Source organism: Anoplopoma fimbria, chromosome 24 (genome assembly GCF_027596085.1).
Source record: "Anoplopoma fimbria isolate UVic2021 breed Golden Eagle Sablefish chromosome 24, Afim_UVic_2022, whole genome shotgun sequence".
In the NCBI taxonomy this organism is placed as follows: domain Eukaryota; kingdom Metazoa; phylum Chordata; class Actinopteri; order Perciformes; family Anoplopomatidae; genus Anoplopoma; species Anoplopoma fimbria.
Genome location: NC_072472.1, coordinates 10,646,920 through 10,777,265, shown reverse-complemented (window position 1 = coordinate 10,777,265; position 130,346 = coordinate 10,646,920). Strand labels below are relative to the sequence as shown.

The 130,346-nt window shown below is 40.5% G+C and overlaps 2 protein-coding genes across 2 annotated transcripts; both read left to right on the top strand.

Annotated features, from left to right (window-relative positions):
* The first annotated feature begins 38,016 nt into the window (after window positions 1–38,016).
* LOC129113872 (disks large homolog 4-like) lies at window positions 38,017–78,467 on the top strand. The gene is made up of 21 exons (XM_054626356.1): window positions 38,017–38,118; window positions 47,947–48,105; window positions 62,921–62,974; window positions 63,831–63,881; window positions 64,034–64,158; window positions 69,200–69,369; window positions 69,516–69,652; window positions 70,835–70,979; window positions 71,408–71,543; window positions 71,709–71,865; window positions 71,985–72,087; window positions 72,246–72,360; window positions 75,245–75,421; window positions 75,567–75,609; window positions 75,705–75,735; window positions 76,306–76,353; window positions 76,471–76,572; window positions 76,732–76,904; window positions 77,133–77,242; window positions 77,331–77,422; window positions 78,361–78,467. The coding sequence occupies exons 1-21, from the start codon at window positions 38,017–38,019 to the stop codon at window positions 78,465–78,467; spliced, it is 2,337 nt and encodes a 778-aa protein (XP_054482331.1).
* An 11,346-nt stretch (window positions 78,468–89,813) lies between these two features.
* On the top strand, window positions 89,814–125,647 carry ephb4a (eph receptor B4a). The gene is made up of 17 exons (XM_054625199.1): window positions 89,814–90,229; window positions 107,140–107,210; window positions 109,120–109,401; window positions 111,605–111,995; window positions 114,454–114,606; window positions 116,322–116,657; window positions 116,753–116,877; window positions 117,826–117,991; window positions 118,309–118,408; window positions 119,734–119,798; window positions 119,959–120,072; window positions 120,437–120,684; window positions 120,763–120,978; window positions 121,418–121,567; window positions 121,855–122,048; window positions 122,520–122,678; window positions 122,973–125,647. Exons 1-17 carry the CDS (start codon window positions 90,151–90,153, stop codon window positions 123,079–123,081), a joined length of 2,958 nt encoding a protein of 985 aa, XP_054481174.1. The 5' UTR covers window positions 89,814–90,150; the 3' UTR covers window positions 123,082–125,647.
* The last annotated feature ends 4,699 nt before the right edge of the window (window positions 125,648–130,346 follow it).

Genomic DNA, 130,346 nt, shown 5'->3' with positions numbered 1-130,346 from the left:
CGGTGTGGAGGCTCCACGGATACTGCTGCTGTGTGAGCTCCGTGGTGAGCACCCAGGGCACTCGGTTGACTGTGCGCGCCATCTGCAGGACTGCGATGTGGATTAAATACGGCGGGTTCAACGGAGGACACCCTTCCGTCACTGCTTTGACCTACATTAACCAGGAACACCGTAGGAACACCGTAGGAACACCGCCACCGGCCTTAATGCGCTGCTTTGCAAGCCCTCAGTGAGGCACGCTTCAGAAAAATGTTTTTAATACTCATTAAAAGTCAGAATTATGTTTGTTTTTTTTGTTTTTTTTAAAAGGATCATGGACTGAACATCCCGTATCCGTCTGGTGCACGCCTTCCCGGAACCGTGTTTTTTTAGATATCCCGCTTGATTAACACGGATCAACCGGCGGCACGTGCAGGGAGGATTCAACGCAGAGAACATTTTGTTTTAGTGGCACTTAGAGATTTGCATGGTTGACTGGACTTGGCCTTTGTTACACCGTGTCGTTGCCACCATGAGAAAAAAAAAAAAGCTCTAATTTAAAATATGGGTATATAATATGTATGTTTATTTTTTTATTTTTTTTTTTAGAAAACATAGAATATTTGCTGAAAAGAAAAAGCTTGTCAGTGCATGTTTTTATTTTACAAATGCAGTGCAATAAAAATAAAAATTACATTTCAACTGCGCAATTATTTCCCCTTATTGTACCATATATAGAAATAATATGGAAATATGCAGCAACACAAACATAGTTTAGACAATGCAATATACTTGAAATAATTTCTATCAATTAATCAAACATGTTATGCTTGTCATGTAGATACCACATCTTAGAGCTTCTATTAAAACATTTCTTTTAAAGAAAATAAATAAATAATATTAATTAATAAGAATTTGGGGTTAAAGTCACCTGGTTGGCTAGGCCTTCCCTGAGGATTATAAACAGCCTTTTACTGTGACCTAATTTCTAATTTTCAAGATAATTAAACGGTTCAAATAATAAGAAAGTATTTTTAATATTTTATTATATATATATATGTGTGTGTGTGTGTGTATGTATTTGTGAATACAATACATGAAGACATTAGAAATGTAAAACAAGAAGGTCGTAGCAGCACAACAGTCAAGGACGAACTTAAGTGAAAGTATGAATGAGACACCTTAACACTGCCTTCAAACAGCAGTAAAAATACCACCAATAATCCAATTCTGACCTGTAAACCCGGACAGTCGTCCTTTTACAAAATGCTACTTTTTTTGTATTCAAAGTCCCTAAATGTTTTCCTCATCAACAGTTCAGTCAAGGAAAGCAAAGTATAATACATTTAAAATGTTCCCAGATCTGTAAAATGATTATCTAAAAAAAAAAGAAAATCCAATTGCAGCTTTCACTTTGTGTCTTTTGGTTTGAATAAAATTTCCAAACTGTCACAGATGAGGTGAATCCACATATTGAGCTACTACTGCTCTTTATTCAATACTGACATATTTCTCATTCATTTTCACATACAAAAGTAAAAATAGATTTGATGAAAAGCAGCATAGTGTAGAGAAAAAAATAATCACCTTTTTTGTGGGAATTTGATTTGATTAAAACTCAACTTTACCTTTAGCAACCCAAAGAGAGATTTTTTTTTGAATCATGAGAACTGAATTCTTGCCAAAGCGTAAATGTTTTATGTGGCATAGCAGGAACTTCACACGGGCAGGTCAAGTCATGTCTCACTCAGCTTTAAATGTAACCAACAGAGGGCAGCAATATGACTTCTCTTTATGGGCATTTATTTAATTATTTGTGTATCCTTTCATTCATTCATTCTATGCTGTCCTCAGCCTATTCAAATACACTGGGTGCCTTAGATTTTCCCTCATTGGGGAATGATCTCTGATGGTTTGGAGGTGTCTAGTCTTTCACAGTAGTATGTTGTTAGTTGATGATGCCCGTGTTAACATTAATTTCTTTGCCAAAATCTATAAACACACACACACAAGGTTTTAATCAAAAGGAGGTTTGCAAGCTTCTATTTAGTGCTAAAAAAAACCTGACAATTTATCATTCTCAACTTAGAAATAAATCTTCTGTACGAGCTAAAACATTTTTGTACAAGTCAACTCACGGGTCTTGTCCTTGTATATCTTGTTCTGTTTTAATATATTCCACTAAATGAATGGCCCACGGCCTATTCATTTTACTAGACAACTCATTACTGGTTGGATGGCAACTGACAACATGCAAAACTAGATTAGGGCGGGTGGAATTAGTTTTCATTCAATATACAGTGCAATTAAAATGTTATTTCCGTCCAAAATTGTAGCTTTCGAAGCCTGCTTTGTTTGAAAACCCACCTAGTAGAAACCTGTTAATGTGTGCGAGGGAACATGCCTTTTCTTAGGTTTGCTCTATTTATTCCTTCTCATTGTTTCTTATTTAAATGCACTCCAGACAACAGTGTGGGTCAAGGTTTAGCTTCTGTTAGCTATAGATATAAGCGAGCATTAAGTGCTGTGGAATAAAATCAAAAAATTGAAATGACAACGACCCTAATGTGTACGCAGTCCATGAATTAGCGGAGGTGGCTCTATAGTCAGTCACATGCAAAGCTCTAATAGACAGGGGTGGCAGTTTGCTATGGCCATGCCGATCCAACTCAGTGTCACGCATACTTGACCCAAACAGGCCTCCATGCTTGTTAAACCGGTCACCCTGATCGTGCCAAACTCCACCACCATCTCTTCCACATTGTCACCACAGAGAGCCACAACCCATCTGTGAATTCTGTGAATTCCAATGTGCACCATCTACATATGAATCAACCGAGACACACCTTGATACTCTTTCGCCATATGCCAAGTCATCAGTGTGATGACTAATGAGAATGATTCACGCGGGTAAACGTACAGTATGTGTGCCTGCACGTCATTACATTGTATATTGTTCCTTGTTTACTGTTGTTACCTGATAAAGGGTGTCTTCATTCACAACCAGTATTTGAATACATACATATATGTATGATTGGGAGCATACATTACATTTGCATGCATGCTGAGGTTTTCTGGGAGCCAGCCAGTAGCTACAACAGTGGCATGTTTCCACTTCCTCATACTTCACCTTTTACATATTTTTCCAGTTACAAAGAGACGACAGGAAACATAACACTGTTGTTTTGTCCCTTGTTATGTTTTATGTTTGTGAGAGATTAAATTAATGGCCATTAGAATTAAAATTGCTAACATTTTGCAGCATTTTGTAATGCACACTAAGTTTGCGATGCAGAGAGCTGCTCGCCTCTCATCTTCAAAACTGGCTGCAGGCGGAGAGTTGACAAGTACAGACAATAACATTGCTTTGTAAGCTATTCGTCTTGCTCTCCTTTTTTTTGTGATTTGGTCTTTGGTCTTAATTTGTCAATTATTGGGCCTAAAATAACTTTATTTTGTGGATGTTCAGTATGTCAGCGACAACATTAGTATTACATGTTTCATTGAAACTCGCAAGGAATGATCACAGACGAGCCAGACGTGACAGAAAATAGGCCTCTTCACATGCTGACAAATGTGTTTTTCTTCCCTTTGTGTTGGGACTCCTCTCTGTTTCCACCAAGGTGTTGCTAGACTCGGCAGAAAAAGCTGTAAAACTGTACTTATATTATCCAGGTTGTGTTACATGTGTGAGGTGAGACAAATAGTGTAGCTCTTGCGCTTTACAGAAATCGCACCAAATGTTCTGTGAGTCATGCGCCATCTGAGGTTAGGGATTTTTAAGAGGAAGAATAAACAAAGAACAAGAAGAATCTGTAAAATCATTCGCTTTGTTTGTCGGGTTTTAACTCAGTGCTAGCTTGATTTACCTTCACACTGGAGTGCTGCTTGTACTTCAACCTTCTGACAGAACAAGTAAAGTGAGGAATCATTATGTGTACTTACAACAAACACACAGCCAGGCTGCTGTGCTACACAACGCTGTACGACAACATTTACACGTTTGGATAGAAATCAGGTGATAACTGATGAAGCACAGGGCCTCAGTGAGCAAAAATACATAGTTTCCATAGACTCCATGTAAGGTAATGTGTAGTGTTAGAAATGCTTGTGCGGAATCCATACAAGGTGATGTGTAACCGTTAGGAATGTATGTGTAGGATAACTCCTTGTTAGGTGATGTGTAACCATTAGGAATGTATGTGTAGGATAACTCCTTGTAAGGTGATGATTTTATAACCAAAGATGATTTTATAACCAAAGTCTTGGTTCCTGAACGCCATTGCATATGCATATAGGGTCGACTGTTTACATCACAGAGAGGCCGAGCTGAACTCTCTATATAAACAGTGTGTACAACTGCCTCTTCAGTGTGCTTTTTGCAGATTCTGTGTGACTCTGTAAACCTGCACCTCTTCTTGCAAGAATAAAATATAAGAAAAGACTCAATCTCATTTGATCTGTATTTCAACGCTCATTGAGACTCATCTCGGGACATTAGGAGATAGATTCTTTCCACCACACCATGGTTACACTACACGTCAATATTATAAACATATTTCATGTATGTGTTATTTTTTACAAATATCTGGTTCATATAAAGTAAATGCTGTGGGTGGACTGCAGGGACATCTTGAGACTGACCCTGCGATTCTCTCAAACAGGTGCTCAAAAACCTCTGTCTTGCACTTGTCTCTTTTAGAAAGACAGTCGATGTAACATGAATGAGTTATCGCAATGCTGGGTTTTTTTGGGAACACGGTCCAAGTGGTATAAATGATTAATGGAGCTTCTTTGCTTGTCTTTCAGCTCACAAGGGCCCAGGCCTGTGTCAGCCTTGTAGCTGGGATAAAAGAATAACGTGGCACAAAATTCTCCCTTAACTCTTTTCTAAATTCATACTTCATCTCACCTTCTGTTTGCCACAAGCACCAAAATACTGCACGAGAATAGTGATTAAATGGTGAATACTTTAACCCTTCGATTGTGCTGAAAATGACTTCCCTCCCCTGATTAGAATTAAACTTTTATCCAGGTCTATGTAAAATACATTTAGTTGTCTTACATTGGAGGCACCGCACCTTTGCTCATATCTGCCCGAGACAAAATCACCTCATGTATTTAAATACGTACTTGACACTTTAATAACATACTTGCTTTAAAGTTCTCTTTATTTGATTGTATGTTTAACATATGTTATTGGGGATTTTTTTTAAATTTTGTCTTTTACTATTGCAATATGTTCAGAATCAGAATCAGAACAAGAAGCTGTTTATTGCCAAGTATGAAACACATTCAAGGAATTTGGCTAGCTGGTTGATTGGTGCGTAACAGTAAACACAGTGCATTATAATGCAAGACATAATCTAAAAATAGAAATAGAAAAAAGGTACAAAATGTTTATCGCCACGCACCAATCCCCAAGCCAAATTCCTTGCATGTGTAACATACTTGGCAATAAACCGTTTCTGATTCTGATGTTTGGTGCTTCAAAAGAGGCTAAGCAGTGTGTTTAATTTCAATTAATTCATAAATGTCAATGTTTTTGTCGTATCTTTCATGCGACAGTGCTGTTGAAGTGATGAGGAAGGATGCTCCGCGGACACTGTTCTTGCTGGTATAATAAAGTTTATTATAAACAAGCAACACATGTCATGACGGACGTCTAGAGCGCCCGGAGGTCTCGAGTCGAATCTGTGAGTTCCCTGACAATCCGGGCTCTTATACCTCATTATATAGGGTACATGTTAATCACATTTGGGGGGGAAAGACAAGATAATGTATGTGGCTCCGTCATTCTACACACTTAATCACATTTGGCCCCTGGTATCCTGTCCATCTGCTTCCTGTATCCTATGTAAGACAAAAACACTTGTGTCCTTCGCTGTATTGTGAAAGACCAGAAAATATACCACATATTGCCATGTGCTTTGAAATGTTTCTGAGCAGTTTTGCTTCTCCGTAGTAGGCACGGACATTCATCCGTCAATGACTGCTCCGTCATTAGCTTAGCCTAGACCTTGAGTGACCGTACAGGTGAGCAGTTGGCAGGTGGCAGCGCATTGACTTTGACATCCTCCCATTTGTCCTGCTGTCGACGGCTGGGGGCTTTGAGAGGAACACTGCTTTCTATTTCTGCACATGGCTGATGCTACTACAAAACTTGACCGCAAGTATTTTTATGGAAGTAGAAGGTTAAACTCCCCGTTAGCGTCTTGAAATGACTCAATGGCCTCATTCATTGAGTACAATGGAGAAGCCTCCTGGATGATGCAGTGTAAACTTAAACAGCGCTAGAGCTCGCAACACACCAGCACATCTTTCACCAGTGTGGTTGCTTTTTAACTTAGTTTTCATACATTAACTGGCCCCGGTTTCATGCTCTTGTGTTGAAGATATTTAGCTGAAGATGAAGGTTTTCCTTTAAGGAAGTAAGTGTTTCGTTAGACTCACATACCTCCACCTCGGTTGTTACAGTTCACGCCCTGATCCTTGTCGGTTATTTTAAGAGATGAACACCTTTTAGTGACACCAATAGCCTGTAGCTGAGTAATGCTGGCAACTTTGGCAAACAAGCTAAGAGCTCAAAGTCGCTCTGCGGTAGTGCATGTTCAGCTTCATTGTTCTTTATCACTGAATATCTTTTATTTGCTTTTTGACATATTATGAGCTGCAGACACTGAAGCCATGTATTTTTGTAAGCCAACCCAGAAGTTAGCATTGTTCTGGTTCCCAAGACAAAAAGCCAATGGGATTTTTCTATTGGATTATTGCAGAAAATAAACTCTGCGGCAAACACAAGTTTATAATACTTGCACGTTTTTTTCAGCAAGATAATATTCACAAACGAACCCCACTTTTATGATTTCTTAATCATAAATGTAATTGCCAGCAGTAAAAAACAAATGTTAGGCTATAAACCCTCTAAACCATGGTGGCATAACTTCAACTTTACCATCTGCTTTTAACTTGTAGTTCCATTTTTTACACTTACCTCTTCTACAAAAGCCTTTTTCTATTAGCTTGACATCTAGCATAAATCTACATGTTGGAACGTTTGAATTAAAATAGTTTGCAAGAGCGCAAGTATAAACACAACCAGGCTTAAAACCTTTTTTTAAGACATGTAAAAGCTTCAAATTCACAAGTGGGGTATTTACTGATGTATTTAACGTTGTAGAACAGAGCGTTAATATATCTAAAGTTTGTGTTAACCGTAGATCTTATTTCAGTCATCAAACCAAAAACCCATTGACATGAGACCAGGGAACCAAAAGTGCAAAAATGCTGACTCGTTTCCGTGTTTTAGGACTCATCCATGCAGCACATCCTTCATTACTGCCGGCAGCACCAATCTGACATGCATCAGCAGGAAATGTTGTACACACCCTAAAACATCCCACATCCCTGAAAAGACAACCTCCATTAAGGGTTTATATACACACAGGGTGACAGACTGACGATGTAACTACGATGCAAAAAAGCATTTTTCATAGTAGAAATTTAAAATAGTAACAAAACACACAGGTGTGAACATTAACAATGAGTCTGTTCAGTTTAAGTTTCCCAGTAAGCCATGACAGTATGAATGTCACTGAATGCACAATACCAGGACCCTAAAACTGAAGAAGCCAAAATGGAATTCAGCCATCACCCGTTTAATTATTTATACTTGTGTTTTTCCTGCTGAGGCACGTCAAAATGTCCTCTGTGAGAGCTATTCATCTTTGATATTCAATTCACCATGATGTAATGCCACAATCACATACAAATCTATGTTGCCGATAAATGTAGTGTTGTCTCGTCAACATTAGCAACAGATGAAGTTTGAAATCAAAAATAATCTGACAATTTTCCTTTAGTTTTGCCATATGTAAAATTCAGAGTGAATTCTTGTAGTACAGTCTTTTACCAGGAGATGGCGATCAACTCCAGATTATAAAACACCAGGCTTTCTCTTTTAAATCAACCACAGCACAAAGATAAGGAACATTTCTAAGAGTCTTTTTCACTTTGATGGTCACGGTTTAAAAGTTTAATCGCGTTCAAAGTCCATTGAAGAATAACTGCAAACATATTATTTAGTGTATAGGAAACTGAATCACATGATTTACTTGAATCAATAGAAAGCAGTTGAGACAAAGGAAGGATGTAAACACAAAAGTAATATTTTGATTTGATAAAGCAACATATAACTGAACAGTATGTATATAACTAAATCCGATTTTAACACATGAGCATTTGAAGACATGCTTCATTAGATGATGAGAAAAAACCCTAATTATGGTTATTTTGAGCTTTGATTCAAATGTTGTTTTAAAGAAATAGAACAAAGTAATTTGTATGATAAATAATGCAATGAAGTGAAACAAAATGATTACTGTACATTTTTTATTTAAATATTAAAAACACACTAGCCTGAAGCAAATGTTAGGATTTACAGCTCTTAAATCAAGTGTGGAGGGCAACATTTCCTCTTTGGCTGAGCAGATGATAAAGGCACACTGCCACGTGGCGTGCGGTTGGCTAGGTGAAGATTGTTAGCCCACTGCTGGCAGCCTTGAAGGAGAAAGTGGCTGCCTTCCAGTCAACACTCAGGGAGTAAAAGGCACTGTCTTCCTGGCACATGTCCTCAGGAAACATAATCTGAATTGCCAACAGTATGTTTAATAGTTATAATCCAATTTCTGACCAACTTTACATTGTACCTGACCCTTTTCAAAATCCATCCATCTTTTGGATGGAAACTTTCCATGGGAGTTATGGGAATTTTGTGGGAATTAACATAAATGAAATGGAAATATTGGGGTTATTTGCTCAGGCTGTATTTACCATACCGTGTCAAATGCAGAAAGAAACAATCTTAACCATATCACAAGTAGACATAATCCATTAATTTGCCAAATGAATCCATTACTTTTTCAAATACGCTACAAAAAATGTGAACTGTGCCATGTGGTGAGGTAGTTAGCTTGCAATTTAACTAATGGGGAAAGGGACTTTCAAAATGTGAGGTGACAATGCGTGCAAACGTTAGGGATTAAAGTGAACAACTTCTTTATAATATAAAAGTTTTTACAATAAAGGATAAATAGAAATAGATAATTAGCTAATAGCTAATTTAAGCTAAATCCCACATGGTAACAGCTAGCTAAAAACTAGCCAGAGAGGTTAAAAAGTTAATAACTCTTTACTTTGCTTTAGGCTACTATCTTTTGTTTAACTGAAATATACATTAGTAAATATAAATATATATATATATATAGCCTATTTACTTCAATGATATAACCAAAATTGACATGTTATTTGGCTCAGATAGGCCAGTGATGGCTGCACAGGTAATAGGAGAGAACGCTGTGCGTGCAGAGGGTTGGGATTTCTTCGGCCCGCAAAGGTCTATTTTGTTTCGCCACGGTTTCATGGACCAAAAATATTTTCCACTTCTGAATCGGGGGCTGGCTTGCCCTCTCGATGCCCCTTTTATCAGCAGCGCTGCGCAGCGACTGGCTCTATTTCGGGCTCAGAGAGTGAAAGTGGCTCCGGCCGTATCAGCTATAAAGTAATATATTTACAGAAGGCCTGATATATTATCGATGCATTATTGAGTTCATCACTTTAATGTTGCAGCTGGTAAGGGTGGAGATAAATTAAACTACTTTATACATTCAAGAATTAGGCTATATACTACTTAATAAAATATCATTATTAGCTGATTTATAATTTGTATTAAGAACCTGAATCTGCAAAGTAGTCTAAATAGTATATACATTTGCCAAATAAGTGCTGTGAAGTTTAAAGTACAATATTTTCATCTGAGACATAGTGGACTAGAAGTATAAAGTAACATAACATTTTGAGAATAAAGTACAGTAAAAGTACCTAAAAATTTTACTTAATTTCAGTGCTTTAATAGCCTCAATTTACTACCACAAAGTTTTTCATAGATCTTAATTTAGCTCTCAAAGTGCACCAGATTTATGAATTTCATTTTAAACTGTACAAGATTTTTTGGGGGAAATATACCCTCAGACCCCCCTAGAAAGTCTGACGTCCACCCGTTATATTGTCACAAAATCCAGAGGGAAACACTGTAAATTCAACGTTCTCATACGTATACATGTTCACATATAACGGGCCCTGGTGGGTTTCTTTTCCTGGGGCCTCCAGAGTCTAGGATTGTCATTTCATCAGGTGGCTAATTAAAATGTGTGGAGTAGTGAGCAACAAGATAAGAAGCTAGAAGTCTATCTGGTTGCAAATGGTGAACAAATAATTGTTTTTGTCTTTTACTCTGTTTGTATTTGATGGACGTAATCTTCAGGGAACTTGAAACCTAAATGATCCCTTGAGTGATTTTTCTGCATTTATTAGTCATGGTGCTGGCATTTTGTATAACACCCACGACACTTTCTTAATGTTCTCAGTAGTAGCCTGGTCTGATGACGTATCAAAGACTACAGGGAGGGTTTGAGTTTCATTATTCTCTCCGCCTGGTGGTATCACAGTGCAGTCTGACTCCGGAGCAGCATTTTCAATGGTCAGACAACTTCTCAGTTCATCCGAGGTTTGGGTTAAGGGGTATTTTCCATTCTATAACATGTTGCCGGAGTCAAAGCCGCTCATCCACAGCTGAGAAAGGCTCAGGCTGCCACGCATCCCCACCTGGCTGCAGAAGTCTAGGCTATAGGCTGATGATGAAGACATATATTCTTCAGTCAGAGTCTAACCTATTCTTCAAGATGACGATGAAGCGGCTTTTCACAATCCCCGCTCAACAAGTGATTGGATGATCGGGTTCACACATACGTGTGATGTGTCCTGTCCACAGCTCTCTTTTTCTTTTATCAGTGCCAAAAAGCCTTTCAAAAGAGTTTAATTATTCACAACTGACTCATCTCTAATGTGCTAAGCATGCTGGTACATGTAGGAACTGTGATATAGGCTCTCTGAGCTTAAAGAGCAATCATTTCTTTGTCAGCATGAGTAGCAAAGAGAAAGTTATACTCTAGACACTCTAGACTGCAAAGACCCATGGGAAAGTGTTTTCCTTTAATTGTCTACATTAAAGGCCCTGAAAACTCATTTTCTGCCAAAGTTAGGTTTGATTATTTCACATAAGATATTTCTTTATTGATGTTTTTGTCTATGCTCTTTTCACTGGTTTGAGGTGGTCGGGGCTCAGTTGGAAAATGGTCATGTGATGCATCTCTATGCGCCAATCAGGATTTAGCAATATTTGAATCAAAATGTAATGACGGTTGAGGGTTGGTCTGTTGATGTTGCGAGGCTACCACATATTAAATCCTTTTCCCCGCAAAACGTTAACTTATTGCACATGTAATAATGAATGTCTTCCATATGTTATAGAGAAATACTTGAGGTTTGGAATATTTTCAGGTTGTTACAAGCACCAGGCAAATTAAAAGGGGTGCGTAATGTTTTTTAAAGACCTTCGAGTACAGAGTAGGTAATATAATCACCACCACTTCCTGTAAGTCGCTTTGGATAAAAGTGTCTGCTAAATGACTGTAATGTAATGTAATGTAATAATCAGGTAAAAATGCACAGCTGTATGGTTCCCATGATTCCATGCTGATATACGTATGGTCCTAAGTGGCCTCCTGTTAGCAGGTGTACAGCTCAAACGCTATAAGCATCTAACAAACCCAAAAGCCTGAACTTACACAGCATGCAAAAGCAATCTGGCGAGAAATTTCCTTTGTGTAGCTCAGAAACAAATGTAACATACGTTAGCCAAATCAGTAAACATCTGCCTGGGGACACACAGAAATCCCAGAATGCAAACTGCAGCCTGTTTCCTGAAGAGCTCACACGTTGCAGTTATCACCTGCACTAAGTATAGTTTACTTCAGGGAAGTTGCAGCGACAATCACGCTAAAAAAATCCTGAGAGCAGGCAGGCCCGCCAAAATCTTCCTCACAATGATTCCCTGAAACAACACCTGAAAAGTGACACTTCCTTGAGCGAGGGTGCAGACACCTGTGGGTGTCTCTCGGCTTTGACGGCTCTGAAACGGTCTCTCGGTTTTTATGCCCACTGATATTTTTGGACCAGGGAAATGGAGATTCTGATAGTAAGAGCCAACAAAACCAGTTATAGTTTTTATATATGAACAATACAAAAAAGCTATTAATTACATCTGACTGCCTTACTTAATGTTTTTACATATTCTTGATTAAATTGTTTGATATTTTTTGTCAACACTTCTTTAAGTACGTATTATTTCACGACTAATTATAAAGTTATCATGGCAAATGTCATAAATAATATATGTTCATTTCAATAAGGCAGTTCTTGTGAAAGTTGGTCCTTTGCCAAAGATATATCTAGCCACTTTTCAGGCAGCAGCCCCGTGATCTGGATTCTCTGCTTGGGGTTTAGCCTGTTTAGATGACCAGCATTTGTCCTTGGCCTACTTCTTGGTCAGAGGCATATCGCTGAGCCAAAAGACTATAGTGTTTAAGCAAAGCGGCACAGGAGGATGGACGCAGCATATTTATGGGTGAGTGCTCTTCAAATCTTGGCAAGAATTATCATAATGGAGGTTTGTGGATGTACATCAATGGAAATGCTCTCAGTGTTAGGGCTTGTCCACAGGGAAAGGTTTTTCCTCTTTGCTGCTTCTACCATGATATATTTTTAACAGCATGTGTAAGTGTGTGCCTGTGTGTGTATGTGTGTGTGTGCGTGTGTGTGTGTGGGGGTGTTGTAGGGGCGATGGAAGGTTTGTGTTTTTCAGATACTTTCATTATCAATATTATGCCGGTTTTCTGTAACAAATATTTCAGACAGTTAAAGCTCATAGTGTGTGCACAAAAAGAATCGTAACTTTGAGAACGTGAGGAGAATAATCAAGCTTTGGCAAAGGAAATGCGAGCGCAGAGCTCCTTGCTCACTTGAGAGCAGAATTATATAATCTTGTATACAGGTCAGCCATATTAGGCTCCTCTTCTGAAAGAAATGTGCTATGTACAGTTTACTATGCACAAAAAGTCATATTTACCACTTATAATCACATCATAACTATAATGGTGAGCAGATTACCTCCAGCACATGCTAGCACAACCACACTTACATTAATTACTAATGCACTCACATAAACATGATTTGCTCCCAGTTTCCCACTAAAATATTTACAGAGGCATAACATGTTGTTGAATTCATACACAGAAAAGGTTTTCACCTTAATTTATGGACACTTTTGCTCATCGGATTTTATTTTGCTTAGTTTTTTGTATGTGAGAGATATTTCAGTCTGATAGTGGAAATCTAGTAGTGGAAGAGGAAGCTGGCAACACCATCAAAATAAGTCTGCTATGAAAGCTGAGGTCACATCAAGTGTTGCTGTACAATAGAACAACTAATTGAAAAAAAAAACAGCCTCACGTCATCAGATGTGATAAGTGGATACACTTAATTATTTTTGACATTTATGGGTGATTTTGTAAACTAATTTCTGTTGGCTCCTAGTCGTCACTAGTGTAGCACAACAGAGAACAGGAGCCGCCTACACTTTAATGTCATACTGCAGAGGGAAGGACCAATTAAAGCAAAGTTCATTGTTTTAATAAATATTCTGATTTGATCAGTCGATTGATTGATAAGTAACTATTTTAAAGGATAGGCTCATCATTTTTCAAGTCCGTCTTAGGCCCCCGATCACACAGAGTTGGGTCACAGAAACAAGTCGCTAGAATGGCATCGCCCACAAAACCATTGTTTTCCTATGTTACGGGACACCTGGCTTGTGCTCTTCTCATGCAACGCAAGTCACGTTGTTTTAGCGTTTACTAAGACGCGCATAAAAGTTAAAATATTCTCAACTCACTGTGAAACCGATACTGTTAAAGTCACACTTGACCCGGGCAGACAATCAAATCAAGCAAGAAGATGGCTTGACTACTGTAACACTGTCTTCCTTGTTTTGATGCTGGTAAATGTTGTGAGGCTAGCTAGCTAGTTAGCTGTTGGGCTGTGAGAGAAAGCTGCGGAGTATGTGAGAAAAAAGGGGGAATTCATGTCTCATGATAGTTTCATGTAGGCCGCAGTGAGCAAGGGTTTATCTGAAGGTCATCTGAAGCTTTAGTCTTAAGTAGAGAAAACAAGTGTCTTCCTCTTCTTTTCAGTACTAAATTACATCTTTGCGTTACGAATCTTCCACTGCAGCACAGAAACGAAACACTGTCTGGGGAAACCCCAAAAATTACATCTGTACTAAAAAAAGACTCAAATCAAAGGGATATCTTCCAAACGCAGACTGCTGAAGCCTAACATAAACATGAGATAATCTTTGGAATACAAGTTTTTTTTTACTAATCAAGAACTGTAGATTTTGTTACCTACATTGAAAGCATGGCCAGGAACGGCCAGTATGTGACAGTCTAGAGCAAGCGAGACCATGTACAATATGCAAGTATTGTTCTAAAACAAAATTGAGGTTCAAAATGTAAACCTATCCTGTAATAATAGATGAATCATTTTATGTCATTTATCAAATAAAATTGGCAAATATTTGTAGATTGCAGCTTCTCCGATGCGAGGCGATATTTTTTCTTTCTCATACAATAATAAAATGTATTACACGTTTGTTCAGACAAACACAAACACCTTTGTCTCTGAGAAATGATGATTAAAGCCCAACTGATACTGGGGTTTTTGAGGCTGATACCACTATCGATATTTGGGAGTTTAAAAATCCGAATACAATTTACCGGCCAAAAGAGGCGTTTTTTTAACATTAGTGTAATTTTGATACAGATCCCTGGGATTATTTTTATTTTTAAATTGGATATTTTACTCTTGAAAAATCAACATGTCAGTGCTCTCTGGTGGATAAACTATGTGATGAATTCAGTATTCATAAAATACCTTAAACCTAGTTTGCCATTTACAATTTTTTGTAACTTATCTGCTAACATAAACCAACACCAATACGGCAACTTTATCCGTCTAGATCTTGTTGGAATGGGTATTTATCCTTATCGGAATGAAACTAATCATAAGTTGCAACCCAAAACTTTTTTCAAACACATACTTATGCAAAAACACACTCAAAAGAACGTATTAGGTGGTCCTTTAAATGGTGCACGGCAACACTGCCACTTCACGGAACATTAACTACTAGTTCAACGCTCATGATTGCCACTGTAATCATATTCTCTATATTTGCAAACAAACAAAGCGATACCAATTAAATCTTATTTCATGTTTTTGAAATATGTTTCGAGATACTCAGTACACTCCACACAAAAGTGCAATTCTTAAACAGTTTGTTGAGCTTCTTATGCATGACTTTCTTGTTAAATGTCATCTTTTTCACTGCAACTATATGTTATATGTTGGTAAAAAAAATGTTGTACATGTTTAACATGACATTCAGTTGTTTATTATATTGTTTATCTCCTTGAAAGAAAAATATTCACAGTTTAAACACTAACTAGAGATATCCTGTTGACCTATTCATTGCTCACATTATCTTCTCTCTCTATACATAATTAAGAAGAGACAAAAGTACGCACTTAAGAGATAAATCTTCTAAAAAAACTCAGTTGAAGTCCTTACGTCTTTGAATGTATAATACATAGAGTTGTCAGAAGGTATTAAGGGATAGTTGGAGATATTAAATGTTACATGGCGACAGTGAAATATTGCTGGAATTTCGCTGGATATCTCATTAAGATGCTGTCTAGTTTTTTCCAAGTTAAGTTAGTAGTTAACCAGTTCAATGGTAGTTAAGAGATGAGGCCAGGGAAGCAGAAAAAAAAACTAATCGAGTGTAGACTAACAGGTATGTAATTGAGGGGAAGTGGAGTAATTAAGGTAGCCCTCCCTTGCATTTAATTACAGAGCTTGACACAAGTGAAAGCACGACTGTGGGTGTATTTATAACTGTGGCCATCTGTAGGATGTGGCCATCTGTGGATGTAACTGCCTGTTTGCCGTATTGCATTGAACGATCAGATCAAAGCCTGTACTCTTCACCCCGGGGAATAAATGTGTGTTCATCATTTAGAATTGCTTTAATGCTGCACCATTGCTCTGGCATTGTTGGGGAGCTGGAAAGCGGGGATGAGGTGGGGTTGAGGGGTGGATTTGTACAATTATAGAACAGATGATGCAAAGACACTGAAGCACACATCCCCCCTTTCACAACCCTGAGTGGTACGGTCCGCAGTCTTAAAGGTAGAGTGCACAACCGAGATGAGTGCATACATTTTACACCATTTTATTTAAGCTAAACACAATATTTAACACGGTGATAAAGCTACTGGAAATCACATAATAATTCATCGTAAATCATCTGTGGGAGTTTCATGTCTCAGCATGCGTTGAATCACGTGGCAATATGTAGAAATAGCTAAAGTTCAAATAATTACTAGGTCATTTCTGGTGATTGCTTATTTAAATATGTCCTTCATGGTGTTCTGCCCTAAGTTAGTCATTATGTTAAATCAATGGACACACACTTAAAAACACACATATACACACCTACACATAAACACCTACACACACACACCCATTTTAATGCACAAGTGTGTAAATCCACTGCAGACCTCCTCACTCAGTCCTCGGCACTACAACGGTGACCATATGACAACAAGCCTCCCTATCGCCATGGCAACAACTGCACCATTGCTAAGGCAACAGCTGCAGAGTGCTACAACAAGCAGAAAAAAAAAAAAAAAAAAAGAACTCTGTGCATTTCCAATCTCATCCTATCTTCCGGTTAATGCCTTTCTTTGAGGGATTCTTTTTTTTCTTTAAGTCGCTCTCGCGGTGCTTCGTGTTTTCTTTTTCCGAGATGCATATGTAATTCACACTCTCCTCCTCAACACATTTTCTTTCGGTCTAATTCCTTCTGTCTTCACACACACACGCACACACACACACACACACACACACACACACACACACACACACACACACACACACACACACACACACACACTCACTCACTCACCCACTCTCCCTCTCCTTTTCTCTCTCCTTCACTGTCCCCTCCCTCAGTTCTTCCTCTTCATCCTCTGCTGTTTCGCTGTCTTATTCTCTGTTTCTTTTTCCCTTTTCTTTCCACAGTGTGAACCTCCCTCCCCCTTTTTTTTAATCCCCGCCACCTCTGCTCTCCATCTCCATCCTCCCCCTTCCTCCATCTCTTTTCATATTCACCCCCATCTTTATTCTTTCTTTTCTGCCGCTTCTCTATCGCCTCAAAAAAAAGAGCGGATATACTCTCACCTTCCCTTTTCTCCTCTCTTTCTCTCTCTCTCTCTCTCTCTCTCTCTCTCTCTCTCTCTCTCTCTCTCATACTAAATTCCGAGACCACCCTCTCTCCTCTCCTCTCTTTCTTCGCTCACTCTCTCTATTTCCCTGTGGCCCTCCCCCTCCCTCTTCATGTTTCCCCCTCCCTCCATCCTCTCTTTCCCTCGCTGGTTCAGTTAGTCAAAGAAGAGATTCACGGAAGGAGAGAAAAAGGGGGGAAAGGCAGGACGAGAGTGAGAGTGCAGGAGCGGGGCAGGCTGGGGAGAGGGGTGTGGGGTCTCAGCCCTCTGTCGTGGGGGGTTGGGGGGGTTGAGATACACCCCAAGATTTTGTTCTAAGTACCATGGACTGCCTCTGCATTGTGACTACAAAGGTAAGCCTATCTGCTGTTCTTCACTTGAGCTCTATGTGTGTGTGTGTGTGACAAAGAGTGAGAGGTGCCACAACTGTATGTGAACACAGAAGAAGAAGGATGCACTCATCGTCCCGTCATCTCTCAATTATCAAAGTATTCTTCTTCTGTAAGGGATAAAAAATGTTTCTGTCTTTGTGATCTTTTCGGGAGCTTTGCATATGTCACGGAAATGTCAGGGTGAGCTGGGCTACCTGAGTGTTGTATGGACAGAATACTCTTTGATGTTTTTCCCCTCTCTGGATGACTCTCTCCCACTCTCTCTGCATCTCCTACTCTGTGTCATGCTTTGTGGAGTGGATAAACAGGGGCTGGCTGACCTGCGTGGATGTAGTAAAAGCGGTAGAGAGATAGAAACCGGCGCTTGAGTTGCTTGCGCTGGGCTTTGTGTCCTGCTGGAGCTGCAGAATATGTCAGGGAGAGACCATGGGAGGGCATCCTGCATGCTAATCTGCTCATAAATTCAGCTGCTGTATGTGAACCTCGACCGTGGGCACACGTTAGAGCCACCCGCTGTGCATCTGCACATATCTGCCTCTTACACACAGGATATGAGCGATGTGTTATATCACACACATGTGTTCAGCGTCACCACGGCGCTCCATGGAGGCAGCCCTGGTCATGAAGTTGGCTGATATAAAAAAAAAAAAGAAAGAGCTGTGATGTATTCTGACACTGGGGTCCGAGCCTGTTTGTTCAGACGGCTACAATCTGCCGTCAAAAACCCTGGTGGATGTACAGATTCAAAAACAGGTGAACCATGTACTGTAGCAGCTGCACCAGTTTCTGGCAGGAAGTGATGACAAAAAGTGGGAAACAGAAATACACGCACACACACACACACAGCTGTGCGAAGGTGGGGATCATTTCAAATTTTAACTTTGGACTGAGAGTAGAAGTTAGTACAGCTGGCCCATTTTTCCGATGTATTACATAAATGTGTGCTTAACTGTGGAACATTACATTCATTTGCTTATCAACCTCTCAGTTTCCTTGGCAACAGAGATTATTGGTCAGTTAAACATAGAAAGGTAGGCGCAGTCAGATGAGCAGGGAGACAGCATTTTACACTGTGTAAATGTACATTAAAGAACATCAAATATATATATATATATATATATATATATATATATATATATATATATATATATATATAATTGTTCATTGTTCACATCTTCCTCTAATGAGCTAACTTCCAAGCTGACGAGCTACTGTTGCTGCTACAGGCCTATTTTGTTACCTAACACGATGCAGTGTGACAAATGCTGTGTGAGAAAATAAAAAAACTAATGAAAATATCGAGGTATCTCTTCGTAAGCCTTGAACATCAGTCCCTCATGCATCTTATTCGCCTTGAGTGTGACTCACTGAGTTAGCTAGGGGAGAATAAAAAAAACACTGTAAGTGAAGGACCACAGTTGGTAACAGTGGATATTTTCAAACTGCTTCCAGAATCCTGCATCGCTATCAAAGTGAGAAAAGACTTTACTGTAAAGCTGGCAAAGAAAACCTGAGTATTGCCAAGCGATCGTGAGACAGATGGTCAGTTTATAAAAGAGAAAGTTAGAGCAGAAAAGGAAAAGGAAAGTAGGTCTTTGATCAACCGATGTGATGTTTGGTTGCATTTCCATTACATTTGACTTTAAACACAAGCCAAAAGAAAATCTGCTACATTACAACTAGCATAGATAGGTGAATGAAAAACTGGATATTCCCATGAGAATTGGAGATTCACTCGTCTTACCGGTGTGCAAATTGAACTTGATCATGCATCAGATTTGCCAAAAAAACTTGGTGTATTCCTTTAAATGTGTTATTAAACTTTAATGGAGGCTGCATTGCAGGTGAGGAGTATGGCTCGCCATCACAGGAGATGATGATGGGTGAACCGCTCCCTGGGTGAGCTGTTCCCTGACACCCACATACTAAAACAGGTTATGTGAACAATGATGCCTCCCCGTGAAACAAAGTTTTGCTGTGTGGGTGAAGCCAGAGTCAGCCAGTGAGTGACATATATTATGATAACACTGTATACAGCACCACAAATAATAGCACCACTGGGCTAAATGCTTTAGGTTTGAAGGCTATCAGCTCGGGAAATACAATACAAGCTTCTCCTTAGACCAAAATGGCCACTGTGTTGTCTTTTTTTGTTTTTTTTGTTAAGGAAGTCAGCTGAACCTTGAATTTCCAACGAGATATTAATTAATGGAGCTCTTTTGATAGCAATAGAAGCAGAATAACTGCATCTATGTGAGGAAAAACAAAGAGCACTTAAAATAAGGCCCTTTGTACAAAGAGGGAGTTAGTATTATTAGAATATGATTGTTTTGTCCTTGAGGCAATTAAGGTAAAATTGGAAAAGTGTTTATTTTCCTTTTATAATGCTGGTATTGTCTTTACACATGTGTCTACCACTGACAAGCTCCAACCTTTGCCTTGGATAAAATATGAAATAATTTGCCTTCGATTATAGCCTCAGAGACATGCTATGTGTGACATAATAATTTGTCTGTATGTTGTAATGACAATGACGAACAATGCTTTAAAAAAAACCTATAAGCACCTATAAGATGTTCAGCATTGGAGTAGCTTCTCCTCCACATCAGCCTTGAACATCTTATAATTTAATTTTATTTATAAAAGAGACACAAACACTCAAGTTTAATTTCTTACCTGATAATATACATTTATATTTTATGTCTTCTGAGTGTTGAATTTGACATAATTGTCTGCACTTCCTTCACAAAAATATCAACAAAAAAGAAAATTGAGCTGCAATGATTAATCGATTTGTTGTCAGCTATACAATTTATCGTCAACTGTTTTATAATAAATTAATCGGTTTGGGGATTTTTTGAGAAATTGCCAAAATGATCTGATCCCAACTTCTTAAATGTGAATATTAGTGAGATTAAACTAAATATCTTGGACTTGTGGACAAAACAAGACATTTGAGGACGTCATCTTGAGGCTTTGGGAAACACAGATCAACATTTTTACCATTTTCTGATTTATTATAGACCAAACAGTTTATTAATTATATGAGGAAATAATCTACCGATTAATTGACATGAAAATAACTGGGGGGGTTTTGTATGATAGCAGCCCTAAAAACGAAATACTAAATAGCTCCTTATGATGGCTATGCTTCAAACAGAAGTATTATTACATAATATTAAGGACGGGAGTATTAAGGCATATCAGCTCGTGGAGACGTCACAGGATTTATATTTGGTTGTGAGCCTGACAATACCTTTGACTCTCCCTCCCTGTACGGCACTGAGTCAGAGAAGGACGAGTTGATGTTTGAGAGGCGAGAACAAAGATGGTGTACACAGTAAAAGAGATTTAAGCTCTGAAAGCCTCTTCTCTTAAAGCCATCACGGCGTCTGATGGAAAATGATTGCAAATAGAGAACGTGTCTCCTGTGTGGAAAGGAGGACACTCAGCGTGTTCCTGCTAACTCCTAACTGCCTTCCTCCTGCTTCCCTAGTCTTACACTGCTTTGATTATCACTCCTCTCCCCTGTTGTCAACCCCCGTTCCACTTCTCTGCTCTCACATTTCCAATTCCACATTTTTTTTTTGTCCTCTCTTCCTCCTTCACCTCTGTAATCCCTCACTCGGTCCTCTCTTCCAGCTTCCTCTTTCCTTTATCTCGTTTTACCTCCTTCCCCTCTTCTGCTTACTCTCCTCTTTTCCTGCTCTCTAGTTTACCTCCTGCCCCCCCCCTTTTTATCCAGCACTCTCAAGGCTCTCCCTGGTTAGTGCTCCTTCAAATAAATTATACATTTGACAAGATGTAGTCAAAGTCAGCAGCTTCGTGTGCACATCATTGGCATCATGTATGGCTTCATGCTCCAACATGGACATCTTCTTCACCGGGAATGGGTTTTTAGTACTCACATTTTGTAATTATTTTGTGCTGCCAGCTGTTCTTACGGTTCAATATATATGAATATTTATATCTTGTCAATGCGTGCGTGCATTCAAGGATATGAAGCTTATGGCTGCTGCATCTTGCTCTAGTCCTGAGAGTCTCCAAAATGGAGTTAAGCTAAAACCATCCTCTCGGTCGTCACTCAGCTCGTCCACAATTCTGCTCATCTAAACATCTAAGAGTCTGATCACGGTGTCTGTACGAGTGTGTGACATGCAGTGCAGTGTGCTGTGGGTTAAGATTAGTGATCCAGTGGAGAGCTCATATGATCTCCGCTCAAGGGCACGAGCTTCCACGAGGCCTTTGTATGCAGCCACAGAGACACTGATCCTGCCAAGTTGCTCCCAGGGCACAGTGGGTGAAGCAGGGCTTGCCCCCGGTCCGACGCCACGACCGCACAGCGCCGAGGTCCTCTACTGTCCGATAAACACACAGCAACATCGAGGCAGATAGCAGAGACCTGTTTATAAATAGACTGATTTTTTTTCTTCCTCTTGATTCCTCCGTCATCATCCCTGCTCAAATGACAGCTTGATTTTTGTGCTCACAAAGAAAATATTGAATATCTCTGTGGTCAGCTAAGGTTTTTCCATTTTTTTGTCTTTTTAGTTCATATTTTGCACAACTCACCCACACATTCAATCCACTTTCCCCGAAAGAAAGCCACACACACACACACACACACACACACACACACACACACACACACACACACACACAAACACACCTACACGATCAGACAGAGCTCACACAAACCGCAGAGCATCCAGCACGAGTGGCTTCTGCACTGTGGAGCTGCAGCCTTGCTCGAGCTAAGAAAAATTGGTGCAAGTGCATGTCTTCGAAAACTTGTCAGGTCTAATTAAAGAGGAGGTAGAGGCTCGCTGTATGATGCTAATTCCTACTGCAGCTGCTGAATTCAAGCAGCTGCAACTGTGAGTGGCGCTGTTGCAGGAATTAAACATTGGATATCTTGCAACTTTTATCAAAGTGGTCTCGACTCAGAACATTGAATCCCTGCATTTCTTCAACATATATGATCATAACTCAACTTGTTTCATCTTCATTCAGACTTCATATTTGGGCTCGTCCAAGCTCATCCGTCTCTTTCTATGATAACATGTAACCAATGCAATGCCAACCTCTCATCTTCCCAACTTCTTTATGATGCCCGCCACCCCCACACTAGAAAAGAGGCCGTTAAGAGCTTCTCTTTGTCAAAGGCACACAACACAATCTGTGCTGTCTTTTGCTTCCCTCGCCTCTCCAGTCTCATCCAGTGAGAGGATGAGCAATGCTTAATCATTTCTTTTGAATCTCACCTTGAATGCTGAGATGCTATTAATGGGTATTTCAGTATGCCACAATGTGGCGAGGACACCGGCTCAGGCTGTATCTTTTATTACTTTTTAGTGATTCTCATGAAATATTTCATCTTTCCATCTATGAAATGAAAAAGGCACATTTCTTTCATAGTGCAAGGCTTAAACACCTTTCTCTTTAGCCACACTGGTCTATCATTACTTTGTTGATTTAACATTAAAGGGAATTGATCGTGATATCTGTACATTATAAACTTTAATGAACACTTTTCTAGTAAAAAAACGAAAGAAAAAAAACCTTAATTCTTTCCTTTTTATCTTAATTATATTGAAAAAACAGCCCACTCGCTGCTGTCCACCAGCAGAGCCTGCTTACAGGCTCTGCTGCTTAATTTCAGTGTTTTGGCTGTCAGCATCGCTGTCTGTCCTGAAATTGACCATATGACAGGTGACAGATTAGATCCATCAAGGCCTGTTTGGGCTGGAGACTTTGTCATCTCACATTGACTGAGGAGGGCTAATGGCGAAACATGAGGAGGACAAGGATGAAGACTGTGGCTGAAGATTACGCTCCTCTGCTCTAACACTGATGAACACAAGAACAAATTGTTTGCAGTCATTCTGTAAATAAGAATAACTGAATGAATAGCGATGATGATGTCCATTTAAAGATGTGGGTAGCTTCAATAGAAGAGGTCTTTTGGGTTTCATTAAGTAGCCAAGGTCAAGCAGGGTCAACTGCTCAGGGCCTCTGTAATAAAACTGTATGTCCACACTATTGGCATTTTTAGCTAAAAGAGTCGACCAACTAGCATATGTTATGTAATCAGAGTGTGTTTGTCAATGTGCAGTGCTGGGGTGGGACTGGGACGTAGGGGAGTGCAGAGAAGAGGAAGGTGGGAGAAAAACTGACGGAAGCAAGAACGACAAGGATGGTAGTGATGATATCATCGATATGAATAGCTCTTGCATTAGCCTTGCAAATGGGTTCAGGTTTTTCTTACAATGGTGCCATCATATTTTTCAATACAGCACACGATGACACCTTGTGGCACGTTGTTAAACTACAGCACAGGAGTCCACGACAATCTGGCTCAGGGAAACTGTCAAACGTGAGCTCCTTGTGCCAAAGCGAAAGCAGCTGGATGTGTGGACGCTACATTATGCAACATCAGCCCGAGCCTTAGAGTGCATACATGGTCTGCATTCACTGAGGTCAAGGCCTTGAGTTTTTTTTTCCTCATAATTAATAGGAAATTACTGGATCCTGTATCAGTTATTCATGAACAGTCCCATATCACAGACCCTTTGCAATGTTCTCATCTGAGATTAAGGTCATGGATACAGAGGTTTTCAAGCAACCCCCTGTTTGGAAAAGAGAAGAAGACTGACAGTCATATTTTAAATATATGCTTTGCACGCCTGCCGCCTACATGTGTGGCTTTAGCACTGCCAAAAGAAAAACTTGAATGAAAAGAACATGACATGAGCAAAATGACACCGAGAGGGTTCAAACACACACACAACGCGCTCACTGTCGACACAGTAATGTACGAGCGCACATTATTTTGTGCGATTTGTTTGTCTCTGGCTTTTTTGTATCTTCATGTTCCTCTTATAGGTGATGTCAGTTGCCTAGCAACCAAGCAATCAGGGCCCGATTGTTGCCATGACAACATGGCAGGGGTATCATCATGGAGAGAATAGAGATGAAAGGAGGAAGGGAGGGAGAGAGGAGAGGAAAAGAGAGATAGGGAGAGAGAGAGAGAGAGAGAGAGAGAGAGAGAGAGAGAGAGAGAGAGAGAGAGCTTTACCATTGAAGGGTGCTGATAATGTGAAGCCCACAGTGTGCAGGTAGGAGGATGACCTCTGTGTAGGCGGCAGCAGAGAACGCGTAGAATGGGAAAATGAATGTTTGGTTTTTTATGCGGCTGGATCCGCGGGTTGCACGGCGTTTGACACTGTTCTAACAGCTCGGGCTTCATTCCAGATGGAAATGTCACGATGTGCTCCAGTTGTCTTTAGTCACAGACAGTGAGGCTGATGCAGAAGCCACAGCTCAGTGTGTCGCTGAGGTCCAGAGGGCTTTGGGCCTAACCTCCGCAGGTGTCATAACCCATCCATCACCCGACAGAAGTCCACTGTAAAACAGCCCAGCGGGGTCATGGTGCATTTACTCTGTTTATTCCCCTCGCTCAACTCTGCTTCACCCTTAATGCAGCCGAGTAGCAGAGAAAATCAGGGCCTGAGAGGGCAAGAGCACACACTACTCACAATCACACCCATTATGATGCCAATTAAGCCACTATGTGAATCAGAGTGGACGCAGAATTATATTTATTGTCAAAATACTGACTATATTGATTAAAATGAATGGTGTCGACAAATTAAATGTAATTATTGTAAAGATTGATCAAGTGCCTCTGAGCTAACTAGCCCACTAGCTGAATAGTGAACTACGACAAAAAAACACATACTTTAAGAGAAGCTTTCATTTCTCAACAATTATAGAAAACCATTTTTTATGTGGTGTCTAAGCTTTTAAAAAAAAAATTGTTAGACTAAATATGAAATTCCATGAATATATAGATGTATGTACATATTAACACAATGTGTAGACATGGAGATTAAAATTGTGTATCCTAAAATGATGTTTAAAATGAAAACCCATTGTAACACCTGCTGCCTAAATCTTTTCATACATACGACTGTGTTAGGCTGGTGTGCACTGGTAATGTGAGGAAGTACAGTCGACAAAATGACATGAAACATGAAGTATGACTAATCTATGATAACCTTTAGAGAATGTTTGATCTTGATTTGACATACAGTACAAGTACTTGATACCTCTCCCCAAGCCTAAAGAAAAAAAAAACAATCCGACAGCATTCGATCATGTTGCAGGAGAAAACCATGAAGAACTACCTTTACGTTATTGAGTGGCAGTTGGAAAAATAAATTGTACCAAGGAATATTTGTTCACGTACAAAAACTATGCAGTGGAAAGGAACTGCTGTATTCAAAACGTGAGGGTCTACAATTACAGATGGAGGCGCAAATGGCTTTATAAATAGTGAAGAGCTCGTCATGGCTTCTTTAGGACTGTAATTTCAAAGTTCAGGATTTAGGACTTGAGTGCAAAGACTTGAGATTTACTTGTGACTTGCACAACAACGACTTGGTCCCCATTTACACACACTATCAATGATATATGACATTTATAACAACAAGAAATTGGGCTCCTCTTTTCTAATGGGCAACATGTTTGTACATTCCACAAAACTAGATATTTTATTCTGTTTAATCTTGACGGATTAAATGATTATGATTACATTTTAACAAATGTTTAAGTAATAGAATATCACTAAATAGTGATAAAATGATCTGCAAAGCTTCCCAAAAACTGAGAAAAGAAGCAAATTCTTGCATTTGTGAAATTCAACCAGCAGATGTTTGCTTGATAGATGACAAGCAATTTGATGATATCAAAATTGTCACTGATTATTCGCTCAGTTAATAGTTTCAGTGTTTGACGTGTACAGTAGTTTTCTGAGTGTCCACATCGTAGGGGCCATTATGAAGCATCCCCCATAAACATGGCTGATCATTTCTTCTTTCGTGTGAGCAGTAGATGACGGCAATGACGTGAATTTACACCTCACTAATGAACATACAGGCTTACAGTTAAAACACTAGCTGCAAACAGATAAATATGTAATTATATAACGGTTGCATAACAGAGATATCTGTGTCAAAATTGTCCTCGTTTTAAAACATCACCACGACACTCAGCCTTTACTTGATGTGTGTGTTTCGTAATGCGTCTGTCAAAGCGGGAGCAAAGAGCAGCGCTGATGGAAGCCCACTGTCGTGTTTACTTCGTATGAAAAGAGAAGAAAAAAGAATATAGAAGCTCGGCTCTCCGTCTCCACGTCTCCTTCCCTCCCCTCCCTCACTCACCGGCAGTGACAAACATATTTTATGAGTCACGGCTGGAGCAGGCTGCCAGTCCTCTCTATTCAGACCCCTTGCCTTTAAACATCAAGATATATCCAACACCAACAACTCTGGCTTCCAGGAAAACTCCCTCTCCTCTTCTGCTACGACACCCACCCCCTTCCCTCCCCCTTCCCTCTCTCTCCCCCTCCCTCTTTTTTATTTCCCCTTACCCTTCCCCAGCCTCCCGTCTCCCGTCTCTCTCTCTCTCTCTCTCTCTCTCTCTCACTTTCTCCCCATCCCTCTCCTCCTCTACTGCGGGTGTCTGGGAGGCTGTTTATCCTCTGTCTCTCGCTCATGAAGGGCCGCACTAAGCTCCCTTCCCTCTGCCCGTGTGTGGTAGGTAAATTCACCTCTCCGTTCGCCTCGTTCTTCTCCCTCCATCTCTCTGTTGCTGCCTCGGTTTTTGCATGTTAGCTTTAAAGTCTGCTAGTCGTTCTAGCAGGCTTTGGGGAGGTCTGCCTCTGCATCTGTGCGTATTGCATCGAAACATGTTCGCCATCTCCTCCACTGTTTTAGATTCATCGGAAATATGGGTATTTTTTCGCTCTCCTTGTGCGTGTGCTCTCGGTGGGTTTATTCAGGCACTTTGGGGTGTTACGTATGAACGTGGCCTGGCACATGTGGGTGTGTATGTGTGAGCATGTTTAGACACGCAGTAGGAATAAACTCTGGCGGACTTGTTGATTAAAGCTGCACTATTGCAAAAGATTCATCTATGCAATCTTTTTAGTCTCTGTCTGAAGAAGTTTTGTCCACGTATATTTAAATATAATTCATATTTGTGCGCACCTCTATCCTTGTGAAGACACAAGGACACAAGCACGGTGCTCTAAGACGAGGACAATCCTCCAGTTGACGAAAATATTGACGTCACTTATAAAGAGGTGTCATTTTGAGGGTTAAACGGCTTTAGGATCGACATCAGGGTTAGGGACAGCGATTAGGGTTAGAGGTGAGAGAATGGGTTTTCGTCACACGTCCAGAGCGTACAAGTACCATCATGTTGATGTCATGTATAAACCCTGTATGTTGTGTGTGTTGAATGTAAACACTGAGAAGCCAAGAGTAGTCCAAAGCTCCTCCAGCCTTAATTAGCGTTTCTGTCTGTGTGTGTGTGTGTGTGTGTGTGTGTGTGTGGTCTTAAAATGCTTTGCACTTGTTATTATCTATGTTAGAGTTGTTATTGCAAATGCAAACACAAATATAAGCCTTCAGTTCGAATCACAGTTCATTGTGCAACAGATCTATACTGTAAATTGACTTTTTGATCGGAGTACACAATGCAGTCAATAACTTATAGGACATTGACACATTTTTGTTGTTTTGCCACCGTGCAAAAATGAAACGACGACTAAAGTTTAAGACCTGACTCTTCTTTAATCTAGGGGTATTTGCATTCACGTCAGATAAAGCACGTAGTAAATGTCCTCATGTTTCAGGAGACACAATGTGAAAAGATCTGGAGGCGATCCTAGTTGTGACATTTGCTATTAAGAATCTGTTGTTGTCTCTAAACGTGAAGACCAAAGATGTGTCATCATTGCCAGTGAAGTAGGCCAACATGATGCTGAGCCAAAACATTTGGATGTCAAAATCAACAGTTAAAAGGTGCCCTGTGGAGTTTTTCTTGTAAACAAAAACATGTAATGATTACATTCAGTTTTATTCACCAAAACTGTGTGTATCCTTGAGGTCTAACAAACTTGTCGAGTGCATTATAGTATTTTAAATCCTGCATTGTTTACATCCTGTCTATTGTTGCTGCGTTACCGTCACCTGTAAATTAGTGGAAAAGTGTGACACCATTGGCAGGAATGTGTATAAACTCCATGTCAGGGACCCTCTCATATAGATAACAGCTCTACAGCGCTACTGGAGGTCTAAAACTTAACAAGGAAACCTTTTAAAAGCAATAATGAGATTTTAACATCAGCAATTGTGAACAACCTGCTGGAGAAGGGAAGACCAGTATAGTGGATGACCGAGAAACAACTGGAAGTTTGACTAAAAAAACAAGACCAGATAAAGAAGACTCTCCAGGATGTGTCATGTATCAGAGACATCCATCATCATAAGACAAGACCTGTAAGACCTGCGCAGGTTCGCCACAAGATTCAAACCTCAGAAAGACCAGGTTACAGTTACAGCACGGAGCTCTCCAGAAAAACCTGTAGAGTTATGGACAGATGAGACAAAGTGCCAGAGTGATGGAAAGATCAAAGTGGGGAAAAAATAGGAACAGCTCATAATCCAAACGCATGCCACTTCATTTTGTCAAACATAGTAGAGGTGATGTCATAGTCCAGTGGAGTCATCTCACTTGAGTTCATTGATAATTTCCCTTCTGACGGCAGCAGCAGGGTGAATACTGAAGTACACAGAAAACAGTGCTCAGACCCAAATGAACGCATCAGAACTCATTGTAAAATGCTTTATCCGCGGGGAACAGGTTCTTAACATACAGCGTACATTTTGACTGGGCATGTGTGTATTTTTCCGAAGAAGATACTGACGACAAAACAAAATAAATAATACAAGCAAGAAGTGAGGAGGACTGTCAGAGCATCACCAGGGGAGATACCAAGAGTCTCTTGAGGTCTGTGGGTTGCAAACTGTAAAGGAATTTTAACCACATATGATGAGTTTAGCAACATTTGTCTGATAACATGGAGGACAGTAAAGGGCTGCATTTCCTACTCAGTTCATCTAATGTGGATGTAAACCCACTGATTCAATAGTTGAGAGTCTGCAGTTAAACCTCAGAGGGATTTCAAGGCAACATGATCCTCCAATAGTCCTGCTGGACTAGTCAAAATCCTTGTGTCACAACACTGTATTCTAGAAAATACGTTGGATTTGTGCTGTACTTATGCACCCGCTGTCTTCCGTTTGTCCTTTCTCTTAAGTTATGTTTTTAACATCTTGCTATTCTACTGCTATGAAAAGCTTCATTATGAGTTTGATGGGCCATGTGATTGGCTGAGAGTCCTATCAAGTCCATCTCTTACTGCTGTAACTGATTAGACAATAGTAGTTGTCTGTTTTGTCATGGATCACGCTTCATGCCAAGTCACAATGTTGACATATCACGGTATTCATCAGATCTGATTGAGCTGTAAGGACCTGGATCATAATGTGGTTTTCAAGTTCTGTTTAATTATTGAACACAAAATTCAAAAGCAGATCATTCCATTTAGTTACCAGTTTAAAAAGTAGCAATGCCTTTTATTGTGTGGTTCTCATCCTCTCATCTATAATTGTGGTAAGAGCCTATATTCAACCAAACATTGCCTTGGCATGCTGGGTAATTATGGTAAGCTGTTAATAACTAGGTGCTCTTAAGTTACTGCTAGTTGGGTCAACTGTGTAAATGCAGTTCTTTTCTTCCTTTTGTGAGTGGTGCTTCCTCCAGTTTCAAAACCTATAATCACACACATTAGATTTTAAAATGTAGAATTTGAGGTAAACAGTGTATTGTGTGAACTACAGGTGACATGACTCCCTTTCAGATGGGAGTGCCGGGTAACTGGAGCATAGATACTGCCAGTCGGCTCTACCTGTTGGCACCTGGCGGCTCTGCTTTTTATCGTCTTGGCTAGAAGCGATGCCGTGGCTGACTAGACTGGCACCCCGCTGTGCTCGCTACACGACGAGCCAAATCAGTGGTGGTCTGAGCCTCTTTGTTTCATTCCATCAGAGGTGGTTCCAAAGAAAAAGCGCTTTTACTCTCTTAGAAGGGCGAGGCAATTACTAAATTTGAGGAGGCCACTCACAGCGAGGAGCAGATCCGTATGAGCTTCAATGGGAGTCCATTGTAATTAAAACCTGTCACACAACTCCTCTCCAGCACAGGGCTTTATTCACCAAATGTTTTTGGCTAACTTGCCTTCTTTAATGAAGCGATCCATAAAGACAACTTCAGAGTTTTACTCTAAAGTTGTTCAGTCAACACCAGAGCCTAGGAGAAAACAAATCTAATACAATACTTGATTAATTCCCATCGTACTGACCTTTGATCTAGAGGGTTAAATGTTGTCAATAGAACTATCACTTTTTGTTTCGTGGTTCATCAGGATGGAAGAAGCATTGTGATAGTATATTAAAGCCTAAGGCAAATATAACGTAATGCTTAGCAACCTACTGCCCACTTAGTGATCTGAGCTGTGGTCATGATAAATAACTTACACAATCCCAAAATGCAAATTCCATGTCTAATTATAGACTGAGCTGTAGTGATGCCCAAAGAAACTTTAACTAATAGTCTGAACAACATTTACTGCTGTCAGAATAGTTCAGTTGGTTGCTACACAAAAACATGGCCAGGCTTTTGAACACTATGTGTGTTTCCATACTGTGTTCATATGTTACTTTCACATTTGGAAGAAAAAAGTGTGTATCTTAGTAGTGTGTGTGTGTGCGTGTGTGTGTGTCTTGACCGTCTAAGGTACGTGGTACAAGTTATTAGATTTATCAAAGTAAAGAAGCACATGGTTTCTCACAACCAGACACAAGACATCAGCGAGTATCTACTGAATAGTGATTAGAATGTTTGAATGTGAATCAAAATGAATAAAAGTAAAACATATTATACTATTTCAACTTCTATTATCTACCGAAAATCTGAATTTTATTCGTTTGAAAATCCATCCCTCCAATAATCATTCTGCTCTATTTGAAATGATGTTTTTCATTGCTGTTCAACAGACGTGTTTAACCATATAAAACACATAAATAGGCTGAATGCAATACAAATTAAATAAGACTAATTTTGAAAACAAGTCTTGTGTTACGCAGTGAATAAACATTATATTATGGTATACACAGCAGAGCCAGCCGATCTGGTAGCATGTTCCAATGTTAGGAACCATGGAGAGGCAAACGGGGGCTGCTTTAGCTGAGAGAAAGCTCTTCAGCTTGTAGGTGGTTCTGGTTTACAATAGACAGATTTCAGCTGGCAGTCAGCGGTGAACGCTCTTCCACATTTTTTTCACAACATACATGTATGAGTCTCAGATGGAGGACAGCTGGCAGAGGATCGTCTCAGTGCTGTTGTCTTTAGTGTGGGAGGAGGCAGAAGCAGAACCAGACCATGGTAGAGGAAGTGAGGTGATGGCTGAATAGAATTCGACCAGTAGTTGCTGTGAGACATTCTTCACTTGTCGAAAGGAAGAAGATCAGCAGTTTGGCTTTCATGATTATGGTGTAGATGTTCTCATCGCAGTCAGAGGGTGATGCAGATAATTATCCCCAAGAGCTCGATTTAACCATTTAATAACTGTCTCTAAGGATGTCTGCAGCTACCAAAACGGAGAAAAACAAGTAAATTCCCGGGCTAATCGATTATTTTTGGGGGGAAGAAGAGGGGGATTTCTTTTGAAGTGTTTTTAAAGGTGTAACACGATGCTTCATGCATAAAGCATTGCTCCAGGTCATAACTGTTGGTGATGACTCCATTCTGGCATGTTTAATTTACACAGCTGGGTGGTTTTGCAAGAGACAGAAGCAGGAATATCAGATGTGAAACACTACAGTGTGCCTGTAGAGCGACCTCTGAGTGCTGCTGTTGCACCTGCAGCTCAGGTGATGCAAGGCTCCGCCACAGGGTGTGCAGGTTTTGGGCGTAACGTTGTTTTGTTTGTTTCACTAGGAAGAATGAATCACTGTGCTACTTATGAGGAAGGTGGGAAGTGTTTTAAGGGTGACCATGAAGTCTTTCTTTCCCTGACATTGTGCAGAGTGAATTCATTTGTTGCGATGCATTTTAGCTAAGTGACACTCCTTTCTGTTTTACGTCTTGCTAATTCTTGAGTCGATCATTTCCTTTTTCAAATGACAGTGTTTTGTCGAGTGAGAACAGGTGAAACCAAATATTCAAGCCGAGAGAAATCAGATACAGCCAATTCTGTGTAGGTGTGAATACTACAATTCTCACCTTGGGTGTTTTCCTAGTCGGTAGAGCTGAGGCAGTCTCAGAGCCTCAGGAGATTCCCAGTTGTGTTTGCACTTTAGTTAGACTATTTCAGTGTCAAAGATGCTGAAAGCTGGAGGTTATACTAGGCTGAAGACTGGATATGTGTTCTGTAAGTGTCATCTACATCTTTTTCCACCAGATTTAGGTAGGTTAGATACCCTGCTTTCTTTACATAAGAGTAGTTACAGATGCCAGTGAATACAATGTGTAAAACGTAATACTCCGTAGGTTCGCCTATACAGTGTGGGCTGTCCTGAATGTAGCTAAAGGACAAGCAAACGTGAAATAAGGAAGACCATTTTGATTGAATGTTGAATGTGCTGCACTCCAAACTATTGGGTGGAAGCACATCGTTTCTACATCACAGAGAGTTCAGGCAGCGGGGAAAAAAACTGTCCTCAAATGACGTTGCCTTTTTTTTATTTGTTCCTTTATCATTAGTGTCAGAATTGAGATCAAGCTATGGTTCATTCTTAAGAGACATTGGAGGATGTGGAGAAAAAAATGGGCTTTGTGATCATTAATGTTAAAAAAATGCAAGGTTGATGCTAGTCTTATAAAACCCTGTTGTAATTCACATTTTTCATGTTCACAATGGAACAATATAAATGTGCATATATTTAAAAAAAAAAAGTAATTGCAGCTTTGTTGTAATTGTGCAGATTTTAATATATTTGTGGAAGGGTCTGATAGGAAAAATGAACACTAAATAATATGTAATTGTTAATTTAAATCCGAGCTAATCTAAAATCCTTGACATACAGAGGCATATAATGGCATCAATGCATTTCTCTGACTCTGGATCATATACTTCAGATTTCATGCAGTCAGGCTTTGATAAAGCTGGGATCTCTTATGTAAAGGTAAATCATTGATGGTATGTGTTTTTTATTCAACCACTCATAATTACAAGATTCAAAAATGGCTACCAAGGCTTGGCAGAAAAGATGAGAAAATGTTAAGTATGGCACATCTGGCTCAGCCTACAGTGTATTAGGCTTAGCACCATTTCCTGGCACTCACAGGCTCAGTGAGCTGCTATAACAGCCAGTTGTGAATTAATGCCAGCTCTAGCAGCTTGCTCCTCGAGTCACAGCGCTTCTTTATATTCTCCGTGAATTACGAGAAAACACTGGCATGTGTCACGGCATGTGACGCATGTAGTAGTAGCATGAGGCTACTGCCTTTGTGTGCACAGTCACCCGTCACAGAAGCAGTCATTTTACGGACACGGTGACCACAATGCTGCTGCGGAAATTGGACTATTTGTTAGGGATCTGCCACCCCCTGCAGATGTTGTCATGGAAACACTCTGGCTCTTTTGGGGTTCTCTCTCTCTCTCTCTCTCTCTCTCTCTCTCTAACACACCAACACACAATGCAGCATTAGGATGTTAATGCTATACTCAACACTGGAACATCAGTTCAGGTTTCCATGCGACTCCCACGCTTACATAATGCTGTAGTGGAAGAGGGAAGCCATTTACAGTACATGATCACCATGGCGATATCGCTGTATCTGTGATTATAATTAGTGTTGCATACATCCTAATGTAGTGCTTGCTTGAATCAAAAGATATCTACTTAACGACACATATGTTACCACAGTACAATCTAATATGTTGATCGAACATTCAGGAGGGTTATACAAAAAGAAATCCTTTCAGTGTCATGTCTGTGAAAACTGTGTGTTTCACTGAAACCACTGAGAGGAGCTAACATGACTTGATTTCCCCTCCTGCTGTTCTTATACATGTCAGAGCTCGGTGGACTGAGAAACGAAAAGGTTTCTGTGCATTTTATTTTATTTCCTGTCAACTATTATTTCATGTCAAAGCAGAACGGATTAGAAATCATATATATATATATATATATATAGTTATTACTGTAGAAAAAGAGATGTACAATTACAGCTTTTATATTATTTCATATGTTATCTCCAAACTTAAATGGCGACAGATTATGACCTCGATTCAAAATATTCACAGATTTTCACACACCTTACTTTTCTTGACATCCTACAGTTTAGACCCTCTAATTCAAAAGGGCTTTTCTGGTTTGTGTAAGCTTCTTACAATATGGCAGATTATTGATTAGATGAAAGGATATTGGTTGAATTTTAGATCATGCCTGAGGTTGGTTACTTTCAGAGTGGAGTTTGGTATAAAGAGCACAAACAAAAAAACTGTGTGGGTAAAAAGTGTGGAACCACCCATGTATGATTTTGAAGAGGCGGCCTCTTAGAAATAGTTAGATAATATAAGATAGAATCTATTAATAATAATAATAGAATCTAGTTCTTTGGGTTGCCTACTGCAAATCTGTTACTCATTGATCTTTTTACACGGTAAAGTCAATGCCAGAGTCCCTTATTCAGAGCTGCAATCAAGGACAGAGTTTTCTTTTTTATAAAGCAATATCCATGGAAACTGTTGTGGGCTTGAAAAGTCTTCTTATGTGATCACAGACTGGAGTCAAAGTATAAAGTTAGACTGTGAGGAATATCAACGTCATGCATGGAGAGTATAAAAGAAGAGTGTGAACAAGGCTATGCCCACACACTGAAACACACAATATCTATTTCTATTATGTGATCAACACTGAGGGTTATCTAGCTGTATACATGACGTTCATATCATTGTTCTGGAAATCACAGAATTGTTCAGGTTGCTTTCTTCGACGGTTTTGTATAGATTGTTGATTTATTGACTTTTTTCTCTTGTCTTTGCGTTAACTATAAGAATATTTTTCCTGACAAAGTGACACCTTACATTGCATTGTATTAGTGACCTCTCTATCCCTGAGATAATCCTGCTGATTGAGCTTTGTAGATTTCCCAGGATATCCCCAAGGGTTTCTTCCTATTCTTTTTTTCTAACTATCAGCAGCACACCGGTGTATTCGGAATGGTCTGTGTGTTCGATTTGAACGCTGACGTCACCCGGGAGCGTTGAGCCCTGCGCCGCAGTCGGTCCTGAGATGAATGCACAATATTTAAATCTAGCCTACCTGGTTCTCTCACTCCACCCTGTGGGCTCAACATGTCAGCACAGCCACACACAGGAGTGGAGAGGAGCAGAAATACAAATGAAAACTAAACGAGACGTTCATCTTCTGAAGGACGGAAAAACTGTTAAGATATAATGATTGTTTGTGTGAGGGAAAAAAGAAAAAGTTACCTGTTATTGATGTTGCTGGTTCTCTTAAGAACGTTACTTTCAAAAAATTGTTTTATAGCTTTATTATCTTCCTTTCAAAAATAGTAATTAACAACTTTATTTCTTTTAAAAAATATTTAAGTTTTAACTTTGGTAGTGAGATAATTTACATTAATATATATATTTCTTTCAGAGATCAATGAGACCAAACATATGACAGGAACATTAAAGTCCCTTTTGACACTCATCAGTTATCTTAACACTTTTAATCGTTTTGACAGAAAACAAGGAGCCATATCAGCTCTATGAGTGAAAAAAGCAACTTTCTGCTCAACACTTGTCCGTTCCAAATAACTGTTACAGCTCAAATTAATTAAAAATTGATCTTTAAAAGGTTTAACACTGGAATTTTAACTGTGTTCTTTCTGAGAAACACATCAAATTGTTATTCTATCTTAATTTAAACTATTTTAACAGCTCCTATATGATAATTTGCCCTGCTTTTACCTGAACTATCTGTATTGAACTGTCAGGGTCAAATCAACGCAGTGATTTGGGAGATTAGTCGAGTGAACAAATAAAAAAATAGTGGCATATGCATAAAGACCGGTAACAAAAAGGTGTATACCTTCAGTGTGTTGTTAATTCACTTTAGTTAACTTCATTGTTTACAAGTGTGTGAGTTCATTTACAAGCAGAAAGCACAGCATGCCTATTTGTTTGGTGTGCATGAATTCATCGTATAAATGAGAAATTAAGGCAAAGGTCCAACTTGTGATAATTGGGCTCATTTTGCAAGACGACAGAGACAAACACTGATCACAGCTCTGTGCCAGTGTGTTGAGGAATGACACGCAGTTTGAGCTCAATCAGCCAGCCAGTACGTTTTGAAGCCATCGAGTGATGTGCACGGATTTGAAACATTTCAGCACCTCGGACAGCTCCTCGAGCACTTTTCTAAAGATCCAACAGGGGGGGCGGTAATCACACAGGAACATGTGGCGGTGGAGCTGGCTGTTTGATGTGCCCATTTCATATTTTCCCAGCTTACACTGGCTTGAGATGAGTGTGTGTTTGTGTGTTACTTTGCTATTACTACACATATTATTTGCATGCTGCCGCTGGGAGAAATAGAGACTAGGTTGTGATCTCCATCCAGTCCCTTTATTGCTTCCCCTTATGATTCCACCTGCGCATTGAGTACAAACTTTACGGTCAATAGCCATATATATATATATATATATATATATATATATATATATATATATATATATATATATATATAGAGAGAGAGAGAGAGAGAGAGAGAGAGAGAGCAGATCATGAATGATGCTGCCAGTGTTCAACCATATATATATATATATATATATATATATATATATATATATATATATATATATAGAGAGAGAGAGAGAGAGAGAGAGAGAGAGAGAGAGAGAGAGGTACAGATCATGAATGATGCTGCCAGTGTTCAACCATATATATATATATATATATATATATATATATATATATATATATAGAGAGAGAGAGAGAGAGAGAGAGAGAGAGAGAGAGAGAGAGATCATGAATGATGCTGCCAGTGTTCAACCTACAGCGGCTGTATAGCGACGCTTTAAGCCTATCAAACATGTGTGAGCATGAAGTCGGATACAAACACTGGACCCGAGCACCGCTGCGGTCAACCGGGATGCCCGTCTGTTAACCGGGCATCAACCCCACACACCCACCGACCCCCTCCTCCACGCTCAGCTTCCGCGGCTCTCTCTCTCCTCTCTCTCTCCCTCTCTCTCTCTCTCTCTCTCTCTCTCTCTCTCTCTCTCTCTCTCTCTCTCTCTCCTCTGACTGTATCGCGGCTGTGATCGCGTGCGGCGGCGGCCCGACGAGCTGTGGTCCGTGCTGTGCTGTGCTGTGCTGTGCTGTGTGTCTGTGTCGGTGTGAGGCTTTTGGACTGATGTCTCTGCCTGTCAGGAATTTAAAGTGCATCTCGCCGGTCATGTGCCAGTGTAAGCTCATCTGCAGCAACCGGACCCTGTCTCTCATGTTCGGGTGCAAGGTAAGCCTCCGGGTGCAAGAAGCGGTGTTGGTTGGTTGGTTGCAGCAGCGTCTGTTATGGAGTCGTGCGATGGGGACTGCTAGTTTGTGTGTATATATATATGTGTGTGTAACAAAACAAAACAAAACAAAACAAAACAAACAAACAAACAAAAAAAAGGCATTTGAAAGAAATAACGCGTTTGGGTTTGTGCCAGTTGTGGCTCATTCTCATCACACAGCCACTGGAGTCATTAGTACAGAGATCACACTCACCTGCTGCCTCCCTCTCATCCATATGCTGTTAAAGCTACCAGCTTATTCACACTATACCTTTACATCAGCGCGTGGTTGCTTTTTGTTTTTTTTATTGCTCATAGATGGCCGTTTTCCCAATTACACAGAACAGATGACAGCATCCTGTGCATGCATGGTTGCGTTTGGTGTAACCTATTTTTTTTTTTTATGTTTAACCATACATGTTTACTGATATTTAATGAATGAAACATTATTCTCTATCAGATGTCTACTTCTTATTGTGCAGGATAGGTCACGTTAGGGATAACCATATGGCTCACCGTGCTGATTGCTTCACATGTAGCTTTTGCATCCCAGGAGAGCAAACTGCATTGTATGCTATTGCCCTTGGGAAACACACTTTGTTGCTCAGGGCCACTTAAATATCATTCACCATCAGAGAAACTGTACACTGCAAGAGAGGCTTGAAATCAGGCAACCTGAACAGTGCCCCTGCTGTTTTCTTTAACCCCCTGATGAATCCAAGCCAGGCTGCTTATTCTCAGCATAAAGACACGCTAATGCTTAGCTGTGTGTTTACAGTATGATGTGTTTCTTAATTGTAAATGTATTTTTATGTCCAAGGAGAGAGGATCATTCACTGATTGTCCGTTACACATCAGATGCACCTCCCTCACAGCTTCAGGTGTTTCCAATATGGCAGCCAGCTCAGAGTTTCCCCCCACATGGCACTCTCGTCTGTTGGCATTTTGAAGCCAAATCTGACTACACTGGTTTGCTCTGTCCAGGCTTTGTCCCTACGCTTGCCAAAAGAGATGTGTACATGTGTACAGAGCTTTAGATCATTTGTTTTTGGATTCAGCTCAGACGTTTTGGTTTGTGTTCCGTCTTGTTGCTAGAATCGGATTATATCATTATATTTTTGATATGTCATTAATCGTGATGATTTTTACATTAAGTCAAGAACAGTTTCTATATTTGTAAGACGCCGCTGGGTAAATTTGTGTTGGTGTTTGCTGGAGGTCCTGCTGTGCTCAGTGTTGTGTTATTACTAGCACAGATAGTCCCATGTGTCCCCTCCGCCTCACTCCCTCCTGGCTCATATCTTCCTCTGTATCTCCATCGGAGACTCCGCGAATTCCTTGTGGAAAGATTTATTAAAAAATCGTCCTCCCACAAGTTGCCTCCGCAGTCATCATGACCATTCAGTGAAATGTAACTCCACAGCAAACATCTAGCCTGTAATAAAAGCGGATTTCAAAAATGTGATTATCTACTCAATTATAAGGGATTGTGCTTGGTTTGCAGTATGTTATGCTGGTTATAGCATAACAGATCTGGCTCACTATAATGGGGTTCAGCTCATCTAAACCACATGCTACAAGCATTTAATCTTGTTTGAATGTAAACCGTTATTCTTTTAACTATTGGCATATTTGCGTCCTTCTAAACTATACATGCTAATCATCCCAATATTCAAGATTAGCCTCTACTTTGTTATTTTATCAGCATGTCACCATGGACATTTTTCAAGTGCCATAGTATCCACTTCAACGTGTCTAAATACCTGCTCTGTGCATTTTTACAGCAGGCTCAGTAGCCCCCGAACAGCTTGGATCCGGTCTGTGGCGGTCTTCTGGCTGGTTTTTATCGGTGGGATTGAATTGGCCAGATCTTTTGGGATGTACAGAAGGAAGATGCTTCTACTGCTCCATCCTTCCACTATTTTTTCTTCACATTTCCAGCTTCACCTTTTTGTTTGTAACAATAGCTGTCACATGACTGGTCATTTCCCCAAGGTGATGTTCCAAGGTTATTTGTTTGCATAGCCATTGTTCTTAAACAAAGCGCAGCAAAGAGCCTCTCAGTCATCTATAATTCAGGATCTTAATTAAAAGGCTCTTTATGTGGTTGGAAGCGTTCAGCAGTGCTCTAATGTCCTCTTTTATGCTTAATGCTCATTGATGGCCTCACAACATTTAATCAAGACATACAATGCTGCCTCAATGAAGTTTCTCTTTACGCTACAATTCAGCGCGGTGCTTACATACCGAAGGCCACACAATGTAAACTAGCCAAAGGACAGGGTTTAAATGGAAACTGAGTTTTAATGTAATGAATGATTCACGACACAGGGGATCAGTGTGCCTTCATCTCAATATCACGATCGATGATCACCTCACCCTGAGAATTGATTTTTAGACGTCTTTACTGGAGAATGGACAGGAAAACGACCTGCTCTCACTTATTACCAGCGGATCAATCAAACGATCAAGAGCAATGATGTGGAAAAATATCAGCAGGTGATATCAAAGCAGAGGTGGTTCACTTTGCTGCACCGAAATGTGTGCATCGTGTTTCTGTATGTGAGGCGCTGGTTTTACTTTTCACATCCGTACTGGAACTGTTGTTTTAGCTATGATAAACACACATTTCCTCCTATGGATTTGATCTTTTTCGTCCTTCCGTTTGTGTCGTCTTCCTTTACAAAGAGCAGTGAGCCTCAGCTCTGACAGTAAGCTCGGGGAGATGCGGCAGCAACAATGTGCGGCACCAGATATTTGCTAATGCTCTGTTCAGGTCTTGGATTGGAGCATTCAGGGTCGCCTCTACTCTGCTAACTTGCTCTTCCCAGCTTATCTGCTATCTAATACTGCAGCTGGTGTTGTGTGAGCACTGGATGTGCAGGTTGAAGGAGGAAGTATCTATAAGAGCATTGCAATTTATATTTATTTAAATAAACAGTATCTCACTGATTTATTCTTTCGTTTTAGTATACGCACTCCCAAGCCCATTATTATATAAACACAGAGCTGGATTAATACATAGAGAACAAACGTGATATGATTGAGGTTTCCTGCAAGAGACTTGGTTATTTGAAAAAGAAACCGAAAATATTAAAACTTCCCAATATGATCTCTCACAAAAATGTCAAATCATGGGATCTGAATATTATTGCAAGATGGGTTGCCTAGTTACATGATTCCTCACTAAAAACCTTGAGGTGAGCACATCAACGCTGGAGAAATGTGGTGGACAACTGGATTCACCAGTAGAGGCCTTTTTTTACAGCCAATGTTCATCACATATACTTTTAATTTACCCTGATTGTCAGACAGTTAACAGACTAAAACATAATAAATTTAAATCCCACCTCACTAAGCACCTGGCACAGATATGCATCGTCATCCTTTGAAGCCAGATCCAGCCTCAGTGTAGCACAGAGACAGAATCAACCTACTGTCCCTCCATGACATTAACCTTCATTATTCAAAGGAAAACACTAACGGCGTCCATTATGGCAAGTTTATTTCTATTGGAACCATCACCCAGTCTGTTCTGTATGTTAACATGGCGTCCGCTTGCATGTTTGTGTGTGTGTGTGTGTGTGTGTGTGTGTGTGTGTGTGTGTGTGTGTGTGTGTGTGTGTGTGTGTGTGTGTGTGTGTGTGGACAAAATAGAGGCCTGGAGGAGGGTTAACGCCACAGTTCCCCACTACAAGTGCAACATACATAAAAATGTATGTACTCAGCATAAAAACGGTGTGTGCGTGCTTCTTTGGGCAGAGGGGGAGGGGATGAAATGATCAAGATTACTGAGCTTTGTGTGAGCGTGAGACCTGTGAGGAGAATTTGGGGGAATAGGTTTCACCTGACCTGTATACTGCAAAATGACACGGCAATTAAATCAATACTTTTTAGCTTATTAAGTGTGTTTGTGTTCTGTTTACGGCTCTGCTGTTTCTGCTGTTTCGTAATGGCAGTGTATCCTCGAAAACGTGAAGCCCTATTCTTTCTCAACATACAAACAAAATACATTTTTTGCAAACATTTGTTGTTCTAGGTCAGTTTCACAGGGTTTGCGTCAAGGCACATTATATGTTACAATATTAGGGAAAGCAATTTGCAATGATTTCATTTAGTGTGATGTAAAACCAAAGCCTGGCTAAGTTCTAATGTTCTGCAATCTATTCATAACATATATCGTTCCTTTCTAGTCTCACAAATAAGCATAACGTTCCTGTGAAAACAGGCTCCAGACAGACAAGATGGAAACCTCCCCCCTCACCACCCTCAGCAGAAGCACTACAGCCAAGCACGCACCATTTACTGTATCTATGACTCTAATTTGATTATTAAATTTGAGGATGATACATCTGTGTGGGTTTTATCAAAGATGAATCATCCGGCAGAAATGAGACTTGCAATCTCATTAATTTGGGTTAGATGAGCATAAATTAAGAAGCAAATATTTAATACTGAAATGTAAGGAAGACTAAATGTTGAGTTTCTGAGACAATGCTGAGCATAAAAAACAGTTTTCTTTATGTTTTTATATGACTTTTCCTGTTTCACTGTAATAACATAAGCCTTCTGAGGGTGAAGAAGGCCCAACAGCACTTTGGGGATTTCATTTTTTTATTTTAAGAGAAAGTCTTGTTTGGGACATTAATGCTTCACAACACTGGAAGTACTTTATCATGTTTGAACAAAGTTTTAGTTGGAGGATTTGAGTAGTGCTACCGGGCAGGATGTGCTCCGCGGTTATCTCCCTGTGGGACCGAGCACTGATGCCGTCCAGGTGATACCAAATATGAAACACCTTCACTTTGCAGCCCTCCACATTCAATAACTGCCTGCACAAAGCTATTGTACTAAAATAATAAATGAATAATACATTATAAATCATAAATAAGTAAACACATCCACTCTTCCTTTCATTAGGCATGTACTCAACAAACTACACTCTTAGAAAGCCATATTTCTGTGGTTGATATGTTTAGATAGAAGCTTTTTTTAATTTTCAGCAGTACAAAGAGATTGGAGGGACTACGCCCAAAAGCAGACTTAGGTTTTGGCGAGGTGGGTGAATCTAGAGCGCCTCCATTGGGGGATAAGAAGCTCCTCTTTGTTGCAGCCCCACTTTATGATTTAGGCTGCACGGGATTCTTACACTAAAATCCCTCCTTGTGCAGCTTGAAGCGTTCTGCCCCATGGTAAATGTAAAGAGTGTTGTTGTTGTTGTTGCAGCATACATAGCTACAGGATACTAACACTTGTCAACGTGTTGTGCTGATACACCTTGGAGAATAGTCTGAAGTTAGCATTGGCAGAAGATGAGTGAATTTACTGTTGTCTGAGGCGTACATGCCCATGAAAAAAAACCCAAAAAAAAAAAACGGTTGTACTGGTAGGTGTTGTCTGGCAACAGCAAATGTGATAATGCAAATGAGATGAAAGCTGTGTTTTGGGTTTCTCACTGGAAAAGACACTTGAGAGTGAAAAGCAACTGAGTAGGCGACGATGACATGATTTTGATGGGTGGTAGTGGGAAAATGAAAGTACAGGTGATCATCAGGGAGAAACATTGTTCTCTTAACGGCGCTCTGTCAAAGTGACAAAGATGTTTAGGATCTTATGTGTCTGATGTTAAACACGCTGAAAAGTCTACAAGTATTCAACTTAAGTGTGGAGCTTTTCAGGGGCTGTGTGAGAGGGTTTGCTCTACTCACATCCAGCAGGTGTCTGGCCTACATAAAATATGTAAAGGGAGGTAAATTAATATCTATGTCTAGTGATGAATGAACTTAAGATAGAGCCTGGGTCACTGTTAAACAGGTGATATACATTTTAAATATTACTTTTTTTACCCAAAATATGTACTAAATAAGTTTTGTACGTAGTCATGTCTACTGATGGAGCATAGAAATGACTGATGAGCATGTTGTTAGGAAGTAAGTATTAAGTACAAACCTTGTGAGGTAAAATCTAAATGTAAAAAAAATTGAGGTGAGACACAGGTCAGTCATTATATTAAACTATAAAAGAAGAGTCGGATACTTTTTAGTAATTGTAGAAAAATTGCATTAAAAATAGGCTGTTAGGTTTTAAAAAATGTATCATTTTCTGAATAGGAGAAATAAGGCTAGTCTATGTGTTAAAATTAAACAAAGAATTTAAACATCTTTTTGAATACCTGATTCAAATTCGGTGTATTTAAAGCACTTTGACCTGTTCATATTTACTTAATTGAGATGTATTGTACAGCATAAAACTAAAATCAAGCATAATTAAGACTGACGGCACCGTGAAGCGTCACAGAGACTTAACACCCAGCAGAAAATCCTTCTGAGTTCATCACAGCAGCAAATGTTAAAGTTAATCCAAATATATATAAAAAAAATGGATTAATCATCCTTTAAGAAAATGCAAATAGATGAACCCAGAAAAGCTCAAATTCCATGAAGATGAAGTGGGGAGTTGCTGCCTTTAATTTGCACCTGAATAGCTTCTCATGGTTCCTTTAACACCTTACACGTCAAATGCATTTGCAGTTTCTTGGCAATGATATGCCTGAGAGGTGAGGTTAGCTTTCATTCCATTACCGTAATTTAAAAGCTCAAGCTCGGTCCTTGAATTACCAAACGAGATGATGGTAGATAGAATATGACATTTGCTCTATATTAAGTTAACTCATATAACCGTTACAGGAACGGCTCATTCAGCCACTTAGTGTGCAGTTCTTATTATAGTTCAAGAGGGCCAACGCATGCAATGGCAAACTGTGGAGACTTTCCTTATGTTGACCTTTACAACAGAGTAATTCCTGAAAGATGCACTGGATTCTTTCCATGATGATATAGTGATACAATAAAGCCGAGGAAACCCAGAGGTATTCCGCTGCAGTGGTAATTTAGAGGGCTGTGTGTACGGTTAGAAGCAGTTTTTAATTAGCTGCGAGCTGCTAAGAACCTTAGAAAAACAAATTACATTGACACAATGTCCAATTATGTTAGTAAAACAGATATTGTGTAGTATCATATCACGTTTGTTCTCTATGTATTAATCCAGCTCTGTGTTTATATAATAATGGGCTTGGAAGTGCGTATACTAAAACGAAAGAATAAAACAATTTCTCCTATATTTGTTTCCTTTTTATTTATAAATACTGTCAACTTATCTTCATAGACCAGCTAGGCACAGATTGCAATTAAAGTATTGTGTTAGTGTCTCTGCCTGTTCATATTTTAATAAAAGATAACAGCTCACTCTCATTACACACTCAAGGAAATGATCTTTCAATTGTAAGACATTAAAAATATAATACCTTTGATTGCGATAATATAATACTTAGCGGTTTCCATAGAGTTAAAAGCATTTAAACTGTAAATGCAAGTAAATTGCAGACAGAGGTACATTTAATTGTCTTGAACTAAATAATAGAACAATAATAAACAGTAGCAAAAAAGTCACTTATTAACAAAATGTTTACGTGGACCAAGATAATGAACAATATCATGACCAGAATCAAGTGCATGGATATAACGGAAAGAATCCTAGATGTTTTCAATTCTAATGTTTTTATTTATAAGAGTTCTGATATCACCAGCTCACTTTATACCTGTGATGCAATATTACCTTTTAACCTTTTTTACCTCACACTAGTGCTTGTGTGCTTGATTTAAGTGTCTCAAATTGAAGAAATGCTGCACTTTCAAATGCCTTTAGCTATAACAATCATACAATATTTCAATAAATTTGTGTAAAATTGTGTAGCTTAATTCAAATGCTGCAAGTATGGATCCGTATAAGAATGTGAAGACCGAGAAATACAAATACTGAAAGGTCAATTTCAAGGTGTCGTCATCTCGAAAAGCTCACCGTCTTTGTTCTCAGGTATCGGAGCTACCAGTTCATTTTTACCATCTAATCAGGGACTGATTAATATCTGGAACACCAGGTTGACAAATACAATTAACTAGCAGGAAATATGTAATGAACCCATTTGGCTCCCAGTGATACATGTTTTAAAAAAAATGCTCCTTTAACTTCACCTGAATGCATAGTATTTGCATTTGTCATAATTCAGCTCCCCACAGCAAAAGCAGCATTCTCATCAAGACTGCATTCATCAGGCAGGATTCATTTACCTCCAAATAAAGGACAAATTGTATTTTAGAAATTATGTTTTTGTGCTACACTGGGCAACAATCATCACAATTTCCATTGTCAGAGGAAATGCACCTAAAGGCCTCTCCAGAAGGACACTGTGTAACATATAAGCATCGACTGTCACATCCCCCCACCAGTGGGACAGAAGGCAACATGGCAGCGTGAATGTTGGTCATGCAGGAGAGGGGGAGGCAGCGGAGACCAAAGTGCTCAAGGGCTACTTTGAACTGTGATTCATGTAATATAGGAATCTTTCAGAGTTCTAACTTCATGTTTTATATTTAATTAAAACCTTACTTAGTAGGGTTAACTTATATGGAGATTAGTAATGAACCAGCAGTTGTTCAGCTCTGTATTACACTGCAAATAGGTAGTTGGTGGTCTACAGTGACATAATATTTAATCTTTTTACATTAATGTAGCCATGCCAGGCCTCTGCAGTGCTTAATAAAGAAAAAGCAATAAAAGCCTGCCTATCAACCTGTAATATGGAACGGGGAAATTAACAACTAATCATTTTCTGCTGCTGTTTTCCGCTTCCATTTATGGACGGTCTCACTTTTTTTTTTCATTTTTACCCATCCCCCCTCACTTTCTCCTTTATCTTCATCTCTGTTTCACTCCCTCTCTTTCTTGCTGTCTCAGTGTAATGTGATCCAGGACCGATGCTGGCAGCCCCAACTGTGGCACCGCAATCTCTGCTCCGCTCTGGTTGCTAAGCAGCCTTTTTCTGAGACGGGGCTCGGTGATGCACCTCCCTCTCCGTCTGCCTCCCAAAAAAAAAATATATAAGACAGGAGAGAGTGGCAGAGCTGGATGTCAGGATATCAGCCAATATTCATATGATCCTTCCAAATGTCTCTGTTTTCAGAATGGGCTGCTACACATCTGCAGTGCAGCAGAGCATAGTGTGAGCCTGGGGGGCTTTAGGACGGTACGGCTCTTTTAAAGATAAAAAAAACCAAAACACACAAGGGCTAACTCACAGGACGGTGTGGCCGATCTCCGCTGTGATGCTCCCCACCTTCTGATGCGCTTGTAATGGAAAAATGCTGTGTGCAGATTTTGTGTGATCGCGCCTAGTATGAAACCTACCATGTGTGGCTAGAACAGTGGGCTGCTGGCAGGCTGCCCAGGTGTGGGCTATCGGTAGGGGGAGAAGGGCTACTAGGAAGAAGCTGCATGCTCTGCTGCTGTAGAGCCACTATGAGTCATGGATCTGGTCGCTCCATGTGTTTGTGGAGGACGAACACACTTTGCTCGACGCACAATGGCAGTATTTTGAGACCTCAGTCATTGATATCACTTTGCACTTGTAGGCGTCACACATGTTATGTGATATGCACGATTTGCATACAGGTTTGCCCACATTTGGCTTAAAATGCCAACATGATGGAAATACAGCTCTGTGAATGGAGTGTGACATTTACACCATTGTGTTTTAAAGAGGACATCTGATGTTTTATAATACCTATGTTGAATACACTTCCTGTAAGTCGCTTTGGATAAAAGCGTCTGCTAAATGACTGTAATGTAATGTAAATGTAATATAATAAAAATACACTGAGGCAACAGCTGCTATTCAAACTTAAGACCTGTTAGGACTAACGGCCTCATCTGTGTCTGTGTGTCTGCAGAAGTACAGGTACCAGGATGAGGAGACGCCCCCCTTGGAGCACAGTCCAGCACATCTGGCTCCAGGGAAAAGTGCCGAGATGCTTCATATGAGTGACAAGAATCTCGCTGCCATGGAGGCCATACATGGCTACACGCCACACACACATATCTCTCCTGTCAAGGTAGGACACACACACACACACACACACACACACACACACACACACACACACACACACACACACACACACACCACACAATCAAACACACCCACACAATCGTAAAAATGATTTCAAAGATGAACATATTGTCACATCAACAACAAAGCGCATCACACGTTAAAAGACGCAATTAAATCTTCACCACAGCACTGTATCTTCAGTGTGACATTATATTCAAATTAATTAAATGGGCTAAAAATGAAATTTGACTATTATAGATATATATTAAAAAAACACATAGGACTACTGGCTACTAGAGACACAGTACAGGGCAGCACGCTGTTTTTAATGTTTATTAATGTTTCAAATTAAAGCAAAATGAGACAAAAAATGATATACCAACTTCGCTTTTACAAAGGCTAGTTTGCACTTAAAATAATGAGTTGTCTGTTTTGAAATACTAATTCTGCAACATACTGTAAATACTTTGATGAGGATATAATGTATTTATGAGTAAACCCGGCCTCTTGGCATCTTCAAGTGTTAGATCAACTACAGCGTGCATATTGGGCAATTTGATATCAGAGCTTAACAACGTAAAAAAATCTAAGACAAGTGGACACAAGCTGCATTTAGTAATCGGATGACCTGAACCACCTCAGAATGTGGTCAAAGATCAATATGAAAACAGATTGAATAGAATGTATAACAGAAGAATCATTATTATGATTACAATAAATAACCTGACTGCCACCATGGTTGAAGGTTCAGAAACAAATAACAGCTGATTGGTGCATCCAGTATGCATTTGTTTATTAAAAAAATGCCTGTGGTTACAATGAGATTGATAATCTTCCATTTACTGAAAGAAGACTTTGGCTCAGGAAAGATACACTCACATTTTGAAGTGGAGAGAGTAACTTAGAAGTTTATATATGTAAGTTACAAACAAAGACGCTCCCAGTGAAGACACTGACCTACTTTTTTTTTACAGAATATATTTAAGACGCGTCTTTCAAAATGCAAAAATTGAATGCAGAGAAACGAACCTCTATGAGAGCTCCATGACAAAGAAGGAGACGCCGACAGAGACAACATAAGATCTACTGGTCTACGCAGTCAAAAGATAGCGCTGACATCAGTGGGAATATGAGCGGAGTCATGTTACCCGGAGTGCATTAACGAATACATACTGTAGCTACAAATGCAAGCAGGTGTAGGCTGTAATGTACACTTAACAACGATCCGTCTCCTACGCCCACGTATGTTATTTAACAGCCTCACTGGCTATTAAGACTTAAGAGCTCCAATATATTTATTTGCTCTGAGGGGGGAAAGTGTTTTTTCAATTACCAACATGGGAGTACACTGAAGTCCCCGGGGAGCCAATATGTCCATTAAAATGCTCTCCTTTAATGAGCGGAGAGGAGAGGCTGAGTTATTGTGCTTCACGACTGCTATTCAAAACGTACAGATGCTGTTCAGAAGGAGCTGTGGAGGCAATGGAGATCAAATCAGCATATCTCACAAGTAACGCAGGTTAATGAAATCCTGGATAACAGTAGAACATGTGAGGAAACACATCAGCAACAGCTGTTAAATGAAAAACAATCTGATTCTGTGTCCCCTTTGTTCACTGCTCTTGGCTCATTTGCTTCTTAGAATGACCTGAACAAACTGTAACTTGAACGGAGCACAATGACCTGCTGACTGCTAGGTTTTCATTTTATGGAGATTGTTCAATGAAAAAAAAGCACTGTAATTATTCACAGTGGATGGGTGCACCAATCTATTACGGTGATGGGGAGGGAGACTTTCTCCGTTCCCTAAAATCCACCTTTTATGAAGTAATTCAGAGAAAATGTGATGTGTGCCCTGCAGTGTTTCAGATCCATTACATGACTCACTCGTTCATTCCCCGGAGGCTTGTGGTATCAGAAAGTCAGTACATCTGTAAGGTAACATACAGGAAAAATGATTTAATGCCAAGCTGTAATTACATTGTAAGTAAGAAGGTTATCTGTAATACGTCTCCAGATAAAGTTTATTAAAACATAAGCCTGGTGATATTCTATATTTGTTATATTGACAAATATCAAGAAAAGACCAACACCAATAATAAATGTATTGTATAACCCGAACCACAAATATCGCCTAAGCAACTGAAGTCTTCCTCTGTGCCATAGACCTCCATTCTAACATTAGTCAGCTACAACATTGCACTGAATTGTCCCTTTATTATCATGGACATGGGCACTGTAGTTTATTTTGAGTCACTGGCACATAATCTGCCCCGTTGCCATAAAACACTCACTTGAGCAACTTCCGCATCAACATAAGCTTTCTCTATTAGAACTGAAGCCTACTTGTTGTGTGGGCTGAGAATGTGCATCATGCAACATGCACTGTCCTCTACTCGATGTAGGTTTACGGACAGAATGCTCTTGTAAAAGAAATCATCCTTTGTTCAACTGTTTTGGCAATTACTCAAACTAAATACAGTCTGTTTCAACAATATCCACATTGTATTTGAATTAACTCGAAATGGTGTTATCTGTCTGTTTGTGAATGCACTTTGGAGGCTGTAACACTTTGAATATCTTATAATCTTCTATATTTTCTCTTCTTTTCACAAAAGACCCTGTTTCAATTCCAGCTGGGGATCTTTGTTGCATGTCAAATTATCTGATCTGCAATCATACTATATAACTAGCCGGAGTGCTTGAGTCTAAAGCACCACATTCATTCACAAACCACTTCATGCGACACAGAGAAACACCAAATGCAAACTAAGCTGGAACATCTCTGACAGTGACAGATTTAAGATCTCTAAGAAGATGTGTTCCTCGTTACCTTGTTTGTCCTTATTACATAAAAAAAGAAATTATCTCTGGAGGAATTTGTGATTTCAAACTAGCCCCCAAAAAAGTTTTCTTCTTTTTGTCCCTCCAGATATAACCACTAGTGTAATACTTACACTGGTTTGACAAGCTGACAATCTTAAAGCTCCATTCCAACAGACACTTTGGAGATTTGTTAATTTATTCTGGTTCTCAATATGTTTTCAGATAATACTGAATCAAAACTTTAGAGCGAGATACAAAACTGTCTTACAAAAAAAACACAAATTATGTGAAGTGGTGGGAAAAAGTAACAGAAATTAAAATTGTAGCACTTCTTGTTATTAAGACACTACACTGAAGCACAATTCCATCTTAAGGATTTTTGTCCCATCACATGAGAGGCAGAATGTTGATGTTGTTCACAATGTTTTGGGAACCAGGATTTGCCCTCTTTCTATTTCTGGAATGCTGCCATTATTTATGAAGTCTTGTGTTTCTCTACAGGGAGAAGTGAATGCACTGTGAAGTATAAAAGGCCTGGGCTCACTTAGTTCAAAGGGAATTGTTTGCATCATTGTATGTCAGTGGTCTGCATCATTGAATAGGTATAACAAAAATATAGTTGTATAAAAGTAACTCAATCCCAGGATGAATGATGGCTGTGGACAAACACTGCTGGAGCCATTTTGTTTTTACCCACTGAGCCTCACAAGGTACATGAAAGTATTAGCATTTATCAGGGTTCCCACTCTTTTCTAGAGGTCATTTTCCAGGACTTTGCCAGCATATTTACAGTCATTAACTAACTAGCCGGTGTGACAGACAGGGGCTCCGCAATACACTAATATGTTCCTATCTGATTCAAAAGTCTGATTTAAAGAAGCAGTAAATGGCTATATCTAATCTATGAAATCATCTCTTACATGACAAAGTGATCATAGCATAAATCACACCTGCAGATGTAGGCTAAACAAGTTAGCAAGGACGTTAACTTCAGCAAAACTGTACTAAACATAATCAATTTAACATTAAACATAATCATGTGCTATGTTCCACAACATAGCCGTCCATAAACTACAATTTGAATGTTAATAGAATCCTGAACATAATTTAGCCCTTTTTTTTATTTCAATGTAATCCGTTTAGGGGAGCGCTGATAGAAACACTAGTAGGTCATTCCCAGCTAAAGAAAAATAGAAGAATGTTAAAATAATTTTCCACGGCATTTTACCTTTTCTCTCATTTTCCACGCGTTTTCAAATGACTGGAACATTGGTCCACTGTCTTCTAGGTTTTCAAGATGATTTATGTCTGATAAATTATAATTGCATAAGTGTTGTAAATTATTCAATCGGATATAATATGATGAAGATAATGAGGGCTGTTTTTTTTGCTATTTGTTGTTTATAATGATATAATAATAAGGCTGATGATGATAAGATGATGATGATGATGATGTGATAATGATAATGGCTGGTTTATCTGCACTTCCTGACACTGAGTCATGATGACCTCATGCTGGCTCAGTATTGATGTTTTGGTTTTGTGACCCTTGTCATTACTGTGTGATATGATTTTCAGTGGATACCCTGGCCTGGATCAATCTCATTTCCCATGCTTTACTTTCACATCCCAAATTAGTCGTATGATTCTTCTTCCCGTCTACACAAAACCATGAAAGTCATTACGGGAGTAATGTGATTAAAATAAATGAGTGCTAGTTAAATAATGTAATGTAAGTAATGTTAAATACTCTTTGCTACTATAAAACTACTGCTGATGTGCCATTGAGCGAAGCACTAATTTCCAAAATGTCTCCGGTGGAGCTATTAATAAAAGGACATTAGGAAAAGCATTGTGCACATATAGCGTCTGTAAATATCAAGATCAGCATGAAGCCACCTCCCAGGTAGTGCTACTTGGACACAGCTGTCCCAACATTCATACTTTAATGACGTGCTTTGCTGCAATATGAAACTTCTCCAGTGGGAGGAAAAGTGTCTCCTGACGTGCGAAAATGCTGCACTGACGCTCTTTGTAAAATTCATATGTACGGGGCGCATTGTTTAGAGTAGCAGCTTAAGCTTCGTAAGGTAAAATCCATTCTGCTTTAACAGGCGTAACGATCCCGATGCTCTTTAATGGCTAAACGATTCAGAATAAGCATTTTTTTATTAGTCCATCAATAAGTTACCAATGGCTGATGGGGGGGGGGATGCTATTTTCTCAAGCATATGTTATGTTTTTTTCTGTCTTATTATTGCTCATCATTTAACTTGTGGTTTACTATGTAATAATCAGATTAATAAATAGGCAAGTGCCTCGTTTGTTTAATTGTTGTGGAACAGTTTTGCTGGTCTGTAAAAATGTGCGTAAACACAGCCAGTGTTTGTGTTTTCCCTTAGTGTCCCCTTTTATACAGATTTTATGCATCACTGTACTATATGCTTTATTTATGACACACTGTATGTGGCATGTATTTCATATTTAAAGCATCTAGTATGAGCTTATTATAGATTTTATTAATAATATACTTCTGGTAACCTGGTTCTGTTTGACCTCTGCTGATGTCAATGTGTGTGAGGGTATCATATGAACTTCCCCGCTACTCCCGCTGTGCTTTCCCTGTTCCCATCCCCATGCTCTGCACAATTACCCATCTGCCTTCTGTTGTTTTTTCGCAGCCTGTGTTGATGTCTACGGGACACACTCCAATGTACACCTCCGCTGTTTCCACACTGGTAAGAGCACCGTGAACCCGAGCCTCTCCGTCACCCTGAAAGCTAACCACATCATCATCATCATCAGTCATCATCATCATCAGTCCGATTTGTCTGATCCTCATTTCCTGTCTTTGGTGTCACACAAAGTCTGACTGTCTGACTGCAGACAGGCAGCTGCCTTGTTCAATGCCACTGTATCTGTGCTGCCAGAGTATGAGGTCATCTGTTTTTCGGATGATATCAGTGGGATCACAGTCATTGTTATTCGATTTGTTCCACTTGTACTCAATGACTATTTTTGGGGCCTGAAATCACAGACTGCAACTGAAAAGTGTTTTAAGTGTTGCTTCCATCACATCATATTATTCATTTCCTGTGTTAAACTCACATTTCTGCTCCTATGTGAACACATAAAACAACCGCCCATGCATTGTGGATCCTGTTTCCATATACAAAAAGACTTAATGATTTTGTCAACGCATTTCTCTAGCATCTCAGGCTTGATTTTGCACAAACACAAAACCTATCCTTTAATATGTTAATCAACGGAAAAGTACCCATGATGCAGTGAGACATGAGTAAAAACGAAGCCGATCCTTAGTGTGCATTACTGTTAAAGCTTCAGTGGTGTGTCAAAGCTGTCATATAGTGTGAGGGTCAGATAGAAGGATAGATGAAATCTGTTTGCAGGACAGATTGGAGCCTGTAGGTGTCAGTGTTAGACCGCGCAGAGTGACTTCCATAACCTTGAAAAATATGGCTATGCTGCTTTCGCAATAAAACAGTTTTATGATCAGACAGGTTGCATTAGCCTCATGGGCCATGAAGTGCTCCAAAGACTATGTCCACCTTGCAAGGCAAAAATATGTAATACAATGGCAGAGGAATTCATACTAAAGTGACATTAGAAACAACAAGGAAATTATCATTTATAAAATCATTTACACTTATTGATGAACATGAGTTTAAAGGAAAACTTGAATGCTAAAGTTAGATAGATGTGCACTTGAATAGAACATTTTTAAAGGTCAAAAGAAGGGATTTTTTTGGGGGGAGGAGTGAATTATAAAAATCTGGCATTCATTCCCTCTGTCTCTGTTGAACAAGTAGTTCCTCTTCTAAGTATTCATCATGTCTTGTCTTTGTCTACATGCCCTGACCTTGAACACATCCCCGTCTAAAAGTGCCTGCTTATGGTTGAACTGTTTAACATATTCCGCACACCCTTAAAAATTAAGTCATCAGTAAGTAAAACATGTCTGCCTTCATTCCTCACACACACACACACACAGTCGTACGCATCCTGCACATGCATGCATTCAAATATATACACTGGTTAGGTAAAGTATGTTGCCTGTGTGTGTGCATGTCTTTGCAGCGTCTCTGTGCTTGTCATTGATGTGTGAGTAGTGTCGTCAGTCTGTCTCTTTATGGCTTTAATGGTGTGGGGTCTGCCAGAACCACTCCAGGCCCCATTGATTTATGGGTAGGATTGTCTCTGGAAGCACTGCAATGGTTTGGCAAAGTAAGGGGAGGTCTTTGGGTTATGTACATGATTTAGCGAAGAGGTGCTTTAGCTTCAAATGACATTCTTTTTTTTTTTTTTTTTTACTTGGGGTATAATGTAATTAGAAATGATTTCTTTTTCACATTGCACAGAACTTTTGGGTATCGATCTGAGCTCATATTAATGGATCTCCCTACCCCTTATATGACTGCTGTACCATGTCCCACTTTTATTATGGGGCTCCATAAATTGTAGTGATGGGTGTTTTTCTTGCTGCTGTGATTACATTGAACGTTCATGTTCTATCTCTCAGCAAACAATGGATCCAAATAAATGCTTTTGTACACCACATTGGAGACGATATTTAGTATAAACAGACTTCTATACAAAGAGGCAAATCCATTATTTGCTCTCTTATCTTTAATTCTATTTTAATATCTCAGTTTTTTATTTGAACTTTCAGTGTTGCAGGAAGGGTATTTCCCAGCCTTTGCAGTGAATCCCACTGGTATCTGGTTATTGAACTAAGCTTGGCTGAATTCAGCATTCAAAAAACCTTTATACTGCACATATAGACATAAAAGTAGGCATCCCTGAGTGCGTGCCAATCTAAAAGAGGCAGGAAAAATATCACAATTACCCGAAAACCAATCTAAGTCTGAAGAACTCCATTCATTCTCTATATGTTGGATGAGGTTCACTCACACATTAAGTACCCTGAAGGCAGCGCTGTAGCTGCTCTCCATCTCTTTTCAAAACATTTTACCTTTGTCTTTATTCACTGACAGAGATCTGTCTTAAAAGTAGTCTAAAAGGGCCAGTGTGCAAAGGATTTTGGAGGATATATTGGCAGAAATGTAATATAATTTAACTTTTGAAAGAAAAGTAAAGAAGATATATAAAGAAAGAAATAAAATAAAATAAACATCAAGCATACACAACTCAATTCCTGAAGACCTTAGAGGTCTGATGGGGGTAAAGTCAGTGAGCAGGTCAGAAATATACATTACATTACAGTCATTTAGCAGACACTTTTATCCAAAGCGACTTACAGGAAGTGTATTCAACACAGGTATTCAAGAGAACTACTAGTCACCAGAAGTCATAAGTGCATCTCCTTTCTTAAACAATCATCTTAAAGCATAAACCAGAGCAAAAGTACAGTGCAGAGGCAAAATACTACGAAAACAATAATTGCAACAGACTAATACGAATACAATAAGTGCAACAAACTACTACGAATAGGATAAGTGCAGTAAACGAATACGAATACAATAAGTGCAGCGAACTGATACGAATACAATACGTGCAACAACTAATACGAATGCAATAAGTGCTACGAGGAAGGCTCAGGGTAGTACTTCCTGAAGAGGTGAGTTTTCCGCCTGCGCCGAAAGATATATACTGAGGAGCTGAACCATGTAGCGCCTTTAGAATCACTTGGAGAATGTTGAAATTAATTCTCTGTTGAATGAGAAGCCAATGAGGTGATTTAAGTAAAGTAGTAATGTGATGGCGCTTCATTGTACCAGTAAGAACTCTGGCAGCTGATTTCTGTATGAGTTGAAATCTACCTCTTTGGCTTTTTGATAATACATTTAAAAAGGTCATTGCAGTGAACCAGTTTCTCAGAATCAGTTTGAGATATCATTCTTTTGATATGTTTCTAGTGGTGGTAGAAAGACGCTCTTGTAATATTTGATATGTCACTTTCTAATTCAAGGTTGGCGTTCAGGATGACACGCAGGTTTCTGACCTGTTCACTGGCTTTTAAGTTACGGGATGAAAGATATGATGTTATTTCCTACCACTGCTTCTTGGGACCAACCGAAAGAATTTCTGTTATTGTTTACGCTTAGCTGTGAGAAATGTCTTGCCCTTCGATGATCAGTATCTTAAATGCAATTTATTAGGTTTTCAATCGGTCTTAGGTCATTAGGAGAATACGAGATATAGAGCTGTGTGTCATCTTCTGTGATTCAAAGGATATGTTTTTTGATTCTTCATGATATTACTTTGTGGAATCACATATAGATAATAAAGTTGTGAGCCAAGGATTGACCCAAACACTGGCTCTAGCAAGAACCTTTTGCATTTTTACGCTAAAGGCCACGGTGCCACTATGTCCGACACGCTTGCAGTCTTGCAAAGGAAGGTGTGGTATTCAGGGGGTATTCAGTTGGTTGCAATCTGCAACTACACCACTAGATGGCAGCAAATCCTACAAATGAAGGATAAATGGCAATTGTTTCCTTAGAGGGACTAAGGAAACAATTGCCATTTATCCTTCATCTGACAAGCCGGGGAGGGAGAACCAGCAGGAATAAAGTGCTTACTGAAGACACCCACAGACCAGTTTATGTTACACTCCTCTAATGAAAAGGATGCATATCACTTTCTCTCCTCTAAATCCACAGAATGTTCCCATAGACAATACGTTTACACAAATCCTCTTCAGACTAAATAGTCTACCCCGCTAGTGTTTGTCCCCCTTTCTTTTTTGCAAAAAAAGACAATTGTTTGCAATGTAAGGATTCGATTACAGTTTTCTGTAGTGTTTGCCCAAGAGCTCCCCCATCATACCCTCCCCCTCCTGCTCTGCACTTGTCTGGTTGGTATCTGGTTTCTATCTTCATTTTCTCCGTCCTCCTTGCTTTTCTTTAATAAATGTTTAAATATGTCCCTGCAGCTTCGGTGTAATTACAGTGCAGCAGCAGCTCAGGTCCTTTGGGAAGGAGAGGGGAGGGAGAGAGAGGGGAGAGAAGAAATATGCATGCAAAAGGAGGAGGAGAGAGCTGTTCAAGCTGAATGGCAGAGTAAGACAGATAGAGAGGTCCTTGCAATTGGAAGGGTGAGAAAATTAGATAGGTGAACGGAGGAATTTTATTTAACAAAATGAGAACGTCAGCTGACAGCTTGTCCTTCAGCATGTCCTTACATAAGTCTGTTCAGTGTGCACGCCTCTGTGTGTGCACGCGTGTGTGTATATTACATGCCTGTCGATCCATCTGTCTATCAAAAAGAGAGAGCTCAAGCAAGCTGTGAAAAAAAGATGTGGATTTAAATGGGAATTTTACTCTTCTTTTTGTAAGTAGTTGTGTGCCTTTGTAAGGTTGCATCCACCATTTAGTAATCGATTTGAGGAATGAAAAATACGGCAAGCATACGAGTAATTTCCCTTTCAACAAATTGTCCTTTTCTTTACCATCCTTGAAGTGTTTTGCTGTCCATGGTGCTGAATTCATTGATTACATTTTTTTCTTCCTGATACGGATACAGATATCTGGGCTTTGGGCATCGGCCGAGTAACAATCCAAAACCAGTGTTTTATTAACAAGCTATACATCAGGCTTGAACTAAACATAGCTTTCTTTTAAAAGATCAAATGAAACAATAAATACACATTTATACATATGCTAAATTGCTATTAATTGTTAAAATACCCAATTGTACACCACCAACTTGATAAAAAAAAGTCCTCAAAATTAACAGGAATTACAAATCAACTATAAACCTTTTTCATGCAGAAACAAATTGGTCAAAACTTAAACAGAAATCTAAATTCCAGTACATAAAGTATACAGTATATAAACATAAAATTGAATTTTTTGGTCCCATTTTCACTGATATCCGAAAATAATCTGATGTCAAGCTACATATTTCACCCCCCGCTGCCATCACTGCGTTTCTATTTCACGTTTCTGACTGACTGACTGTTGAACCGGGGCTCACCGGCCTCCAGCCCCCCTCTCAGTTTTAAAGTGCTCCCTAGGACGAGCCGGGCCAGTTTGAGCTGCTTGTCCTTCCCAGTTCAGCCAACGTATATATATATCCTCCCCCTCTCACATCACCAGCGTGGACATTATACAGAGAGACAGCTAAGTAATTGCCATCAAACTTTCCTGCTCGCTCCTCTTTCCCTGAGCAGTGGGGATGGGAGGGGTACATTACAGTAGCAGCAGAAAATATGAACAGTATTCTCGCTGAGCTCAGACCAGCAGCAGGGAGGCACCGCTATCGCAGTCCACTGCCACGGATGACGTACACTAGAAAGATCTGTTTTTGAAATGCTCTTTTTTACTCTGGATGGGTGATTATTGAAGACAGGACGATTGTGTCTCAGATAATAACGAGGCATATCCGTGATGAGTAATTTTTTATAACTCGAGCCTTGGATTGGAGGATGTTATTGGGCTTCCTCAAACGAAGTCCCCAGCACCCGACTCGGCACGATGAGGACGCTAATAGGGCTGTGCTTTCTCTGTGATTTTGGATTTCAAATTGTATAAAAGATGATCTTAAGCGTGCCATCTTTGGTATAATGTTTAATTTAAATTGAACGGAAAGCAAAGCTGAAACGGCACATGTTAATATAAAATAGATATATTTTAATTAAGGCAATCTGGACGCACTATGGTTAATGATTAACTGTTATGGCAGGGCCTAGACCTAATGGCTCGCTTTGCAAATATGCTTTTTTGGTATTGTTGAAGGCAGACACTTCTAGAGCGCACTCAAACTACTCTAGCCACACACTTGGTGGGTGTGTATGTCATTTTCGGAGGTGAGCAGGGTTCGCTCCCAGTTTATCAACCGCGATTTACATTTCGGCACTGAAGCAGAATGTTCATGTCTGTGTGGTACGCCAAAAAGATGGGCTCCCGGTTCCTCAACAATGTACGAAAAGCCAAGAGACATCGACATCATAAGATGGTAGGCATGTTTTAAACATGTTCACTCGTTTTTGGTTTTTTTTTGTTTTTTTTTACTATGACTGTACCTCATAACTGGGAAAGCTTATTGAAAATGCCAATTTTGCTTCGTAGCTCAGAGTAGTTGGTTCTGAAAGAGTATGTTTGATTATGTTATTATTCTGATTATGGTACCAAGGCTTTGTTTTGTTTATCCACACAGATAGAAAAGACAAGGCTATGGCTGTACTTAAGGCCCATGATGGATATTTTAATCACTTTGAGCCTCAGTAATCAGATCTGGTAATACTAATCAAATTCTGCTCTTGCTCAGGCTGTGTGTGTGTTTGCGAGATCTCCTCTGATGGTGTAAAGGTGCAGTTTCTTTCATTCAATATTCCAACAAACAGGGAGCTGTAGTTCTCTACCAACTCCACAACCCCATAACCCACACATACAAATACAACCTTTTCCCGCACTACATAGATATACTTTGGATTTAATAAGAATCCAATAAGTGAGCAATGTGCATGTGATGTCCAAATGAATATTTCACTGATAATCTGCTCTAGAGTTCACACACAAGAACAGAGGCACCATCCATCCAACCTGACACACACGTTACAAAAAACTCCTCCTATTTCCATTTCTTCAACAGCCTTGACCAGCCCTAAGGGGGGCGGGGCTCAATCTGGAGCGTTCTGTACTGTTATCTGTCTGTATGTATATATGTTTCTCTTAAACAGATGAGCAGCGCTTTGGATACACATTAAAACAATACCCGTAATTCTTGCCTGCTTAATTGTTACTCTTAAAAAAAAATTGTCTTTATCAAACACACGGCAACACATAGTTCGACATTGCGTATATCTCAATAGAGGTCATAATCTTGCTTATTGATCGGATGGCTTTTATGTGTTAAAGGCTTTCTAGCTTCTGCAAGGTGTGCAGGACATGCACCGTTAAAGCTTCTCTAATGCAACCTTTGGTTTGAATTCAGTGCCAGCTCACACGTGACATCATCCCCTCTGATCGTATTTGAAGTATTATTCGCACGCTTAATCTCAACAGGAGAGGCAAAGACAGCAGTTGATGTTCTAAATATCCCCAGGCTTAACTAAACCGGTGAAAGTTATTATCGGCGTTATTTTACCTCATTTGACTAAAAATGCCAGTCAGACTTAAAGCGACTAGAGGTGTGAGCGCGCACAAAATGGGTCATGAGCCTCAGACAAATGTGCACGTATGCAGGCACACATGCACAGAGCAGTAGAGATGGATCACCTGAAAATCTCGTGATTCAACTCTAAATAGCTAAATTAATTAAACCCTGCCCTGTGTCTTGCCCCTGCTAAAATATTGATATATATTATTTTATTAAAGAACTGATTAAATCACAGGTTGTACAAAACACTAAAAAAATCTTGAGATCAGCGTAAGAAGAAAAATCCAAATAAATCAGTTTTATTTGTCTTTGCATATGCATATTCTGGCACTTAGCGTGCTGCGTATAAATCCATCAAGAGTAAAAAGGTCTGAGTGTGGATGGATGGTGGTGCTGCCTGTACAGACATGGCAGCGGATGGGTTAGCTGAATAGGTGGTGTTAAAATATAGGTGGGAAAGAGCAGCCAAACACTGTAAATCCTAACAACCGCCACGTCGAATGACTTGACAGAGCACAGCGAGGGAGAGAGGGCTCTGTCAAAATCCCTGCAGGGAAACTGCCTGCACTGGGCTTAGATTTCTGCTGGCTATACTCATTATTTTTGTTTCTAGATAAGGACGAATTTGATGTAATGTTCAGCAGCACGGCCCGTTGGACACAGCCACACGGTGAAGTTCTGCACAGGCACTGTTATAATCGAACAGTGTGGAGTTAAAGCAGAGCTCTGGCGTTTTGCAGAGGGCTGGGGGAAATTATTTTCTTTTTACAATGGCAAATATATTAAGTATCATTCATCTTGATTAATTACAAGAAACAGGGTTTTGGGGGATAGGATTGAATAAGATCATTATAACCTTCATGAAGGTAGGATTAATGCCGGACTGTTGCACTAGTTTCATCTGTGTGTACCTAATGAACTAGAAATAATGGAATAATCTATATAAAAACACAGTAAGCGTTTCCTCTTCGAGTTCCCATGACAACTTAAATCTTTTAAAAAAGAGCAACAGACTAAGTAAAAAAAATAACCCTTTAACCACACTGTGTGAGAATGCGAAATTGTTTTTCTTTAAAGCTGAGATACTGCGTTCAAGTTTTGTTGTGTAGCTGTTTGTGTGTGCCAGAGCTGTCGGGTCCGTGAAGGTCAGCGGGCCGATTTTATGCTGCCGTTTGCTGCTCTGTAAGCACATCAGAGCGCCTCTCCCATGCTAATCAGCGTGGTACAGAACAAACGACAGAAATAAACACAGGAGTTTAGACGGGCAGCCTGTGTTCTCCAGGGTACTGTACAGATAATAGTGTATTTACATGTGACAACATCAAATACCTTGATGATGAGAGCGAATCCCATGAAAGGATTGAGAATAAATTATAAAGAGATTAAAAAGGAGAGGAATAAGAATAGTGTGTAGAGGTTAACTGTCACTCCGTAGATGAGCTGAAGCAGGTAAACCCAAAACCACATCCATGCCAAAAGTCCTGTTGTCTTGAAACGTTTGTTTTGAAGCCATTGGTGGGCGTGAGGCAGACGACCATGTCCACAGTTAACACTAGATAGCCATACAATATCAGTAACCCAAGCTATACTGTCATTTAACTCAGATAAACCAAAGATTTTGGAAGAACCACGAGGGGTTGAGCATGAATTGTTTCTGTGTCCATCATCGGTTGATAATAACACATTTCTCCCAAACAGTGCTCTCTCTCTCTCTCTCTCTCTCTTTACAGTGACGACCATAGTGGAATGAGAACAGTGTTATCACAGCTAAGAGCTAAAATGGCCATCAGTCTTGGCTGTGACTGCAGGTTTCACGGATACACAGAGGGCTCATCCAGGAGCTGCATCGTCTTCCAGTTTCTGCCATTATTTCTTAATAATAATGCGTCTTCTCTCTCCGCCTCCAGGGAAATACTCCTCCAGTGGTGGTGAACACTGACACACTTGATGGCTCCCCATATGTAAGGATTATGTTTAATCTCCCCTTTATTGTATTGTTATGTCGTATTCAGTCGGTGTTATCAGTATTTCCACTCCTTTCCCAGCATCCAGGTAGCTCTGTGTGCATTGTTTTCATCTGAATAATAAAAGTAATTAATTGTACCTCTTTTTAATTAAAATTAAGTTTCTCTGCTTGACATACATTAGACTGAACGGAAGCATTACTTAATTAGATTCAACGTTCTTTAACGATGCCTTTTCTGAAATGAAAGCAGTGAGATACCTTATATTCAACATATTGTCATGAATTGTGAGGGATAAGAGAGCGAGGCTTCTCACAGAAAAGCCTCTATGCTCCCACTACAGACCAGTATTTTCTGTAGCAATAAGAAAAGTTGTTTTCTAGGTCAGACACCAAAACAGTCTGAAGTTTTCTAAATTCCCTCTTCCTCTGGGACTTGCTTAATTCTAGAGGTAAAGCTGATGTGAAGCGGAGTTGTTCAGCCAGAAGGCAAATTAAGACTAAAAGAATAGCGTTGCTATTTTCAACCAGGTACCGCATTGGTCCACACAGCATGTGGAAGAGGAGCACAACGAGTCTGGATCAAATTTAGTGGATAGAACTTCTATTTAAGAGATGCTACAATTAGATTTGGGTGCTGATGATGCTGCGTTCAGGAGCAGAGGGGAAATCCCCCAAGCAGGACTTACGAGTCAGATGCTGAATCAACATTAGCTAACTTAAGACTTTAAATTGTGATATATACTTATACAGCATTTGTTCAAACAGTTAAGCTTGTATTATTGTTAACACAACTGTAAAATTCGTTATATTTTCTTTAAATTACACTTTTAACTTACATCCTTTTCTGACAGGTGAATGGGACAGAAGGGGAAATTGAATACGAGGAGATCACACTGGAGAGAGTGAGTCTGAGAAAATATCTTTTAGACATATTTACATGTATAGACATGGAAAAATGTTAGTTTCAACTCGCTGTCTCCAAACTCTAAAGCCACGGTCAAATGCCCCTGATGTGAATAACAATATCTTTGTTTTTTTGCATTTGCTACTGCAGGGTAACTCCGGCCTTGGCTTCAGCATAGCAGGTGGAACAGACAACCCTCATGTGGGCGACGACCCCAGCATCTTCATCACCAAAATCATACCTGGAGGAGCCGCGGCTCAGGATGGACGGCTGAGGTAAAAAAAAAAAAAAAAAAAAAAAAAAAAGAAATCCCACACAAAGCTAGTCTTTGTGTTTTCATGTTCCCACAACCCACAAACATTAAAATCCAACAATAAGAAAAAAAGCCCATGGGCCAACTAGGCCGACTCGGGTTTCAGATGAAAGAAATGCTGCTCTACTGGCCCCATTTACCCGGCTTCTTCTTTTGAATTCACTGGTTCAGACAGCCAGTCACTTTTCTACCAGAAAACACACTTAGAGAAAAAGCCAAAGTGGAACGTCACCTCTTCGTTTTAAGTCTAAAAGTATTGTACCACAGAACTACAGCCTATTGACTGTCCAGCCTGTTCAGCATCAGAGTTACATCAGAGAGGACCTGCCTGTTTAATTCAAGGTCCAAACACCTCCACCCAACTAACACACTCTACTACTTTTATAGGTCTATCAAGAATTTATCTTACTTTTACTGTTGGTTTTTGGGCAAAGAATTGCAAAATACTTCTTTGAACGTTTTTTGGGAGGTTTAACGGAGTCTTGCACATTTATACACAACGTTGATGTTAAAGGAGATCATGTTTTAAAAGGACATGGGACGGTAAGGAAATAGCAATAAACGACAACTGCAATAAATAAGCAATGTACGGAGGCATCCTTGTCCTCCTTCTCTTAACAGTTGACCTATAAACCTCCAGCTGGAAGGACTTCAGATTGTTGAGCAGGCCTCCAGAGAACGCTTATATTTGCCTAAACGCAATGCTTTTGTAATTGGCATTTACTGTCTGCTATTAACAACAGATGCCAAATATCTTAAGGAAAATACTTAAATTCTAACTACTAGTATCCAAAAAATGGAATTGCTTGACAACCTTACAAAACCTGCAATTTGTGGGTGTATAAGTCATGTTGCTTTCAGATGGTTTAAAGGCTCTATTTTATGATTCAAACACAAAAGCATTATGTCCGTCTTCCACATTAAGTGACTCAGTGGCTGCTATGATTTATTTGAATAACCTTTTAAAGAACTCTGTAAGGTTAATGGAAGTGTGGTTTTATAGCTGGTTTGGATCATTTTATGCAGTGTGTACATAAATTGTTCTTTATAGCTTAATAAAGGTTGCATGTTTTGAGCATTTGCCTTTGAGCATAGAGAAACAGAGACGGTGGAGTTGCACTAGAATTGGCAGCTTTAAAAGATGTTTTAGTGTATGATAAAACTGTGCTCTTCTTTACATGCAAATATATTTAATATTGCCTCACAAACAATATACAGCTCAGGCTTTGTCAGTGTAAAATCCTTTGTATGAAGATGTGAGCAGCCATTGGTTCCCTTTGGTGTTGGCTTTAGTGAAGTATCTCACTTCAATCAGGACGGACTTAATTCAAAGTGAGGCTTAAAAGTAGTTAAATGAATGTATTTGATATAGTGTGCTCACTAGTTGAGGAAATATGTGAAGAATCATCATTTTATGAGGGAAGTCGTGTCATGATAGAGTCTAGACACGGGTGATGGTGGATGTGAAGGGTGTAGAACAATGGCTGAATATCTGGGTGGGTGTGATGTGGAGCAAGACTTTTGATGAGCTCAGTGGTTGTTGTGGTTGTGATGAACACTGTTGGTAAAGGGGGTGGAGAAGGGCATTGAAATGACAGCTGACAGCAGCCGAGAAAGGAACAGTTTTAAAGTTGACAGCAACGAGATGATTGGCTCATGGAGGTCTAGCATAATCTGATTGGTGATTTATTGAGTTTGAAGTGGGAGAAAGAAGAGAGAGAGAAAGAGAGAGAGAGAGATAATGTAAATAAACAGAGCAAGCATGAAGATAGTCTCCCTGATTGAACTTTCGCTAAGCTTCATTTGTTAAACCTCTTGCAAGCCTCAAGAGTTATTTCAGTCTTACAAAATTTTACACCCTATAATTTTCATGGCCGTAAAAATCAATTTTAAACACATGAATGGAATAGTGATAAGTAGAATTTTTTACGCCCTTGGAGGAAGAAATGTGTTTGTCGGAAATAGCTATTTCATCAAAATCTTCTTGCTTGAAAATCGGCTTCTCTTCTTCACGCCGGCTGTCACTTTCTCTTCACTTATCAACTCCTCATCATTTTCAGGAACAGCTAACGCAAAGAGAGCTATGCTGCAGCTAACCTTTGTGCTGGATCATGCAGAAGGGTTTCTACCTTTGATACAAGAAACAGGCAATGATTTAGTCTCTTGTGAACCCATTAGGTCCCTTTAACAGCATCATACATTTTATTCCTAAATTAAACCCCTACCTAAACATTGTAGCATTTAGTGAACACCAACTGGACCAAACAGTTCAAACGGCAAAGGAATTCTCTGTATCTCCCAAGAAAGTGTCACCGAACGCCTTCACACCCCCACATTCCGACCTCCATCTAGAGCAGTGGTTCTTAACCTGGGTTCGATCGAACCCCAGGGGTTAGGGTTAGGGTTAGGGTTAGGTTCGGTGTGAACGCAGCATAACGGTACGGTGGCTTGGGTAGCCCAAAAAGCACGGAGAAAGCTAAAACTTATGCTGCGTTCAGCAGATGACAGCAGATGTCAGCAGATGTCAACGATGAATGCCTCGACGAAATCATTGAACTTCAGCAGAGCCAGCTTCAACAGCAACTCTTCGGAACAACAACGCTCTCAACGTTTTGGTGTCACCAAATCGTACCATACTCTCGTATTGCCAAGAAAGCCCTTGAGATACTCACACCGTTTGTTACAACGTATCTTTGTGAGCAATCCTTTTCGAGGATGGTGGACATGAAAACTAAGAAAAGGAACAGACTTTGCTGCGAAAATGATATGAGAGTGGCACTTGCCAAGGTGAAGCCGCGCATTTCTGAACTTGTATCTGAAAGGCAACAGCAAAAGTCACATTGATTTGCAGTAAATATTCACTGAGTTATGTTTTTGTGTGAAATTCATGTTTTGTTTGTCGACAAACCGATCCTCACAGCATCGTACGAAGTTGCGTACCTGATCGCAAATCATTCATTGAGTTATGTCTTTGTGTGAAATTCATGTTTTGTTGGTTTTGTTCTTTGCACACAGTGATTTTGTGTGCAACTGATGCATGGTTCATTTTGTGCACTAATAAAATACATACCTATGTTTTGAAGAAATCATATTTTATTTTTCCAATTACGAAGGGTTCGGTGAATGCACTGATGAAGCTCGCAGGGTTCAGTACCTCCAATAAGGTTAAGAACCACTGATCTAGAGGGAATTTTGAGACGAGTGAGGGGGGGTTTCAAACGCTACCCTTCTTAAACGAAGTTCATTGTGCATTTAACAGCTCATTTATTATATTACGTCCCTTTTAAGAAGAGCTCATGTTTTATTTACTAACTCGTTCAATTCATTACGTCTTCTAAAAAGAAGCTCATGGTTTTATACAATACATCGGGCCACATATCTATCCTTACAAATTATTAAATGTCCCGTTCTCAAATCACCACCTATATATGTTTATTCAATCATAATGTGTTTTTTCTTTCTTTTAACTTTAACACATCTATTCTCTTCCTATGCATTTTATGGCACACAGCTGGAACACATCAGCAGCCAAGTTTCACACACACACATTCAGCACTCCTACGCACACCCATTCTCCCCAGTTTCTTCTCATCCCAAAGTAAACACACACACTCATTCTCTTCACCAGTTTTAGATCCCTTCATTCATACAGCATGCTTATTGCCGCTATTTCCTTACTTTTTCTCATAAAATTTATGCTACCTCTGAGATGTAGATATTCGATGAGAGGCTGCATCAGACACCGTTCGTCAACAAATGTCAGAGTGGTAACAGTCAATCGAATTGTGATTCTACACTCTCCAGTTATTAAACTGACCATAAGATGTCGTTCCAGGTTTTACTCGGCCCGTACTACATGCTCCTACACTTGAGGGCTCTATCCTATCCGATTTTGCGGCTCAGTCATATGATCATTTCCTTTATTTCCTTATCTGTCTCTTATCACTCTTTACATTTATTTATTCAAATTACCCGGATCCAGGTTTCCCCAATTTTGTCTTTCTAACTTAATTCCGGACTATGTCAGAGCCATCGTTACGCAGTGGCTAATATGCATGTGTCTTACCGTTAAGAAGTTGAGGGCCCCTCTTCATTAATCTTGCACGATACTGTTTAGCACACCTTATCGTTACCATGAAGCTATTCTAAACTATTCCTTGTATTTCTCATACTTCTTTTCTTCACTTTTTATCTTCTCTCTATTCATTCCCCCTTTTTACATTAAATTTAGCACGGAGCCTCACTTTAAACATCAAATCAACAGGACATGTCCATAACAAGAAGGTTCTTAATTTACGGTGTGACCAAGCAACTCCACATAACAGCCCCAATTTATGACAAGCATTCAATCGAGTGAGCTCACCGTATGTGAAGTTGTAGCAGAAAACCGCGAGGCCACCTCCGATCCTGTTCGTGACGCCAAATTTGTCGTATCTTTCATGCGACAGTGCTGTTGAAGTGATGAGGAAGGATGCTCCGCGGACACTGTTCTTGCTGGTATAATAAAGTTTATTACAAACAAGCAACACATGTCATGACGGACGTCTAGAGCGCCCGGAGGTCTCGAGTCGAATCTGAAAGCCCTGCCTTTCGGGCTCTCGCACCTCATTATATAGGGTACATGTTAATCACATTTGGGGGGGAAGTCAAGATAATGTATGTGGCTCCGTCATTCTACACACTTAATCACATTTGGCCCTGGTATCCTGTCCATCTGCTTCCTGTATCCTATATAAGACAAAAACACTGGGGGCCTTTGTTGTATTGTGCAAGACCAGAAAATATACCACAATACGTAGAACTGGGGGGGGAGAGGCCAGTTGTCTGTGGTGACACTGGATCCCTAACACAGCTATAGTTGTAGATGAGATTTAGTTGACTGTTACTGAGCTTTTCTGGTGGAGGATTACACCCAACATCCTCATCAAAACTAAAACTAACTCTGGTATTTTTGTCTCCCCCTCTCATATCTCTCTCTGTCTCTCTCTCTCTCTGTGTCTTAGTGTGAATGACTGCATCCTATTTGTGAATGATGTCGATGTGAGGGAGGTGACACACAGCCAAGCTGTGGAGGCCCTTAAGGAGGCAGGTGCTATCGTCCGCCTATATGTTCTCCGCAGAAAACCAGCAGCAGAGAAAGTCACTGAAATCAAACTCATCAAAGGGCCTAAAGGTATGTGGGAGTGTGGACTGGTGTACAGCATCAACGCTTTTGTGTGGGCTTTAGGATGCTTTATACCCAGCTAAACTGTGCCCCCTGGATTTAGCAAATCTGCTATGTGTTAACCCATACCCCTCTCTCTCTCTCTCTCTTCTCAGGATTAGGTTTCAGCATTGCTGGAGGGGTGGGAAACCAGCACATACCAGGAGATAACAGTATCTATGTCACCAAGATCATTGAGGGCGGAGCGGCTCATAAAGATTGCCGTCTGCAGATTGGGGACAAGATCTTGGCGGTTGGTCATTCATATGGACAAACTACTAGAGATATCCGCCCACACATAATACACGTCACTAAAAGCCTCAGCGTCTCACCTTTTAAGCACACAGACACACACATGCACACCCACGCACGTGTGTTTATACAAGCAGCACTGACGTATCAAGAGCCAGGATAAATCACAGCTGTAATTGTCGTGGCCTGAACTTGCTTTCATTAATATGTTAATAGTTGTGTAGGATGGGATTTGAATGTTTAACTGGAGCGTTGCCACATTGAGTATCAAGCAGCGTTGCTGCCACCTGCTGGAGAACAGAGGGACTGTAACGTAGCAACCGATGGCAAACACCTCACCAGCAACTTCAAAATGGTGCTGGGTTCCTCTGTAAATGGTGTTTGAGCAAATGCTTCTGCTCATTATGAATCTGTTCAAGAATACATTTATTACCATCAATAGCTGTATGAAGTCATATGTATTAATATATTTTTGAAACATTAACACATAGAGACAGTTAAGGGTAAAAATGTACATACTACTTTAACAAGGGCTCAAAAAACTGGAGTTGATCCCCAGCTTTATTTGTGGTTTAGAGTATCTTTACCTTTCTAATCTGATTGATGCTTAGAAATTTCTCCTAAAATTCCAAGAGAAAAAACATTTAGCAGATCATTTTACATTGTGTATGGTTTAAATTTAGGTATGCGTGTCTTATCTAATCAGGTTAAGCTTATTGTTCTAGCATTCGAAAATGATGCATTAAGTTAAAAGTGTAGGGCTGTCCTCAACCAAAGAAATTCTCTGTCAACTTAACAAGTAGTTGATTTAAACGACAGTTCTGTAAAACAGACTCTCCACAAAGAATCACACAAAAGCACCATTTTAAATATTGCGTTTACCAGATAAGTGCTCACAAGTTTCTTGGAAATAAGTCATTCAGCATGAAAGAGCATAATAAATGAATAACAGATTTAAGAAATCTTAGTCTACTTAGACCAAAATAGGCTGACTAATCCATACAGAGGGGGCAGCCCTACTAAAATGATTAAATGTAGAAATAATGATGAAATCTAGATCAAAGTGTCTATCTAAATGTGATCTGTTGGTGTTGTCTGATCCTTTCACACATAACAAATGTACTGAGCCTTGTAGTTTGCAGTCGGTGATCCTGATTGTGTTTCGCTTGTCGTAAACAACCAGGTGAACAATGTGCGTCTTGAGGATGTGATGCATGAGGATGCGGTGGGGGCTCTGAAGAACACAGCCGAGGTGGTGTACCTCAGGGTGGCCAAGCCCAACAACCTGTTCCTCACCAACTCCTACAACCCTCCTGACCTCACCAGCAGTAAGCCACTCTCTGTGTGAAAATCTACACTGTGTGTTGCAAAAGGCTAATAACCACACCGGTAAACGTTGTCGCTACATGTCCTGCCTTTGAATTGATGCATTTCCAAGAAAGTACACCCACAAAAAATGAAACAGCAGTCAAAAGTAGAGTAGAAGGAATGTACTGTTCTTTCTAAAAACACTGGATACGACTGTGGAAGTTCGTTGAAAACAGAAATGTCCATGACTTGAATCCTCCCCTTGATGAAATATCCCCTTGTATTAAAATAAGCTGATTATGGAAATACTCGTTGTGCTACAGGTTTCATGAGACAGAATTTTTTTTTCTAACTAAACATACAAACGACAAAATATCACATTCCACGTGTTTGTTCCGGAAAAAGCCATATATTATACCCTTTTATGATTTTGTGTGTATTTTCCCAGCATATTCCCATATGGACACTGAACTCAGCCACCCCAACTATCTTGGGTCAGATTACCCACAAGCTCTCACTCCCACATCACCTAGTCGGTTTTCTCCCGTTCTGCATGGCATGATGGGAGATGATGACATCCCCAGGTGAGCAACGATTCTTCAGCTAAACATGTACTGTATACCCATTTATTATTAGCAGTAGTAGTAGTAAGATTAGCTGTATTAGTGGTAGTAGTAATGTTTACATTGAGTTTGTGTTGTGCGTAGTATTATTGATACCATGACTCTCTACTTTCCTCTCTCCTCCAGGGAGCCTCGCAGAGTTTTGATCCACCGAGGCTCCACTGGACTGGGATTCAACATTGTTGGGGGAGAGGACGGAGAGGGAATCTTTATCTCCTTCATCCTGGCCGGGGGGCCAGCCGACCTCAGCGGAGAGCTGCACAAGGGCGATCAGATCCTCAGTGTAAAGACTTTTATCCTCATAAAGTAGTCCCACATTAAATGCATTCTCAGTGGCACCGAGTGATTTTTCAGCTGTGGTTGTTAACAGTCATGCTGTGTGTGTGTGTGTGTGTGTGTCAGGTGAACGGCGTGGACCTGCGTATGGCAACACACGAACAGGCAGCTGCAGCGCTGAAGAACGCTGGACAGACAGTGACCATCATCGCTCAGTACAGACCTGATGGTAAACCCACGATTATCATACATAACAAAGACATCTCTTTTGTAATATTATACAAGTTCTGGTATTGGAATTGGTGCATTTCTATCACTTAAACAAATGATTCATGCGTCTGAGTGTTGGCCAAAAGATCTTAATGTGTTTGTATTTCTCTGTTTCAGAGTACAGCCGTTTTGAGGCTAAGATCCATGACTTGAGGGAACAGCTGATGAACAGCAGTATGGGCTCCGGGACCACGACGCTAAGGAGCAACCCAAAGAGAGGCTTCTACATCAGGTCTCACAAAGACTCTCACTAATTAATCTAAATTAGCACACTAGCCTTGCATGGCAGCCTCCACCATTAGTGTATGAATGTGTGTGTGAATGGGTGAATGTCGACATGTAGCGTACGGTGCTTTGAGTGGTCGGAAGACTAGAAAAGGTGCTATACAAATGCAGGTCCATTTACCATTTACACTTGACTTGAATTGATTGCTCCGCACTTACAAAACTGAATCTTTTGTGCCATTGTCATATATTTAGTCATAAATTGAGCAAAGCCATCCAGACATCCACTAAGGTGCTCTTATGATGCCAGATATCGTTTTTTTAAATCATGAAGTAACTGCAAATCCTTTATATAGCTGAAACGTTGAGTTTCAAAAGTGAAAATATGAGTCATGAACGCCGGAGGGAATTTGATTATTAGAAAGAAATGATTAACTGAAGCCACTGCAGACAATTCTAAGCAATGAGCCACAACCAAGTCAAGCACAACTCAGAGAGGTTGCGTGAGTGTGAGCAACAACAGAGAAATAAAATGACACTGTGTTCAAAAATCGCAGCACACTACAAACAAGAAAGAGATAAATGTCCAGTGTGTGATTATAAATAGTTTGATGATTGCTGTGTGAGTATAATGGGAGTCCAATTATTTCAAAAAGTCTAATGAGCATAGCAGTTCTGTCCCTCTTTAAAGCAAATAAGAACATTTTTACACATTTTGGCCTTTTAATGTTTTAATTTTTTTAAATAAGGCCAAGATTTATGTACAAGCTTTTGTTGGCCTGGTTTATGGTTTAAAACTTATTAGTATAGGGATATTCTGAAATGCGTTCGAGAAAAGTAATGGAACATTTACTTATCAATCACAGGCTGCTAGACACCCGACCCCATTAACCCCTTTGGCAGATCTTTTTTAATAAACTCAAGTTTGTGGCAAGCACTGCTTTAACCCCAGGACAGGCCTGGATTAACACAATGTATACACAATTCAAGTACACAGGGGCAAACTGTAAAGGGATGCATAAGGGACATAATATATTTACATAATATAAAAGATGAACTGGGCGATATGGGGAAAGTTAAATATTAAAATATATTTGACGAAATACCTCCATGTTGAGACTATAGGATTGACTATTGGTGCTTTTACAAAATATTTACACATAATCATCAGTAATGTGGACATAGTGACTAAGAGGGAAAAGACAAATAATAGAACATCTAGAAAAGGCTAGTAAGTTCATATAATGACATCACTTTACAGTAATGCAGCCTTTAAAACCAGGCAAAGAAAACACTATTGCCATATTACGATGTGGCAAATCGATGTATCGCCCAGTCCTATAATATGGTAAGCATATATCAAAGCTAAACTGCTATGTTACACAGTCCAGTTGAGACTGAAGACAACACAGTACGACTCACTGTGGCTTTACGTGTATTTTGCCGATTTAAGACATTCACTGCCCATAGATTTACTGCAAATACTAAGAAAATGCCTCAATTTCAAAACTCAATTTACACAAAATAAAATGCTGAATTGAACCAATACAAGCTAAGAACGTCTGTGCTTTACATACATAGAAAGACATCATCATGTGCCAAACAATACTTTATATAAGTAAATGTGAGGTAGAAATGCCAAATTGCTGCAGAGGAGGCTGCATCATCCCATGCACATCAAAGCTGCATAAACACAGTGAGATAAACAGTATGAACAGCTCACCCACTGCTACACCACACCAATCAATCCAACCAATCAGCAACAGAATCCTGGATATCAAGTTCATGAAAACAATGTCATAAATAGATTAATGCTAATTAGAAATGATGTTTACAACAATCAACACAATCTTTTCAACCAGTTCAAACTGGAAAATGAATATGGTTCTTGTCTTTTGAAGACCTTTTTAGTTGGTGTCTTGTAAACTGATATCTAAGTCCTTACCAGGTCCAGGTGTGACTCGATAACCAGCAGCAAAGACAGGACAATTAAAAGAGTTCGCTCTGGTTACCGAGTTCTCCCATTGCCATAGTTTCCCTCCAGAACAGCCCGAGCTTTCGTCTAGCCGTAATATACTGTCGACATTACCTGTCATTGTCCTGAATGACTGAAGCACCCACAACAGGTATTTTGCGCTGAACAAAAAGTAATTCAGATAAAGGCTGGACTTATAAACAACAAGAGGCTAGGTGAACATCTAAGCAACAGTTCAGAAGAATTCCCTGTAGTTTCAGGGGAGTGTAAAGTAGCAAAAACACGACATATGCCATTGGAGAGCATTCACACTTTTAAAAAAAACATTAAAATCCAAAATGGCGGGGAATGTCTTCCTCGCCTAGCGACAGCAGTCATGCAAAGTAGCACAGCGCTCAGTGCTGCCACTGGTGGCCTGGAACAGTATTGCAATAATACATATGGAGCAGGATATACCGTGGTCAGTAAACCACAGAGGGTGTCTTTCATCATTATTAAAAGCTTAAACATGTTCCTTTGGGTTTTCTCCATTTTATCAGCTAAAGTGTTTAGATTAGTTTACTGTTAACAGTATGATTTATGTAAATGTACACAGAAATGTGGTTGAATTTTCTATAAAAGGCCATAACTGCCCGTTGCATCCATTAGATGAACAGCCATAATTACACATTTGCCTTAACAAAATGTCATTTTGTATTTGGACATTTCTCTCTACACTTAAAAAAAAACAACTTAAAAACTTAAAAATCAATATACAGGCCTTAAGTATGTGTTATTTTCGTGATAAACAAAATGTTATGATTATGATTCTTAAGCAAAATGTAAGAAGACTATCCATAATGTTGATGTTCAAGTGGTTGAATAGAATTTAAAAGGTTTTTATTTAGTGACTGATTTGAATTCTTCCTTCACTCAGGGCTCTTTTTGACTATGACAAGACTGCGGACTGTGGCTTCCTCAGTCAGGCACTGGGCTTCAGGTTTGGGGATGTACTGCATGTGTTGGACTGCGGAGATGAGGAGTGGTGGCAGGCCCGTAAGGTCAGCCCCCAGAACGAAGCTGAGGAGGTCGGCTTTATCCCAAGCAAGCACAGGTCAGACTTTTACCTGTGAGTGAGTGTGGGAATTCTGATTTATATCTTTTATTGTGCTTCAACAATTACAAAACACCTTTTTTGACACTAGTAATCTGTCTCCAAAATTAAATAAATAAATTGTTCTTTCTCCTCGTCTCGACAGGGTGGAGAGAAAAGAGTGGTCTCGAGGTAACACCAAAGAGAGGGTAAGTTCATTCACCAGAGTTGTTTGAATAACTTGTGACTGGTTCTCTCAAACTGTCTCCCAGTGTGTGAATCTCTGCTGTGCTTTCTGTTGCAGGACCATGGTCGAGACACCTTGGGCACTCTAGGTAATTAGTATGAAGCATAAATGTACTGTTTATTGACGCTGCCAGCTACCATTTACACGTGTTATTGACTTACTACGGCAGTAAAGGGCAGCAACACAGGCACACAATATGCAGATGGATACACAAACAATATATCACTATTTTATGTAAATTCTATATATAGAAATAGTAATCAGACACACTCAGTAATATCCCTGACCAGATGATTAATAGCTCAATTGAAGGTGCAAGTCGCTTAGCCTGCCTTTAAATGCATCTACAGAGTCCCTTCCCTACCTTTGCCCTACTGTTTGGCATATCTGTTATCTCCAAATGCCTCACCACCAATTTGTTTACACAGACCACCAAATATCAAAAGTTTTTACTCAAATTTCTCAGTCCAATGGACACTTCACCTCCAACAGATTCACATGTTCTTGTCAATAACGACATCTGATATTAGCTGTGACAGTTGAAAATGCTCATTCACTGCACACATATACAGACACACACTTGCAGACTCTGGAGCCTGAACGTTATTTCTAATGGTAAAAAGAAATGTGCCTGAATGCTTTTATGTTCTTTCACCAGGGAGAGATAAAACCTCACAAAGTTATGAGACTGTCACTCAAGTGGAAGGTAAGGTCATACAAAAGTCCATTATTTGAGGCTTTTATATGAGATTTCATTTCTGTTTGTGTATCCCCTTTCTGAATGCTTCTACTCACACTCTTCTCTCTTTCTCTTCATGCTAAGTTCATTATGCGAGGCCCATCATCATACTGGGTCCCGTGAAGGACAGGATAAATGATGATCTGTTGTCTGAGTTCCCTGATAAGTTTGGATCTTGTGTCCCACGTAAGTAATTACGCTGTCAGTCATGGAGACTGATCTGTTACTCTGGTTTTTATTTTCATGTCAGTGCTGCCACCTGCAGCCATCTTAGGGTGATGTCTGCATAATACAGATTTAAGTGTACGTGCTGCTTTTTTTATTGTTTCGTTCGTCCCCTGACAGACACCACACGGCCCAAGAGGGAGTACGAGGTGGATGGACGGGACTATCACTTTGTGTCGTCACGGGAACAGATGGAGAAAGACATCCAGAGCCATCGGTTCATCGAGGCGGGCCAGTACAACAGTCACCTGTATGGCACCAGTGTCCAGAGCGTCCGAGAGGTGGCTGAGCAGGTGTGCAGCAACATTTTGTAGCAGGAAACAAGAATCAATGCCAATAAAAAGTGTTTAGTTACTTCTACTTATTATAAGGCACAAGAATATTAATTAAATAAGATTAATTTATGACTTTTAGCAAAGACGCACAACCTCTGATGACCCAATCTAAAAGTCATTACTAAAATAAAATAGTATTTATTCATCCTTATAATTTCTTTCCCTGCATGTGTGCACAAGCAGCAGGGGAAACACTGCATCCTGGATGTATCGGCCAACGCTGTGCGCAGACTACAAGCAGCTCAGCTTCATCCCATCGCCATCTTTGTCCGGCCCAAGTCACTGGAAAATGTCCTGTATGTACTTCAAAAAGTCCTTATACATTTTTTTTAAAGTTAGTTTTTTTAAAGTTAGTTGAATGAACATTGTGTGTGATGCTAACAGAGAGATCAACACTCGACTGACCGAGGAGCAGGCCAGGAAAGGAATGGACCGAGCCCTCAAACTAGAACAAGACTTCCTAGAGTGTTTCTCGGGTAAGCGCTAAGAGTTTGTGTGCATGTAACATGACGTACACGCGAAAAATGATGTGTACATACAGATCACCGGATTTCTCTTTGGCAAACTGGTATAATGTAGTGAATATTGTTTAGGATTATGGCAGCGTAGGATGGTAAACATGAGCTACTACACCCGTGTTTGCACTCCGCTGTACGCTAATCTATTTGATGTGGAGTGGTGATCAAAACGATCCTCCATTTCATGATTACAAGATTTTTGAAACAATAGGTTATGCATATTTTGGTGTATTTCTGGCTAACTTCAGAGGATGATAATATGTGCATTCCCCTAACACATTTATTTTACTCTTTTTTTTAATTGTTCGATGCTAACAAATGCCAATGATAAACAAGCCTCCTCTAAAAAGATTGAACTTCACTTCACTTTTCTATGTTCCTGGCAGAGCTGAATAAGTTAAACGCGAGAACGAATGCCTTCTGGGAGGACTCGGGGCATTTTAACATTTAAGGGACACATTTAGGGCAAATCACAGCAGTCGACAGAATATGGATGTTAGATTTCCACACAAATGCGGCGCTTTCTTCAATTTATTTCTTCAAATCATGAACAGCTGTCATATGTGACATTTCAGAAAATGTGTGAGACTGAATAAATTGTGAGACACTTTGTAGAAATACATGCATAATGAAAATATGCCTGTTGTTTAACATTGTGATTTCACACAATATCTACAATATACGCAGATCATACAATTAATTCATAATAGATTATTCCTCTCATTGTCTTGCTAACACATCTGATAAACATAATTTCTTTCCTTTGTCTCTCTCTTTCTCTCCCTCCTAATTACTCCATTTGTTCCTGCTTCCTACTGTCCCTCTTTTCTCATTTTTTAATCCCCACCCATCATTGTTTCCTCTCCTTCCCTCACACATCCTTTGTCCCGCTGCAGCTGTCGTGGAAGGGGACAGCTTTGAAGAGGTTTATCACAAAGTAAAGACAGTGATCGAGGAGCAATCAGGGCCTTACATCTGGATCCCCACCCGGGAGAGGCTGTGATGCTGCACCCATCCAAACCACCCCTTTCTCACCAACCACCAACAGACACCACCCTTCACCCTCACGGCCAAGCCAGCCTCGCCTGCCTGTCTGTCCTCCAGCAAAGTCAGTGCTTAGGCAATCACTGAGAAAGACACAGAGGGACAAATGCATACTAAGACAAACACAGGAAGTGACACAGCAAGGCAAGGAACGATACCAAAAAAAGAGACTCTGAGACGGATAAAAACACAGCGATGTGTAATTAGACTGCAAGAGAATGAGAGAAAAGACTTAGTCAGTATCCCGCTTTAATGAGGCAGGACTTAGTGTGGAGGTCCTGTTCACACTCAGCATTAAAATGCATCTCGGCCACAAGTGGACAACTCTAAATACAGCTGTGACAGCTCCCAAAACTGGGGGCACTAATGTCCTGAACACAGTTGATTTAGCGTTGTCAAAATACTTTGTGTGTGTAATGTGTGTTTTTCTCTGTTTAGATGCAGTTTCCCAACAGATTAAAAGCAAATGTGAAGCGAAATCCAATCACAAGCGAGATTTCAGATGCATTCTGATGCCATTTGTGAACTGCAGTCCATCTGGATCTCAACACTGTCTGAACACAAGACATTAGGTCTGAACAGGGCTTGAAAGAGAGTAGAGGGTGACCCGACAGGGAAGACCCCAAGCTAGTATTAAGACCTTCTCAACCTCTCAAGCGCCCATTGAACACCTCCACGCGCCTATGTCTGAGATGGAGGCGCCCAAATAGACTCTGGCCCCTCTTTTTATATCACCTCCTGGCTTTCTGTCCTCCTCCTCCTGTCAGCTCTGCCTTGTATCAGGACAGGAAAGGGGGAAGACTGAGAACGGGGCGCCCAGATCCTTCTGAGTCCCTCTTTGATGAGGAGTCTTTTCTCTGCAAAGTGTCCCTTTTCTTGTGAATCTCCTCTTGGTAATGAGTGTGAACGCAGAATAACACCTCAGTGACCAAGACTGACGTTTGCTCAATCACCCATGTTGAATATCGCGAGGCATTATTTAAAGGCAGTTCAAATAATTATAATGATTAAAAACTCATATGCTGAATTTGTGCATGCATCCTCAAAGACAATGGCGACAGGAGACAAAAACTTTGGGAAAAATCTGACTAAAAAAAGAAAGAAAAAATTATAAAAAAGAAAGTAAATAAGTGGGGTGTGTTCTCCTTCTCCACCTCCTTATTGTGGGGGAGTTTTTTTAGCATGTCTCATGAAGGAAGAAGAAAAAGAGCGACACAGTCATGAGATACGGTCATGAGAGGCCAAACCTGAGCGCAGTAGATACTCTGACATAAGTTGAGCCTCTTGCTCTCTGACGCACACACACTCACGCACCCACACACTCTCACACCCATCCACACAGGCACGCACACACATGTAGAGTTGTAACCTCAGCTGTAACCTAGCACACTCCTCTACAGGGCGACTGGCTGCTCTGACCTGCTAGTCAGAATCCAGGATGAATGTTATCTCTCTAGGCACAAACAGCAGAGCTGTTAGCTTCATCGCACCACAGCCGACTCACTGATCACTCTTCCAAAAGAATCCCTCAGCCGCAGACGTACACACCGTTTCCAGTGGCCGCAGTAAAAGCCATGGAGTGTGTGCGCGTGCATGTGTGTTTGTGTGTGTGTGTGTGTTTGTATGTGCGCGTGGGTCTCTGTGTGTGATTTGTTGAGTGGAAACTCCTCTTTGTGGGAGGAATAGGTCTTCTTTTACTATCTCTCTTCCACTTTTTCTCTGCTTCTTTCTCCCTTTTGTGTCCACACAAATTAAAGCTTAGTCATGTCTAACAAATAAATGGCCTATATATATATATATAAATATATATAAATATAAATATGAATATAAATATATATCTTTTTTATGACAATTTCTAACGGGACTAAGTCTGTAAAAATCAACATCTCCAAACGATATTCCATTGGTTTCTTTGGGTAATATTGCAGTTTGGTTGTTGAATTTACTCACATTCCCATTTTATTGTTGTAAAACGCAGCAAAAATCTCCACAGAAATAACTGAACCGTTCAATGTAAAGCAGACCTCACACTAGAGCTTTGAACTGACACATGTTCTCGTGTACGTCGAAAAACGAATTGAAACACATGTACAATGCAGCTGTGTGTGACTGTGTGCGCGTGCATTCGTGTGTTTGCTACTTGTGTGTGTGTGTGTGTGTGTGTGTGCGCGAGTGACAAGACAACTTGTGTGTTGTGTATAGAATATAAATGATACTATATGAGAATATCTATCCTTTATAACATCCACTGGTGGTTATAATGTATAATACATTAATGGGTGGTGTGCGTATGTGTGTGTGTGCCAGAGCGAGAGAGTGAGACGCACATGAAGATGTAGTGCAATACTGCTATGATGTTATGCAATGAAGAGGGTTTTACTTGTGTCTAAGATTTAAACAGTATTTATAAAGTTTGCACTTTGTTTGACAGCATTATATGCTACAGGTATCGGCAAGAAAAAGACGGAGGACTCAAAAGGTTTTATGAGCATGTGTTTGTATTTACTTATAATTTGTTCTGAATTATAAGAGTGAAGGTGGAAGTATTGATGGAAGTGACCATTCATATTTATTGTTTGTTTATTTTTGCTCACTTGCTTCCCTCAGCTCAAGGTGGAACAGCCGAGGCTCGTGAATGACAAGTATCAAGTTTTATGTTTATGATTTATTATTTATTTATATCTGTCACAGGTTCCCTCTCAAGTCTGTATATTTTTGTATTTTTTTTGCTCCACATTTTTTGGAGGGTTTGGGTCTCGGCCAGAAATGCTGTAAATATATAACAGAGATGTTGGAGTGCTGTGTGGCTTTAGATTTAGCCATGCACACTGCAGAATTGATGCAAGTACAGGATCCATCAGAGCCACAGCCCAGTTTAACTGCTCACACACAGAAACAACATCTGCACACACACACACACACACACACACACACACACACACACACACACACACACACACACACACACACACACACACAAAGATATCAACACATCCATTTACATTTACACATTGAGAGAATCACAGAAACAATAACAACACCTGACAACACACCCATGAATGGAATAATATGTTTTTCAATTTCTTTATTTGAGGGTTCAATGTATTTCTTATAATATCTCTCTCAGCCATCCGTATCATAGTGTGATATTCCTTATAAAATATATGAATTTTTACAGAAAAGACTGATTACGAAGTTACAACAAAGTCAACTGATGCAGAAAAATATATTTAACAATGACAATATCAAGCAAAATAAAATGTTCCAGTTCAGTGAAGCGCTTGTTGTAAATTAGCTATAAAATAATAAAATGAATTTAAAAATGCTTTCTGAAAATGGACTCTGCAGCCTTGCTTTATTTCATTTTTTTTTTTTTTTTTTTTTTTTTTTTGTCTGTGTTGATGATTTGATATCTCACAGTTCCCCGGTTGAAGGCTGCAAGAAAGCAACAGTACGACCAGGGGAGGGCACTCATCCTCCATTTTCAGCTGCTTAGAGCTGCTCTCAGATGCATTTGCACACACACTCACTGTGGCTCTTATTTGCCGGTAGCTCAGCCACCTCCCTCTCCCTCATCAGGGGAACCATTTTCCCTTTAGAAAAACACACAATGAGGGTCCTTTCATTTGATTGCATGTCCTGCTATAGTATGTGTGTGTTTGTGAACAGGCAGACATTTACACTGTGTGTGTGGGTCATATATACCGGTGCTTTCCTCAGTCCTATTGCATATTTCTATCATCTGTACAGTTTTAATATTTGTGATTTAAATGTAGAACAAAATGAACAAATGAGTCTGAACTGAAACATTAGACCTCTTGTTCCCCACACACCTAATTTAAACCATGTTTTATGATGCTGTATTGTTATGGTGTATTATCAAACGGTCAACCAGCCCTCGACTATGAAGTAGCAAATGCTAAATGTAGTCACGCTTTACAGCCAAACCCACATAACTGTATTTTAAATGCTCTGTAAATCCCCAATTTTACCAATATACCAGGCTGAAATTTGACGGGGATGTGTATCAAATGATGCACAAACATATCTGATGAAAGGCATGAGAAAGCCTGGGTTTAAATAACTCATTCTGTGCACACATCATATAGCATCCATGAGGAGCCTGAATAAGCTCTGACAATGAGGAATACAGTTATTTCTCCACTCATAAACCTTTATTTATGGGAGGGACATGTGTATGTTAAGGGGTTTAAATGATCTATTTGTTCACTTTCTCAACCTCTTGTTCATTGTAGAGGGGAGGTTGAGGTTCACTCCTTAAATTCAAAACATCAATCACCTGGTCGACCACAGCCTGGTCCCTGCTGTATCATAACACCTGAAAGTGATAGAAAGGATTTGACAGAGAGAGAGGGGAGAACCATCCATCAAAGCCCATAAACAGGATTTAAACCTGCGACTAGTACATAGCTATGGCCTTACAGCCATCAGGTTACTCCCATCCACATGTTTCTGTTATCCTCCTTTCATACATTAACAGGTGTCTACTCCATTCAGAGGATGTAATGAATCTTACCCACAAGCTGCTGGGAGAATGCACGGTTGGATGCTAGAGCAAGACAGATGCCTCACAGATGGATTATTGAAAAAATTGCCAAATTAATGTGGTTACTTCAAATTTAGAACTTGAATTTCCTTCCTTATTAAGTAACTGACTCACTGGATAAACTCTCTTTTTAATCATTAAAGTGATTCATATTTGGGGAAATCTTGAAACCTTGAAACAGGAAGTTGGAAATGGATCGCGCGTACATCTGTCGCAGATGTACGCGCGATCCATTTCCAACTTCCTGTTTCAAGGTTTCAAGATTTCCCCAAATATGAATTTCCAACTTCCTGTTTCACTGCCAGGGCGGACAGTCATTATAAACTAAGGAGGAATGAGGAATGAATGGCTCCAAATGGAATAATTAAATCGAGCCAGTAATTCAAATTTCACTCCAAACAGGATGAAAATAAGGAAGCTGTTGGAGTGAAATTAGGGGTATAATAGGCAAATGTTCAATCCCAGAACTCTTTAGTGGGATCAAGGTGATAGTCATTATGCGTCGCAAGTCAGTTCCTATACTGCATCACTTTCAAAACAGGCTTGTAATGGAGTAGCACCTCTTTGTGTCGGCTGCTGGGTTCCAGAGCTGCAGTGACTGGGCTGGATTTGGATGAAAGAAAAGCTAACGTGTGTCTTTGGAGACAGAAGAACGGGGTCTATCTCAAGCATTCAAAGCAACCAAAAACTGCTCATATGTTCCTGCACGGGAAAGCCGAAAAAGCATCTTAGTACAACACAATTCATCAAACAACTCAAAGCCAATTATAATCAACTTGAAGGAACACCAGCTGAACCTGAACCTTTACTTGTAAACCATAACTTGCAGTACTTGGACGTCAGGTTTATCACAATAAGTGCAGAGGTGAAAATATGTATGTATAATGAGTGGCAGCCGTCCAGTTAAAAGGTCCACATACTTTTATTAGTCACATAAATGAAATGTCTCTACACCTTTCTGGGATCAAACGGGTGTGCCTGTTTTTTTCCCCTCAGATTTAATTCCTTAATCAAGGTAATCCTCTCGGGTTCAAGATAATTGTGCAACAGGCATGTTTCTATGAAGGATTTTCCAAAACTGCGACAGGAACTCTTAGTCACAGACTTCACAAAGACATTTCAATCTGTCTACCAAACACTTTGTCTGTACAGGAGTTTGTCAGCAGTATTTGTTACCTCCATTAGAACATGACAGCTACAGCCTGGAGTAGAGGATCAAACACAGATCCTTTCCATGTTCGTATTTTATTATTCATTTCAGCCTGCTGCGTATTCTCTTCCCCCGGTTGCTTCGTCCCCTCTTTTTCTTTTGCCCCTCCACCTATGCGGTCCCAGCTGGTACCCATCAAAGTGTTTGTGTAGGACAACTTGAGTTTGTTTATGTCTTGAGCTCCGGATGATGTCACTTCGGCTGCTTCGGCGCTCCTTATCCACGTATCACACCGACTGCATGGAGATCAGATGATTCATCCTCAGATTGGGAGGCAGGGTGTGGTGCGGGGTTTATAAGATGCTGCTTTGTGCTGTTTGAAAAGAGCTGCCTTCTTAAGTTTTAGATAACAAAGACTCCTGTGGTTTTGCGCCGGAGCTCTCAGACTCTATTTGGATTAAACCTAATGGGTTCTTCTGCCTTTTTCTCACTCTTAAAGGCTTATTACGATAATCTGTCGAGAAAAAAAAACACCCCTCAACGTAACCATACCTGCAGAGCATACTGAAATGATTTGAGAATGAAATGGATTGTGAGGAGTGTTTTGGCATGTTTACTTCTGTTGAAAATTGTCAACCTTATGCCCATTCTACTAATTAAAACATGGCACGTTGGCTTCAAAGGAATATCACCTTCTGTATTTAATATTCAACAACCTTGAAACGAATACAAAGTGACAGAGATTTTGTTCTTTGCTCAGTGAGGTTTCACCAACCAGGGGAATGACAGCGATTTTAAAACATAGCCTTCTGCTTTCATTTTATGAGCTGCATCTGCAAGGGCAGAGCTTAGCCCATGAAGACTTATAATGTCACCCGGGCCAACTGCACACTTTCATTTTGTAGTAGCAATGATGACACATGATTTCAAAATTAAGATGATGGCATATAGGAATATGCAAGCGTTGGAATAAAAAAGAAAAACTTTGGACGACGCACCCAAATGCCTCCTGAAATATTATTGAATACACATTTACAGAAGAGTGAACTTGTTCAGACCAGATAGATGCTGCTGGAAAAGAAAAGAAAATGCAAACATCAAGACTTTGGGGGACAACGGAGGCAGTGCTTCGTTTCGAAGAACAGAATCAGAAATGAAAATGCTTATCTGGTGATTCTGTTGTTGAGTCCAGGAAGGAGCTCCTGCATTGTTCCACAAGAGGCTTGGCAAAGAAAATGTTTACGTATCTTTTTACGAGTTGTTCCTGGTGTGCAAGTAGCGTACTGTTAAATAACAAATAGCTGTTTAGGTCATTGCATGCATTGTGCCATTATGACCATTCATTTGTTGTGAAAAATGATGCAAAAAATTCTGTTTACTTCTCATTGTGCTCACCTTTCTATGTAATATGGAAATAATACATGGACAAATACTAATGCAACCATGCATGGCTAAAGCTCAGGCAGAGGGGGGTCGGCCATTGTTTGCAGGGTCATGGATGGATAAATCCCTGACTCATCCTGTCCACATGTCTAAATGTGCCCAAGCAAAACACTGAATAAATAAAGTGCTCACAAATGCTTTGAGCTAAAAGATAATGTCAATGTGGTAAAACAACATGCTGATGTTTAATGCTAACATTGATTAATTAGCTCTAAAAACAAAGTATTTGGTTATACAGCAGTGGACAAACTGAAACTGTGACATGATGATGGTGCAAGAGAAAGCCTGAGGGATCTCAAAAGTCATAAGGGGACATGATTGACTGTAACACAAGCCTCGGCAGTCCATCCAATAGCTGTTGAGACATTTCATGTCCAACCACATGGTGGCGCTAGAGGAGGAGTCAGGGGACTACCTTAATCTAGTCTATCTAGATTGTGAAATGTTTCACTGGATAAGTAAAAACTTTGACCTGCTGGTGGCAGTAAACAAAAAGTCAGGGGATCACCAAAGTCAAATCAATAAAACTTCGATGACAGTCAGGTGTCTGACAACACAGCAAAAAAAATACTAGTATTAAAAACAAGTATTGTGTTCACAAACAACTAACAAATAGCCTTGTTTTCTCTTGGTGGTCATTTTGATCCAGAAGCTCTTTTTGTCTTTCACTCAAGACGAATCATAGACTTACTGTGATAAGAACAATGTAACCTCTCGGGAACGTTTCTGACTTGTTTGTTTCAGAATTACTTCCCGTTGTAGCTCCCACTGCTGCTTGCAGGGCTAGAAGTGAAAGCTTATGAAGAAGAATATCATGCACTGCATACAGTGAATGTGACAGCTTTGGTGACTGGAATACCCTTAAGCATCACCCTTATGCTCGCTGTTTTGAGTTTCTATCCACTTATGGCACATGCTAACATATTAACAAAGGGACTGAAAGGAAAAGGAAGGGCAGTTGTTGCAGAAGTGAGCAATAGGGATGGTTACAGATTCTGTAACTGTAGACCTTTCTTTTTCATTTAACTCATCGTGGATATACAATATTTGCAGTGCAGTTGATCCTGCAAATGCAAAAGGAAAACCAAAGCAGCATGCGTTATCATATAAACAAATCAAAAGACAAGTACAAGTCCTAACTGTTCTGTTTTTATCTTTTGATCTTACTTGCAAGATAGCTTTCCCAGTAAATACCATAAATGGGGGATGGATGTTGAGAAAAAAAATATTTTGTACCACAGATCTCATCATAGTTTGATGTTTGTACGTTTTCATAGTCCTTCTTCAATTAGTTTGATACAGCATTGCATGCATTAGCCTGTGGCGATGTCAATAGGTTGGATAAATTGAATGTGTTTCACCCAGTTATTCTACTTTACAGACATTATAAAAAAAAACATAACAAGACAAATTTAATCCAGAGAACAAGAAACACTGGCCTTGCCTTGCCAACATTAAACATTGTTCTGGTCTTGTTAGTGAGCTTGAATTGCAAATATCCTATTTACATTTTGTCATTTAGACTTAAAATTAGCATTTTATCTTATTTATGCCGCAGATCGTCTTCAAAAAGAGTTTCCACTCAGTTCCCCTTGAGAAAAACACCCATTAATTAAATAAGAAAATAGGCTGCGCTGCGACACTGATGTAGTAATGAATCGGTAATGTTAGGGTCCTCATTAAAATATGCTATTTACAGATGGTACATGACAGGAAACCATGCACATTTAAAAGAGAGGTGTCATAAAACATTCACGTTTCTTAAAAAGTCAGAGAGTTTGCACAAATGCATGTTAGCCAATTTCTAATTCTAACAGAACTAATTATGCAAATCCATCCCCCCCCATTAAACTGCAAGAAAGCAGGTTGCAGGGTGGCATCATGAGTCAGGTGATAGCCCATTGGTCTATCTGCATTTTGCAGACTTCAGCTTAATTGACCTCAACTGGAGACCATATCTGCAGGGCAAGTGTTCAAATCCCCAGTGCCAGAAGATATTGGTGCCAGAAGATATTGGCCCGGCAGAGGTGTCCTTGAAGTCCTGCATTATATCATTCAGCAGTGCTGCTCTGTGGCTAGGAGTTTTCTAAGTGGGTAGTCATTGCACGTTGTACCAGGGTAGTACTCAGAAGTACTACCCTGAGCCTTCCGCTTAGCACTTATTGTATTCGTATTAGTTGTTGCACTTATTGTATTCGTATTAGTTCGTTGCACTTATTGTATTAGTTCGTTGCACTTATTGTATTAGTTTGTTGCACTTATTGTATTCGTATCAGTTCGTTGCACTTATTGTATTAGTTTGTTGCACTTATTGTATTTGTATTAGTCTGTTGCACTTATTGTATTCGTATTAGTTTGTTGCACTTATTGTATTCGTATTAGTTTGTTTCTGTACTTTTGCTCTGGTTTATGCTCTTAGATGCTTGTTTAAGAAAGGAGATGCACTTATGACTTCTGGTGACTAGTAGTTCTCTTGAATATCTATGTTGAATACACTTATTGTAAGTCGCTTTGGATAAAAGCGTCTGCTAAATGACTGTAATGTAATGTAATGTACCAAACATAATTCAGTACAGATTAAATGGATTTTGGTAAGCATAAAGAATGCGTACACAATCGGATTGTTTTCCATACCAACAGGGATTTAATCAGGACAACTTCGGGATGTTGGACCCAACTAGTGTCTGGGCTGATTGTACCAGCACATACCTGCAGATTTCATCCAGAAGACAGTTAACAGCATGCCAATAGGCTACTTGTAGACAGGACGGACCTCATTGTTGTTTTGGCGTCAAGACACACATGCATAGTCTAAAATAACACCAAAAGCAGTCTGAATCTGTTGTCAAAATAAAAGCTCACAGCTAACCTAAACATTGCTTCGTGGGGAATGAAACAAGAAACCCGCCGTATTTGGGTTGGAAAACACCTCGAGTTGAAACAGTGAGAAGAACAAATATTCCCATACCAAGACATTTTAATTCTCGATTTAGGATTGTCAAATGTTCGTGATGTATAGTATGTGTATTTATTGTATTTATGTGTATTTATTGTATTTATGTGTATTTATTGTCTGTGTCTGTGTAGTTGTATAGTATGTGTATTTATTGTCTGTGTCTGTGTAGTTGTATAGTATGTGTATTTATTGTCTGTGTAGTTGTATAGTATGTGTATTTATTGTCTGTGTCTGTGTAGTTGTATAGTATGTGTATTTATTGTCTGTGTAGTTGTATAGTATGTGTATTTATTGTCTGTGTAGTTGTATAGTATGTGTATTTATTGTCTGTGTCTGTGTAGTTGTATAGTATGTGTATTTATTGTCTGTGTAGTTGTATAGTATGTGTATTTATTGTCTGTGTCTGTGTAGTTGTATAGTATGTGTATTTATTGTCTGTGTCTGTGTAGTTGAGCTGCTGCAACACTTGAATTTCCCCCATGGGGATCAATAAAGGAATATAATAATAATAATAATGTGTGTTTTATTTTGAAGGGCGCTCCTGGGAAACTCTTTTGGTTAACGCGTTCCTTTGACTGTGCTGCTATGGAAACGCTGGTCTGTGGGCGGGGCTTGCTGGTGCCATTGGACTCCGGGTTCGATGCCGGGATGAAGTCCTCGGCGGACACAGCGCGTGGTAGTCCTCCGCACGAGCTGCCGTAGTGCTCAACTTCCACGCATCCGCTGCTCGCTCAGTCTGCTGACATCTCCCCGCAGTTTCAGTCTCATTTTGGGGTTTTTTTGGGGGGAGGAGGGTGCTTTTAATCCAGGCCAGGCTAGACGTGCTGCACAGTATCCCACCACCACCACCACCAACAACAACACCACCACCACCTTTCTCTCGCATGAAAATAGTGGCTTTAAAGAAAAAAAGGGGGGAGAGAAAAAAAAATCAAAAAAACACTTTGGGTGGATTCGTTTTTGCCGAACATGACGAGACAATTTGGAAGTATGTTTGCACCGACTGGTGATGAGGAATATCTCTGCAACTAACACACATGCATTGAAGCGCCCTGGTTGCAGATTCAGCCTGCACGGTCATCGAGCCAAGGGAGGGTGTGTGTGTGTGTGTGTGTGTGTGGTGGGGGGGGAAAATTTGGGAGAATTCTCGTGGAGCACAAAGAGCTTTTTTTTTTTTTTTTTTTTTAAAAGGATATGCAACAAGTTTGGACCATGCATCCCCTGTGCTGACAGAGGCTCGGGCTGGGGAGAGGCAGCTCTGCAATCCAGACTTTCATCACCACACAAAGTTGGACATTTCAGAGAAGTTTCCAGTCTGTCCGACCAGTTAAACCTGCTTTTATTTTCCCAAAAATAGACTGCAGTGTTTTGACCAAAGTGTGAGAGGCTCTCTGATCTGAAGTCCACTTTTAAATGCTGACTGGTTTGCGGCCAGTGAGTGCACAGCCGAGCTGCCAGTGCCATTACATTTTTAATTCAAGATCAGCAGAGAACAGGTTAATTTTTTACCATTTGGTCACAACACCATGGAGCTGACATACAGGAGCGTTGTGCTGCTGGGGTGCATCTTCCTGGACTGGGCTCTTCTGGTTTCTGCAGAGGAAGGTGAGTCTGGAGTTTTCCTTTTCAAATGCTGCCTGGACTTGTTTTTTTTTGTGGTTGCATGGCTGAGTGAGATGTACAATTAGTATTACATCCTTTCTTTGCCAAAAGAGTGAGTGCAGTAAAACCACAAGCAATTTTAAGAGCATGCTGTACTAATATAGGAAAGAATTTAACCTAAATCTCAGGGGAATTAATCATAAAAATATCATGGCAGGATGTGACTGTAACCTCAATAATTTAAAAGAACTGTATGTTACATAAACGGCAATAATACCAGTATCACCATGGAAGTGTTTATATATATATATATATATATATATATATATATATATATATATATATATATATATATATATATATATATATATATCCTTCTTCTGGCATTTTATTTAGAAAGTTTTTCTTCCAGTGTTTCTTCCAGTATGTGTTTCCTCTCCTGATATCTCCAAGAGGTCAATAGACGTTTTCACTTTAGAGTCAAAGGTTCCCATTCTGCACCCTGGGGACCTTTAACCAGCTCACCTTCAATCAATGATGATACAGGGCAGATGTGATGTGCTGTCAGTTGATGTAGAGCTCTATGTGACACATTGTGGGAAATGCATCAAACACTTTGGATGGAGTCTGGGTCCAAAATGTATTTTAGTTCCTGGCAGCAGACTTGACATTAACGGGTCCTGGATCAGCTCTGTGAATCCTGGAGGGACAAGTAAGACATAAGCTGTCATTAAGCTAAAGAAAATGATCCTTTCAAATTGTCCTTTTTATGTTACGGGCGAGTAAAGCTTGGCATCATCAGCATAACAACAGGGCCAGTGAGTGGATAATTGGCTTAATGCAGGGGTCTAAGACTGAGCCTCAGTGAGCCACACTGACAAATCAGAATCAACTAGAAGGTCTTTTTATTTTTAATCTCCTGCCATGTCTCTGTCTTTTTGTTATATTACTGTGGATGTTTCAGTGCTGTGGAGTGAATTGAAAACTGATTTAAATTTGTTAGGAATGACGTGGAGGCAACGTTTCTGTAAAACACTGGATATAAAACGTTGTTTTTGGGAAATAGGCCTGTGTTTTACTGAGGATCAAAGGATCACAACTGGGTTTCTTTAAGAGCTGTTGAACCGCAGGGTTTTTTTTAAAGTACCTTACTGCTGTGTAGGCTGCATGCTGTTGTGTTCCTGTGAAGACTACTCTTTTCATTCTCCATCATGCTATTTCTGGTCGGCACCGTGTCAGGCTTTCAGCTGCTTAAGGGTGACATTGTGGCGTAACAAGTATGTTTTTTCTAGATCTCATTTCCCCTCAGTAGTTAGCATCGCAGAGTGGAGAATGGAGACATATGCTAATATTAACTTAATGCAGAACATTGACACGGCAGCCATTTCTCTGGCTAGTTCCCAACTCATACAGAGACATGAGGTAGGTGTTTTGTGACGAGAAAAAATTAATTTGCCGTGAAAACAATGGGCTCTTTTACAATGAAACTTCCCCCCCCCCCCAATACATTTCGTTCCAATCCATAGCTGCTGTAAACAGGAACGCCACAAAACATGCATGACTTCACATACTCTGTGGCAGGAACATGAATCTGTCAACTGCTTCTGGTTTGAGTCTGGATGTTGTGTATCCCCTGGTACTGAATGCCCTTTCTTGGAGGGGGTAGACTTACAGTATGGCTTCTACCATGGACTCTACAAACACATGGTTGCAGGGCGCAGTATGTGACATCACCTTTGGTCCACTGAATGTGTGTTGAAGCTTAGATTCGCCGCATCAAAAGAAGGTGTAAAAGTACCGCAGCTGAGAGTCTGAATTCTTGCGGGGGAAAACAAAAAACACTGTTGACTTTGTATTTCAGGCGTGAAGTTTGGGATTTTCCCAGACATTTAAACATTTCCTCAGAGTTTTCTTGGAGCCAGAGATCAGCCCATTAGAGCTTATTCCACAGCTGGCACTCCACCTCTCTGACTCAACGCAGAGTTTTTTTTTTTGTTCTCTGGGAGATAAGCGATGTTTAACCTCAGGTCTATGCGTGGGCAGCGATGGCCGGCAGGTTTTATTGGTGGCAGAATCATCAAACGTGTTCCTTTTTGGGTAAAATCAAAAATAGTCCACTTGGCTCTGTGCGGATGCTAGAAGATGCCGGTTCCAAACAGGTGCACAGCTCGGCATCGATGTGGACGACAGACGTGTAGACAGGAGCTGAGGGCTTGTAGAGCGTTGCCGTCTGACTCCAGAACATCTGTGTCTTACCAAGTGTGAACAAGATGTCTGGTTTCCATGTCTCGGGTAATGGCCTCTCTCATCCCCCCCCCTTGTTCTCCACCTAGTAGGGAATTCTGTAGTGAACTGATGGGAGGGAAGATGAAGCTCAACGCTGCCAAAAATCTCTCCTCCTTTTTCCAAACTAAAGGATAAATGACTCACTTACACACACCACTTGCTCGTTCAGCGAGTGGATCTCTCTTCCTTCTGTCTCTGTGAAGATTAAAACACGGACCTCTTGATCAGATAATTACTTTGGCTCGAAATTAATAACAAGCTTTGGGTGGAAATTAGTAATGAGGATGCACACACATCGTCACACACACACACACACACACACACACACACACACACACACACACACACACACACACACACACACACACACACACACTCTCACAGAAAAAACAAACACTAGTTTAGTTGTGCCCTCGCTTTTGAGATAGTAAAATGTGTCATGTACAGAAAGAGTATGAACCTTAAACTGTAAAGGCATGAGCTTTTTTTTTTTATCCAGGATTAATACTTCTCACTAATGTTGCCTTCACTGCAATTTTAAAACATATTTGACATAATAAATGTAAGCTATAAATGTTCCTCATCCTCCCACACGCAAGCTCAACCTGTAAAATACCCATTTTGTTTTTCTCCCTGCCCCTCGTTTCCTCGCACGTATACATTTTCTCTCTCTTCCAAATGGCAAGATGCAGCCAGTGACAACAGCACTGCAGTCTTTTCCACCTGCTCAGGTCCAGGGCTTAATGATATTAACATCATTTTCGAAAGTGATAGAAACTTGTCGGCACTCATCTAAACTTGGAGGACAATTTTCCACTCTGGCGGACGACATATTCCGTTCTGTCCTGTTTTAATTTCCGTGGCTTGAAGGCAATTCTTGAGAGCTCGTTGCTCTTGAATTACCTGTGTGATCATCTGAAGTGTAACAGCCTTGCAGACAGTCCACACTTCATCCATAGACACATTTCCATCTAAATGTAGTTGTGTATCCACGACTGTTATGCAAATAATGCTTGCATCAAGAAAAACAGCTGGTGGTGCAAATTTTAAAATTGATTTCCATTAATATTTTTTAGAAGAAGGGCGCCCAAACAAACAAAAAAGGAAGTGGAAAATGTGAAGGAAATGTGGCTTTTATGTTTCTTTCGTATTTTAGATTGAGGAAGGTTACAGTCTCCTGATTGCTCGAAACTGAATTGATGTTTTCGTCTGCCTAAATCTTCTGTCACTTCAATGGAGTGGAAGCGTCAATGACAAATAAGTCACATGCTTCCTGTTCATCATGATTAATCCATTAAGTGTGTTTCTACTGCAATTTGTCGCATTTGTTTTAATCGACACACCATTTTCACCACCTCAGTCGAGCTTAAAAACTTTTTTGTGATATTCAACAACAACAAAAAAGTCTGCTCTGGTTTTTGATATTCAAATTAAACATGTGCATAAAATCAGGTGGATTAAAATGCACCATACGGATCTTGTTACTCGTGTTCATGCAACTTCACTGTAGATCGGTTGCGGTGGAGAAATATGTGTGATTGACTGCTGAACATCAAGTTAAGGTGGCGTCTCTTTAGTAAAATTGATTATTTTTTGTCTGGGAGGCCTGTACTTAGTGCTTACAGTTTTTACAACGTTGTAAATCCATCTTTTCCATACTAGCAATCTCTGGCTCCTGCACTATGGTAGGCTACCGCAGCTGTTACCTCCTTCCATTTACAAATCATCTTTTCACATAATGCAACAGGAGAGTGCAGCTGCCAGTGTGATTTGTTAAGCAGAAGCCCGACTTGTTGTTGGGGAGGTTGAAAAACAGTCATCAGCACTTTTTGGGGGCCTCTGCTGATGGAAAGAGGGCTGAAGTGTCATCCTGTCTCCTGCAAACTTTAAATACAGCCGCGTGGTATTGTTCCATATCGCACCCTCCCAAACCAAAGCAACCCTAAACAAAAGAGGTGACATTAGCATCTTTTATTCTGCGCTCCAATCCACACGTGCCGCCTCCATCCTGAACAATGAGCTCACACAGCTACAAGTAGATAGGCCAAGTAAGAGTAATGAGACCACTGGTCATAAATTCACATTTCCGTTAAAGTTACATGAATTGAAAACATACTGTAAATGAAAAATGATGCATCCATTCATATTTGGTGTGGTAAAAAGCAGATATATTTCCATGCTCTAATGTGAGTGGGTTGACAATGATGTTCAAAAAAAAATTCCCCACAAGCACTCTGATAATATTGTGCAATGCTGTTGATTGGAAACGGTTGGTTGGAAGCAGCAAGGGGAGAACCAGTCCACATCTGTATCTTGCTTTAAACAAATACCGCAACACTCACCAGTTGCTTATAAATCCATTTAGCCAAACAACATGTGACAGGCTTCTTTACGTGGAATGAAAACATTCAATGCTCATATTTATGTAATCTGCTGATGGATCGCTTTGAGTGGAAGGAAAGCTCTAAAAACTTGAAATATTCTCCCGTCTCCCACACATTCTGTTTATTCTTTTACCTCCTATCTCCTCCGTGTCATAACTAGCATGACGAATAGCTTAATGCTCCTCAGTCCAAACTAAAACTCCCTAAGTGTCTCAGACACAGAAAGGATATTTTCATTGAAGAGGCCTTACTTGAGCCTCGACCCCTTCTTCCACAGACGTGTAGCCTTTTCTTTTGCTACTCTCTCCACGTCCTCTGTCTCCTTGATGTTTGACTGGTGCTATGGTGTTTTTCTCTTGCCGACTGTCTCCCCTGCCGTGGAAATGTGGATCGTTTCCCAGAAATCCCTTTAAACGGAACCGATTTTTATAAGAAAGGGATTTGCATTTAAAGCAACCACCCTCCCCCCCCCTCTCTGAAAGCCTGTAGCCCATCATCCTCAGCACCTCAATCCCATGATTAGCTTCCTCAAGAGTTAAACAGGCATCCGAGTGCCACAAGTACTCTCTGTCCGTGTCTCCCTCTCTCTCTCTCTCTCTCTCTCTCTCTCTCCCTCTCTCTCTCCCTCTCACCCTTTCCCCCCTCTTCTCGCTGTGAAGGATGCATGTGGCAGCCGGGAATTGCAGGTGGATGATATTTTAGCTCGGCGAGAGGACGCACTCTCCGAGCACATACATCCACGTCAGGCGTTCACTTTGGAGAGCCGGTCTGTCCTCCACCCACTCGCTACTCTCTGAGAGTGGGACACAATGGGGACAGGCTGCAGCAAAGAGGGAATGAGGCCACAGCCTATCAGCCATAAGCACCAAGGAGAATGGCACTTTTAGAGGGACGGGGGGTTCTCTTTGAAGTGAGTCAAGGAGAGACCGGGGGGGGGGCGGCATGAGTCGACGAAATAGAGAGAGCAAGTGCAGAGAGGGCAAGGAGGGATGCAAGTGTGTGCACGTCTGCACACTGCATAATGAGCAAAAGTATGTATATTGGCTATTTGCATTCTGTGATCACGCACACCTGAGGCCAGATATGTGAGATATATGTGATGGGATGAGTATGTAATTATAACAAAGAGATTCAAAAGGCCTTTAATTATACGGGGAAGAAGAAGCTATTTATCTCAGGTCCATCGTTCTCATTTATCTGACGCGTGGATCACAGCTGTTAGAGGTTCGCTGAGCACAAAAAGAATCTATTGAGAGGCGGGTTTTTTTTTTTACGTTGTTGCCATTTTGTCGTCAAAAATATAATGAAATCTTGAAGGGGGGGGTGTCGCGTCTGAGGCTGGATGTGCAAGAATTGATTAAAAAAAAGCAACCTTGATGTCAGGAATTCTCAGATTGAAGCACGCTCCATCAGTGGGCTTGATTCGATTTTGAGTCTGGGATATTTTTTCTCACTGCGTCAAAGTTTGACCTACATCTGGTGCTCGATATGCCCGTTTTAAGTTAAAATGGAATCCACTTGGTTCGACATCAACCTCCGAGACCCGCATACATATTTTTCCCTCCACCTTCATGCACGCACACGGCTTCGGCATGTCTCCCAGGGCCTGCTTTCATATATTGCAGTGAACCAGCGGCATAACAGACACATTCCTGTGCGCTAGCTGCCCTCCTACAGCCGGCACACAGCTAAGAGCTTTAAGAGGGAGTCGTGCTCCACATAGGAGAGGGTCAGTCCTGTAAAAGAGACATTAAACGCCTCTTTTTTTTGGCAGCTTTCGTATCTTATTTTTAAGGAGTGCTGCACAGAAAATGTTCCTCCCCTCATGTTCTTGCACATCACCATTTCCTCAATGATAACTGACTGCTTTCTCAGCTCAGCCCTATCCGTCCATTTGAAGAAGAGTCATTGCATTAATATACTCAATCCATATTTCAGATGTTGTTGGTTGTCAAAATCCGTTTTTAAGATAAGATAAGATAAGATAATCCTTTATTAGTCCCGCAAGCTACTGAATTCATGCTGAAAACATGATGTGTTTGGCCGCTGAAGGAAAGTAATGCTCTTTGTAACAAATGGCAAAGAGATGGATCCATCTTTTATTTTTGAGATGTATCGGTCACCGCCACATAAACATCCAATCGCAGGCTTGGTGGAGCATTGCATAGACTGATGAAGATAATTAGCTCAGTGTGTCTGTTGATGCTGGAATATGAAAAAAAAAAAAAAAAAAAAAAAAAAAAAAAAGCATGATGTGTCAAAATACAAGAGAAAATTCTCGCAGAGTCTGTTTCCTTGTATCTCTACTTAGATGTGTCAATCCTTAGATGGTTTATTTAGCTGGAGTCTGCAATGTTAGCTTCAAGCTGTCCACCTCCCACTGCAGATTAGTCACTGGTGTGTGTGTGTGTGTGTGTGTGTGTGTGTGTGTGTGTGTGTGTGTGTGTGTGTGTGTGTGTGTGTGTGTGTGTGTGGTGTGTGGTGTGTGTGTGTGTTAGCGTTAGCGTTTTCTACTGCAAGATTTATTTTTTTCCCCCCCAAAATGAATTGTAGATTCTGCTTTAGTAAAGGCTTTGATAACCCCACTGCGTTAGAAGAACAGCAGTAGACATTTTTGGGGCTCATTGAGAGTTCGTTAGACGCATCGCAGCGGTAGATAGAGCTATGTGGGTTTTTCATCAAGCCACTTTTGAAATAAGATAGGTCACCACCTGTCATATGTTAGTTTGTAAAAGATCACATTTCCATGCTTTTTTCGCTCTAACAAATGGAAGTTAATTTTGCTGCTGTTACTCTATAGGATAATATATCATTCCAGCCCTGGGAGTGAACACACATTACAGCATGTTGGAAAGGAGCCCAGTCTTTTCTGTTCACGATTAAATGACACAAGACACAAACATGCTATTAATTAATCTGTGCCGGTAGTGGCAAACTATCTGCTTCAATTACTGGAAGACACAGCAATCACGGGGGTGGCAGAGTCTCCCGCTGGTTAGGAAGATCATCCCAGATTTCAGCGCCGCGTGTCTCCAGAGTGTCCGCCCTGCAGGGGTGCCAGTCTATGACTGACCCCGACCTCAGGCGGGAGCCCTGTGGACCGGAGAAGACAAGACGACCGAGAAAGTGTTTGAAAACAAGCAGATAACCTGCTCTTTCTCATGGCATTTGAGGCTAGTTGGTCTGTAGAGGCCAGTTCTGACTACAGACTGAGGATTTATGATGGCTGCCAGGCACAAAAGTGAAACCAACGTGAAAGTGCCTTAAACTTGCATTCTTTTTCTGGTTGTATAGAAGTCTATGAGAAAATAACCCCACTTCTCACTTAATTTAGTACTTCCGTAAACTTTGTAAACATCCATTTATGGTCTCAATCTCTAGTTTCAAGTCTTCTTCAATACAGCATGATGTTCATTCAGTAACTTACGGTCCCATTTAGAGTAAAACGGACAATAAAGCAGGGTATGCTTTAGGGCGGGGCTACCTTGTGATTGACAGGTCGCTACTTGTACGTTTTCTGGTCGTCTTGCGACTTTAACCGTCTCGCAGTGTTTTTTCTGTTAAAACAAGTTCATTTTAACCTTTTTGTGGCCTAAAAATACAGCTTTGTTTGTTGCATCACACTCACTTCTGGTTGCAAAAAAACAAGATGGTGACATCCAAAAAGACAAACTTAATGGTGACGTCACATTGACTACCTCCACTTCTTGTATACAGTGTATTGGCACAGCCGGGAAGTGTCTGTATGAAGTTCTCAGACCTTAATTTGGTTCATGAGGGTCTTCTTTCAGCTTTCCATCTTAAATGTGCGTTCTTTTCCTCCGCGGATGATGGATGATCTTTAAATTGTATTACTGAATGAGTACTATTACCCAATCTAAACATCTCTTCTAAGTAGATGAGTATGACTTTGAGTTTCTGTTGAGTTTCTGTCAAATGCTACATCACAGACTGTAGCATTTGACTTACAAAGTAAAACATTCACCAAAGCAAGCATGCCTCTGAAGACTGTCATCACAAACATGTGTTTTAAAAGACTGAAGTGCTTAAATGTGTTGTGCAGCCCACGTCTGTTAACTAAAGCACTTGCCTTTCAATCTTTTAGAATCAAGGTCAATGAAAGAAAACATACACTTTTTTTTTAAGCTCAGAGGGAGTTACAGCATAATTTTTTTTAAATTAAAAGGAGTGAAATGCTCATAAAACCAGGCATTCCTCATGTCACCATGTTTTCAAAGGCTACATATGTTTTTTAATTAAATATAATTGTATTGTAGAATCAAGGTATATTCCCTTAATTCAGTCAGATTCCAGCAGAAGATTTACTATGTACAAGAAGATGAATATAACGGTCTGGCTACACTAATCAATACATGTGTGACCCACATTTCAAGGAACTTTCCTCCTCCTGTACTACAGCAGGTAGGATTACGTGGAGGATATTAAACTAGATACAATCAGCCGGTGTGGGGAAACTTAAATATCTTTGTATATTTAGTTAGTTTTACACTTTAGGCTTCTAGTTGACGTAGTTTAGTTCTGGAGCATGTTGATTCTTATCTTTGTCATCTGAGAAAAGGGACTTTAAGGTGAAGAAATCATGGATTACGAGGGAAGAGAGAGAAATAGTGTAAACAATAATAGAGAAATGTAAAACGTGGGAGAGGATAGATGACTCTGAGATGTTATGATTTTATGTTTTCTTTTGTCATGCGTGATAGTAAAAGTAATAGCCTTGGGGTTTTGGATTGTTTTTAAAAAAACTCTTTTTACCTTATCGTATTCTTTATTTAAAGACGACAGGGCTTATGGAAATACTCAGAAGTCTTAGAAAGTGCAGTACACCCTCCCAAAATATACTGAGATGATAAAGTCTTTTAAACTTTCCCTTTGTAATTCATCCCTCCTCTTATAGGATTCTGTATCAGGAAGCCACCAGGGAGTTGGTGTAGCCTGCAACAATGTTCTCAAGAAGGCTTTCAGTTTTTCACAGAGTCGGGTTATTTTTGAAGAGGAGGTTTTCACAGAGTGGTGCCCATAATTGGAAGTAGCGGGAGGTGAATCCACTCAGTGGCAGATCAATATTTCCAAGTATCTGAAATATGCTGTAAAGCTAAGCAATTTAATCAATCATGCTGTTTGAGAGATAGTGCAACGAAATTATGTGTTTAAAGCTTGGAGTTCTTAAATGTGTCAAGTGAGTTGCAAATGATTAACAATTTAACCAGAAAAATGAAGTCAGGCTTTTTCTTTCGGTTCTTCTTGTTGTTGAATTAATGTTAAAATCTATTCAAATCCAGCCAATATTAGTAAGTTCCTTTTGCGCCCCAACAGTCCAAGAGCAAAACCTTTCTATAATAACACTGTTATATATTGCCAAGCGGTCACAGCTGTCACCTCGCTGTAGATAATGATCATTTTTCATCTGCTGTAGTCTCTTTGGGAGTATCTTTGGCCTCACAGCTATGTGGATTTTGTTTGTCTGAGGGTGGAAGGCTGTTAGAGTCCAAGATGCACAAGTGCCGCTCTGCCGTTGACACCGCGGGTCAAGACTCATTACTCGTAGGCAGCGATATATAAAAAGGCCCCAGAAACAAGTCGGTGTCTCATATCCTCTTAACCTCAACCTCCCATTTTACACGAGGGTCAAAACGCTTCATACCGCTGTGAATTAAGTAAATATTCACTTTGAACTTGTGCGCCTTGAATAATGCAACAGCCCTTTCCCTCCACTTTACATTTGTTTTGTGTTCAAACACCAGAGAGAAACTTTTTTTTGTGTGATACACAGATGTATTCATGTTTAACGTTGAGCTTAAAGGGATTTGCCCAAGGATGATAACATATGTTTGGGGACAAACCACCAGAAATCAAAAAAAGCTTCCGCATTGTTGTGAATTTATTATTAGCTAAGAACTCTGGGATTTATTGGGGGAAACACATGCTTATCTGTAAATGTTTAATGTAATGACTCCGTCCGTTGAACCTCTGATGACCTGTACTTAATCCTCAATGCTTTGGGTCGTTCAGTTTCATCCTCAGCAGTGTCCCATCTTTGGTTTCTGCCCATGAAGCACCCTCCCTCACTGGGTCACATGCTGACCCGGCAACAGAAACCAACCACAACACGTATTGATATGCGCCCCTAAAGACAAGAAAAGAACAAAGTGTCAAACATTAACAACTCCTCTTTGTCTCACCTTCCTCCCCCTTTAATCTCACTACTCCATGACACACACTTACAGAAGCTGAGCTCATCTGCACGTGTCGCGGGGACTTTTGTCAAACAGTAGAAAAAGTGATTAAACAATGAGTGAGGTGCTTGTTGGTGGCTGCCCCCCCCCCCCCCGCCCACCTCCCCTTTCCTCCCCAATCCCACCCGACCAGGAGACAGGAAGGGGGAACTACAGGAAGCTGAGGTCTGATCTCAGTAGACATAACTCTTTTCAAAGACACACAAACAGGGCTCACACACACACACAAACACACACAAACACACACTCCGTTTACGAGTTGTTATGTTCACGTGCACACTCTGACCTACACGCACAAAACAAACGCTGGAGAAGCCTGCGAAGGGAAATCGTTTTTTGTCCATTTGCATTCTTCATGTGCACTTTGGTAGATAACCCGAGTTCCAAGGACGTTCAAAATTTGCATTTTTAAAGATTAACAGATGATATTCTTTGTAAAATGTGCTCAATAATACCTGGAGGACATTCGCTTCAATTATAAAATGAAAGTGATAATCTCCTGTGAAGGAATTATTTGAATACTTCCAACGAACAAAACAAACTTCACCGACTTTTCTAGTAGCAGCTGTAATCCATCAAGCTAATGTTAATGGAGACAACCTCATTAACTTTACCTGCAGTTAATCATGCATGAATATTGGCCTCACTTGGAAACATCTGGAGTAAAAATTACCCACAATGGGGGATTTTTTTTTATATAAAGGTATTATTCATCATATTTGGAAATACTCTTTTAAGGCTTCCTGCCAAGTTAGATAATATTACTCCCATGTTTGTGTGACGGTTATGAAGCAACAACCAGTTAGCTTAGCTTAGCAGAAACACTGGAACAAACCCATGCTAGCTGTTTCCAGTTTGCGCGCTATAAGCTTACAGCACAGACATGAGAAGTGGTATTCTCATCTGACGTTTGGCAGTGAAGCGAAATAAGCGCATTCCCTGCAACATGTTGAACTATTCCTTTCATTTAAATGCGAAACATGTAAGGTATTAAATTGCCCGAGGCACCGGAACATCCCATAAGCAGGTCTGATTTCAGGCTTTAGATATTTTCAAACATGTGGTAGCAGTTTCCACCCGACGCACATGAGGTTTTGAGTTATACCTGGAGGACAGTGACTCCACTATCGAGAAATGTCACATGGAGCATAGGGAGCAGCCTCAAGTCCCGAACCACCAAACAAATGTTACGCAAGAAGATGAGATTATTTTGCTCATCAATTTATGATCTATTTCACTTTTGTGTCTTGTATTAATTAAAATATTTTATTTAAAAAAAACGCAATGTATTTCACTGACAAAAATAATGTTTTTATGTTTAAACAATTAAGCTTACACATGTGGTTCATGTCAACGGTTTCGTTGTATGTTTGGAAGATATGACGTAAAAGGAAAGTATAGCGTACAGAAATACATTATAGTGATTCCAAGTTTTTATCAGCCTGTCATGGCTTAATGTAAAAGAAATGATCGTGATGAAAGATGACACTGAGAGCAAAGGAGCTTGAGGAACGCAGATGTAGTATTGGCAAAACACACTGACAAGCACATCTAGATTTTGTCATCTGTAAATCCTTTAACATCTCTTCCACATTCCCTCTTTTTTTCATTACCCCCTCCGTTCTTCCTCCTCTGTCTCCATTTCTCTCGGTGTGTAAGGGTAATTGGCACTCTGTTTCTTTAATTAAAATGAGGTCTAATTGTAGCTGAAGCGGGGCAAATGTTCATAGGCCTATAATTTCCCTATCACATTCCAGAGCCAGGCAGAGAGTGTAAAACAGTAGCGGGAAAGGGTACGCAGGGAAAGAAACCCACACGGAGGTGAAAAATTCGGATTCAATGCAAATGGGTCATGCTCTCGAATTTGAGCCCAAAGACGGCCCTATAGAAAATGTGGGTGTAATATTTGCCATATAGTCCCCCTTTGTGAAAACTACAGGGTCAGGTTTTACATTTCAAAAGAAAACGCCCTCTATTGTCGTCTGCCTTTCTGACAAAAAAAGCAATACCTTCCTCCTTGCCTGTGTTTTTCCCCACACTGTTTGATAATTAGAATAAAAACTACACCATTCTTATTCTGATAGCTCAACACACCTAGTTAAAACCTGCCTCTCATTGTCTCTACCTGGAATAAAAAGTCCTATAATGTCTATTGATATATTTTTGTACTATATGTTTCCATAGTTGTAATTCCAAGGCTCAGGCTCAGTTTTCTTGCCAGCAGCCTTATCAGTTTAGACTTCTCCACTGTCTCCTAATGTGGACGACTGTACTGTAATTACTGTACAATTGTTTGTTTTGGGTGTTAAATACGGCCGGATGACGAATCCTCATTGTTCTTACATTTTTCTAACACTCGGGGCAGTTTTCCGGCGGTGGGTGGCCGCCGCTGCTGTAAGAATGCAGGGGGGGAAACGCCAGCTTCCTCTAACGGGTCTTAAGTCTGAGCCTACTTCAGTGAAAGGCAAGGCCGTGCATGCACATAATAGAAACACTCACCATCTCATCGAAAACACTCACGCTCACACATATCCTGTCTCATAAACCTTAATGATAGAGCCGTGATAAACAGTGATTATCATGCCGGGGGTTGTGTTTCTTTTTCCGTTCCTTCAAAAGAAAAAATAATCTGCATTTGAAACAGAGGCAGATGTGCATACGATGGGTGGAGGTGGAGACAGGGCAGCCTGAGTGTTATAAAAGTGTTTTTTTTTTAATTATGTTGGAGTGAACTCGAGGGTAGACAAGGTGCGTGGAAAGCACCGGCCTGAACTTTGTCATCCAATTATCCTCCTCACCCACCTCTCTCCTCTCTTTCCTGTCTTCCTCTTTATCGCCTCAGATTGTTGCTACAAAGCCGGTGGGCTTCTGTGGTTTTGAAGTGGAAGAGGGAGAGAGGCAAGTGTAGCGTTTCTTCTCCGAGGAGTTTTAACAGAGAGAGTAAAATTAGCCGACTGTGAAAGAGAAACAGGGTGATAAATAATTGATTAAAGTTGCGTTTACCTCTCGGTGTGATATGATGACGAAACTGCTGCATTTGCAATCATGACGATTAGTGATGTCATGTGCTGGTCGGCTAGGTGATGGGGACAAAAATGGTGCTTTTAATGCTTTAAGATTGAAATGATTTGGCTGTGAAAGTAGGGACAAGGAGTGACGAATCCGTTTGTGTTAATGTGTGTGTTACTGTGTGTTACTGTGTGTGTGTGTTCAATCAGTTAATGTATTCAATTATCAGGAGCCACGATGTGAGCAGCGGTGGGCGTGATCGAGCGATCATTGAAGTCATTAGGAAAAAACGAGGATATTAACAGACAGATATTTATAGGTTTTCAACTTGTTCTTTCACCATTAATCGTTTTGTATAAAAACGTTCAGGTGTTGCAGTTTAACATGTGTTTTGATATAAAGTAAGAAAAGCAGTGGAGCATTACATTTTTTATAGAAATTGGAACTTTGGGATGTGGGATAATTCATTTTAATAAGTAAGGGAAGTAAAAAATCACCTCCATTAAGTGGAACAGCAAACTGATTTACCAGAATATCCAAATATCCCTTTAAGTTCAGTTTATTTAAATGTGGAAAAACAGCAGAGACAGTTTCAACAGTCCATCCTGAAAAGACCGAGTTTCGTCCTCAGTATCTGATCTTTAACCGTCACTAAAGTGTTAAACAATGGCGTCAGCTGAAATATTTGTCTCGGTAGGAAGCGCCAGCCAGACTCGGCTTTATCTCACAGTTTTTTTGTTTTGCCTTCATGTGAGTTTCATTGAGATGTGGGTTTGCTAAGTGGCGAATGTGATTGCCTCTCACTGTACACGGGATCACAGAGATTAGTAACTGTAGGCGTTGCAGTTATTTTTGTGAAATACTACAAGTGTTGTTGGTGTTTGAATACATTCAAATCACAGAGCTCATGGAGTCTCTGTCTGCCTTCTTATCTTTCTATGTAAAAGATTTATCCAAACATCCTTTTCTCCTGTATACAGAGCTCCACAGGAAACTGACTGTAATCAGTTATTGATAAGAGAGTGAAAGTAACTTGGTGGGATGAACTTTCATGAATCTGGCAGTAAATTTGCTCACATTGACACTGACGGGCATCAAACTATGGGAGGTGTGCTGACAAATTATGTTAAATCCAAAACATCATCAAACAGAGGAAACTTCTCACATTTGAGAAGCTGCAACTAGACACTGATTTGATCATCCAAATTCCTGGGGATTTGTTTTGTACAAGTCAATCAATTAATGAATGGATTAATCATTTATTCAGAAACTGAAGAGCCAGACAACAGGAAACATACATTTCTAGTCTAAGTGTTGAAAATGTAAACCAGGATCAATGTATTAAAGGAGTTTTATTTAAACATGTTGAGAGCAATTGAGAGGCAAACAAAATGATCCCAATATTTGGATGTTGCCCCTTTAAACCAATAGAAGAAGTTGTATTAAAGAACAACAGGGCCATATAATACCCACATTTGGATAACTACGGATGGAATCACTGAATCTGTGGGTAGGATTTGATTTGTATTGATTTGCTCTTGTATTCAGAGCAGATGTTTTGAACAACAAAGCAGCATGTTGAAGTAGGAGGTGGAGACAACACATCCTAAACAGTTGAGAAAAGCAACACTTTGGTCTCATCCAGAATTCAGATGGAATTTCTTTTTCTTCTTAAATTATTAAATAGTTCAATATTATTTCAAAATATGGTTTTTAATGTTTTGCAGGCTTCCTTTTATTTATATGAAGCATTATAACTAAAATCCATAACGTAATAGAAAAAGAAAATGTACCAAGACTAAAATAAACATGTCGAAAACCATAAAAGAAAACTGGAAAGAGAGTTGTTTTAAATGCCGACTCAGACGTAGTGTTGTATTCACGTGTGTGTGTGTGTGTGTGTGTGTGTGTGTGTGTGTGTGTGTGTGTGTGTGTGTGTGTGTGTGTGTGTGTGTGTGTGTGTGTGTGTGTGTGTGTGTGTGTGTGTGTTATTGAGGGTGTTGGATGCCAGACTTTACTGTTGAGACTTATATTGGGAGCTTAATTCAACAAAACATCTTAATAACCCCAATGATAAGCTCACACTGAAACCCCCCTATTTCCTCTAGCATCCATTTTCATGCAAGTGTTCGCCTTGATAGTGGCACACAGGAGAGCCGCATTAAATCCTGTTTATTGGTTAAAAAAACCAAACGGCCTCCACCCTTGAGATGAGCCTCTGTGGGGAACACGCAGGGCTCTAAAAACCGGTCTGTGACAGAAACCATCATCCCGTCAGTATGAATACTAGTCTCCAATTCAGCTGAGACAATCTGCCGACACAGCTGTGGGGAGAAAAGAAAAGTCCTCGCATGAAAAACTAGTCCCTTCACCCTGAACTAACTCTGCACCACGTCGCACGCAGTTCAGGTCCCCGGATTTTATTGTGATACTGAATCATAGCGGAGCGGCTCCGATTGTTTGTGAGCTGGCAGCATGCCCCCTCCAAAGATTAGAAAAAAATCAATTCTGTTGTAATCACAGATCGTGACTGGAAGGGCTTCAATTTTTTTACATTGGGATGTTTGTGAGCGTGTTTCTGTGTAAGTCTGTTGTCCTGTCCCGACCACTCGTACCAACTCTCTCTGGACGAAGGCGGCGGGTTTAGCGTGACCACAGGCACGGTGTGTAGCCGGGAACACAAGGGGGACGTGGGGGGAATAAAAACAAACATGAGATGAAACACAATTTTTATGGCAGTGGGGAATGTTTCTGTAGATGTAATTGACTGGTGAAACTCCATCTTCTACCGTAATCCCGCTGTAAGCCGTAGCGGATACTTGGCGGGGAACGTGATACTCAAAATATGTTCTCTCTTTGATTTTAAAGTCACCTGTGTGTTTCTCTGAATGTAAATGAATCTCATGCGTGTCAGTTTTATATTTCCTGCCGTGAGTGATGCATTTGTTTTTTCTCTTTTTTTCTTTTTTTTCCTTCACAGAGGTCCTGATGAACACGAAGACGGAGACTTCTGATCTCAAATGGACCATCTTCTCACATGCCAAACCCGCGGTACGTAAACCCAGCTCAACTATGTTATCTGTATTACTTACACAGGCCTTGTGGTGACTGGGGGGATTTTTGGCTTCCAGCTGTTCCTTTGTTACTTTGGCTATAAAAGAGCTCCTTATATGGCAGGTAACTGACAGAATAAAGGGAACGCCAGAGTGAATGTGGGATTCAAAGTACATTGAAAGCAGATGCTTTGATATATCCCATCAACCTTGGAGTTGAAGTTACTGGCTGCCCACAATTTTGAATACCGCTGCCAGAAAAAAGACATATTTGTAACTTGATCAACCAAGGAGCGGTTGTTAGGGTATTTTTTGCCAACAGCGTCAGTGACCCAAACTGCTCAACTTGCTGATTTCTCAAAAAGAAAACGGTTACAGTAAAGCCGGCAGGGACATTTCTAAAACCAGACAGAAGTACTCAACAAATGTGTCTACGCTTTTGATTAAGATGCAAAGCAAAAGCGGCTGACAGTCTGTAAATAGTTTGCACCACCGTTATCGTTTGAAGACGTTTATCAAAAGCTTCACGTTGTCAATAATATTGTGTTTTGTTTTTTTAACACTAAAGAGGATGGAAGAGTGATTTAGTCAGGAATGACAGGAAGACGCCATCAGCTATCTACATCAAAATTACAGATATAAACCAGATAATATACGGTTATTTATTTTTAGAATTAATGGAATATGACACAAAAGTATTTGTTAAAAGTTTGTTGTTGCATGAACTTTTTTGCGAAGAACCAAAATAAAGCTAAAATTAATTTTAAGCCTCCAGTGTAAAAAATAATAATTACAGACTGAAATCTTGTGTGAACAGCGATGACAAAGGATCAAACCTGATATCGTGTATTGCATGAAACTAATTTACTTCGCTCAGACCTACAGTTTGCTTTAAAACTTAAAGGAATGTTAAACATATGACCACGTCAGTCTCGTAATGGATCTGTGTATTTTCACATCTCTCTGATTTGCTTTCAAAAACCCACTTTTAACAATTTCTCTAAATGATTTGTGTCAAAATCCAGACCAGCCTTGTGGGATATTTTTTACATCTTCATCACAGAAAAACATTTTGCTCATAGAAACATATGCTGCCAAGGTCCATAGTATTTATTTTTTTGGAATTGAAAGGGAAATTCTTCCCTTCGAGTGATTCAAACCCGGCTCTCGGTGCTCTGCTGCACTGTAATTCATTCAGACCAGTATTCTGCCTCACTCAACACATCATCTGCAAATGGATTTTGAAGATTTACATATTTACATAACTGAATTTCTGAGCCTCAAGTTCAGCAAATCTGCTCAATTCTGCCCTGAGTATGTTAATTTCTTGCTTGTTTCCCACTCTTGGGAGCGTAGTGATGGTGAACGTGTTTGCCGTTGACTGAGAAGTCAAACATTAAAGCCTTTTTTTTTTTCGGTTGCATTTTGGCTCCCCAACAAATGTAGATTTCTGTGGAAGGTTGTTTCGCTTCATAGGTATATCTGTGATTTCCCCCCTCTGTATTCTTGTATTTTAGTCTAAAAGTGTGTTTGAAGGGTGAAATGTGTGTCGGTCTCGGATGCTGTGTGCAGCAGTGTGCTCTGTTTGACAAGTGAGACTTGTATTCCCTCTTGCTGGGCTGCAGCTCAGCAGGAGGAATGATTTAACAACCTCAGAGTCAAATTTGGGCTGCATCTAAATCCACAGCAGGTCGGATCAGTCCCTCGGGGCCTCTGACAGGTGCAGTACAGCAGAGGGCCAACAAAGAGTCGCACCATTAATATGATGAATTGGGTTTTTAATGTGATGAATTTTTTAAAGACCCGAATGAAAGTCTATCCAGGAGAATTAAAAATAAACTTTCTGGGTCGGATTTCATTTCGACTTGCAACCTTTGACGGCTCTTTGTTCTCCTCTCTGCTCTCAGTGGGAGGAAGTAAGCGGTTTGGATGAGGAGAACAACAGCGTGAGGATCTATCAGATCTGGCAGAGCGACAGCTCGTCCAGCCACTGGCTTCGCAGCGGCTTCATCCAGCGACAAGGAGCGTCTCAGGTTTACGTGGAGCTGCGGTTCACCATGATGGAGTGTTCCTCCACCAGCACCCACCACCGCAGCTGTAAGGAGACCTTCAACCTGTACTACTACCAGGCCGACTCAAACGAGGCCACATCCTCCTACCCGCCCTGGATGGAGAACCCGTACACCAAGGTACGTACACGGGCACCCTCCAATGGTTTACGTCAGTTAGTTGTTATCTTATCATTGGAATACTTTTCTCTCTGTTGACTTTTAACACATTAAACATCTGCATTAAAGAGTTACTCCCCATATGTTACATAAGAAGATCAGTTTAATTGCCCTGGTTAGTGTCACTGAGCCTGTGAGAACAGCTTTATGATGTCTTATTTTTCACATCTGAAAACCTAATTAATTATAAGGCTCCAACAAACTATTAATTTTAACGATTAATGCTGTTTATTTTCTCTATTAATCAATGAAGGGTTTAGAAATAAATGCTTTCAATATTTCTTGGAGCCCACAGCGATGCTTTTAATTAACACTCTAAAACCAGAAAAACATTTGATTGGCTCTTAATTGGGACACTTTAAGTCCATTTAAGAACGATGATGTTTTTTTGCTTGAAAATTGATCAAATCAGTGAAAATAGTTGCAGATTAATGTCAGTTGACCTATTGATTAATCAACTAATCGCTGTAATTAATTATTTATAGTTCATTATTCATTCTTATAGCCTGGATGACATCATCAGTGTTTCTTTGATTGAGCTTCAAATCTGTCGCTGTGGTTACACTTTTGTTCTCAATGCCACTTTTGTGATTGGATGCGACAGATGTGAGCTCAGCTGTGTCTGCATACGTATGCGAGTCCACACTTGACACTTCAATGCGACCTGGCTGCTCAGGTCAGAGGTACAAAGGGCAGTGGTTGAAACCTCCCCCTCTGAACCCTTTTAGACCCTGATACGTCGCTGATGGTGTTTACGGAAACAGACGCAACCTATTTTACAAACGGGGGATGTGAAGTTGAAAAGACATTTTGTAACCAGGGAAAGAGGGATCAATTCAAAAATAAGTAATTCAATTGCATAATGGGAGGTGTAGAATCCAGTTTTACCCATACTGGGACTAAAATTGTGGATTTCGGCCTAAAAATTTGACCATTTAAAATATCTTACTCTTGCACATCCCCTAACTTTAAGGTAGGTTTAAGAACCCTTTTAATGCATTCAAGAGAAAAGTTAAAGGACTGCATTTATATAGCACCTTGTGTTAAACGTAGACATCAGGGTTTTACAAATTGTCTCTCGTTCACCCTTTTACACACATTCATACGCCAATGGTCATGGAGCTGCCATGTTGGGCGGGGGATGAAACCGCCAACATTGTGATTAAAGGACGACCCGCTCTACCTCCTGAACCACAGCCGCCAAACGCAATCAGAAAAACAGCAGTGCATAATTTACAAATCATTGAAAAAGTGAGACTTAACAAAGATTCTTCGTTAAACAATCAAGGTTCTACTCTTTCCCTTTAATAATATTGGTGACAAAACTAGAAGAAGAACTTTAATTTACTTTTACTACATTTAATTTAAGGACTTATCTGGTTGTTTTACATTTATGATTTATGTATATATGACGTAGGTATATTGTACTCTAATTAACTGCTGACAAAAGGGTTAAGCTATGTTTTTTGGCCTCTAATGTGCATTTTGCTTTCATTCATTCCTTAACAGTCGTCATCGTGCAGAGACAAATAGCCTTGATTTAGTAAAGCATTTATAACAGTTGGCCTTTAATCACTTACGTTTTTTTTGTCCAAGTGATATAATCTTTACATGGGAGCACGTACTGTTTTGAAAACTCTCCTCATTGGTGCATTCGATCTGTTTCACAACCTGCGTGTTCGCTTATTGTTCATCTTCTGGCTTTCATTTTCCGAACACATAGCTTATGTGCAGAGTGCTTCCTGGCATCTCATTATCAAACATCAGATAGTGTGATGTCCTTGAACACACCGCCAAATAGAGCTTTTTCGAAATAATAACTGCTCATTGAGTTCATTACCACTTAATAATGTAACTTTGACAGGAAAAATAAAAGTTTTTTTCGCTGTAATAAATTACATTTATCCCGAGCGAGTTTCAAGTCCCTGCAAGTTGAGGTTCAAAGCGTACAGTAACAAATGGGAAACAATGGCTGCCAGGAAGGTAGGAGATCAATCTAAAATCACAGTGGTATGCTTTGTTCAATAATGTAAAGCATATGTGATGTTGCTTAATGGGCTGAAATGGCTAAAACATGCAAAGCCGCCAGCCTTGTCCTTTTTAAAACCCTGTTTGTTGGAACCGGGCCATTACATAAGATCCTTTCTCTTTCTTCCTATCCTAGGTGGACACGGTGGCTGCAGACTTTCTGCTGAGGAAGGGTGGGGAGCGGAAATTCAATGTGAAGACCTTAAGATTCGGCCCACTGTCAAAGAGAGGCTTCTACTTGGCCTTTCAGGCTCAGGGCGCCAGCATGGCCCTGCTGTCCGTCAGGGTGTTCTTCAAAAAGTGTCCCCCACTGGTCAGTGCTCTTTCCTCCTTCTCCGAGACGGTGCCCCGCACTCTGGTGCAGGAGGCGCAGGGTGTGTGCGTGGAGAACGCCGCCCAGCAGGGGCCTCGACCTCGGCCGCCGAAACTCTTCTGCGGGGAGGACGGCCAGTGGGTGGGCCAGCCGACAACCTCCTGCGCCTGTCAACCGGGATTTGAGTCCTCTGAAGGACACACTAGATGCACAGGTGAGACGGAGGCACACATACACAAGTGTGTTTATGGACTACACCTTGCACAGGCAGCAGAGCAGGCAGACTAAACAAGAAAACAATGGGTGAGATGAGGGTGGGGTTCACCGAGGATCGGAAAAACACTGGAGCAGAGAAAACGAGAGATGGGGGAAGTTAATGAGGGGGGAGCTGCTGCATCACGGAATGGACAGAGAGAGGTCAGGTGGAGCAGCACTTATCTCCGACAGGAAGAGCAGGGTCAGAGGCCTGCTGCTGCGACAACTCAAGAGTTCAGCTAAGTTAGAGGGAGCACTCGGGGGACTGGTGAGGGGACCGGGAGCGGGAGTGCGAGGAGGGGGAGGGGGGGGGGGGGGGGCGAGGGCGCTCGGGGTAAAGATCATATCACTTTGAGAACATCAAAGCAAAGCAGGGCAAAAAAAAAAGAGAGGAAGAAGCAAGATGATTCTCTCAGGAGCTGTGCAGCAGCTCTGTCTAATGAGTCCAATTAACAAGCCTCGTGCATGAACACACACACACACACACACACACACACACACACACACACACACACACACACACACACACACACACACACACACACACACACACACACACACACTCTGCATCACACCAACATGGATAAATGTTGAGCGCTGAAACCACAGAGAAATGAGAAAGAAAATGCTACATTTTCTCTCAAGAAACTGTATTGTTGAAGGTTGGATTCAGTTTGATCTCCGTGGGAGGTATAATGATTTTTCATAACAAAAAAAAATGTTTCCGACATTTTGCTTCTGGTGAAGCAACGCTGGTATTTCAAGCGTTCTGTCACTGAAGAGAGCCCAGAGGAAAAAACACTCACCAGACCATAAAGGGAAATTGCCTTTATAGCAAGATTGAACTGTTAATTTGCTTCATAGGCCGGTCACCAGAAATAAAATTGATGTCTACGTTTAGCATTAAATTACTTTAGCTGTAATCTGCCACAGACAATAAATATATTTTCTGGGTCAAACGCACAACCCTTTAACGTAAAACTTGTGAATGCTGTCGAGTGAGTGTTATAGAGGAGCTTGATTAGAATATTTAAACAAGTCTTTGAAGTAAAGCTCGAGCAGGCTATAAATACTGATACAGGGGAGGAGCTGTGCTAGTATAATGTAGCTTAACAATGTTATATAATGCAAAAGGGTGGAAGAACAGGCTTTGAATATTCCTAAATAGATTTGAATTTATGACAAAAACTAAGCACCGTCCTGTCGTCAAACTCTAGAAATGATGAGTACAAATCTTCATATTTGAAACGATCAAAGCCAAATTAGAAAAGAATATTATTTAGAGATCTTTGTTTATTCCAGATAGGGTTTAACGTTCTGACAGCTGAATTCATTGAAAATCACTGTTTAGTGAACAATAGTAACAGGCTGTTGGTGTAAACAAGGAAGTGTCAATTATGTGAAATCTTCTATGAACTAAAAGCTCGGAAGCACCCAGGTTAGTTTGATAATCCTGTCCTGTGACAGTTGCCTGCGTCTGACTTATAAAGTATGTATTTACAACTTTTAGCAGATGAGACATGCATCAGCCTCCAGTTTTCACATGTGGGAAAAATTCTCGCAGGCTAAAAGTCAGTAGGAAAGAATCTGTGTGAGAGTGTGTTGACCCTTAAACAATGCTCCACTCGGTGTGAATGTTTTTTTATTATTGCTTCATTCCTCTCACGCGGCATTTCAACCGCCACACTGAACAGTTATTGTAGACACGCTGCTTTTGGTGACTCACTGTGGCGTTACGAGGTGACCGATCGTTACCCATTCACATGTAGGAGAAGTGTTCATGTGAAGCCGAGAGGAGAAGGCGTTCAGGGTGACTGGGACTGCAACTCATAGTCTATTAAATGCTAGAAAGCGACACATTTACAGTGTTATAAAACAGAGGGAAGCAGTAACTCCTCACGTTTGAGGAGCTTAAACCAGGCGTTTGTTAATGGTGTCTGTCAACTAACTGATTGATCAATTAATCTAGTTCAGACTCATTTCTCTGTTTCTTTACTTGAATGCCTCACTGCTGTGTTGGGTTTAAGTGAGGAGAGTGCAGAGAGGGGATAATGTTCGGATCAATAAGTGGAGCCACATGTTTGGTGTCGTTATTGTTATATAGTCAGGTAAAGTCAACGATAAGCAGCACGTCAAAGTCAGACAGGTTTATACACTAAACTGTCTGTAACAATCAGCTTCATTACTGCGATTGTCCTCAGTTTATAGCCCTCATCACATTGTTCTGTCTGTCAATCTGCAACCATCTGGCACCCAAGTAGTAAAAAACATCAACAGCCATGTGTTTGCAAATTCAGTTTGACCCAGGACTGTCTGGGACACAGTGGGTTTGAAGATTGTGTGCAATGTTGTGCCGGTCATGTCCTGAATCAAAAGTCACCATCGTTAAACCCTCATTTGTCGTCGTCCCCCCCCAGGTTGTCCCGTTGGTCACTTCAAGTCGGCCTCAGACGGACAGTGCACAGGATGTCCAGGATTCAGCCACGCCACCACCGGAGGAGCGTCAGTGTGTGCGTGTCGCTCTGGATACTTACGTGCAGAGTCGGACTCTCCAAACGCCCCGTGCACTAGTGAGTATACAGGAAACCGTATTTATGCACGAGTCCACGCGCTCATGTGGAGGTGCTGAGCAACACAAGCATCTGGTTTGTTTCACCTCTCTGCTTTGCCCTGCTCTTCTTCACTTTGTTCTTTTTACGTCTCTGGTGCTGTTTTTCTCTCCCCCCTGGTGTTATTTAGCCAAACTCTTCTGATCTGCTTTATATCTTTTGTCCCGCTGCTAGGGCATTGAGATGCATGTCTTTTGTGACAGGTGGTTGGGGGGCAGGGAGTCCACTCCAAAGTTGAGAAGGCATTGATGGTCTTAAGTGACACCTCCATGCAGATTCAGGAATTTCAATTCAAGCCGCATCTTAGATGTGTGAATGGGAGGGACTTTGTAATTAGGTGCACCTCTTTTGGAAATTGGTAATAAAGAGGATGTGAAACAAAGTGGAACACGACGGGGATGTTGGACGTTTCTTGTTCTCTGCAGGTGTGATATCAATGCTAACCAGAATTTACATCCAATTTTATCCTTACTGATAACTTTAATTACAAAGGCTTTATCTTAATTTTTAATCACTTAATTAGGCCATTCCTATTAAATATTCTGTTATAATACTGGATTGCCTGTGCAATTCTGCATATCACCTATATTTTCAATTTGTATGCAAAATTGCAAAAAAACAGACGTGACAACTGACCTCTTCCCCTGAAAATAAGTGTTTTACATTACTGTGAAAGCCCTGGTGATTTTTATAATGCCGATTTTGATTTGTTTAGTCATAAAATGCATCGCCTCTAAAAAAATCCCCCATTCCCAAACTGAATTCAGAATTTATTCGCACCCAGAACGTCTATGATGCCGCCCCACTTGGGTTTCCAGCGAGAACACTATTAGCACTTAAGTTAGCTGCAGGCTCGGTGACAAAGCTCTGTCTCCCTGGCAGGAACTCATCCACGGTGGCTGAGTGGTATTACTGTTTAGTTATGCTTGGCTGGAGGCAATAGCTATCTTCTTACAATTTTCAGACGGTGATCATTATCATCCAGTTTTAGACAAACCTAATTGCACCAGTTAAATTCTGCAACACATATGCTCCCGCTGTGACGTCGAGGCACTGCAGGAGCATTGTTCTGCTTCGTGACTACATGTGCAGATGGAAATAAAATGTCTCCCAACGCATACGTAAAAAACAAAAAGCATAGACAAATGGTCTGTGTAGGTTCATGGAAAGGTAAAGCAGCGGTAAAATGAAACGGAAGCGATTAAGATTTGATTTGATAGAGACATTTTACGCATCATGATCGCATCAGGGCTACGAGATGCCTATATATTAAAATGTGATGCCAATAATGTGACAAATATTTGGTGGATGACTTCTGAGGGTATTTGGTAGAAAAGACCAGGTTCAGACAAGGGAAAAGTACATTTAAAGAAATAGATTGACATTTGTAGGAGATTTGCATATTTGATTACTTCAGAAAAAATATTAAAAAAATTCTGGGAAATAAGGAAACATCCAAAACAACAAAACAAATTCACCTACCTGCACATCCAAAGCTCACTCATGAACATGATGTTCCTCGTTTGATAATGAGGACAGAAAGTATAAAGACGTCAATTTGTGTAATGTGTCTGTCAGGAGCTTCATAGACAATTATTCTGCTGAGTTTCCAGAAGTCAAAATATAAAGAATGCCAAATCTGTTTTAACTTTGCCATTTTGTTTTTATCACTGTAGGACCTCCCTCGGCTCCGCGCAGCATCACCACCCAGATCAACGACACCACGCTCAGTCTGGCGTGGAACGAACCTCTGGACAACGGCGGCAGAACGGACCTGAGCTACGCCGTCAGGTGCTCCGTGTGCAGGTCACCTAAGGGGCCGTGCCTCTCCTGCGGGGACAGCGTCAGCTACCGGCCAGCTTCGCTCGGCCTGCCGGGCCGCAGGGTGGAGGTGTGGGGCCTGCTGCCTCAAACCACGTACGCCTTCACAATCCAGACGCTCAACGGGGTGTCTCAGGTTAGCGGCAAGGAGCCTGCCAGCGAAAGTGTCAACATCACCACGAGCCATGACGGTAAGAGAGTGAGAGAGGCGGAGGGGGACGAGGTAGAGGCGTATAAACGTTCAGAAGTACATGTGGTATTTATAATTCTTCTGCCATCTGTGCAGTGCCGTCGCTGGTGTCTGTGATTCGGAAGAGTGACTCCACAGAGAGCAGTCTGACTCTGCACTGGTCAGTACCAGTTCAGCCTCACTACACCATCCTGCAGTATCAGCTGCGCTACTGTGAGAAGGTGAGAGCCCCGCTGACGACATCTCTTAACTGTCTGGCTTTAAAGGTCACATACTATTCAGGTTTTTATGATTTTATTTTCAGTTGTACTGCAGCTCAGGATTAGAAAACTCACAATGTTTTGCAAAGAAATGTATACAGGTTAGTAGGTGGCTAATATGGATTTCCTCACATAGTACAAAGTGAACTGAAGCCCAGATTGTCTATATTGTCTAACCAAACAGCACCTCAGATATTTGACCGTGTGAAATGATACATTGCGATACAACAGCTTAAAACATGAACATCTGATTTCTGAGATTTAAGCTAAGTTCACACTTAAAGCAACAAAACGCCCAAGCTACATCGTCGCCTGTTGAAGCACTCGTTGACGTAGTTATGTGGTTTAACAGCACTGGGAACTGGCCAACAGCGTTTTGTGAAACAAAAACATATGATTGGTTGTTGCTTCACTGCATCATCGGAGAGCAGCTTTAACAGCTTCCATTCAAAATGACTTGTAGCCGGTTGCTTTTACGCACAAGACTTTGTTTCAGTGTTGCATGTGACGACTTTTAAAGGCAGTATATGCTACACATGGGTGTGTACTTGACATTTCTATGGTGGGGTTTGTGTTTTTCTCTGACCAAAACACACAACACAAACCTGACTCAGAGACGCCAACACACAACTGAGACATGAGACGCTTTTGTGTGAACGATAAAAATCTCTAAACACATCTTCCCCTCTAACATAATTATTAGATAACATGCTTCTAATTAAGTTTGCGTAATTGTGTTTTCATGTATCGTAATTGGATTGAGTCAATTTGACTTAAACTAACATTCAACAATGATGGCTTTTTGTGCATCCTTTTCTTTTTTCTACTTTGGCTTTTCCTCTCATATTCCTTTTTTTCATGCTCACTTCCAGTCCAGCTAACTCTGTTTCTTTTTTTTTTACACGGTAGGAGCGACGCAGCGAAGATCAGTGCCACTACACGGAGAGCAACAGAAACCAGGCGGTGCTGACGGACCTCCGCAGGGCCACTCAGTACGAGGTGCAGGTTCGAGCACGCACCATGGCCGGTTATGGCAGCTTCAGTCCCGTGGCCATGTTCCGCACGCTGCCTGACGGTGAGTTTGCTCTTGAAGAGGGAGTTTCACACGCATTATTCTTTCACACATTATTTTTTTTTTCATTTTCCTTTGGGAAGGTTTTTAAGATTCTTTTCAGTCCCTGCACAATTTTTCTGTTGAATGAATGTTCTGCCTTTGTCCTTCTATTCAGTTGATGTCCTTGTATTGAGCCTTTTTAATATTCTAAATTCCTCTCATGTTCTTTCTTCCCTTCTCATATTTCTTTCCCCCCGCTCTTACCAAAATAAAGCTCCTGCCGTGAAATCTCTGTCATTACATTACTCTAACGCTCTGTATTCTGTCCCCTATCTCAGGTCAAGACTCTGCCGCCCAGTTCTTAGTACCTGGCATCCTTATCGCCGTGGGGATGTTGCTGCTTGTCACGTTCGTCTTAGTGGCCGCCTACTGCATACGGTGAGAACGAGGGAAAAAAAGGGTATAAAAGGAAAGCAGAGAAAAAGACAGATTTTGAAGGGAAAGAGTAACAATAAAACAGGACATAGGGGGAAATCGAAAAGCAATAACTACCGTGACCCTAATTTTTACGGCTTTGCACCACTTTGTTCTTTTGTTTATAGAAATCATATCTTATCAACAGTGGGTTTACACACCGTTTTTATCTGTGTCAGGCGGTTCAAACACAAAGCAATGCTCATGATGTCTTTTGCTTACACTGCCAAAAGTTATCCCGCTCATTAGAACATTTTCCTTAGGCTTCACTGTTTGAGTAAATAATGTTGGATGCCATCAGAGGGAGAAAGTGTGTGTGTGTGTGTGTGTGTGTGTGTGTGTGTGTGTGTGTGTGTGTGTGTGTGGTGTGTGTGTGTGTGTGTGTGTGTGTGTGTGTGTGTGTGTGTGTGTGTGTGTGTGTGTGTGTGTGTGTGTGTGTGTGTGTGTGTGTGTGTGTGTGTGTGGTGTGTGTGTGAGATTTAAAGAGAGAGAAATGACGGTAGAGGTAGAGGGCAGGGACAGACAGGATGCAGGCGTCCCAACCCTGTTTCCACAGGACAGGAGAACAATGGCTATGACCTTGTGACACACACACACACACACACACTTACACACACACAAACCAGTGGCTGAGGCCCAGATCTGCCACTAACCGAGGGTGGTGCACATTATTGCTATTTTAGGCTTATGAGGTGGGAGCATGAGAGAAATGGAGGAAGGCAGGGATCCAGTAGCTACAGGGTTGTTTTACAGGGACGAGAGTTAAAACCATAACGGTTTGTTCACCGTTACAACAAGCCATCGTGTGTTGTGCATTGAGATTGCAGTTAATTGATTGAGGATTGTTTTTCTCATTAAGATTTTGTGTCAAAAAACAAAACAAAAACGGAGGTGTTCTTGGAAAAAGCAGAGTTTTGGTTATTGGTGATCTTACCTCTGACCTCTTAGTGAGTGGGGCCAAGATAGCAGAATATTTCCTAAGGGGATTTTAAAAATATATCATATTTTACAATGCTCGCGAGCATCCTAGATTTTCAACAGCATCTTTATCATAAAAAAAAAAAAAAATCATACAATGTGTGAATATGTTTTGGCTCATTTCTCCTTTTTTAGACTTTGTATTTTAGTCACAGATACACAGCACACTGTAAGACCCGTGATTTGCATAACACTGGGCTGATAAAGCACTAAGAGCGCCTGCCAAAAAAAGTCTTATTCTCATTCTTCAGATATCTGCGCTGCCAATCCTAATCTTTATTTTATTTATCCCGATCTCTCTCTACCTGCAGCAGACACAGCCGAGTAAAGGATCCAGAGCTGAGCGACAAAAACAGCCAGTACCTTGTTGGCCAAGGTAACAGATGAAGGACGTGCACACTAAACCTGAGCTGTGATTCATAACATGCTCAAGTCAAGACATTTTCTTTTAATGTCACAGGGATCATTGCCCCTCATAGAACTCTAACATTTCTTCTTTTCCTTTCCCACGACTCTGTTTGTCTTTATTTTTGCAGGGGTCAAGGTTTATATCGACCCCTTCACCTATGAGGACCCTAATGAGGCCGTGCGAGAATTTGCCAAGGAAATTGATGTTTCCTTTGTCAAGATCGAGGAGGTTATCGGCGCTGGTAAGCCCCAGCTTTATGCTTTTCCCATTATTCACAAACGTTCTTGTACCAACTCCCTCTGTGGACCCTCTGGACTTTTTTTTAGCCTTAGAGATTGTCGTCTTTCAACAAAACATTATTAGAATATGTATTTAATTTACTAAGCTAAATTGGTTCTGTGACATTCAAAACAATTGCCCTTATAATTCTTTATCAGACAAAATTCAATACTGCGTGTAAATAAAGCAATTAACTGATAAATATGTTTCCAGCCCTTATTCAAACTAAAGTGCACCGCTAGCTTCAGGCGGACTGTAGGTTTGTAGAAACTGTCCTCCTCCTAATGTGGTGGAAACGTGTGTGTTTCTGTGTTTGTGTGCTGCAGGAGAGTTTGGGGAGGTGTGTCGAGGGCGACTGAAGGTCCCAGGGAAAAAAGAAAACTACGTAGCCATTAAGACACTCAAGGGAGGCTTCACTGACAAGCAGAGGCGGGACTTCCTTTCTGAAGCGTCCATCATGGGTCAGTTCCAGCACCCCAACATCATCCACCTGGAGGGGATCATCACAGCCAGCTGTCCAGTCATGATCCTCACAGAGTTCATGGAGAACGGAGCTCTGGACTCGTTCCTGCGGGTGAGTGTGGCACAGAAAACACCGAAACACATCGCCACTTCAGTGGTTCTCCAACTGAACTGTTCCTCTCCTCCGTAGCTGAATGACAGCCAGTTCACTCCCATCCAGCTGGTGGGGATGCTGCGTGGCATCGCCTCTGGCATGAAGTACCTGGCAGAGATGAGCTACGTCCACCGAGACCTGGCCGCCCGCAACATCCTGATCAACAGCAACCTTGTGTGCAAGGTGTCCGACTTCGGCTTGTCGCGCTTCCTGCAGGAGAACTCTTCTGACCCGACTTATACCAGCTCACTGGTGAGATGACACTCTTCAGATGATGCTAACAAACACTTTCAAATGAATCTCTGTACAATACAAATATATGTCTAAATAGATATATAGATATGTAGATGTAGGTATAGATATAGATCTATATCTATATATATATATATATATATATATATATAGATAGATAGATAGATAGATAGATAGATAGATAGATAGATAGATAGATAGATATATATATTATAGATGTATAGATATCTATATAGATATATATCTATATATATATATATATATATATATATATATATATATATATATATATCTATATATATAGATATAGATATCTATATCTCTATATATATATATAGATATTGAGAGAGAGAGAGAGATTTATTCTTTCCTTGTCAGAGCCCTGTCTGACCATGCTCATTTGAAGTTTGCAGTGCTGAATGTTTTCTCTTCTGTGCAGGGAGGTAAGATCCCAATACGCTGGACAGCACCAGAGGCGATTGCCTTCAGAAAGTTTACTTCAGCTTCAGATGTCTGGAGCTATGGCATTGTGATGTGGGAGGTCATGTCTTTCGGAGAGAGACCGTATTGGGACATGAGCAACCAGGATGTAAGTCTAGGGCCATTCTTGACAAATATTATGAAGGTTTTTCTGAGGCACAGCACAAAGTTGAGCTTCTGCAAAACAACATTTAACATTTGCATTCTGAAATAATCAATTAAGTGTTTTGGCAGTAGCCTAACCATGAGATTGCCAAACAACACTGTCATAAAGGGCAAATTTTACTCTGCTGTATTTATTTATTTTTTACTGTTCATATCCTCCAAGCAGCTTGAAGTTTATCGAAATTAAAAGTTAATACATGGTTTGAATAGTGATCATTCTCTCCCTATCAGGTCATCAATGCCATAGAGCAGGACTACCGGCTGCCACCACCCCCTGACTGCCCGACCCATCTGCACCAGCTGATGCTGGACTGCTGGCAGAAGGACCGCTCGGCGCGCCCTCGCTTCTCGGACCTCGTCAGTGCTCTCGATAAGCTCATCCGTAACCCTGCATCACTGAAAATAGTGGCCCAAGAAGGAGCAGGGTGAGTGCAGCAGGTTTTTTTTGGTGATTGACAGAGTAAACCTGCCTGATAAGGTCACAGTGGCCGCGCATATACAGCTGGAGAAAGAACAGAGAAAAGGAAGGACGCATGCCAGTCATTTCATGATGTCCCTTTCTTTAGTGTCCATTTAGAATTGTTGCAGTCACAGGACACACATTACCCTCCTACTGCCCAATCTTATGTACCACTTTAACGTCCTGCTGTGACCTGTCAGCCACTTGCTGTGCCCATTTCCCTTCCTCCACATTCTGCCTGTCAGCTGGTCGCATACAGGAGAGGACGCTCCACCCCTGACAAATCCCATTGTTTGTCCCTGTCAGTCACTCAGCCTCAGATTATACCTTTGCTTGTCGACTGGAATGTTGCTGCTGGATATTTATAAGCTCCTCACGGTTGTTTTGGTGACAGTGTGATTAAGTTCTCCCATTGTTTCTCCACTCTGTCCTGCAGGCCGTCTTACCCCCTGCTGGACCAGCGCGCACCTTTAGCCCTCTCGTCATGTGCCTCGGTGGGGGAATGGCTCAGGGCCATCAAGATGGAGCGCTACGAAGACAGCTTCTTGCAGGCCGGCTTCAACTCAGTGGACCAGCTGAACCAGATCACCACACAGTCAGTTCCAGTTTTCTTATCTACACTGATACTTATTTCCAAAGCAAAATGTTCACTTTTCTTCCATAGCACAAGGTCTAAGAGTTAGCCTTGTAGCTTTCAGTAGTTACAGTTTTAAACACGTCCCAACCACAGTCTCCTGAGGTGCATTTTTTTATTTGAATTTAAGACACTGAAAGCCCAGACAGCAAAATGCAATGACTGAAATAATATGTTAAAGTCCATCCAATTATATATTTTCATTTTCTTTGTGTTTGTCCTGCCTAATTAGTGATTTTTCTCGTCTGTGTTCAGGGATCTGCTGCACATGGGAGTGACTTTGGCTGGGCACCAGAGGAAAATCCTTTCCAGCATCCAGACGATGACCTTTCGGAACAAGAGCACTGCGACTGTGACCTTCTAGCTCACCTCGTCTCGCAGCCAGGACTTGAACGCCGGCACACTGGTGCAGCCATGCACTTAGAGCACTCTGGATTCTCTCATTTGACCCACTTTTGAACACGGACTCCAAGGGAAATCGGCAGAATTTACTCATGACCAAAAAATTCTTCGAAAAATGAACGATTTAAGATGACTTTCACATCAGAAAGAGAGAGTTGTCCAGACCGAGGCATGTCCCTGACATCCACAGTGACCAAGTTGACGTTTTTTTTAAAGTTTGTGGTCAGTGTTTTTGTATCTACCTGAAATAAGGACCCAGTAAATGTGCTGAACCAAGAGGGGAGACTGATCAGGATTTACAAAGTTTCTGTTGAATCATGTCATTTTGGAAAACTGGCAGTGGACTGGTTTGTTGTCCCAGTAAAAAAGACACTTCACCTGAGGAGACAAAAAGAAATGCCAGTGACAATTCAAGGGTCATCAGTTTTCATATTGTTGTAATTATGAATGAGAACTGCTTACACCTTGGGTGTCTTGCATTTAATCCATCTGGATTACATCACTACATGAAAGAATTTTCACACTGAGACTGAACATTTTAACAGTTGGATTTTACTTCTTTGTTTCTGTTTGATTTCAACATTACCTCCTCTTTACTCAGGTGTGATGTGTAATGCAAAACTTTGGAGAGCGCTGCTCGTTCGTCCTAATCACACTTCTTTCATCTTCTTCAGTCTCTTTCTTCATCGGCTCCACAGCATGTGAGAAGAGAGACGCAGAGACATATCAGCACTTTTGTCATTTCAGAGTGAATTGTAATCATCAGTAGCTCCATGTGTTTTTCTCGGAGTGGTTGGTTATTTCTACTGCCTGTGTTTCCGCTGGCAGCTCGGTTTTATTGTAGTCTGAAGACTGACTGAACAAGGACCAAGTGGACTCAGAGACCAGAGAACACTGTAGAATTGGGTTTTCTTTTTAGAAATTTACCAATGAAGCAGTCTGGCCTCAAACTTGTTTTTCTTGATATAAATGATGCATTTTTAATTCTCTTATTCTGTATTATCCATCTTCCAGTGCCATTCAGTCGTCTTTGTGGACTTAAATGCCAATTTTATAATGCAGAAATCTCTCTTGGGTGATTTTTCTCTCATTAAAATGTACCTCAAAGGGTTACTTTGACATTTTGAAGTTCAGTGCTTCATGCTGGTTGTGTAGTCGGCAAATTGTTTCTGCCTTTGCCTCAAAGCTATACAAAATTCATTTCTTGAAATTCTTAACATTTAACACAATGTACAGCCACCAGCTAAGCTAACATGTTAGCTTGCAGTCAGCAGTATCCATTGGTTTCAGGGTGGAATGCTAACAACACTGTTGAGCTGCTGTTTGTTTAGCACAGCAGCCCCCCTCATATATTAAGTCTAGTGTATTACTTTCTTTCATCAGATGCTGGTTGTGTGGTCAGCAAAGGGTTTGTGTTTTGCCCCAAAGCAATAAGAAATGTTTAACATTTAGCTTAGAAAACAATACATATTACAAGCTAACATGCTAGCTTGTGACCGCGGTATCCATTGGTTTCTGATTGGAGTGCTAACAACACTGTTGAGCTGCTGTTTGATTAGCACAGCAGCCCCCCTCATATTATTCAAAGTCCTTGAAGAGGAATAACAGACTGGAGTTCAAAATGTCAAAGTATTGCTCAAAGAGATCTCGAAGGATAATACCAGTCATTTTTGGCAAGGCATACATCATTTTCCTGCAGTTAATCATGAAAATGAAGTTTAAACAGCTGCTAAAACATACTCAAATAACTATGTTTAATACAAAATGCTATGATTGCTTTTACTAAATATTTTTTACCTTAGTGCCATTGAGCACCTATATGATTTTTCAATTGGCAGTTGGGTTTTTCCTCTTACTTGGACTTTAACATGGCTATTTTATCACATGCGTCGATTATCCAGGGTTTTAAGAGGCTTTAAGTGCATTTTACACACATTCAAAATCCGTTCAATTGTGATGATTAACATAAATCTAAGTCAGATTGATTCACACAAAAATGTGGGTGGTAGTAATGACCACACTCTGAGTAACACTTGAAAAAGTGTATTCGAAACTTTAAAATTATCAAATCTTTTTAATTAACATAAATGTATGTAATGGGCCTCTAATCAAAAACACTGGTATTGTCGGGAAAGAGTCAGAGATTCCTTTAAGGATTATGAGCAATGTGGTCTTCATATTGAAGATCTCAATGACATCTACTTTGAAACAATGAATAGATAAAGTATGTTTTGATTACTGTCCTGTGTGTAGGCTAATCTGTATTCAGTATTCATAATAAAGATACACACCAGTGTTTACTATCACCGACTCATTTTTCTGCTTATCAACATGTCTGCCGAAGTCATTATCACCTCAGGCGGAGCGTGACAGCTACAACAAATATACGTGGACGTCATTGTTTGGACGTCAAAGGAAGATCCTCTCTGACCTGAAAGTGAAAATCCATATCATTTACCTGATGACAGGACGATCTGTCCCAGTAACCCCAGTGACTTTTGTCCCAAATACAAAGCAAAGCCAAATTTGCCATAAACACACACTGATGCCTCTGGATTCGCTTTGTTCCTTTTGATGCTGTAACGCATTTTATTTCAGTTCTCACAGATGTTAAATAAATAAATTGTTCTTGGTTTTCCCGTTTTCATCTTTGGTTAGATAATGTCTCTTCTGAACTGGTTCTACGCTCACAGCAGAAATGTGCGAGTAAAATCTCTAATAGGGTGCGTTTTTATGTCTCCTTTGTGGCTCTTGTTGCAAACATCCCTCTCATCTATCCCATCGCTCCGTTTTTTTAATAATGAGACAAACAGGAGACTGAGAGAGTTTGAGTCTCACTCCCCCCGACATTTCCCAGCTTCGCCTTTCCTCTTTGCCTTCTGTCTCTCTGGAGAGACTTCACCCCTCGAGGGCTGGAATCTTGTCCTCTCCCATGTTTCTCTTCCTGGTCCTCAGCCCTTTTAATCATGAAGAGATGTTCTTTTCTTCTCCCGTGCCTCAGGCTGAGAGAAGCTTAGAGCGCAGCATAAGCTTAAACTAAACTCTCGCACACACTTTTTTTTTTTTTCCTTCTCTCTGCTCCTATCTCCAAAAGCTACCATAACCAGGCGAAGCTGTCAGGGCTTCAAGAAGTGTTTAGCTTCATTGATTAATGTTCTTTGATTATCTCTGTGTTACTGACTCATTCCTCTTGTTCTACTGCTCTCTTGTGGCCCACAAAGTACAGACCTGCGCCAGTGGAGCTTCCATGTAGTGGAGATAAATAACCATGAATAACTTTTTATTTATCTTTTAAACCCCACACAGTGTGTTGTGGTGTGCATGAATCCCTGTGTCAGAGTGATTCATTGTTTGAAAGAGAGGGACAGGCATTCATCTCTGGTTTCTACTTCTGTCAGTGCTTTGCGTGACCCCTGACCCCACCGTATAGTAGAAACCTAGCCTCGGCCTTTGTCTGCATATCTGAATGGCCATTCATTAGGCCTGCTGTTTGAGCAGGGAGCCGACGGGGCCGCCCAGGTTTTAGCATTTAGCGGATTGTGTCATTCCCCCTCGCATTCCTGTGTGCATTCAAGTGTGGAGTGTGTAGGTGGGTGGATGGTGGTGATGGGTGGGGGTCAACCAGTGGGACAGGTACATTTGTGTTAGCAAGCAAAGGGGGGGCAGGGAGGGAGAAACAGGATAAGAAGTGGTTTCACTGTGTCGGTAGCAGTAAGCAGAACAGAAGAGTGATCCTGCATCAGATGTGTAATCTTAAAGATGTAAACCAGCTGTTGCACTTCCATAAAGTTGGGGGTCTCACAAGTAAGGAATTTAAAAAACAAAAAAGAATAGTCAAATTCAGAACAGCTTGTAGTAGATCTAGATTCAAACACTACAATAAAGCAATTCAATTCCCTCCCAAACGCAGACTTCTATTAAACCCCACACCTCAATTTTGTATTGCAGGCATTTAAAGTTTTAATCCTAATCCGAGACAACAATTTGATAAAAACGCCTGAAACCACGTCCCTCAATCATTTCTGATTTCTGAATTTGAAGGGCGGCGTGTCTTAAAATTGTGTGTACCTTTCAGCAATTGGCCAGGTGTGCACAGGTTTCCATTCGTTACGCAACTGTTTCTTTTTGTGTGCACAAACGAATGCAGCACTATCAATAAAGTGCGTGCCATCATCCCCATATTTATATGATTATTGTGTGTCCTGCTCCTCTTAATGGAGGAGACACAAATTGGTATAATGGCCCGCTCACGTGTAAAACTAGATGTCTTCTGGGAAACTACTGACTAACTTTCCATCCCTCTTCTTTTTGGATGCAGCATTGCTTTTGATTTCCCTTAACACCAGAAGCTCAGAGATGGAAAGTTACATTTGAGATTGTCATTCCTTTCTCTCTCTCTCTCTCTCTCTCTCTCTCTCTCTGCCTCTCTGCTTCTGCTGCCAGATTTCCTCCCAGAGATGACTTGCAGACAATTTTTGATTGAAATGGCCCAATATTTCTGAGCAAATCCACCCAGCAGCCAGCTCCAGATTATTTTTTTCACCTGTGTACGCAGCGTGATTGTGGTGAAAGATGGGAGGCACATTGCGCGGCTGAGCGCCTCCACTCTGTTTTGTATTAAATTTGATCACAGGGAAAGTTGTCCCTCCCTGCTGCTCTGCTGCATTTCTGTTGACTTTGCCGGAGCTTCTGCCAGGCCATCACTGTAAATAAGAGTTTGTTCTTCGCTGACCCACCTGGTCAAATAAAGGTTGTAAGAATTTAATTATACTTTCATGCTGCAGCACAGTTTGATGTGGAATTAGTCTTGTACTTTTCATCATACCCTTAATCCAGTTAATCAATGCAAACCTTCAGATTACAGGCCCCTGCTGTCCCCTCAGTGTTATTATTGTTATTATTTGTCGTAGCAGAGTATTCATATAATGTTCTATTATCTGCTTCCAGGCTGTCACCTCCAGATGAATTTATTTGGGTGTGATCTCAATTTATTTGCCTTTCCTGCAAGTTCCACAGTTATAGATCCATGCCTGCTCCTCTGTGTATCTGTCTGCTTATAACAAATTGATTTTTCATAAAGCCAAATAGTTTCCCTATACATATTACGACTCCAATGTGGCCATAACACATAAAGCTGTTATATAACTTCTCCATCACCAGACTTCAGAGAGCAGATGAAGGTGTTAGTGGGATGAAGAATGCAAATATGAACACCTTCAGGAAGAGCGACTGGCCCCTCTAAAAAGGTGTTTGCCGGTTCCTGCTCCGTCTCGGCTTTCAATACACACACAGCAGCCATCAATCTCCCCTGTGGCGGCCTTTTGTTTTCCACTCCGCTAAGATGTGCCCGTTGCCTTCTGCGAGGAAATTAAAGGAGTGTGACCTTCCCTGCTTCTTATCCTCTCTGTGTGAATCACCCCGGTCTTCTGAAACTCAACCCACATGCGTCAAGGACCACTTTGCTCGGGGGGGGGGAATTAAAAGTAAGGGGAAGACTATCAAATTGCTTTGCAAGCCAGAAGAAGTAGCGAGGTGTTGTGTGTCAAAAAGGATTGTGAGTGGTTGCATATCTGAATGTGAGATTCAGAAATGGCAAGCGTCTCACGTTAAAGATGTTTCTGATCAGTGTGATTGACACACTTTTTGAACTCTGCTTATTGAACTCAGATTGATGAGTTCGCTCTTTGGAGTCATGCTTAACCTCTCACAAATCGCCTCACCTCCGTGTCATAACTCAGCTTAACTCCTCCGCACCTCTGAACCCCACCGGCACAAATCTCCACCATCAGTTTCCACCAAAAGTCACAAACTGAGAAAAACACAGTGTTTTTTTTTCTACCAGACAGTCTGAAGAATGTGGAGGATTTTGAGTAAACTACAAAATAACATCGGTCAAAACATCTAAGGGTAGTTTTTTCATTCCACTTTTGTCTGTTTTTGTTCTGTTTTTCATGATTAAAGTGAAGCCCGCTCTTTCTATTTGTATTGTGGTCATAGCTGTTTACCTTTACTGGATGTTTCCTCCCTCTTTTTCTACATTTAAATTATATAGTTTGGTAACCGATCGTCTAAATGTGCTATTCTCATAGATGTTTACACAGCAAATGAGTGGTAAACACTGAATATTCATGTAAACACTCATACACATGTGAGTGACTGCACTGCATAACTGTTTTTTTGCTCTTAAATGTAAAGTATTGACCAGATTCAGTCACTTTTTTTGGGGGGGGTTGCGTGAATGCAGCTCCTTACACAGCAGGCCAGGAGATTAAAGCCCCCCCCTTCTGTTCCCCTGGGGCCCCCTAAAAACCCTAAAACTCTCTGCTGCGGCCTGGCTTCGTATAAATGACAGTCCATCACGATTGTTGATTATACTGTAAAAACATGACCACTCACGTTCATTACTGACCCCGTGGACAAACCGTGTTCTCTGGGCTGGCGTTGTGACGGCCTGCAGGGCGGTCAGGAGCGTGCACGTGTGTGTGTATATGTACGTGTGTGTGTGTGTGTGTGTCACCTTTGTTCACCGTGTGCAGAGTCCACTTAGAAATCTGAGGACGGAGCATATGGTTATGATTTAACCAACATCTGGATGCAATACTAAGCAGGTTTTCAAAGTATGAACTGTGTGTCTGTGTGAGTGAGTGAATGTGTAGTGAATGTAATCAGATTACAGAATAAGGTAAATGTAGCCAACCCTGTATACTCTCTAATTCAACACAGTTCATATGCAACAGCTATGACCACTAATCCCTCTTCAAATTCATATAGCATGAATTTATCCACACAAAAAAATAAAAAGAGAAAGACACTGGTTTTACTTTGCATTGCGCTCCCTCTAGCGTGCAGAAACTCAAGTACCTCATCAAATCCTGAGAGAAAATAATAAATCCTATTGCCCATGTTCATCTTAATTATGTCCACTGTGGGACATATAAAGTTAATGAAGGCTTGAAATACACGCACACCTTCTGCATGTGAGCCTACAGTCTGTGTGTGTATTCATTGTCTCAGCATATTTTGATCCAACTTGTCAATTAGAAGCCCATGCTGTCTGGATCGATGAGCTCGTGTCACGCATAAAGCAGGGCGTGTTGATGTCTGATTGTTTTCCATCCTGACACAATCTGAACACAGTGTGAACACGGTGTGCAGTCTGCGCCATCGCCTCCACATATCTGGGCTGAGGTAAAAAATAAATAAAATCAGAGGAGGACACATATGGAG

Excerpts from the sequence above, each read along its gene's own strand:
- LOC129113872 (XM_054626356.1), top strand. The coding sequence starts at position 38,017 with ATGTCTCTGCCTGTCAGGAATTTAAAGTGCATCTCGCCGGTCATGTGC. Across the intron at positions 38,119-47,946 it reads CTCTCATGTTCGGGTGCAAG|TACAGGTACCAGGATGAGGA; the intron begins GTAAGCCTCCGG and ends TGTCTGCAGAAG. Across the intron at positions 77,423-78,360 it reads CTTCCTAGAGTGTTTCTCGG|CTGTCGTGGAAGGGGACAGC; the intron begins GTAAGCGCTAAG and ends GTCCCGCTGCAG.
- ephb4a (XM_054625199.1), top strand. The coding sequence starts at position 90,151 with ATGGAGCTGACATACAGGAGCGTTGTGCTGCTGGGGTGCATCTTCCTG. Across the intron at positions 109,402-111,604 it reads TGGAGAACCCGTACACCAAG|GTGGACACGGTGGCTGCAGA; the intron begins GTACGTACACGG and ends TTCCTATCCTAG. Across the intron at positions 111,996-114,453 it reads AGGACACACTAGATGCACAG|GTTGTCCCGTTGGTCACTTC; the intron begins GTGAGACGGAGG and ends GTCCCCCCCCAG.